General features: G+C 44.1%; 1 protein-coding gene across 1 annotated transcript; it reads left to right on the forward strand.

Annotated features, from left to right (window-relative positions):
- The first annotated feature begins 12949 nt into the window (after positions 1-12949).
- Positions 12950-102840, forward strand: tmem231 (transmembrane protein 231). The gene is made up of 7 exons (XM_068049220.1): positions 12950-13165; positions 56264-56430; positions 66568-66696; positions 94072-94215; positions 97424-97505; positions 97623-97724; positions 100331-102840. Exons 1-7 carry the CDS (start codon positions 13027-13029, stop codon positions 100495-100497), a joined length of 930 nt encoding a protein of 309 aa, XP_067905321.1. The 5' UTR covers positions 12950-13026; the 3' UTR covers positions 100498-102840.
- Positions 102841-144179: the final 41339 nt, after the last annotated feature.

Consider the following 144179-nt stretch of genomic DNA (forward strand, 5'->3'; position numbering starts at 1 on the left):
TTTTTACCAGGCTTTCTTGAAATACAAGAAACAAGACGAATCGACACAGGAGAATTCACAGGGTCTTCTTGGGAGTTTCAGGAAAGCGAGCTGTGGTCTTCCGTCCTTTCGTGCCTTTTTCTTCACACTTGACTTTATCTCCTTCCAGAAGGTAAAACACACACGCACTGACTGACAACCAAAGAGCTTGTTAGTTTTTCTGCCCTTCCAGGTGCTCTCTGTTACTACTGGCCTTGTCCAATCAAAGGAGCATTTGTCACTTTTCTGCCCTTGTTACCAGGGTTTCCACTCCATCTCCAACCCGAGCCATATGACAACCAGCAACACTGTTGCCAATCCGGCTCCCTCAGTGCCCTCTTGATGGCTTCCTTTTTAAAAAAAACCTGGTCCAACTTAACCATAAATTCCTTTAAAAATATTTTTTTAAACAAAAATATCACTTTCATAACACTGTAGAAACTTTGGAGGGTATAGACGGTTATAACGTATTATGACACTAACCTATCCTATGGTTGCTACAGTCTCCTCCTCTGTTTACTTCTCCCCCTAATCTAACTTTCTAGCCCCTGACTCTTGTTTTTGTTTTACCTTATTTGGCTCTCCATTCTTTTGCAAGCCTCCTGTGTGTGTGTTAACTTGCAGCTGTCAGATACTCTTCGTCTATAGAATAAATAGAACATAGAACATAAATTTTATTTTAATTCACCTGACAGCTTTTCTAAAACTTTTACATTCAAATCTAGTGAATCCTCATCTTTAGCAAAAAGAATAGCTTTTGAATAATAAGTTTATCAAATAATTGTCCCTGCTATTTTGCCACACTTAACCAATTCCATCATCTCATCTACCATCCCTCCCTCCCATGTCATCCCTATCCCATGCCATTCTATCCTATCCTACCATACCATCCCCATCCCATTCCTCCCATGCCATCCCCATTCTGCTCTTGTCATCCCCATCCCTCATGGAAACAATCTCTTACCTTCCGCTGTTGTCATTCTCCACCAATCCTCTCCACCCCACTGCCGCTGCCGCCATCAACTAGTGGCAGTTGCAAGTGTGTCACTTCCTCTAGGCACCACCCACCAAATAAACTCACCAACAGAGGCGCATCTTAAACTGACCAAACAAAACAGTCCGGACAGACAAAAACTGAGTATTATTATTATAGATGCTGTTAGATGTCAAAAGCAAATGGACTGTCAGATGCCCAGAATCCCCTTGTTTTCACTTCAACAACTTACGGATTGAATATGATTAATATCTCGAAAAATTCAATCTATTTTTCTTTTTAATGTATTGTGCAAGTTAAGTAATGTACTACAAACCTCTTTGTGGCTTTCTGCTTCTATTTAGTTACCTTACTTGTGTGAGAAACGTAGCCCACTTAATAATAATTTACACCAAGTCAAACTCTGAAGAAGTAAGTTTATTTAACGTTCTTGCAAGATCGGGTGTCCTACAAGCAAACACACTAATCAACATATTCAGTTCATGTTTATACAATACAAATCCATTTGTCCACGCCTTTATTTTACTTGCAGCTGTCAGTTACTCAGTCACTACATCCTTTGTTCTAACTCTTGCTGTTTTTCTTTTCTCTGCATAAGCACAATTTTTAACTGCCGTACTGTCTCAAGGTCTCAAGGTCTTTACTCACATCCCCTTATCAGTTCCCTTGTTCAGTGATTTCATTATGTTGTGTAGAAATGACTTCTTGGTAATTTTCCACAAGCTGTAGAAACAACATTTCAGTATTTTTTATTCTCACAATTCCCCCTTTTCTTTTACTTAATCCTTGTTGTTTTCTACATACTGAGGAGGGGTCTTATATGTCCTCTCAAATCCTCTGAGCATTATTTCAGCCGCCTTCTCAATGTCTGTACTCCTGTTGATACTATCCATTCTGTCATTTGGTTTCGGGCCTTGAATTCATCAGGTACCCTTCTTGGGACCCCTATGGAATCCAAGTACACCTGGTCGTCAAAAGAGTTCGCTATCGCTTCCCTTTTACCTCTTTCCCTCGTTATTATCTTTTGTTTCTCAAATGCCAAGGTGAATGGTATTGCCAATTGAACAATTGCGCACGTCCCCTTCCACTGGGAGGGTAGGGTCTGTCTCAGGATTTTTCCTCCGCAATACCACCATAAATCCGCTCTGGGGACATTCAATGATGAGTAGTTCCCTCCCCTGACTCTTTCAGTTACGTCCTCAGTCTCGATGCATGACTTCAACTCTCCCATATTTCTGGTTAGCTCCGCACCGTGTCGACTTACGCATGATGTGTGATTCACACTGGTGGCTAAAAATGAAGGGGGAGTCCTTGAATCTTTTTTCTCTAGGGGAGGGAACATTAATGACAAGGATATGCAAGTTTGAATACCCCAAGCCGTCTTATCCTGATATAGGGCTAACATGCATTCCATGCCCTTTCGGTCACGCTCCCACCCCAGCGGGAAAGGTACTACTTGAGCTATCGGTCTACCAGATGCACAAGCATAGCAATTGTTTTTGTTCAAACTTTTTACAGTATATTTTATCCATTCTACCCAGGCATTTGTGTCCCCGTAACCGGTTTCTATCTCAATTGTCTTTCTCAAGTCTTTTACCTCTATTATTTTTACTATGTTAGGATCGTTATGAGAGGTCCCTTTTAGTTTGTTAGATGGTTTACCAGTCTTATCTATTGTTACCTGAAAACAACATTTTAATTCACCTTTCTTTTTCCCTTCTCTAACTGTTACTCCAAACACCTTGTTGTCTAATTGGAAGTGGGTAGTTTTGATTTGTCGTTCTTCTGTTATTGAGCCATTCCGATGGCGTTGGATGGATATTCCACCAGTCGTTTCTGTCCACTCGGTTCTTTTTATTGTCAAATATATAGGGTTGCATTCCTTATCTGGACAATCTGGGCCTGGTTTTATGGGGCTCTGGTGAATGGATATAATCGGTGGGAGTGGGTCTCCTGTTAGTAGTCCATCCCCATAATAATGGAGGGACTCCACATGATAATTTCTTTGGTTATGTATGCCCCCACATGGGATTAGGAAACATAAGTCTACTTCTACCACCTGAGGGTCCTGGCTCTTGGGGATTTCTGTGTACCGTTGTCCCCGTCAGTTCCATCCCACATTGTTATTTTTCCCATTACTGGGATGACTAATACTGCATACAAAAACATCCAACCCATTTTAATCTGGTTCTGATTTCCTGGCTACTTTTGAAAAGAAGGAGAGAGAGAGAGAAAAGACACACAATACTACAGACAGTATTTCCGCGCTCGCGCCGCTATATAAAAAAGTTCGTTACTCAAAGTCTTTTTAGCTTTAGTTTCAATGGTTCTTATGTTAATTCGGTTGTCCAAGTTCCTTCCTCGGCCGGGGGGGGGGGAGGTTGTACCGGCCCCTTGATTCTTGTGTAGTGGGTCCAACCTCTTTCTGCCGTTCTTATGGCTGTTTCAGTGGTCAGGAGAGTCTGGTATGGTCCTTCCCAGTTCGGTTGTAGTTTAGTCTCTTTCCACGATTTCACCAGAACCCAATCTCCTGGTTGGATCTTGTGTACTGCAAATTCGAGAGGTGGGGTCTGTGCTAACACGCCTTGCTTCCTGAGGAATGACAATGAGGAAGACAACGCCAGTATATAGTTCTTTAGAAACGAATCTTTAGTTTCTAAGGTTGGCATCTCGCCCCTGGTTCCCATATAGGGTAATCCGAATAGCATTTCATAGGGGGACAGTCCCACATCTTTTCTAGGGGCTGTCCGAATTCTGAGTATCGCTATAGGTAAACATTTTGTCCAGGGTAACCTTGTTTCAAGCACCAGTGCCATGCCTTTCTGCTCACTTCCACATTCCCCCCTTTTATCATTCTATGATAACCTTCTCTCTACTGATCAACTTATATATGATTATATATATATTCACTAGGATTATGTGGATCTATTTACTCAAATAACATTTAAACAGTATAATATAAAAGCAAATATAAAAAAAACTCAGCAACTGCTGAATCAGAAGGGCCACCCTCTAACAAGGGGGCGTGTATTAGCCTGGTCGGTATGTTTTTCATTCTAACTTTCCCCTAGGATTGTCATGTCTGGGTGATAAGAAGAGTGCTGTTGAAGTACAATGTCTCTCTCTCTCTCTCTCTCTCTCGCTGTACCAGCTTTAAGGCCAAGTTGCCTCTGCAGCCCTGAAGTTATGAAGTCATTTCTGATAAGCTGTCCCTCCCTGCAGCACTGAAGCTAGCTTGTTAGCAATACATGACTGATTAATTGTTTCATCTTAAATGTTCCCATGTAATTCTGTTCTTAAAAATTCTAAAATCTAAATTCTGTTCTCACAGTCCCCCCTTTGATTCTTCAAAACATTTTAAAAAATCAATCCCTTGATCCCACCTAGGTGCCTTTAATGGTCTCTATTTGTCTAGAAACAGCCTTCAACAGCCAGAGGGGTCGCACTCAATACGTCGCCTGCTTGTGCCATAAGAGGGGCCTGCGGTAACTCTGTAAAGGCATAAGTTTTGCAGGGGCTTCAACTACTTGTTTACAACATAAAAGGGTGGAACACTTGTACAATTACCATCTCATTTAAGCTTCACTGTTTTTCTCTGGCTTCATCTCTATTAACGAAAACTTTCTGCGCTTCTCTGAGCAGTTCATCCAATTGTTTTTCACTCCATCCATCTATCTTTTGAATTTTCTTTTGGATGTCTGGCCATGATTTTGTTACAAAATGGACTCGAAGGAGTCCTTGGGCAACCGGGTCTTCTGGATCAAACCTGAATATTTCCGCATTGTGTCCCGTAATCTCTGTAAGAAATTTGAGGGAGTCTCATCCTTTTCCTGTCTTACTTCGAAGGCCTTATTCAAATTTTGTGATTTCGGGACAGATTCCCTAATGCCTTTTACTATCAGATTTCTAAGGTGGCCCCTATGGCCGACGTTATTGTTCTGCCACTGCGGGTCTTGATTAGGGTATTTTTGTTCGGCTGGTTCGTTTCCCCCTACCCGGGAGGGTTTTCTCTTTCCCAAATTTTCAGGGGTCTTCTACGAGGACTTTCATTTCCTTTTTAAACACTCTTACCTCTCCTGACGTTAATGGTGCACTAACAAATCCAATTTCATTATTTCCTATTGGTACCTCTCTCAAGGGCATCATTATCGTAGGAGACTCTCTGTCTCTATCGTCGTCATTATCGTCGGGTTTAGGGGTGGTCCTTCTTGCTGTCCTTAGATCATATTTGGGTCTTTTTCTCCTTGGTTTTTGACTCTAAATCCCAATACTCCAACATCCGTCCCAATGGACTTTCTGGAGGGATGTTGCCGGCAGACTTTCCTTGTCTCCCATCGTCTTCCTTTTTAGACGATTTATTTCCCATGGTCTACAGTATTCACCTCCTAACTGAAGGGTCTTGTACCCTACGGTATTCACCTCCTAGCTGAAGGGTCTTATACCTTACGGTATTCACCTCCTAACTGAAGGGTCTTATACCATACAGTACTCACCTCCTAGCTGAAGGGTCTTATACCCCACAGTATTCACCTCCGAACTGAAGGGTCTTGTACCCTACGGTATTCACCTCCTAGCTGAAGGGTCTTATACTGCAGGACTGTAAAATTCACTCCTCAAGGACTTTTAGTACTTAGAAGGTCTTATCCTACAGTTAACCATAAGTCACCAAGATAATACTTAAAAGTCATTTTTCTTACCTTGGTCCGTGCACGGAGTTGCCTGACTTCACGTGTGTACCTGCCGCACTAAATACTCGTTCAGAGTGACTTCCCTAGGATGGTTTTCAGTCGATTACTCGGGTCCGCTACCGACGAGAGAAACGAGACCGTTTTTAAATCAACGGGACGCGTCTTCTCATCTGTCGTCGGCCGCGGTCCCGGCAATGATGAAGAGATCCCGGACGAGCCCCCAATTGTGAGAAACGTAGCCCACTTAATAATAATTTACACCAAGTCAAACTCTGAAGAAGTAAGTTTATTTAACGTTCTTGCAAGATCGGGTGTCCTGCAAGCAGGCACACCGATCAACATATTCAGTTCATGTTTATACAATACAATTTGTCCACGCCTTTATTTTACATTATTGGTTATAACGTATTATGACACTAACCTATCCTATGGTTGCTACAGTCTCCTCCTCTGTTTACTTCTCCCCCTAATCTAACTTTCTAGCCCCTGACTCTTGTTTTTGTTTTACCTTATTTGGCTCTCCATTCTTTTGCAAGCCTCCTGTGTGTGTGTTAACTTGCAGCTGTCAGTTACTCATTCACTACATCCTTTGTTCTAACTCTTGCTGCTTTTCTTTTCTCTGCATAAGCACAATTTTTAACTGCCGTACTGTCTCAAGGTCTTTACTCACATCCCCTTATTAGTTCCCTTGTTCAGTGATTTCATTATGTTGTGTAGAAATGACTTCTTGGTAATTTTCCACAAGCTGTAGAAACAACATTTCAGTATTTTTTATTCTCACACTTGTGAGTTTTAGCCTGAACTTAATGAGTTGACAGTGGTATTTGTTAAGAGAGAAGACTAGACAGAAAATCATGATGGACATCCATCAGTCTCTGATGCAGCATACTTTATTGTAGGTAAAGGGTTATTGTCAGATCTGTGGTACGCTATCTCATTCATGTCATGTATAAAAGGCACAAGGTTCCTCATAGAAGATTCAAACTGTTTATGGAAACTGCCTTTTACTGTGAAAGTTAAAGGAAAACAGCCCAAACTGTAAAGTGTTTATACACAAATGTAAAATGTTGTCAATCACATTTTCATGAAGAAGTAATTACATGTAATTTTTTTGCTCTCAGGATGTGGCGAATACTAGCAAGCTCACATATATTGTCCACCCTAGTTACCCCAAGAAGCTGGTGGCATGCTTTCCTGTTGAACACTTGAGAACAAAGCCCTTGCCATTTATTGCCTTATTGAGGATGATTGCATTGACATAATGGCTTTGATGGAAACCTGGCTCACAGATAGTGATACCTGGCCCCTTACTGAAGTTGCCCTGTCTATATTTCCCAACATTTGGGTTGCCTAAACTGCCCTTACCATCAAATTATACCTTTGTCTATCCTCTACTCCTCTGGTATCTTCTTCGAGCACCTCACCTTGTTTTAAGCCCCTCACCTCGTCTTTAAATCCTCCTTCTCTACCATGACCCAAGCCTCACCCTCATCTCTCAGTGAGACATTCCCCCTCAGCCTCTGCACTGATCCACTCCTCATCTTCGGTGATTTCAATCTCCAAATCAACTTAACTTGTCCTCTCACCTCTAATTCCACTGCCCTCCCTTAACCTCTCCTTTCATATAAACTCTCCTAACCATATTCACAGCCACTCCCTCAACCTCACCATCTCGTTTGGCCTCTCTACTCCAATTCTCCTGAATGCAGAAAATGCAATCTTCAAGCACTTCCTTGCATCCATCCTTTCTACATCTTCGCACTTGCTTCGAACCCCACTTCCTCTCCATTCAACCCTAGAATAAACTCCCCCGTAGTCACACACTTCGAAACTCCCAACTGTCCAGCCTTTGGGTCTCCATGTATCATTATAATTCTGCAGCAGCTCAACCACAGCCTCTTTCCCACCTTTGATGTCCTTATCCTCAGTAAAAGCCTTACTCTCTCCCACCTTGATTATTTCCCAGTATGGCTCTCAACTCTGCTCCCTCAAGTCCAAAGGTTGCAGACTTGACTGTATCTAGAGCATAACTGATTTAGCCATTCATAGCCAGCTCTGCTGGACCACATCAAGTGCTATTAGGCCTTGCTTTCCTCTGCCAAAATTGTTCACTACTCCAGTATCATCCTTGAAAGCAAGTGTCACCAGCCCCTGCCAGTTTCTTTTTTCCATTACCAATTGTCTACTTAAACACCTGCTCCCTGAACCTGCAACAAGTGCAAGGAACTCATGGACTTCTTTGTCACAAAGATTGAGACCATCTGTTCAGCTGCATCCCTCTTTCTCCTTGCTCACCAAGCCAAACCTTCCCCAAAGTTCTTCCTGCCCTAGCCCTGAAACTACATCTTTTTCTAGTTTCTCTCCTATTTCCTCCTTGTGAACTCATCTTACCCACAAGCCCCAACTCCTGCTTTCCTGACCACATTCCCACAGAACTGCTGACCACCCAGCTTCCGTTCTTGGCTTTCAAATAGGGAGGTCAAAGTTGTCTTTGTGATGGAGAGAATATGGGGTTGGAAGTTCAGGCCATGGTCAAATAGGATACCAAGGTTGTGAAAGGTCTAGTTCAATCTGTGATAGTAGCCAGAGAGGGAGATGGAATCATTAGAGAGGATGCAAAGTTAGTGGTAGGGTTTAGAGATGATGGTACCAGTCTTCCAGGTGCAGGAGGGAGGGTTTTAGATTCCTGGACCACTGGGACCTTTCTGGGGAAGGTGGGACCTGTACAAGCGGGACGGTCTACTTCTAAACCAGAGGGGGACTAACATCCTTGCTGGCGGGTTTGCTAGTGCTGTTGGGAGGAGTTTAAACTAATTTGTCAGGGGGAGGGGACGCAGACTCCAAGCAGAATAGGGACACAGCTAAACACAGGAAAACAAACAAGTAAGAGGGAATACAGCGGAAGTAAGTTTCAAGGGAGTAAGACCAGGATAAATGGCCTCTACTTTAATGCCAGGAGTATTATAGGTAAAACGGATGAGTTAAGGACAAGGATTGACACGTGGAATTGTGATATAGTAGCCATCACGGAGACATGGTTGAGGGAGAGGCAGGATTGGCAGCTCAATATCCCGGGATATAGAATCTTCAGGCGAGACAGAGGAGGGGGCATTGCAATATTGGTTAAGGAGTCAGTTACTGCAGTAAGGAGAGATGATATCTTGGAGGGGACATCAAATGAAGCTTTATGGGTAGAGTTTAGGAATAAAAAAGGGACAGGCGCATTGCTAGGTGTTTATTTATTATAGACCCCCAGATAGTCAGCGGGAATTTGAGGAGCAAATATGTGCGCAATTTGCAGAGGTGTGTAAAAATAATAATAGGGTAATTATATTAGGTGATTTCAACTTTCCCAACATTAATTGGGATAGTCATCGTGTTAAGGGCTAAGATGGAGTGGAGTTCTTAAAATGTATACAGAAGAACTTTTTAAGCTCAATATGTAGAGGATCCAACAAGGGAGGGTGCAGTGCTGGACCTAATTCTGGGGAATGAAGCCGGACAGGTGGTTGATGTGTTGGTGAGGGAGCATTTTGGTGATAGCGACCACAACATGGTACAATTTAAGCTTGTTATGGAGAAAGAAATAGACAAGTTGCAAAAAAAGGTTTTGGATTGGGGGAGAGTGAAATTTAGTAAAATAAGGCAGGATCTGGCCAAGGTAGATTGGAAAGAGTTACTTTTTGGGAAACCTACAGAAGAGCATTGGGGGGCATTCAAAAAGGAAATGGGGAGGGTACAGGCCCAACATGTTCCCTCTAGGGTAATAGTTAGGAGCAACAAGCCCAGAGAACCATGGATGACCAGAAACATTCAGGATACGACGAGTAGGAAAAGAGAGGCTTTTAGCAAATACAAGGAGAGCAAATCAATGGAATCATTAGTGGAGTACAGAAAATGGAGGATGGAGCTTAAGAAAGCAATTAGGAGAGCAAAGAGGGGACATGAGAAAGCTCTGGCTGGTAAAAGTAGGGAAAATCCCAAGATATTCTATAAGTATATCAATGGGAAGAGGATAACGAAGGAAAGAGTAGGCCCCATTAGGGACCAAGGGGGAAATCTGTGGGTGGAGCCAGAGGACATTGGTAGGGTGTTGAATGAATACTTCACATCTATCTTCACCCAAGAGAATGAGGATGTAGATATGGAACTTAGGGAGAGAGAGACTGTGAGGTTCTTGAGCAAATTGTCATAGGGAGTGACAAGGTATTGGAGGTTTTGGCAGGCTTAAAAGTGGACAAATCTCCAGGTCCGGACGATTTGTGTCCCAGGATGCTGTGGGAGGCGAGGATGGAGATTGCAGGGGCTCTGACCCTAATTTTTAATTCCTCTCTGGCCACGGGGGAGGTGTCAGAGGACTGGAGAACAGCTAATGTGGTCCCCACTATGTAAGAAAGGTTGTAGAGATAAGCCAGAGAACTACAGACCAGTGAGTCTCACGTCAGTGGTAGGGAAACTATTGGAGAAAATTCTGAAGGAGAGAATCTATCTCCACTTGGAGAGGCAAAATTTGATTGGGAATAGTCAGCATGGCTTTGTCAGAGGGAGGTCATGCCTAACAAATTTGATTGAATTTTTGAGCATGTGACCAGGTGTGTAGATGAGGGTAGTGCAGTTGATGTAGTTTACATGGATTTCAGCAAAGCCTTGGACAAGGTCCCACATGGGAGACTTATCAAGAAAGCAAATGCACATGGGATACAGGGTAACTTGATAAGGTGGATTCAAAATTGGCTTAGCTGTAGGAGACAGAGCGTGATGACAGACGGCTGTTTTAGTGACTGGAAGCCACAGGGATACCACAGGGATCTGTGCTGGGTCCACTATTGTTTGTCATTTATATAAACGACATAGATGACTATGTGGGGGGTAGTATCAGTACGTTCGTGGATGACACAAAGATTGGCCAAGTGGTTAACAGTGAGGTCAAATGGGCAGAAAAGTGGCGGATGGAATTTAACGCTGAAAAGTGTGAGGTGATACACTTTGGAAGGAGTAATGTGACATGGAAGTATTCAATGAATGGCCTGACACTGGGAAGTTCTGAGGAACAAAGGGACCTTGGCGTGTTTGTCCATAGATCTCTGAAAGCAGAAGGGAAGGTTAATAGGGTGGTGAAAAAAGCATATGGAACACTTGCCTTCATCAATTGAGGCATAGATTACAAAAGCAGGGAGGTCATGTTGGAGTTGTATAGAACTTTGGTAAGGCCACAGCTGGAGTACTGTGTGCAATTCTGGTCGCCACATTATCGGAAGGATGTGATTGCACTGGAGGAGGTGCAGAGGCAATTCACCAGGACGGTGCCTGGGATGGAACATTTAATCTATGAAGAGAGGTTGGAAAGGCTTGGGTTGTTTTCGCTGGAGAAGACTGAGGGGTGACCTGATCGAGGTGTACAAGATTATGAGGGGCATGGACAGGGTGGATAGAGAGCAGCTGTTCCCCTTAGTTGAAGGGTCAGTTACTAGGGGACAGAAGTTTAAGGTGAGGGGCAGGAGGTTTAAGGGGGATTTGAGGAAGAACTTTTTTACCCAGAGGGTGGTGACAGTCTGGAATGCACTGCCTGGGAGGGTGGTTGAGGCGGGTTGCCGAACATCCTTTAAAAAGTACCTGGATGATCACTTGGCACGTCATAACATTCAAGGCTATGGGCTAAGTGCTGGGATTAGGTAGACAGGTCAGGTGTCTTTAATGCATCGGTGCAGACTCGATGGGCCGATGGACCTCTTCTGCACTGTATTATTCTGTGATTCCAAATCTTTAACTGGAACCTAACCCCATGTCTTAGGATGATGGTAGGCAGCATGTAGATGAGGAATGGTTCCCTTTTCAAAGTCTTTAACATGTTGTTGCTTCCCACATGCAGGCCCATCTTTCTTAAGATTTCATGTCTGACTTTGTCCAATCAACTTTCCACTCCTGCCACAGCACAGAAACAGCCCTAACCAGTCATAAATGCCACCTTCTGTGTCTGTGACCATGGTGAACAATCTTTCCGAGTCCTTCTCAACCTCTCTGTAGTCTTTGACACATTCAGTCATACCATCTTCCTCCAATGCCGCTACTCTGTTGCCCAACTGAATTGGACTGCCGACCTGTCCAGTCATAGACAGAGGATCTCCAATAATGATTTCTCATCCTACCCCTGCACCCTTACTTCTGGATTTCCCCAAGGCCCTCTCCTCTTTCTATAATAATAAAAGCAAAATACTGCAGATGCTGGAAATCTGAAATAAAAACAAGAAATGCTGGAACCACTCAGCAGGTCTGGCTGCATCTGTGGAAAGAGAAGCAGAGTTAACGTTTCAGGTCAGTGACCCTCCTTCAGAACTGACAAATATTAGAAATGTCACAGGTTATAAGCAAGTGAGGTGGGGGTGGGGCAAAAGATAACAAAGGAGAAGGTGTAGATTGGACAAGGCCACATAGCTGACCAAAAGGTCATGGAACAAAGGCAAACAATATGTTAATGGTGTGTTGAAAGACAAAGCATTAGTACAGATAAGGTGTTAACGGACTGAATATCGAACAGCAGCAAGTGCAAACATGAAAAAAAACAGTGGGTAAGCAAACTGAACAAACTAAGATGAAATAAAATAATTTCAAGTAAAAAATGTAAGAAAGAAAAAATAACTAAAAATGAAAGTAAAATGGGGGGCTGTCATGTTCTGAAATTATTGAACTCAATGTTCAGTCCGGCAGGCTGTAGTGTGCCTAATCGGCAGATGAGATGCTGTTCCTCGCTTGCGTTGATGTTCACTGGAACACTGCAGCAATCCCAGGACAGAGATGTGAGCAGGGGAGTGTTGAAATGGCAAGCAACCGGAAGCTCAGGGTCCTGCTTGCGGACTGAGCGGAGGTGTTCCGCAAGGCGTTCATCCAGTCTGCGTTTGCTCTCCCCAATGTAGAGGAGACCACATTGTGAGCAGCAAATACAGTATACTACATTGAAAGAAGTACAAGTAAATCGCTGCTTCACCTGAAAGGAGTGTTTGGGGCCTGGGATAGTGAGGAGAGATCATCTACATGCTGCCTACCAGTTGCAAGGAGTAGGACCATGCTATCAATCCACATTTCTACGCAACATTCAGCAGCACTGGGCATTGGATGAACTGAGGGGGAGTCCCGCCTTCCTCTCGCGCTGATTGGATTGGTCGAGATGACGGCAGAGCACCCCCGTCCTGTGGTTGGTCAATACTCGTGCCAGTCACAATAACCCCGCCCCTTGCTCTCTGCCTCGCGTCGGTTGCCTGGGGAAGTTATGGTTACCTGGAGACACCAATCTTAAAGAAAATTGGCGGTTTCCCGAAAGACGGGTTAAAAATGGCCATCTATGAAATTTATTCGCACCCAGTGCTAATTCGTTACAAAGCAAACATTTTCACCAAAATCATGCTGTTTCTACTGATAGTTCTGGCGCTAACGTACATCCCGCCGCTTTTGGTTGCTTACAGGAGTCATGGTGAGAGATTTATTTTAATTCAGGAATAGACCATTTCTGCTCTTGGCCCAGTTAGCAGTAACTTTGGATCACCAAAATTATTTTTAAATGTAAATACTTTCTTAGGAACGTTAAAATCAGGACGATTTAATGTTTATTATTGTTGCTACAGTGACGGGGGTATCCGTTAGGCTCAGTTGACATTGATGAATTGTAGATGGGCAGAATGGTCTTCCTCATCCACAGTTAACTTGTGAATGAGTATGAAAACCACGACTACAAACGCAGTTCTGGATTAAAATCAACCAGCGCTGAAGTTCTGTATATTTTGGTGTACTTCATAATTTCGATACTTAATGTATTTTCAAGAATTTACATGAAGCTATTGTAAATTTTGATCACATCATGTTTGTGTGCGGACTACTTAATGTGTCTTTGTCATGGTTGTACTTGCTTGGGTATAATGTAGGCTTAAGAAATTAAGCAGCATATTTGTGCTTGGCCTCGCTTCTGGTAAACAAATGGATCCTGCCTTTTATTGGTTGGGTTTGTTGTCCTTTCTTATCTAAGAGTTTTGTTGAGGGCCTTTTACCGAACAAGCCTTCAAATGCTACGTTGGCCTTTATTACAAGGGGATTGGTATATAAGAGGGGTCGATAGCATAGTGGTACTGTTAGTCCAGGGGCCTGGATGAGTGCTGCAGAGATGAGTTCAATCCCACCACAGCAGCTGGGGGAATTTAAATTCAATTAATTAACCAATGTGGAATAAAATGCTAGTTTCATTAATAATCACAAAACTACCAAATTGTTGTAAAAACCCATTTGGTTCATTAATCTCCTGAAGAGGCTGACATCTGCTATCCTTACCTGGTCTGGCCTTAACTGCCTTCTGAAATGGCCTAGCAATCCACTCAGTTGTATCAAATTGGGACAGAAAAGTTGAATAAGAATGAAATCTGGCATCAACCTAGGCACCAGAAAAGACAAAGGCACACACTTCCCCATTGACCTTGCAAAGTCTTCCTCACTAACATTTGGAGACTTGTGCCAAAATTGGGAGAGCTGTCTCATGGACTTTCATGTGTTCTTTGTGTTTTCTTAAGCAACACAATGAGGTACGTGGATTTAAGTTCCTTGACGATCTCCAGAAGGTTTATTAACAGCTAAAGTAGTATATGGAATACAAAGCAAACTAAATACAGAACCTTTGTCTAGGGTGTTAGTTGTAAAGTGACTATGGCTTGTAGTCACATGACTGCATCCTGGTACTTAACTCATTAACATACTGAGTTCTTAAAGGGACATCACTCTTGAAAAGATCATACAACACAGACTCGTCAAGCAACAGCCTGACATAGTCATTTTCACTGAATCATACCTTACAGCCAACGTACCCAGATTCCTCCATCTCCATCGACAGGACAGACCCATCAGAGGTGGTGACACAGTGGTATACAGTTGGGAGGGAGTGGCCCTGGGAGTCCTCAACATAGACAGTGGATCCCATGAAGTCTCATGGCATCAGGTCAAACAGGGGCAAGGAAACATCCTGCTGATTACCACCTCCTCAGCTGATCAATCAGTGCTTCTCCATAATAAAAACAAAATGCTGGAAATAATCAGTTTTGATGAAAAGTTATTGACCTGAAACGTTAACTCTCTTTCTCTTTCCACGGCTGCTGCATGATTTGCTGAGTCTTTCCAGCATTTCAATTTTTTTGGATTTCCAGTATCCACAGTATTTTGCTTTCGTAACAGTGTTCCTCCATGATGAATGCCATTTGGAAGAAGCACTGAGGTTAGCAAGGGCACAGAATGCACTTTGTGTGGGGGACTCCAATGTCCATCACCAAGAGTGGCTCAGTAGCACCACTGCTGATCGAGCTGACCAAGTCCTGAAGGACGTATCTGCCAGACTGGACCTGCGGTAGTGGGTGAAGGAACCAACAGGAGGGCAAAATCTACTTGATCTCGTCCTCATCAATCTATCTCTCACAGATGTGTCTGTCCATGGTAGTATTTGTAGGAGTGACCACCGTACAGTCCTTATGGAGACAAAGTCCCGCCTTCGTACTGAGGACAACCTCCGTCGTGTTGTGTGGCACTACCACCATGCTAAATTGGATAGATTCAAAACAGATCTAGCAGTTCACAACTGGGCATCCATCAGGTGCTGTGGGCCATCAACAGTGGCAGAATTGTATTCAGCCACAATCTGTAACCTTGTGGCCTGGCATAGCCCTCTACCATTATCATTAAGCCAGGGGATCAATCCTGGTTTGAAGACGAATGTAGGAGAGCATGACAGGAGTAGCACCAGGCATACCTAAAAATGAGATGCCAACCTGGTGAAGCTACAACACAGGACCATGTGCATACTAATAAATGACCCCACAACCAACGGATTGGGTCAAAGCTCTGCAGTCCTGCCACATCCAGTTGTGAATGGGGTGGACAATTAAACAACTAACCTGAGGAGGAGGCTGCAAAAAAATTCCCAGCTTCAATGATGATGGAGCCCAGCACATCAAAAGACAAGGCTGAAGTATTTCCAACCACCTTCAGCCAGAAGTGTCAAGTGGATGATTCATCTCGACCTCCTCCTGAGGTCCCCACTTAGCATAGATGTCTGTTTTCAGACAATTAAATTAACTCCATGTGATATCAAGAAAAGGCTGAAGGCAGTAAATACAGCAAAGGCTATAGGCTGTGGTATTGAACATTTGTGCTCCAAAACTGGCCGCACCTTTATCCAAGCTTTTCCAGTATACCCATAACACTGAAATCTACCCAACAAATGGGGAAAATTGCCCAGATATGCCCTGTCTACAGAAAGCAGGACAAATCCAACTGACCAATTACTGCCCCATCAGTCTACTCTCAATCATCAGCAAATTGATGCAAGATGTCGACAGTGTGATCAAGCGACAGTTACTCAATAACAACCTGCCGACAGATAGTCAGTTTGGTTTCTGCCAGGGCCACTCAGCTCCAGACCTCATTTCAGTCTTGGTCCAAACATGGACAAAAGAACTAAATTCTAGAGGTGAGGTAAGAGTGACTGCCCTTGATATGAAGGCAGCATTTGACTGAGTATGGCATCAAGGAGCCCAAGCAAAATTGAGGTCAGTGGGAATTGGGGCGGAGGGGGGAGCTCTCCACTGTTTGGATCATACCTGGCACAAAGGAAGATGGTTGTGATTGTTGGAAGCCAATCATCTCAGCCTCAGGACATTGCTGCAGGAGTTCCTCAGGATAGTGTGCTATGCCCAACCATCTTCATCTGCTTCATCATTGACATTCCCTCAGACATAAGGCCAGAAGTGGGGATGTTCACTGATGATTGCTCAGTGTTCAGTCCCATTCGTGACTCCTCAGATACTGATGTAGTCCGTTCCCACGTGCGGCACGACCTGGACAACATTCAGGGTTGATATACATTTATGCCACATAAGTGCCAGGCAATGACCATCTCCAACAAAAGAGAATCTAACTATCTCCCTCTAACATTCAACAGCATTACCATCGTTGAATCCCCCATCATCAACATCCTGGTGGTTATCATTGACCAGAAACCTAACTGGACCAGTCATGTAAAACAGTGGCTACAAGAGCAGGTCAGAGGTTGGGAATTCTGTGGCAAGTAATTCACCTGCTGACTCCCCAAAGCCATCCACCATCTACAAGACACAAGTAAGGAGTGTGATGGAATACTCTGCACTTGCCTTGATGAGTGCAGCTCCAACAACACTCGGGAAGCTCAATTCCATCCAAGACAAAGCAGCTGGCTTTATTGGCACCTCATCTGCCACCTTAAACATTCACTCTTTCCACCACTGGTGCACAGTGGCAGCAGTGTGTATCATCTACAAGATGCACTGCAGCAACTTAGCAAGGCTCCAACGACAGCACCTTCCAAACCCGTGACCACCCCCCCCCACCCCCACCTGTATCACCTAGAAGAACTAGGGCAGCAGATTCATGGGAATGCCATGCAATTTCCTTCCAAGTCACACAGCATCCTGACTTAGAACTATATCGCTTTTCCTTCCCTGTAACTGGGTCAAAATCCTGGCACTCCCTACCTAACATCATTGTAGATGTACCTACACCACATGGAATGTAGCGGTTCAAGAAGGTGGCTCACCACCATCTTCTCAATGGCAATTTGGGATGGGCAAAAAATGCTCGCTTTGCCAGCAACGCTCACATTCCAAGACGAATTCACACTCATGAGAAGTGCAGCGATGAAAATACAGAACCAAAGTGAAAAGTTAAAAAATTGGCATAATTTTAAAGAGACAGGTACATGTGCTGTCAACAAAATGGAGGGCAGGACACATGACCCTCAGCATCTCTAACACTTAAATCCACATCTGTGTCTGCTAAGGCTGAAAACCAATTAAGCCCCGTCTGCATGGAAATGCGACAGATAATCACACCTGGATGTCAGCTATACTCGAATGCAATGAGACAAGACCTTTCTCAGACTTCTCATCTCCGAATAACCTCCATTACAATGGACTGTGAACCACCCTCATCTCAGGATGGGGCCATCATTAAGGCCAGCTCGGACTGAAACCTGAAGTCACATGGGTGAAGCCAATCCTTGTAAAAATTCACCTTAAAAGGTAATCGTTTTTGAGGAAAAAAGGGGGAGTCTTTTCAGGACAGGACTAGAGACAACAACAGCAGTCTGGTCTCTCCTCAGCCACACAGTACAATAAAAAGCCATCTTGAATTCCAGCAAAGAAGAGAGAAAGAGAGATCATTCCCAGCCAACACAGTTAGCTGAGACAAATTGGAAGCTAGTTACAGCAGAGATAAGAGTGCCTTTGCAAAAATGACTTTTCTACTGGTGAGAGTTGACTTGAGACATTGGTACTGCCTTGAATTCAAAGTGAACTGCAAGGAGACTGCAACAGCCCAACGGATACCAGCAAACAGGCCAGCAACTTTAAAAATTCACCTTCTGAGGAGGATCCCACAGGTTATTCCTGAAACAACAGACTTTTACAACTCTGAACACTTCTTACTTTGTACTTTTCTATCTTCTCTTGAGAGCGCGTGTGAGAGTGAATGCGTGTGTGAGTGGTCCGATCATTTAGGAATTGTTTAAAATAAATCATTTTTTTACCTATGAGTAAACCTGTCATTTTTCTGTTTATTTGGCAAACACAAGGGGTTAAAACACTAGAGTCATAGAGCAATTTACGCACAGGAGGAGATCATTCGGCCCATCGAGTTCATGCCGGCTCTCTGTGGAGCTATACAGTCAGACCCACTCCCTGGCTCGATCCCCATAGTCCTGCAAGTCTATTTCTCTCAAGTGGCTATCCAGATTCCTCTTGAAGTTAGTGATTGTCTCTGCTTCCACCACCCTTGTGGATAGTGAGTTCCAGGTCATTACCCCCTGCTGCATAAAACGAGTGCTTCTTTATATTCCCCCTGCGTCTTTTGCCCAAAACCTTCAATGTGTGTTCCCTAGTCCTTGTACCATTTCTTAATAGGAACAACTTTTCCTTGCCTAAGTTATCTAAGTCTGTCATAATTTTGTACACGTCAATTAAATCTCCCCGTAATCTCCTTTGTTGTAAGGAGAACAAACCCAGCTTTTCCAGTCTAAGCTTGTAACTAAAATCTTCCATCGCTGCAACCATTCTGGTAACTCTTCTCTGCTCCCTCTCAAGGATCCTCACATCCTTCCTAAAGTGTGGTGACCAGAACTGGATGCAGTACTCCAGTTGGGGCTTGACCAGAGCTTTACACTATTAACAAAAACACTTGCTGTGGTCAGTTGGTAGGCAAACAGTGAGACCTGCCCGGCCATAACAGAATAAAAAAAGTGAAGAAGTCTTACTACAGTTGTATAGGGCCTTGGTGAGACTGCACTTGGAGTACTGTGTAGTTTTGGTCTCCTTACCTAAGAAAGGATATATTTGACTTGAAGGGAGTGTTACAAAGATTCACTGGACTGATTTCCTAGGTTAAGGGAATTATCCTATGAGGAGAGATTGAGTAGACTAGGCCTATATTCCCTAGAATTTAGAAGAATAAGGGGATCTCATTGAAACATATGAAGTAAATAAGGGGTGTGATAGGTTAGAAGCTGGGAGCATGTTTCTCCTAGCTGGTGAGTCTCAGAATAAGATGTCGACTATTTAGGATTGAGATGAGGAGAAATTATTTCACTCAACAGGTTGTACATCTTTGGAATTCACCACCCCAGAGGACTGCGGATTCTCGGTTGTTGAATATATTGCAGACAGAGATTGCTGGATTCTTTGATATTAAGCTATATGGGGATAGTGTAGGAAGGTGGAATTGAGGTGGAAGATCAGCCATGATCTTATTGAATGGTAGAGCAGGCTCAAAGGGCAAAATGAACTACTATTCCTATTTATTATATTAAGTTCTGCATAAGGTCTCAGAATGCTTGGTATTTCCCCAGGTCTGGTAGAGGCTCAAAAACACATGTTTGAATTTGGATGCATTTTACAGGCACTGCAGCTGCATGTTATGAGAAACCTTTTTACAGTTAGTGATGAAAGCCATTTTCGTTTATGGGATGTGGGCGTCGCTGGCTAGGCAACATTTATTGTCCATCCCTAATTGCCCTTGAGAAGGTGGTCGTGCCTTCTTGAACTGCTGCAGTAGGTACACCAACAGTGCTGTTAGGAATCTTTCTTTTCTTTTCCTTTCTTTCTGAATCAGTTCCAGAAATTTGACCCAGTGACAGTGAAGGAACTGCAATACAGTTCCAATTCAGGAAGGCGTGTGACTTGGAGGGGAATTTGCAGGGGGTGGTGTTTCCATGCATCTGCTGCCCTTGTCCTTCTAGGTGGTAGGGTTTGGAAGGTGCTATTGAAGGAGCCTTGGTGAGTTGCTGTGGTGCAGTGTAGATGGTACACACTGCTGACACTATGCATTGGTGGTAGAGGGAGTGAATGTTGACGGTGGTGGATGGGTGCCAATCAAGCGGGCTGCTTTGTCCTGTATAGTGTCGAGCTTCTTGAATGTTGTCGGAGCTGCGCCCATCATTGAAGTGGAGAGTATTCTATCACATTTCTGACTTGTGCTTTGTTGATAGTGGACAGGCATTGGGGAGACAGGAGGTGAGTCACTCGCTGCAGAATTCCCAGCCTCTGACCTGCTCTTGTAGCCGCAATATTTATGTGGCTGGTCCAGTTCAATTTCTGGGCAATGGTGACCCCCAGGTTGTTAATAGTGGGGGAATTCAGCGATGGTAAGACCATTGATCTTTAAGGGGAGATGGTTAGATTCTCTCTTATTTGAGATAGTCATTGCCTCGCATTTGTATGGCATGAATGTTACTTGCCACCTATCACTCCTAGCCTGGATGTTATCCAGGTCTTGTGTATGGACGTGGGTTGCCTCAGTATCATCAGCGAACATCCCTACTTCTGACCTTATGATGGACGGAAGGTCATTGATGAAGCAGCTGAAGATGGTTGGGCATTCAGTGAGTCAGCCCGAAATCTATAAAGCATAGTCCTCTGGATTGTCAAGGTCAGTCATGGACATGGTCTCTAAGATTGGCAGATTAGCTAAATGTGGTTGTATTACTCGGCTATATGTAGAGAGGTTGAAGTAGGTAAACTATAGGATAGGTATAGATAGGTAAACTATCCCTTCTCATCCTTCTTGATCTGTTTGCAGCCCTTTGACATGGTTGACTTCACCATCTGCATCCAACACCTCACCACTGTCATCAGCTGTGTAGGACTGTCCTCAGTTGGTTCCATTCTTAGCTACCTAGTCATTGCCATAAAATCACCTGCAATGGCTTCTCTTTCCACTTCCACACCCTCCTATTTCTCATCCACATGCTGCCCCTTGGTGACATCATTTGAACCCACAGCAGCAGTCTCCACATGTACGCTGATGCCACCCAGTTCTATCTTACCACTATCTCTCGATCCCTCCACTTCCTCTAAATTATAAGACTGCTTGTCCAACATCAAGCACTGGATGAGCAGAAACCTTCTCCAATTAAATATTGGGAAGACCCAAGACTTTGTCTTCGGTTCCTTAGCTACTGACTCCATCCCTCTCTCCAGCAACCACCTGAGGCTGAACCAGACTGTTTGCAACCTTGGTGTCATATTTGACCCAGAGATGAGGTCCGACCGCATATCTATGCCATCACTATTTCCAGCTCCGTAACATTGCCCGACTCCGCCATGCCACAGCTCATCTATATTCCTTGCCTTTGTAACTTCTAAATTTGACTATTCCTACATACCCCTGGCCAGTCGCCCACATTCTACCCGCTGTAAACTCCATAATATCCAAAACTGTGCTGCCTGTGTCCTAATTTGTACCAAGTCCAGTTCACCTTTAATTCTGGCCTCTTGAGCATCCCCGATTTTAATTGGTCCACCATTGGTGAGCATGTCTGTAGCTGCCAAAGTCCTAAGTTCTAGAATTCCCTCCTTCAACCTTCCCACCTCTTTCCTCCTTTAAGACATTTCTTAAAACCTACCTCTGACCAAGCTTCCCTAATGTCTCCTTATGTGGCTTGGTGTCAAGTTTAGTTTTATAATGCCCCTATGAAGCACCTTGGAACATTTGATTATGTTAAAGGTGCGATATATTAAAGTTGTTTTTGAGGTTGCAGTTTTTTTTAACGATTTTCCATTATGGAGAAGTGAAATTTATTTATTTAGAGATACAGCACTGAAACAGGCCCTTTGGCCCACCGAGTCTGTGCCGACCATCAACCACCCATTTATACTAATCCGACACTAATCCCATATTCCTACCACATCCCCACCTTCCCTGACCACCTACCTACACTAGGGGCAATTTATAATGGCCAATTTACCTATCAACCTGCAAGTCTTTGGCTATGGGAGGAAACCAAAGCGTCCGGCGAAAACCCACGCGGTCACAGGGAGAACTTGCAAACTCCGCACAGGCAGTACCCAGAATTGAACCCGGGTCGCTGGAGCTGTGAGGCTGCGGTGCTTACCACTGCGCCACTGTGGAACTGTTGTGAGATATGTTACATAAAGTGTGATTATGAATGGGCCCTTGTGATCAATGTCATGGACTTCATGTCGCGTTTGCAGGGGTCTTTAAAGTGGAGACATGGATGGCTGGTGGGTCTGATACCAGTGACGAGCTCGCTGTACAATGTGTCCTTGGGGATCCTGCCATCTTCCATGCGGCTCACATGGCCAAGCCATCTCAAGCGCTGCTGGCTCAGTAGGGTGTATATGCTGGGGATGTTGGCTGCCTCGAGGACTTCTGTGTTGGAGATACGGTCCTGCCACCTGATGCCAAGGATACTCCGGAGGCAGCGAAGATGGAATGAATTGAGACGTCGCTCTTGGCTGGCATACGTTGTCCAGGCCTCGCTGCCGTAGAGCAAGGTACTGAGGACACAGGCTTGATACACTCGGACTTTTAAGTTCCGTGTCAGTGCGCCATTTTCCCACACTCTCTTGGCCAGTCTAGACATAGCAGTGGAAGCCTTTCCCATGCGCTTGTTGATTTCTGCATCGAGAGACAGGTTACTGGTGATAGTTGAGCCTAGGTAGGTGAACTCTTGAACCACTTCCAGAGCGTGGTCACCAATATTGATGGATGGAGCATTTCTGACGTCCTGTCCCATGATGTTCGTTTTCTTGAGGCTGATGGTTCGGCCAAATTCATTGCAGGCAGCCGCAATCCTGTCAATGAGTTTCTGCAGGCACTCTTCAGTGTGAGATGTTAATGCAGCATCGTCAGCAAAGAGGAGTTCCCTGATGAGGACTTTCCGTACTTTGGTTTTCGCTCTTAGATGGGCAAGGTTGAACAACCTGCCACCAGATCTTGTGTGGAGGAAAATTCCTTCTTCTTAAGACTTGAATGCATGTGAGAGCAGCAGGGAGAAGAAGATTCCAAACAGTGTAGGTGCGAGAACACAGCTCTGTTTCACGCCACTCAGGATAGGAAATGGGTCTGATGAGGCGCCACTATGCTGAATTGCGCCTTTCATATTGTCATGGAATGAGGTGATGATACTTCATAGCTTTGGTGGACATCCGATCTTTGCTAGTAGTCTGAAGAGACCACGTCTGTTGACGAGGTCAAAGGCTTTGGTGAGATCAATGAAAGCAACGTAGAGGGGCATCTGTTGTTCACGGCATTTCTCTTGTAGCTGGCGAAGGCAGAACAGCATGTCAATGGTGGATCTCTCTGCTCGAAAGCCACACTGTGCCTCAGGATAGACACGCTCAGCCAGCTACTGGAGTCTGTTTAAAGCGACTCGAGCGAAAACTTTCCCCACTATGCTGAGCAGGGAGATTCCACGGGAGTTGTTGCAGTCACCGCGGTCACCCTTGTTCTTATAGAGGGTGATGATATTGGCATCGCGCATGTAATGTGGTACTGCTCCCTCGTCCCAGCACAGGCAAAGCAGTTCATGGAGTGTTGAAAGTATAGCAGGCTTGGCACTCTTGATTATTTCAGGGGTAATGCCTTTCTTCCCAGGGGCTTTTCTGCTGGCTAGAGAATCAGTGGCATCACTGAGTTCCGATTTTGTTGGCTGTACGTCCAGCTTGTCCATGACTGGCAGAGACTGGGCTGCATTGAGGGCGGTTTCAGTGAAAACATTTACCCTGGAGTATAGTTCTAGGTAGTGCTCCATCCTGCAGTTCATTTGCTTGCGTTGGTCAGTGATTGTGTCCCCTGATTTAGATTTGAGGGGGGTGATCTTCTTGATGGTTGGCCCAAAAGCTCTCTTGATGCCATCATACATTCCTCTGATCATTCTGGTGTCAGAGGCCAGCTGAATCTGACTGCATAGGTGTTGCCAGTAGTCATTTGTGCAGCACCTGACTGTTCTTTGTGCAGCACTTCTGGCTGCTTTAAGTGCTACGGATGTTAACTCGCTGGGGGCTTTCTTGTAGTCCAGCAGTGCAATGCGCTTAGTGACTATGACAGGTTTCAGCTCTTCAAAGTGAGATTGAAACCAGTCTACATTCCGCTTCACACGTTTGCCATAGGTGGTCATTGCTGAGTCATAGATGGCGTCTCTGATGTGGGCCCACGTGGTCTCTGCATCCCCTGCAGGAGTGTTCTAAAGGGCTTTTTCAAGTGAATTCAGAAATCTATGTAACTGCTGTGGATGAGAGATTCTGCTAGTGTTGATGCGCGGGTGGCCCTTCTGCTTGGAGTGATGCAGCTTCTTTGGTTTGAGTCTAACCTTGCTGCACACCAGGGAATGGTTGGTGTCGCAGTCCGCACTGCGGAAGCTGCGTGTGATTTGGACACTGTTTAAAGAGGCTCGCCTTGTGACGATGAGGTCCAGCTGGTGCCAACGACATGATCTTGGGTGCCTCCAAGAAACCTGGTGACAGGGTTTAGTGTGAAAGAACGAGTTGGTGATGCAGAGGTTATGATAGGTACACAACTCCAGCAGTCTCTGTCCATTCTCATTCATCCTTCCAATGCCATAGAGCCCAAGGCAGGAGGGCCATGAGTCATGGTCGGCCCCAACCCTGGCATTAAAATCCCCCAGCAGGAACAGGTGTTCAGTATTGGGGATGCTACAAATGATATTATGGAGTTCCTCGTAGAACTGGTCTTTAGCTTCAGACGGGGAACAGAGTGTTGGAGCATAGATGCTGAGTAGGTGTACTGGACCAGAGGCGGTGAACAGTCAGATGGACAGTATGCATTCCGAGCCATTTGAGGGTGGCTCTATCATGCTGAGCAAAGAGTTTCTATGGCGAAGCCCACTGCATGCTGTCTTGGTTCTTCAGGATCCCTACCCTGCCAGTAGAAGGTGTATTCTTGCTCTCTTAGAGGTCCGCTCGCAGGGAGGCGTGTCTCCTGAAGTGCTGCAATGTCCACATTGTGTCTGCTGAGCTCGTTGTTAATGATGGCGGTCTTCCGAGAATCACTGATTTGTGTCAGGTCTTCCGACAGGTCAGGACACATAGTTCTGACGTTACAGCCCTTCATTTTGCAAGCTGGAACCTTCTTTCCTTTTTTTGTCAAGTTGTTTGGTGCAGTGTTGCAGTCCACTTTTCGGGCAATGACCCTGAGCCCCAAGCACCCATTGAAGCAGGTGGACTGTGGTGGGCCAGAACCTTACTGACCGGGGGCTGCCCAGTTTGAGGCGGGTGGTAGCTGTCCAGTGAGATGCGATGACCTCTCCCACCAACAAAGGCAACCCGTGGCGCCCAATCTCTACACTAATTGAGCTGGGCTTATAACCCGTAACTGCTGCCTTCCATGTCGTTTTGGCCGCTGTGAGGCGACAATGGAGTGACTTCTCCATGGCGCATGCCTGGGCGGATGTATGGAGGTTGTGAGTTGCCCAAGCGTCAAAACCCCCCCTCTCGGCCTTTCTGGTGGGGTCCAAAGGAGTGCAGAGCACGACGTTTGGCACCGGTATGGCTGCAGGAACTGCCGGAAACATGCCAAAGGTGACACATGACCGCCTTCGGGGTTCCGCTCCGGATTTTCTGTTAGGGTTTACTCCCTTAGCCTTGGTCTCTCCCGAGATGCCCACGAGACAGTGGGGTTGTTAGGGTTCCGAAGAAGGGTCACTGACCTGAAACGTTAACTCTGCTTCTCTTTCCACAGATGCTGCCAGACCTGCTGAGTGATTCCAGCATTTCTTGTTTTTGTTTCAGATTTCCAGCATCCGCAGTATTTTGCTTTTATATTATTGTTAGGGCCCCTGCTCGGGTAGGTGGATGCCGGTGGGGGGGAAGGGGGTGAGGCGGGGGGGGAGGGGGTGTGAAGGGCAAGGGTGCGGTGGGAAGGGATGGAAGGAAGGGGGTACGAGGGGGAGCTGGGAAGGGGTTTGCAGGGGGGTAGGGGAGGGGGTGCAGGGGAAGGGGGTGTGAGGGGAAGATGGTGCGAGGGTGGAGCTGGGAAGGGGGTGTGAGGGGGTGGGGGGATTCCCCAATTGAAGTTTATCCTGCTTCTTTCAAAGTCAGTTTCTCGATGGACTGTGTGTCAGTGCCTTGATGATTTAAAAAGTTGTCTCACTTTCTTGAACCACATTAACCATTTCATGCTGTGCTGTTGTCATGTTAGTTGCTTCATGTAACAAATCACATCTGCACACACACATCAGTATCCCAATACTTGTCACCTGATACAAACTTGGACTTTCAGGTGATCTTATCAAAGGAATCGGGGGCAGGAGTGGGGGAGGGAGCAGAGGGCATGGGAGGGGTGTCTGCGTGCTTAGTCCTGATGTCTCGGCTAGTGACCAGACTACCAAATGCGGTTTTCTTAAAAAGTTCATAGGCCTCCAAGAGAAAGGTATCAAATTACTAGTCTCACCTCCACTTTCCTGGCTTTCACAAGAATATACGTTGTCATGCAGACCCCCACCTGCATGAATGAGGAATTTTGTCATATGAACATTGATTTTAAACTGTTGCTGGAGTGAAGAAAAGGTAGAAGGAATAAAGGGGAAGATCACCAGACACTGGGCTGGAAGGACATTTGCATACTAAGAGACGCTGCTTGTGGAGACAAAAGGCTATTCCCTGCTCCAATTAACCCAAATGGATTTTGATCACCAGACATTAAAGGTGTAAGAAAGCACATTCCAGAGAGTGCTAAGGTGCAAACAACAAACCTCGCAGGAGAGACTGTTCCAAATAAGGAGATAGTCACATGACTAACCTGCTAGGCAACCTGGGGTTTTTTGAAATAAAAACAAGAGATGTTGGAACCACTCAGCAGGTCTGGCAGCATCTGTGGAAAAGCTTCTCTTTCCACAGATGCTACCAGACCTGCTGAGTGGTTCCAGCATTTCTTGATTTTATTTCAGATTTCCAGCATCCGCAGTATTTTGCTTTTATTCTGGGGTTTTTTGAATTGTGCCACAAAGAAAGAATCAGAAGGCTGTTTGAACTGGAACCTGGAACAAGAAAGCCTCTCTCCTGGTTCTCTCTCTCACCTTCTCCCAAGCCACCGGACCCACGGAAGTCATGTAAACCTCAAGAGAGAAAAGACTCCCACCATCGGAACAAGTTGAAGCGTGAACTGGGCCCCAATGAATTGCAAGACTTCTTTCTTTTTTTCTTTTGGGCCTCCTTATCTCGAGAGACAATGGATACGCGCCTGGAGGTGGTCAGTGGTTTGTGAAGCAGCGCCTGGAGTGGCTATAAAGGCCAATTTTGGAGTGACAGGCTCTTCCACAGGTGCTGCAGAGAAATTTGTTTGTCGGGGCTGTTGCACAGTTGGCTCTCCCCTTGCGCCTCTGTCTTTTTTCCTGCCAACTACTAAGTCTCTTCGACTCGCCACAATTTAGCCCTGTCTTTATGGCTGCCCGCCAGCTCTGGCGAATGCTGGCAACTGACTCCCACGACTTGTGATCAATGTCACACGATTTCATGTCGCGTTTGCAGACGTCTTTATAGCGGAGACATGGACGGCCAATTCCAATGAATTGCAAGACTTACCGGCAACCAAAGACTCCACACTGAAATTAAAGGATTGTAACTACCAGATATTGCCTCAATTTTTTCCCCTTTATTCCTTCTACCTTTTCTGTCTCTATCTGCATGTGTGTTTATTGCGTATGCACCCTAGTGTGGTCGTGTCGCATATTCGTAGTCGTTAACTGGACTAGAGTTTAAGATTAATAAAATTCTACTTTTCTTGTTTAAATCTAGAAGTCTGTTTGATTTCTTTGTCTTACAATTGGAGCAGTGAACAAGGATTCGCTAAGGTGGAGCCAAAAACACAGTGTTTCTAAAATTAAACCCTGTTACGGTTAAACTAGGCAAAGGCTGAGAGGGAACCCCTAGACCCATTCTCACCTGGTTCTAAGAACATTGATACCAAATTGATATCTTTTGCTGAATTTGCACCCAGGTGATTTATTCCAATTCAACTAAGCAAATGATTTTCGAAAAAATTCCGATTTGGAGGCATTATTTTCTTGTTTCTATCTTCTATCCTTCCTCACATCCTCTCATTCCATTTTACACATCCTATTAATTACCATTCTTTCTCATTCATGAGCCCGAGAAGAACTTTACTGTCCAATATTATATTAGAGATAGAAAACACATTAAACGTTCTGACTTGGTCCTAGATATTCACACATTCTGTTCGTTGATTCTTTATTTCAGGTAACCCTTTATTTTCCCCAAATAACCTGTTATATTGAACCTGACGTTTTATCATTTCAAAATTATCCCAAATCCAAATAGCAGTATTGTTAGACTGACAGCTTTTGTCAATGTTCAGTTTTATTCCCCCATAACTTTCTTCCTTAATACACTGGAACCACCTAGACTGCTTTCCACCAGTTTCTTTTAATTAAACTAAAATTTGATTATCTCCTTAAACTTCAGGTAAACGTCTTGAATGCTTGAAACAACAACTCACATTAAATTGATATACAGTTCCAATTTCAGAAACAAATGATGCCTAGTCTTGGTAGTTTTACACAATGCTTTTACATTAGAGACATGTTTGATGTTTCGTGCTTTTCAGACAGGCAAGTCTCTTTCAGACTTTCGGTCATCTTAATGACTTTAGTTAGCAAGTTCTCTGTAAACTAACATACACAGGGAGACCACGTGTGGGTTGTCATTAATTCCCTAGTTGAGAGGAAGAGATTGCTGACAAGAGTTTAATGTCACTGAAGGCCCAGATACAGCCACAGCACTCGTGGATTCCCTAGACAAAGGCAGATTAACGTGATGGTGAGAAACCACTGAAAGCCTGGATTCTCGCATTCCAGCAGGAAACCCTGGAACTTGGCTTGCTGGCGCTCACTGACAGGAGGCGCCAAAGTTCAGATGAAATTACGGCCTTGTTTCCTAACCAACTGAAAGGCAATGAGCACCACTGAAAGCAAACGCACAGTGAAAAAGCTGCTGAAGCTGTCTTTGCAAAAAGCTGCTCCACAAGCAACCATACTGGCAACCGTCACCACCAAAGAGGCGGACACAGTGTTGACAGGCACCAAGTCTGGGAAGGCCACCAAGATCGATGGTGTCCATCCAGAATTCCTCAAGAACCAAGGCCCAAAAGGATTGATGTGGTTTACTAAACTTGCCTTCGACATCTTTAACACTGGGATAATCCCAGAAGTCTGGTGTCATTCCAAAATCATTGCCATGCTAAAAGCAGGAAAACCAGCATATGATACAAAAGCTACCAACCCATCATTCTTCTGTCTACAGTCTACAAGGTGGTCGAATGACTCATCCTTAACTGGATAAAACCTATTTTAGAAGTCACCCTCCCAACAGGCAGGTGGACTTCAGAGAAGGAAGAAGCTGCTCTCACCAGTACCTTGCACTCACTACCAACATTCAGGCAGGCTTCCAGAAGCAGCAGAAGACTGGAGCTACTTTCATTGTGTCGTATGCCATCGACAAGTCTACCTGGCAAGAAGGACTGCTACTGAAGCTTTCAATAAACAATCAATGCCAGAAAACCTTTCGGCTTATCGACACTCGAACGTGCAGCCCCCAGTTCCATGTCTATCTTGATAACGAGCAGCTGGATAGGGACGCTCAACAATGGTCTGCCCCAAAGGTTGCTGCTCGCACGGGCCTTTTTCAACATCTATACGGTGAGCATGCCCAGCACCAAATCCCAGCGGTTTGTCTATGCTGTTGACATAACACCTCTGATGCAGGCATCAATGCTCGAGGAAGCAACTTGGATGCTCGCAACCGAACTGGACTTAATGTAATACTGCCCCTGGATCTGGCATCTCTGCCCCCAGTCTAGGGAAGACACTTGTGTCGGCATTCCATCTGAACTAAAATACTGTTGGGAAAGAGCTCAATTTTCCTGCTGTTGAAGGCGCGTTACCCATGGCTGCCATCCAGAATACTTGGATGTCACCAAGGGCGGCACAGTGGTGCAGTGGTTAGCACCGCAGCCTCACAGCTCCAGGGACCCGGGTTCGATTCCGGGTACTGCCTGTGTGGAGTTTGCAAGTTCTCCCTGTGTCTGCGTGGGTTTTCTCCGGGTGCTCCGGTTTCCTCCCACAAGCCAAAAGACTTGCAGGTTGATAGGTAAATTGGCCATTATAAATTGTCACTAGTATAGGTAGGTGGTAGGGAAATATAGGGACAGGTGGGGATGTTTGGTAGGAATATGGGATTAGTGTAGGATTAGTATAAATGGGTGGTTGATGTTCGGCACAGACTCGGTGGGCCGAAGGGCCTGTTTCAGTGCTGTATCTCTAATCTAATCTAATCACCCTGTACAGGTCTCTACCTACTGGCCTCATCTCATCGGCACCACCCAAACAGTAAACACCAGGGTGAACCTGGTTTGGAAACTTGTTGGAATGTCATGGGAGAACATAGCCAGAACACATCGTATCACAACAGTGGCCCTAGTCTATTCTGCTGCAGAATACTGCTCTGCCTCATGGTTCTGCAGCTGCCACACGAAGATCGTGGACATGCAACTAAACGCTGCCTTGAGGATGGTATCAGGGACGCTTCAGTCCACTCCAGCTGAGTGGCTCCTGGTGCTGTCCCGCATTGCCCCAGCTGCCATTTGCCGCAATGCCATTGTGCTCTGTGAGATGAAAAAGTCATGAGCAACACCAATATGCTCATTCGCAAGACTTGACAAACCTAACAAGGAAGTGCTTAAAACCGACTATCCAGATGGACAGCATTGTGGGACGCCTGCAGTATAAGGAACCAACGCTTCATCACTGACCCTGTATTTGACCTCCCTCAAAGACAGTTAATAGCACTCAACTGAATCTGCCAGGGCATGGATGAAGTGGCCGCCTGCACTATAAATGGAAGGTGAAGGACAACCGATTTGGCATCCTTTGAATAATACTCTATTCGATGTACCAATTTTGTCTCAACTGGCTAATACATTCTCAGATCCGTAGGGATCTCCTGAATTGTCATAGAGTCATAGAGACTCGGGTCAACCCTCTACAACAATCTGTCATAGAGCTCAGAATGTGGGGTCTTGAGAAGTCTCCCTCTGGAGTTCCTGTTCTAGACATCCTCCAAGCTTGCAAAGACTTCATCCACTTGGAAGTTGAGTGGTACGTCTTGCGCCTTCCCAGGGTTGGGCAGTCTTCTTAAAGTGTCTGATTAGGACCTTCTGACTACCCGTTTTTTATCTGACATCGCAGTTGTAGCCCTGAATCTTGATGAGTAATTTTTGGAGTCAAGGTGGTGCAGTCATGAGTGGGTTTCTCCAGATCATTTCCAGCAGCTTATGATCTGTCTCGACCGTGAACTCTTTCCTCAATAAGTATGTGTGGAACCTGGTGATCCCAAAGACAAGAGCGAGAGTTTTTCGTTTGATATTGGAGTAATTTGCTTGTGCTAGTGACAGACCTTTTGAACCAAATGCGACAGGCTTGTCGGCTTGAAGACATCCTCTGAGACCTTCCTGTGATGCGTCCACTTCTAATGTTGTTGCCTTCCAAGTGTCATATTATTGAAGACATGACTTTGTTGAAGGTGCTTGTTTCAACACTTTGAATGCATGTTGGTGATTGTCCTGTCAGAGGAATAGCTTGTCTTTCTTCAGCAATTCTCTTGGTAGAGATGGCTTCTCCAAGAAGCTCGGTATGTATATATGAAGGAAGTTGAATAGACCTAGATACCTTTTGGAGGTTGTCCTTGTACTGTGGTGTTGGCATTGACTGGATGTCTTTGATCTTCCTGGGATTAGGGAGGATACCTGAGCTTGAGTAAGTGACAGGAAAAACATTTTTGTGATCTGCCTTAATGGAGTACTTTTTGCTGTTGAAAACCAAACCTATATGTCTGGTGGTCTCCATTAACAAGTGTAGGTTTCTGTCATGCTCTTCTGTACGTCCTGCTATGGCGGTGTCATCCACAATAAACATACAGACTAAGGCTCGCTCTGTTATCTGGTCCATATGCTGTTGAAATATATTCTGACTGACCGACAGCCCAAATGGTAAACAGAGGAAACAGTATTTGTCAAAAGGAGTTCTGAACATTGTTAGCTCGTGCAACTCTCTTGACAGGTGAACGGACCAATATCTTGTTTTTTGTGTCGAATTTGGAAAAGTGTTTAGCACCACTGAACGTTGGATTTAACTCTTCTAGCATTGGTATCTTTGTGAGGATATCTCGGTAAGGCTTGGTTTAGCCTCTTTGGGTGTAAACATAGTTGAATTGAACCTTTCTTCTTGATTGTGGTAGTCCATGTGATGTTGCACTCATCGAATGATGCCTTGTTTATCATTCCATCTAGTTCTTCTTCTTTGGCCTTCTTGTCTCGAGAGACAATGGGTAAGCGCCTAGAGGTGGTCAGTGGTTTGTGAAGCAGCGCCTGAAGTGGCTATAAAGGCCAATTCTAGAGTGACAGGCTCTTCCACAGGCGCTGCAGATAAAATTGGTTTTCGGGGTTGTTACACAGTTGGCTGTCTCCTTGCGCTTCTGTCTTTTTTCCTGCCAACTGCGAAGTCTCTTCGACTCGCCACTCTTTAGTCCCGCCTTTATGGCTGTCTGCCAGCTCTGACGATCACTGGCAACTGACTCCCACGAGGTCAATGTCACAGGACTTCATGTCGCGTTTGCAGACGTCTTTAGAGCGGAGACATGGACGGCCGGTGGGTCTGATACCAGTGACGAGCTCGCTGTACAATGCATCCTTGCGGATCCTGCCATCTTCCATGCGGCTCACATGGCCAAGCCATCTCAAGCGCTGCTGGCTCAGTAGCGTGTATATGCTGGGGATGTTGGCCGCCTCGAGGACTTCTGTGTTGGAGATATAGTCCTGCCACCTGATGCCAAGGATTCTCCGGAGGCAGTGAAGATGGAATGAGTTGAGACGTCGCTCTTGGCTGGCCTACATTGTCCAGGCCTCACTGCCGTAGAGCAATGTACTGAGGACATAGGCTTGAAACACTCGGACTGTTGTGTTCCTTGTCAGTGCGCCATTTTCCCACACCCTCTTGGCCAGTCTAGACATAGCAGCGAATGCCTTTCCCATGCGCTTGTTGATTTCTGCATTGAGAGACAGGTTACTGGTGATAGTTGAGCCTAGGTAGGTGAACTCTTGAACCATTTCCAGAGCGTGGTCCCCGATATTGATGGATGGAGCATTTCTGACATCCTGTCCCATGATGTTCGTTTTCTTGAGGCTGATGGTTAGGCCAAATTCGTTGCAGGCAGCTGCAATCCTGTCGATGAGTCTCTGCATACAGTCTTCTGTGTGGGATGTTAATGCAGCATCATCAGCAAAGAGGAGTTCCCTGATGAGGAGTTTCCATTTGGTCTTTGCTCTTAGACGGGCAAAGTTGAACAACCTGCCACCAGATCTTGTGTGGAGGAAAATTCCTTCTTCTGAAGACTTGAACGCATGTGAGAGCAGCAGTGAGAAAAAGATCCCAAACAGTGTAGGTGCAAGAACACAGCCCTGTTTCACGCCACTCAGGATAGGAAAGGGCTCTGATGAGGCACTGCTATGCTGAATTGTGCCTTTCATATTGTCATGGAATGTGGTGATGATACTTAGTAGCTTTGGTGGACATCCGATCTTTGCTAGTATTCTGAAGAGACCACGTCTGCTGATGAGGTCAAAGGCTTTGGTGAGATCAATGAAAGCAACGTAGAGGGGCATCTGTTGTTCGCGGCATTTCTCCTGTAGCTGGCAGAAGGGAGAACAGCATGTCAATGGCGGATTGTGCCTCAGGGTAGACATGCTCAGCCAGCTTCTGGAGTCTGTTTAAAGCGACTCAAGCGAAGACTTTCCCCACGATGCTGAGCAGGGAGATTCCACGGTAGTTGTTGCAGTCACCGTGGTCACCCTTGTTCTTATAGAGGGTGATGATATTGGCATTGCGCATGTCCAGTGGCACTGCTCCCTTATCCCAGCACAGGCAAAGCAGTTCATGGAGTGCTGAGAGTATAGCAAGCTTGGCACTCTTGATTATTTCAGGGGTAATGCTGTCCTTTCCAGGGGCTTTTCCTCTGGCTAGAGAATCAATGGCATCACTGAGTTCCGATTTTGTTGGTAGTGGGTCCAGCTCATCCATGACTGGCAGCATTGAGGGTGGTCTGAGTGACCACATTTTCCCTGGAGTACAGTTCTAGGTACTGCTGCACCCAGCCGTCCATTTGCTTGTGTTGGTCAGCGATCATGTACCCTGATTTAGACTTGGGGGTCGGGTGAGGTGGGGGGGGGCGATCTTCTTGATGGTTGGTTCAAAAGCTCTCTTAATGCTATCATACATTCCTGTAATGTTTCTGGTGTCAGAGGCCAGCTGAATACGACTGCATTGGTGTTGCCAGTAGTCATTTGCACAGCGCCTGGCTTTTCTTTGTGCAGCGCTCTTCCGGCTACTTTAAGTGCTACGGATGTTAACTCGCTGGGGGCTTTCTTCTAGTTCAACAGTGCAATGCGCTTAGTGGCCATGACAGGTTCCAGCTCTTCAAAGTGAGATTGAAACCAGTCTGCATTCTGCTTCTCATGTTTGCCAAAGTTGGTTATTGCTGAGTCATAGATGGTGTCTCTGATGTGGGCCCACTTGGTCTCTGCATCCCCTGCAGGAGTGTTTTGAAAGGCTTTTTCAATTGAATTTAGAAACTTATGTAACAGCTGTGGATAAGAAATTTTGTTAGTGTTGATGTGCGGGCGGCCCTTCTGCTTGGAGTGTTGCAGCTTCTTTGGTTTGAGACTAACTTTGCTGCACACCAGGGAGTGGTCGATGTCACAGTCCGCACTGTGGAAGCTGCGTGTGATTTGGACACTGTTTATAGAGGCTCACCTTGTGACGATGAGGCCCAGCTGGTGACAATGACGTGATTTTGGGTGCCTCCATGAAACCTGGTGACAGGGTTTAGGATGAAAGAACGAGTTGGTGATGCAGAGGTTGTGATAGGTACACCACTCCAGCAGTCTCTGTCCATTCTCACTCATCCTTCCAATGCCATAGCGCCCAAGGCAGGAGGGGCATGAGTCTTGGACGGCCCCAATCCTGGCGTTAAAGTCCCCCAGCAGAAACAAATGTTTGGTATTAGGAATGTTACTAACTATATTATGAAGTTCCTCATAGAACTGGTCTTTAACCTCAGGTGGGGAGCAGAGTGTTGGAGCATAGATGCTAAGTAGGTGTACTGGACCAGAGGCGTTGAGCAGTCGGATGGACGGTATGCGTTCCGAGCCATTTGAGGGTGGCTCTATCATGCTGAGCAAAGAGTTTCTGATGGCGAAGCTCACTCCATGCTGTCTTGGTTCTTCAGGATCCCTACCCTGCCAGTAGAAGGTGTAGTCTTGCTCTCTTAGAGGTCCGCTTGCAGGGAGGCGTGTCTCCTGAAGTGCTGCAATGTCTACATTGAGTCTCCCAAACTCGTTGTTAATGATGGCGGTCTTCCGAGAGTCGTTGATTTGTGTAAGGTCTTCCGACAGGCCAGGACACATAGTTCTGATGTTCCAGCTTGCAAAACGAAGGGCTGGTACTTTCCTTTTTTTGTCGTGCTGTTTGGTACCGTGTTACAGTCAACTGCGAGGGGGGAAGGGGGTGGGGGTGCGGAGGGGATGAGAGGGAAAGGTGGTGCGAGGGGGGTGGAGAGAAGGTGGGGTGGTGGTGCGAGGGGGGAAGGCGGTGCGAAGGTGGTGCAATGTGGGGGGGGGGTTGGTGTTGCGACCCTGGCGAGCAGGCCAGCCCGCTGCCTGCACGGCCTCCTCGATGTCAGCGTCCTCCAGGCTGACCCTGCGCTCGTGGTCGCCATCCAGCTCACGTCAGAGCTTCTTTCCCAGCTCCCAGCTGTGACGGTGGAGGGGCGACCGAGGCCAGATTGAGGCCCTGAGCCTCGATGACCGCCTCATGGGCACTTGGGCCACCTGCTCCTCCACAGTGACCTCCTAGTAGATTGCAGAGACAAGAAGAAGCCACAACACTCTGCCACCATCCTGAGGGTCCATCCAGTTCAATCTTCAACTTTTCTTGAATGTGCACACTGCATTTTTGCGGCAGGTCGATTGATGGCGTTGCACCTTGTTTAGGGTGTAGGACTGTGTTCCCGTGGAAATTCCCAACTGTGTCAAATTAGTTTCAGTACAACTTCTGGAGGTTTTGTACTGATCAAATGGGTGTGCACTTGTTTTGAATGCTGTGGTCTTCTGACTGGGTCAGCTCATGGATGGTGACCATGTTAAATGTGTTGGATGTCGACAGCCTTGCTACTGCTGGTCCTGATGCATCCACCATGTAGAATATCTGAGTAGACTATGTTGACTCTTTGTGCCTGCATTCCAGGTCTAGGGAACCCAGGCCCTTTATTGTCGAGCCATTCTATGCCATAAGCTTTACGCTTGTGGGTTGGACCACAGATTTCCATGCTTCGTGGTACGTGTCCTTGAGAATGTGGAAAGGTAGTGTTGGTACTTGCATCTGTGTCAATCTTTACTCTCAGTCGATGCTGTCCAGCCTTATTGGGGCAGACGATCTGGAATGTTGCAAAAGCTTTTGTTTTGTTAACGGAATGGACTTGTTCCACTAAGGTGATCGTTGAAATAGCTGTTCAGCTGTGGTTCTTCATCTTGATCAATCTCATCCATTTTGGGGGTTGGGCATTCCCCCATTTCATGGATGCATCTGTGCTTTTGGTGATTCCTGGAAGTGTCTCATCTCCCTTCACCTCTGGGTGGCGCACTTCTACAGTTTGAGCACTTCCTGCTCTGGTTTCTCCCCGTGTTCTTGCTGCTGGACCTTCTGCAAAGTTTGACCCAGTGCCCTCTAAGCCTGCATGTCTTGCACATGTCTGAGTATGCCGGGCATCTGTGAGAGCTATACGTAGTTGGTGGAAGAGCCCGCAGTTACTGCATGCCTTGTTCTGCCTGGAGCCTTGGATATTGTACAGACAGGCGTTACGGACCCGAAGGCTTGCAAACACTGTTCCTTCCTGCGATAGTTGCCTTGTATCTGCTTCTGTTCTATAGTATGCTCTTCACGACGTGTTCCTTGGGCTTTTCCAAGAGGTCTTTCTGGAACGCCTCAGGAGCAATGAACCAACTCCATAATTTGCTCCAAGCGTTCAGCATCAGAGAAGTCCCATTCTTGTGTTTTCTCTCTGCATTGGTTAACAAAGCCATCCAAGCTCATGTCGGCTTTCTGTCTATACCACATGAGTTCTGGGCGGTGTACTCTGAAATTGACTTTAATCTTAAGCTATTTTTCTAATGTTGCCCGTAGCTTTGATGGGTCCTTCTGGTCAGCATTAGATAAACCAGAGATATTGATTCTGTGCAGAGCTTTGTTTCCTATGGTGATCGTAATTTTGTAGTCTGCTTTTCTGCATCCACAAACTCATGGTCTAGGGAGCGTAGTTCAATCCTCTGCTTAAATAGTTTGAACTCGCCTGGGACATCTCTGGAAATCTGGCTGCCATAGCCTAAGCCTTCTATTCTTTTCTCACCCTGAGAAGCAAACCTTGCTTTAAAAGTTGCAGCAAGCTGCAATGTCTACAGAACCGAGCAGGAACTATGCCCAGAGCTGTGTTGCTGCAGCGTGGGCTTGTGAGCTTGTAGGCGGGAGGGGCCCTGGCATTGGGGTTGGCTAATGGTGCACAGGTGCGGAGGTGGTGGAAAGGAATCCATGCCAGGATCCAGTGCTGCACTGATTTCTGCGGCTGGAAGTACCGTTGATTTTTGTCTTGCTGGCTTGGCGCAAAACACGGAGTGCGACCAAATCACCTTTGATCTCGACTCACACTGTTGCTGTCCTGATGTGAGAGCTATCACAGTGCATCGGGTAGGGTTGCTGACTTGAACTGTCATTTTCAGCTACTGATCACTGCTATCGATTCAATATTGCTGTCACCATATGGAATTATCTCTTTCTAGATGAATACATATGAAGCTTAAGGGCAGGCATAGAGGTTGATTATTATCTGATATTAAGATCTTCCAAAAGGTTTAATTTAAAGGGTTAAGTCATGACAGGAGAGCTCAAAGCCGTGGTGTGCTTCTCGTGCTCTATGTGGGAAGCCGGGAACAATTCCAGTGCCCAAAACCAGCATGTGTGCAGGAAGTGTCTCCAGCTGCCGCTCCTGGAAGCCCAGGTTTCGGACACTGTGGAGCATCCATGAGACGGAGATTATCGTGGATAGCACGTATAGAGAGGTGGTCACACTGCAGGCTCAGACTTCACGGGCAGGAAGGGAATGGGTGACCACCAGGCAGAGCAAGAGGACTAGGCAGGCTGTGCAGGAATCTCCTGTGGCTATTCCCCTGCAAAACAGATATACTGCTTTGGATACTGTTGGGGGGAATGACCTCTAGGGAATGCAGCAACAGCCCAGTTCGTTGCACCACAGTTGGCTCTGCTGCACAGGGGAGGAGTAAAAAGTGTGGGAATGTAATAGTTATAGGGATTCAATCGTAAGGGGAATTAGATAGGCGTTTTTGTGGCTGCAAAAGAGACTCCAGGATGGTATGTTGCCTCCCTGGTGCTAGGATCAAGGATGTCTCAGAGCGGTTACAGGACATTCTGAAGGGGGAGGGTGAACAGCCAATGGTACAGACGACGTAGGTAAAAATAAAGGATGAGGTCCTAAAAGCAGAATATAGGGAGTTAGGAAGTAAGTTGAAAAGTGGAACCTCAAAGGTAGTGATCTCAAGATTACTACCAGTGCCACGTGCTAGTCAGAGTAGAAATAGCAGGATATATTGGATGAATATGTAGCTGAAGAGATGGTGTGAGGGGGAGGGTTTTAGATTCCTGGGACATTGGCACCGGTTCTAAGGGAGGTGGGACTAGTACAAACTGGACGGGTTACACCTGGGCTGGACTGGGACTGATGTCCTGGGGGAGTATTTGCTAGAGTGGTTGGGGAAAGTTTAAATTAAATTGGCAGGGGGATGGGAACCTTTGCAAGGAGTCAGAGGAGGGGGGAATCAAAGACGAGAACAAAAGACAGTAAGGGGAATAAGAAAAGTGATAGGCAGAGAAATCAAGGGCCAGAAATCAAACAGGGCCACAATGAAAAATAGTGGGAAGGGGCCAAGTAATTTAAAAAGACAAGCCTTAAGGCTTTGTGTCTTAACGCACGGAGCAGTCGCAATAAAGTGGATGAATTAATTGCGCAAATAGATGTAAATGGGTATGATATAGTCGGATTACAAAGACATGGCTGCAAGGTGACCAGGGATGGTAAATGAACATCCAGAGGTATTCCGTATTTAGGAAGGACAGAAAAAAAGCAAAAGGTGGTGGAGTTGCATTGCTGGTTAAAGAGGAAATTAACGCAATAGTGAGGAAAGATATTAGCTCTGACGATGTGGAATTTGTATGGGTAGAGCTGAGAAACACTAAGGGGCAAAAAAGTTATTGGGGGTTGTATATAGACTCCCAAACTGGAGTGGTGATGTTGGGAATGACATTAAACAGGAAGTTACTGATGCATGCGATAAAGGAACATCTGTAATTATGGGTGAATTTAATCTGCATATAGATTGGGCAAATCAAATTAGTCACAATACCATAGAGGAGGAATTCTTGGAGTGTATACGGGATGGTTTTCTGGACCAATACGTTGAGGAATCAACTAGAGAACAGGCCATCCTAGACTGGGTATTGTGTAATGAGAGAGGAATAATTGACAATCTAGTTGTGCGAGACCCCTTGAGGATGAGCGACCATAATATGATAGAATTCTTCATCAAGATGGAGAGTGACGTAGTTGATTCTGAGACTGGGGTCCTGAATCTTAGTAAAGGAAACTGTGAAGGTACGAGGCGTGAGTTGGCTATGATGGATTGAGAAACGTTACTTAAAGGGATGACAGTGGATAGGCAATGGCAAACAATCAAAGAGCGCATGGATGAACTGCAACAATTGTTTCTTCCTGTCTGGCGCAAAAGTAAAACGGGAAAGGTAGCCAAACCATGGCTTACGAGGGAAATTAGAGATAGCATTAGATCCAAGGAAGAGGCATATAAATTTGCCAGAAAAAACAACAGACCTGAGGATTGGGAGCAGTTTAGAATTCAGCAAAGGAAGACCAAGGGATTGATTAAGAAGGAGAAAATAGAGTACGAGAACAAGCTTGCGGGGAACATAAAAACTGACTATAAAAGTTTCTATAGGTATGTGAAGAGAAAAAGATTAGTGAAGACAAATGTAGGTCCCTTACATTCAGAAACAGGGGAATTTATTATGGGGAACAAAGAAATGGCTGACCAACTAAATGCGTACTTTGGTTCTATCTTCACAAAGGTGGATACAAATATCATACCAGAAATGTTGGGGAACACAGGGTTTAGTGAGAGAGAGGAACTGAAGGAAATCAGTATGAGTAGAGAAATGGTGTTGGGGAAATTGATGGGATTGAAGGCCGATAAATCCCCAGGGCCTGATGGTCTGCATCCCAGAGTACTTACAGAAGTGGCCAAAGAAATAGTGGATGCATTGGTTCTATAGACTCTGGAACAGTTCCTACAGATTGGTGGGTAGCTAGTGTAACCCCACTATTTAAAAAGGGAGGTAGAGAGAAAGCAGGGAATTATAGACTAGTCAGCCTGACGCAGTAGTGGGGAAAATTCTAGAGTCCATTATCAAAGATTTTATAGCAGAGCCCTTGGAGAATAGTGATAGAATCGGACAGTGTCAGCATGGATTTACAAAAGGGAAATCATGCTTGACAAATCTACTAGAATTCTTCAAAGATGTAACTAGTAGAGTTGATGAGGGGGAGCCAGTGGATGTGGTTTATTTGGACTTTCAAAAGGCTTTCAACAAAGTCCCACATGAGTGATCAGCATGTAAAATTAAAGCGCATGGTATTGGGGGTAGTGTATTGCGATGGATAGAAAATTGGTTGGCAGACAGGAAACAAAGAGTAGGGATAAATGGGTCTTTTTCCGAATGGCAGGCAGTGACTCGTGAGGTACAGCAGGGATCGGTGCTAGGACCGCAGCTATTCACAATATATATTAATGATTTAGATGAGGGAACTCAATGTAATATCTCCAAATTTGCAGATGACACAAAACTGGGTCGGAGGGTGAGTTCTGAGGAAGATGCAGAGAGGCTTCAGGGTGATTTGGACACGTTGAGTGAGTGGGCTAATGCATGGCAGATGCACTATAATGTGGATAAATGTGAGGTTATCCACTTTGGTAGCAAAGACAGGAAGGCAGGTTATTATCTGAACGGCTATAAACTGAGAGAGGGGAATATGCAATGAGACCTGGGTGTTCTCGTACACCAGTCGCTGAAGGTAAGCATGCAGGTCCAACAGGCGGTTAAAAAAGGCAAATGGTATGTTGGCCTTCATAGCGAGAGGATTCGAGTACAGGAGTAGGGATGTCTTGCTGCAATTATACAGGGCCTTGGTGAGGCCACATCTGGAATATTGTGTGCAGTTTTGGTCTCTTATCTGAGGAAGGATGTTCTTGCTATACAGGGAGTGCAGCGATGGTTTACCAGACTGATTCCTGGGATGGTGGGACTGATATATGAGGAGAGATTGAGCCGGTTAGGATTATATTCGCTGGAGTTCAGAAGAGTGAGGGAGGATCTCATAGAAACCTATAAAATTCTGACAGGACTTGACAGGGTAGATGTAGGAAGGATGTTTCCGATGGTGGGGGAGTCCAGAACCAGGGGTCATCGTCTAAGGATACGGGGATAAACCATTCAGAACTGAGATGAGGAGAAATTTCTTCACCTGGAGAGTGGAGAACCTGTGGAATTCGCTACCACAGAAAGCAGTTGAGGCTAAAACATTGTATGTTTTCAAGAAGGAATTAGATATAGCTCTTGGGTTTAAAGGGATCAAAGGATATGGAGCGAAAGCGGGAACAGGTTACTGAGTTGGATGATCAGCCAAGATCATAATGAATGGCAGAGCAGGCTCGTAGAGCCGAATGGCCCACTCCTGCTCCTATTTTCTATGTTGCTATCTATGTTTCTATGAACATAGAGCTTTAATGGAGACTTGTTGTTGCTTCAGCTTGCATGTGTTAACAGACTGTACAAGAGAAGTGAATTATGTGATATTGCAAAAACTTCCTGTGATGATAGACATATTAGCATAAGCATATATTTAAATGATTATATTTAGCACACTAACAAATACACTATCACAATAAACTTTAGTCAAAATAAATCCGTACCAAGTTCTTTAACTTAAAATGTAATACAGATTTTTTTATCCCCGTTCTGGGTGCACAACCTTAAATTGAAATGAACACCCTCAACAATCACATTTACACTTTCATACTTCCATGTAATGTAGAAATATTGAACCCTGAATTGGGTTATGAACTCAGATTGCCAAATTTCTGTATGATAGTATACAGAATACATCTCGAACCGAAAGCAAATTACAAAGTTTCAACCAGTCCAAAACCAAAAATGTGACTCGCGTTTCTCACAAATAATACATGTTGTATACATACATAGAGAAAACAGTTCACAAACTTAAAACATCACACGCCTGTATACTTCTAACACTAAAGACATGATGGCATAGGTTTAAATGGCGTTTCACTCTGTGCACAGAACTGTGGGTGGTACTGACAATCAAATCAATTACACCAGACACTTTCAAAGATGGACTTTCAGACAAAAGAAATGCTCCATCCTCTTAAACATTCAGAGTCGGGAAACTTCCACAAATTCACACACTTTCACACAAACTGAAATTCCAGCATCCTCTAAGTTTTCTTTCACTCAGTAATTTTCATGTCTCAATTTTCTCAGTACGGAATCTGGCAGCATTTACCATCAGCTTCAGTTTCAACTTTAAGTTTATTTTCTTCCACCTTTCGAACTGTTGTTTCAGCAGCTTGTTTCAGTTCTCAACTGCCTGTTCCTTTCCTTCACTTGCTGAATTCCTGGAGATACTGCAATTCTCATCTGAAGTTGGGTTAGCATACAGCTTAGATCACCATTGCTGGTTTCTAGCTGCTGCCGTTCTTTTTCCCCTATCAGCTTTTAACTTCTGGCATTCTTTTTTCCTTTCTATTTCATCTCTCTGATATTTGTTAGTCTTTACTTCGCTATGGGAATCGTTTGTTTTCTACTCCTTGAAAGGACATTCACTCCTACGTTTCTTAAAATAATCCTCTGCTCAGACAAGCCAACCCCACTGTCTCATAAATCGATGATGATGGCATCCTTCTGTCTCGAGAGACAGTTTACTGCGCCCGGGGTGTATGTCATTTCTGGATTGAACATTGTCCGTTGTGGATGTCGAGACCGACTCATGAGTGGCAATCCCTCCGCAGCTGGCACAGATGAATAACATTGACCCGAGGTTGATTGATGCTTTTTCCTTCTGCTGGGCTCTCTTTTCCACCATCTGGTCATTTCTTTTTCCTCTGCTTTTTCCATGCCCTTCCTGACTGCTTGTCTCCAGGTGCTCCGATCAGCAGCAAGGACTTCCCATACATCAACTCCGATCCGAGTCAACTTGAGGTTCCACTTGCAGACATCCTGGTATAGCAGATCTCGTGCCGATAGCAAGCTTACCATACAGCATGTTTTCTGGGGATGCAGCTGTCGCATGACCCAGCCAACGGAGTCGCTGCTGACTTGAGGGCAAACATGCTGGGGAATCCTGCACACTGATGTACTTCTGTATTTGACACACTCTGCTGCTGGGAGATGTCCACTATTTGTCCGAGGCAGCGGAGGTGACAGCTGTTCAGTTGCTTTTCTTTGTTTGCGTAAGTTGTCTGTGCTTTGTACAGGAGGATGCAGAGAACACAAGCCTGGTTATATAAGCTTTGTATTTTTGCTTAATTTGCTTTTGGTCCTCCCTTGTCTTCTCAACTTTGACATGATAGCTGCGGCCTTGGCAATCCTGGTGCTTATTTCGGCATCAAGGGACAGGTTGCTGGTGGTTGTTGATCCAACATACGTGAAGCTGTTGACGACCTCCAGAGTGAGGCTGTCAATTTTGATGGAAGGTTGAGTCTCTATGTCCTGGCCAATAACTTTGGTATTCCTGACAATGTCAGTCCAAGCTCCTTGCAGGCTTGGGAGAACTGATTTACAAGCTGTTGCAAATGAACTTCAGTATGGGATGCCAGTGCAACATCATCAGCAAACAGCAACTCATGGACTAGGACTTTACGAATTTTGGTCTTGGCGCACAGTCTTGCTAAGTTGAACAGCTTGCCATCGGCTCTGGCATACAGGTAGACACCCTCATTTGAGTTGCCAAAAGCATACAATAGCAGCATGAAGAAAAATGTGCCAAAGATAGTTGACACCAGGATGGAGCCCTGCTTTAACCCACTGCTGATCTTGAAAGCATCTGATGTTGCTCCATTGTAACTGATGGAAGTGTACATGTTCTCGTGGAAAGAAGAAATGATGCCCAGGAGTCTAGGAGGGCAACCTATTTTCCACAGCAGTTTGAAGAGTCTGTCTCTGCTGACGAGATCAAAGGCCTTGATGAGGTCTGTGAAGGCAATAGAGAGTGGTCTGGGCTACTCGCGACACTTCTATAACTGCCAAAGTGGGAAAATCTTGTCAACTGCTGATCTGCCAGCTCTGAAGCCGTGCTGAGACTCAGGATAGATGCATGACGTCAGGGTCTGCAATCTGGTCAGAGCAATGTGAGCAAAGACCTTCCCCACAATACCTAGCAAGGAGATGCCTCAGTAATTGTTGCTTTCACTGTGATTCTCCCTTGTTTTTGTACAAGGTGACTATGTTTGCATCATGAATGTCTTGAGGCACAGATCTTTGCTTCAAACAGAGAAAACCAAAGTCTGTGGAGATGCTGCAACAGTGCCGGTTTTCCACTTTTGATGATTTCCGATGGGATGCCATCATTTCCTGGGGCTTTACCACTGGCAAGACAGTCAATGGCCTTGTTGTGTTCTCCTGCGGCGGGCTTGTTGTCCAGCTCCTCCATGACAGGAAAGTCTGGAATGGCGTTGAGAGCTTCTTCAGTGACAATATTCTCTGGTGCATAGAGTTTGAGGTAATGCTCCAGCCACCTTTTCATCTGCTTTCTAGGTTCAGTGATGATCACCCCTGCCTTGTCTTCAAGGGAGCTGCTTTGGTTGTTGCTGGGCCCCTTGCTTTTTTAATTCCTTCTTGCATCCCTCTAGCATCCCGGGGTTCAGCAGTAGATTGTAAGCTTTTACAGAGTTTCAACGAATATTGATTGGCACAGCGCTGAGCAGTCTGCTGAGACTTGATTCTGGCAGCTCTGAGAGCATCTAGTTTTTGTTTGCTGGGGACTTGCTCGTAGTTTGAGGTCTCTCCTCTTGGTTGCTGTAACTGACTCCGTTTCAGTCCAATAAGCCTCTAACCAGTCAGCATTCCTCAGATCTCTTTTCCCGGATGCAATGAGTACTGAGTTATAGATAGTGATGCGCAGATGACACCGCACTCTGGCCTTGGGCATTGTTGTCTGAAAGAGCCTGATAGAGGATGTTGAGGAACTCCTGGGTCCTTTCTGGGTCAGTGGTATGGAAAGTGTTGATCCGAGGATGACCTTTCCTCTTGGAGTGGTACGGCTTCCTTGGCTGAAGCCTGACCATGCTCTTCACCAGGGAGTGGTCAGTGTCACAGTCAGCGCTGTGATAGCTACAAGTGACGAGGACACTGTTGAGAGTGGTATGTCTGGTGATGATGAGGTCCAGCTGGTACCAGTGGCGTGATCTCAGATGTCTCCAGGACACCTTGTGGCATGGCTTGTAAGTATCTGTTCGTCACACAGAGTCTATGGTAACACATAGCTCGAGCAACCTTGATCCATTTACGTTCATCTTGCAGATTTCCTGGTGCCCTGTGCATGTTGGCTAAGCTGTGTAGTCGGTACCCATCCTTGCATTGAAGTCCCTAGAAGGTACAGTCCCTCTCTGAGCCTTCTGTGGGGGGATTCAATCTTTGCAAGTAGCATGTTTTTTACTGCAAAATTCACTTGGTGCTCACGTGTTGCCTCTTGGGCTTTCCCCTGCCAGAGGAACATGTAGTGTTTCTCTTTAAGGGATTCACTTTGAGCAACCCTAGTTTCTTGCAGCGCAGGTGATCCCTGAATTCATGGCATTCTGATGAGACCATTGAGTCCTGCACCAGGCCTGGCTACCACCCTGTGTAGCCGGAGCACCTTCTCCCTCCTCCTTCTCTTCCTCCGATGAACTGTGTCCTTCCAGGGCCTCAACGTTCTCAAGGCCCACATATTTCTGGAGGGCCATGTTATGGAGTGTGCAGCAGACCACCACAATGAGTGGGACAATTGGAGGAGTGCATTACAGAGCGCCACCTGACTGGTCAAGGCACTGGAACCAATGACTGCTCAATAGTGGACCTGGTGAGCAAATGGCTTTGGTTTTATTGCCTCTGTGCCTCTGTCTAAGGCTCTCGTAGAGTGGTGAATAGCCATCTCTTCAAGGGTTATCCCTTGTCCTCTAGAATCCATCCAAGGACTTTGAGAGTTGGAGTGAAGAGCTGCGGTAGCCTGGACTGCCAGAGGATGAAGGAGTCATGGCAGCTGCCAGGAATGTGAATGCACACATGGAGGAAGCTCTTGCTGTGGTCACAGACTAGCTGAACATCGAGGGAGTGGAAACCCTTCCTGTTGATGAATCCGAGTGGGCGGTTACTGGGTGCCTTGATGGTTACATGGGTGCAATTGATGATGTCCTGCACCTGGGTGAATCCAGCGATGGCGGCAAAATCCAACAACCTCTGTCTGGATTCGAATGTACTGTCCAGCTCTGGCATGTGGGGTAGACCTGCAAATAGATCTGTGAGATGCAATGGTGTGCTGCCATTTGAGAGATGTCACCAAAGTCTACAGCCACTCCTAAAAAGGAGCCAGAGTGAAGGAGTTCAAGGGCACACTGACTTTGACAGCTACTGGCAGGGTGTGCCGACCAGTACTGTGAGGGGTGAAATATTCAGCAACGAAGGCACAGATGTCTGTGACCATCTGCCTGGAGAGTCACAGTCTCCTGTAGCACTGGTTCTCCGTCATCTCCAGGTAGATGACTTTGGCAGTAGATCCTATGTTGAGGAAATGGCCTCCATGTCCTTCCTGCACCCCGGCCCTCCTGATGCCTGGGGCTCCGTCCTTCCTGCAGAGGATGTTGCTCCTCATCGCCACTGGGCTCAAGATCTGAGAGTCATGCCCCAGTTGATAGCTGCCACAACACCCCCCCCCACCCCCCCCCCGCCCCCCAAATTGTGCTTGGCAGCCTTCATACAGCACAAGGAGGCTATTTGGCCCATATGTCTGTACTAGTTATTTGAAAGGGCAATAAATTAGTCCTATTCCCCTACATTTTCCACACAGCCCTGAAAACTTCTTTTTTTCAGCTACATATTCAATTCCCTTTTTAAAGTTACCATGAATTTACTTCCAGCTCCTTTTTTTTTAGAGATACAGCACTGAAACAGGCCCTTCGGCCCACCGAGTCTGTGCCGACCAACAACCACCCATTTATACTAACCCTACAGTAATCCCATATTCCCTATCACCTACCTACACTCGGGGCAATTTACAATGGCCAATTTACCTATCACCTGCAAGTCTTTGGCTGTGGGAGGAAACCGGAGCACCTGGGGAAAACCCACGCAGACACAGGGAGAACTTGCAAACTCTTCATGTAGTGCATTCTAGCTTATAACTTGCTGCTAAAAAAAATCCCCTAATTACCCTGGATATTTTGACAATTGTCTTAATTTTCTGTCTTTAGTTATTGACCTCCTGTTAGTGGAAACAGCTTTTTCCTATCTATTCCATCAAACGCCCTCATAGTTTGGAATGCTCCTGTTAAAACTTCCCTTAACCTTCTCTGCTCTAAGGAGAACAGTCCCATCGCAGCTAGAATAAGACACACAGACTTGCTTGCATATATGTTGATTAGCAGTAACAACCCCCAGTATCTTTTTTAACTAGGAAATACTAACTTAGTGGAAAAGTAACAAACTACAAATGTAGAAATCTGAAAAAAGCCTGTGATCTCTTCTGAGAGGCTCCTTTTCCTCCTCCAAATCTCTGAATACAAAAGGATTTTCCACCCTCAGTTTGCTGCAAAATTCCCAGCAATACCTGATGGGAAAAACAATCAGAAGCACAACAAAAAGTTCACACCAAGGTGAAACAAAAATAAATACAACACTAAAAATGCAGCAAAGGTAATGCAAAAAGACAAAAGGTTAACTAGAGCAGGAAATGCTGCAAGACCCCTTTTAAGGAAAGACTTGTTGGGCATTCTGGAGAGTTGTATGTGGACATCTTAGGGAGTTCAAGGTTAACAATCAAACTTCCTTGTACAGTTTTTTGAAGCAACAGGCTTTTCAAGGCAAACAGAATGGCTGTAATGTCATGAGAAGAAAGTAAGGCTTGCCTTCTACTTTTAGTGCCTTAGTGTTAGATACAAGAAGTGCTTGTGCAAGGAAGTAAGGGATACTGATGTCATACATGCGAGATTAGGTATAACTTTAGTAGCTTGAGAAATAAACATGCAAAGAGGGATCTATTAACTGTAGAAAGATAACACTTAATAAAGCCTATAATAAAAGCAAACTACTGCGGATGCTGGAAACCGAAAATAAAAACTGAAAATGCTAGAAATACACAGCAGATCTGGCAGTATCTGTGGACGGAAACAGAGTTAACGTTTCAGGTCTGTGACCTTTCATCAGAACTGGCAAAGGTTAGAAATGAATTAGGCTTTGGGCAAATGAAAGGGGGTGGGGTGGAAAGAAGAACAAAAGGGGAAGGTCTGTGATAGGGCTGAGGGCAGGAGATTAAATGACAAAGATATTGTAGGTTACAGAGGGACATAGATAGGCTGCAGAGCTGGGCTGAGAGATGGTAAATGGAGTTTAATGTGGAAAAGTGTGAGGTGATTCACTTTGGAAGGAGTAACAGGAATGCAGAGTACTGGGCTAATGGAAAGATTCTTGGTAGTGTAGATGAGCAGAGAGATCTTGGTGTCCAGGTACATAAATCCCTGAAAGTTGCCACCCAGGTGAATAGGGCTGTTAAGAAGGCATATGGTGTGTTAGCTTTTATTAGTAGGGGGATCGAGTTTCGGAGCCACGAGGTCATGCTGCAGCTGTACAAAACTCTGGTGCGGCCGCACCTGGAGTATTGCGTGCAGTTCTGGTCACCGCATTATAGGAAGGATATGGAAGCTTTGGAAAGGGTGCAGAGGAGATTTACTAGGATGTTGCCTGGTATGGAGGGAAGGTCTTACGAGGAAAGGCTGAGGGACTTGAGGTTGTTTTCGTTGGAGAGAAGGAGGAGGAGAGGTGACTTAATAGAGACATATAAGATAATCAGAGGGTTAGATAGGGTGGATAGTGAGAGTCTTTTTCCTCGGATGGTGATGGCAAACACGAGGGGACATAGCTTTAAGTTGAGGGGTGATAGATATAGGACAGATGTCAGAGGTAGTTTCTTTACTCAGAGAGTAGTAGGGGCGTGGAACGCCCTGCCTGCAACAGTAGTAGACTCGCCAACTTTAAGGGCATTTAAGTGGTCATTGGATAGACATATGGATGAAAATGGAATAGTGTAGGTCAGATGGTTTCACAGGTCGGCGCAACATCGAGGGCCGAAGGGCCTGTACTGCGCTGTTATGTTCTATGTTCTATATTAGGAACAAAAGGCGAATGGAGTGATAATAGCTGTAGTAAAAGACAAAGCATTTGTCCAGAGAGAGTGTTAATGGCAGAATAATGAACAGCTCTGCCTGAAAGCAAAAACATGAAAACCAAGTTTAAGACTCGCACATGGTAAGAAAGCTATCAAAATGGCAGTCATGGTCTGAAGTTGTTGAACTCGATGTTGAGTCCAGAGGGCTGTAAAGTGCCTAATGGAAAGACAAGGTGCTCTTCCTTTAGCCGGTGTTGAGCTTCACTGGAACATTGCCGGTGACAGAAATGTGGGTGTGAGAGCAAGGCGGTGAATTAAAATGGCAAGCAACCGTAAGCTCAGGGTCATACTTGCGGACTGAGTGGAGGTGTTCCGCAGACGATCACCCAATCTGCGTTTGGTCTCCCCAATGTTGAGGAGACTGCATTGTGAGCAGCGAATACAGTATACAAAATTGAAAGAAGTACAAGTAAATCGCTGCTTCACCTGGAAGAAGTGTTAGGGGCTTTGGATGGTGAGGAGAGAGGAGATAAATGACTGCATGGAAGGTGCCGTTTGAAGGGGACGAGGTGTCGGGGGTGAATCAGGAGTGGACCAGGGTGTCGTGGAGGCAACAATCCCTTTGGAACGCTGATAGGGAGGGGAGGGAAAGATCTGTTTGGTGGTGGCATCGCACTGTAGATGCTGGAAATGGCTAGGATGATCCTTTGGATGTGGAGGCTGGTGGGGTGGAAAGTGAAGACAAGGGGAACTTCATTGCTGGAGAGGGGAAGGGGTGAGGGCAGAAGTACAGGAAATGCATTGGACACAGTCGAGGGCCCTGTCAACTACAGTGGGGTGGGGAGGGGGTGGAATCCTCAGTTAAGGAAAAAGGAAGGTTGCATCATCAGAACAGAGGCAACAGAGATTGATAAACTGGGAGAATGGAATGGAGCCCTTACGTGAGGCAGTGTGTGAGGAAATGTAGTCGGGGTGACTGTGGGAGTTGGTGGGCTTATAATGAATGTTAGTAGACAGCCTATCCCCAGGAGTGAAGACAGAGAAGTCAAGAAGGGAAGGGAAGTGTTGGAGATGGACCATGTTAAGGTGAGAGAAGGGTGGAAATTGGAAGCAAAATTGATCGTGGCAAGAGCAGGAAACGGCACCGATACAGTCATAGATGTATGGGACAAAGAGTTGGGGAGGGGCCTGAGTAGGACTGGAACAAGGAATGTTCGACATACCCCACAAAAAGACCTGCATGACTAGGACCCATGCGGGTACCCAAAACAATACCTTTTATTTGGAGGAAGTGAGTGGAGTTGAAGGAGAAGATAAAGCCTACTCTTCAAATGATTCCTTCTTTGGCCTCCTTATCTCGAGAGACAATGGGTAAGCGCCTGGAGGTGGTCAGTGGTGTGTGGAGCAGCGCCTGGAGTGGCTATAAAGGCCAATTCTAGAGTGACAGGCTCTTCCACAGGTGCTGCAGAAAAATTTGTTTGTCGGGGCTGTTACAGCCGGGGAAGTCGGGGAAGTGAGTGGAGTTGAAGGAGAAGATAAAGCCTACTCATCAAATGATTGGAGAGCAGTTAAGTCAGGATGACTTGTTTGAGAAAAGTATGTTTGAAGTAAACAACTATGACTGTTTATGCGAATAGACTGTCTTCAAAGGAATCAACAACAGATACAGCATGAGAGCTTATCTGTGACATGTCCCTTTTGATATTGGCAAAATAGGGTGTATAAAGGAGCCTGGTTTTCACCTGTTCTTCAGAGGGCTTGAAAGATAGAGCTAGAAAACTCTCTGTATTGTATAGATTGATTACCTATATCAATAAAGTCTGTTCTGTACATTCCACCATCAAGTATCGCGTGCTTACTCAAAGCATGTTGTTGTGAACCATAGAAGGAAAGCAGTTGAATATTAACACTCAACAGGACAGGAAGTGCCTTGTCATAATTGCTCATTTTATAAGTAGTCACAAAGCTGTTGGTCATTCCCAGTGAGTAATTGTGGTTGTAACTATCAATAATTTTCAAATTCAATAATTGATTGTAAACTGTTAACTTGTAAATTTGCATTTGCTTAAGTTATTTACTTAAACATAATGGTGTCACGTTCCCACCAGGTATCTGAGCACAATGGGCTGAACCACCACAAAAGATTGGGGTATTTTAATCATCAGTGAGTTATGTCCAAAACCACGTAAGCTTGTGTTTTCCCAGATCTCTAATGCTGGTTCAAAATTCAGTTTGCCCAAATCAAACTCTGCCCGCAAAACTGGCCATGACCCCGATATTTTGTCCATTGCACTGCTTCAGGAAGCCTCTTCAAATTGTGCTCATTTTTAAGGCATATAAGTGCGAAGAGAAATGCAGACTGGTTTCAATCTCATAATGAAGAGCTGGAACCTGTCATAGCCGCTAAGCGCATTGCACTGTTGAACTACAAGAAAGCTCCCAGCGATTTAACATCCGCAGCACTTAAAGCAGCCAGAAGCACTGCACAAAGAACAGCCAGGCGCTGCACAAACGACTACTGGCAACACCTATGCAGTCATATTCAGCTGGCCTCAGACACCGGAAACATCAGAGGAATGTATGATGGCATGAAGAGAGCTCTTGGGCCAACCATCAAGAAGATCGCCCCCCCCTAAAATCTAAATCAGGGGACATAATCACTGACCAACACAAACAAATGGACCACTGGGTTGAGCACTACCTAGAACTGTACTCCAGGGAGAATGCTGTCACTGAGACTGCCCTCAATGCAGCCCAGCCTCTACCAGTCATGGATGAGCTGGACAAACAGCCAACCAAATCGGAACTCCGTGATGCCATTGATTCTCTAGCCAGTGGAAAAGCTCCTGGGAAGGACAGCATTACCTCTGAAATAATCAAGAGTGCCAAGCCTGCTATACTCTCAGCACTACATGAACTGCTATGCCTGTCCTGGGACGAGGGAGCAGTACCTCAGGACATGCGCGATGCCAATATCATCACCCTCTATAAAAACAAAGGTGACCGTGGTGACTGCAACAACTACAGTGGAATCTCCCTGCTCAGCATAGTGGGGAAAGTCTTTGCTCGTGTTGCTCTGAACAGGCTCCAGAAGCTGGCCGAGCGCGTCTACCCTGAGGCACAGTGTAGCTTTCGTGCAGAGAGATCGACCGTTGACATGCTGTTCTCCCTTCGTCAGATACAGGAGAAATGCCGTGAACAACAGATGCCCCTCTACATTGCTTTCATTGATCTCACCAAAGCCTTTGACCTCGTCAGCAGACGTGGTCTCTTCAGACTACTAGAAAAGATCGGATGCCCACCAAAGCTACTAAGTATCATCACCTCATTCCATGACAATATGAAAGGCACAATTCAACATGGTGGCTCCTCATCAGAGCCCTTTCCTATCCTGAGTGGCGTGAAACAGGGCTGTGTTCTCGCACCCACACTGTTTGGGATTTTCTTCTCCCTGCTGCTTTCACAGGCGTTCAAGTCCTCTGAAGAAGGAATTTTCCTCCACACAAGATCAGGGGGCAGGTTGTTCAACCTTGCCCATCTAAGAGCGAAGTCCAAAGTACGGAAAGTCCTCATCAGGGAACTCCTCTTTGCTGACGATGCTGCTTTAACATCTCACACTGAAGAGTGCCTGCAGAGTCTCATCGACAGGTTTGCGCTGCCTGCAATGAATTTGGCCTAACCATCAGCCTCAAGAAAATGAACATCATGGGGCAGGACGTCAGTAATGCTCCATCCATCAATATTGGCGACCACGCTCTGGAAGTGGTTCAAGAGTTCACCTACCTAGGCTCAACTATCACCAGTAACCTGTCTCTAGATGCAGAAATCAACAAGCGCATGGGAAAGGCTTCCACTGCTATGTCCAGACTGGCCAAGAGAGTGTGGGAAAATGGTGCACTGACACGGAACACAAAAGTCCGAGTGTACCAGGCCTGCGTCCTCAGTACCTTGCTCTATGGCAGCGAGGCCTGGACAACGTATGCCAGCCAAGAGCGACGTCTCAATTCATTCCATCTTCGCTGCCTCCGGAGAATACTTGGCATCAGGTGGCAGGACCGTATCTCCAACACAGAGGTCCTCGAGGCGGCCAACATCCCCAGCTTGTACACACTACTGAGTCAGCGGCACTTGAGATGGCTTGGCCATGTGAGCCGCATGGAAGATGGCAGAATCCCCAAAGACACATTGTACAGCGAGCTCGCCACTGGTATCAGACCCACCGGCCGTCCACGTCTCCACTTTAAAGACGTCTGCAAACGCGACATGAAATCCTGTGACATTGATCACAAGTCATGGGAGTCAGTTGCCAGCATTCGTCAGAGCTGGCGGGCAGCCATAAAGACAGGGCTAAAATGTGGCGAGTCGAAGAGACTTAGTAGTTGGCAGGAAAAAAGACAGAGGCGCAAGGGGAGAGCCAACTGTGCAACAGCCCCGACAAACAAATTTCTCTGCAGCACCTGTGGAAGAGCCTGTCACTCTAGAATTGGCCTTTATAGCCACTCCAGGCGCTGCTTCACAAACCACTGACCACCTCCAGGCGCGTATCCATTGTCTCGAGATAAGGAGGCCCAAAAGAAAAGAAAGAAAAAAAGAACAAGTAGGTGAGTTTTAAAAGATTTTTCAGATCAAAAAGTATTTAATTTACTAAAAATATGACGTCATGCACTATTGAAACTATTAATTGGTTCAGTATAGTTTTTTAAAGTAATTTTCTGTGATTTTTAAATCCTGTTACAGGTGGAGATCTGGACACCTTTATTGAAAATACTTATTTTGATAAATGCATTTTCAACACTTTTAATAAAACTGTGCAAGATTACCAAAATTGTGTACATCAAGAAGTGCTTTCTAATGGAAAGAAATCAAAAAGAAACAATTTCATTGTGTCATGCTATCTGATTACAGCAGTTCATGGATGATTTTATATTTGATTGTGCAAATGAATTTTAGCAGAAACTTGAGCTATAACCTAACCAGCAAAATTATGCCCAAAAAAGTGGAAACTATCCCAGTATCATTAGGCTATTTGCTGAGTGTGAAGGATTGTAGTAAGAATAGGGGTTCTGTACATAATGCTTTACTTTATCCTACATAATTTACCAATATAGTCGTGAAATTCCTGTAGAAGCCATATTATTGTCAGCGCCAGCCAAGAGTGGAGTCTAAGGATTTGGTGAGGCTCCGAGAAACAAACCGAACAATTTTAATAACATGAACGGAACAGCCAATTTTGAGGCCCTAAGAGGTCTAAAAGGTTGGCTCTGAGCTTTGGGGGAGAAGGCATTTCCGTTTTCCTATTATGAAACCAGGAATCACTTGCACTGTGTTTGATAGCTATATAAAAAAAGGGTTAGCTTATCTCCCAGGCATGGGAATTCGCTCTGATTCACAATTGAATTCATCAAGGTCAGACAAATCCTGCTAGCTAAACGGTCATATTCACAAGATGCACATTTTCTCAGGAAACCAAAAATAAGAGATAAAAAAACTGACGGATATCTTAATCCTATTTCATAAAATAAAGTAGGCAAGCCATTTTACAGTTCTGTTTTAACCAGTAGTTTTCATTCAATACCAAATCGATTTGTATATTAATAATTTGTATTACAGTTTCTTTTTCCTTCATTTTTATAGATACAATATTTTGAATAAAAATAACCTAAATTGTATTAGATTTGAAAAGTTAATAGACTGATCACGCAGTTCCTTAGGCTGTACAATCAGGCAGATTGTCTAATCAGTTTAAAGTTTGAGTTTTAATACTCAAAATTACATTAATTTGCATTTTTTCCAGAACATATCAGCAGCAGTGTTCAATTTAATTAAAAGCTTCTTTTTAAATTTGGGTCTTTCATTCAGAACTTTCCTCCAAACCTGAGTAATGGTTTTCAGAATTTCCCACTTTTACATGATCCCTTTATGAGCATTTCCTTTATGAGCATTTTCAGACACACACATATGGAAAAAAATGCATCCAATCTAACCACCTAGATACTTTATAATCAAAACAAAATTTTGCTTGCCACATATGAATGGGAGCCTGAAAAATATTAGGAGGGAAGGCTTAGCCGACCAATGTAGGGGCCAAAAAAGCAACAAAATGCAAGCAACTGAAGTTGAGTTTTTCTGTATTTTTGTTATTTTATAAATCTTATTTTTAGTACTATATGTTTAGGATTACTGGAAAAAAAGCAAGGGAATGACTAATATATTTTCAAAAAACACTATGAGAAACAATTCCATTTTATCCCTTTATTCTGATAGAATTATTATTAGGCAACTTTGCTGATTCTTAACTGGCTGCTTTTGTACCAGGTTGCTGCATGTTCTTGGTAGGTTATCTAATTGTTGTAGTTTAGGCAATCAGCTTTGTCGAGTTAACAATTTTTTCCTTTATGAATGCAATATTTGAGCCAATCATCAATTGTAATATACAATGTGACGTATGCTAACATGTGACACTTTGTCGTTTAAGGGATGTGTGCTAGATGTAAAACTTTCATTTTAAGTTTATGTGTAAATAGAATATATGTCCTTGAGTGAACCTGATTTTCTTACTGTAGGTTTTTGGTTAAAAATAAACACGTATGAAGAGCAGCCAAATGTTAGATTCCAGTACCAAGTTTTGATGATTGCTGGAACCAGCACAAGTGGTGACTTTGTGGCCTGGAGCACGTTTGAGAACTTCAATAATCTGCAAGGGGACAATCTTCGATTCCCATTAGTGACTGTAAGTCATTCAACCTGATACCATAACATTACTCTAAACATAAGTGGCATCTTAATGTTAAGTTTAAAAATATTCTTCACACCTACTGGGTTAATTCACGAATACCAACAAATATAACTTGTCAGACAGGATTTTTGTACTTTTGACTGTTATTATGGTAATTCTTCAGATAAGTTGGAACATTTTTGTAGCCACATGTTCCACCTTTAAAGAGTACAGCACATCTCCTATACCACTTTTCCTTTGTAGCATATTAAGGTTTTTGGCACATTTTGCCAAGAAGAGATATTGGTTAAATTTATTTTATTATCTTGTTATGAAATTAGATTCATTTTACAAAGGGTTAACTCTCAGAGATATAAGCCATCTATGATGTTGATAAGTATAATTATGAAGTAACCATAAAAGGTGTGTATTTTGTGGTGGCGCTGGCAAGGTCACATTTATTGTTCATCCCTAGTTGCCCTAAGAAGGTGGTCTCATGATGGAGAATTCCAGGGTATTGACCCAACAACGATAAAGAAACAGCCATATATATATATGAACCACTTGAAAGGGAACTTGGAGTGATGGTATTCTCATGACATTGCTGCTGTGGTCCTTCTCAGTGGTAGAGAGAGAAACGTGCTGTTGGTGTCCAGCAATCACATCCTTTATAATAGATTCTGGTATTTTCCCTACTACTGACGTCAGGCTAACAGGTGTATAGTTCCCCTTTTTCTCTCTCCCTCCTTTCTTAAACAGTGGAGTCACATTTGCAACCTTTGAATCTGCAGGCACCATTACAGAATTTATAGAATTTTGAAAGGTGAATTGAGTTGAGATCAGAGATAGACACATGGCAACACAATATCGTTGCTATAACGGAAACTCGGCTTAAGGAGGGGCAAGAATGGCAGCTCAACATCCCCGGATTTAGAGTATTCAGGCGTGATAGAGACGGAGATAAAAAGGGGTGGGGGGGAGGTCTAGCATTATTAGTCAAGGGATAAATAACAGCTTTGAGGAGAGATGATATGCTAAATGAATGATCAAACGAGGCCATATGGGTGGAGCTCAGAAATAAAAAGGGGGCAGCCACATTACTGGGAGCGTTCTATAGACCCCCAAATAGTGAGAGGGAGATAGAGGAATAAGTATGTAGGCAAATTTCTGAGTGCAATAACTTTAGGGCGGTGATGGTTGGGGATTGCAACTACCCCAGTATCGACTGGGATACAAGCAGTGTGAAGGGTACAGAGGGGACAAAATTATTGAATTGCATTCAAGAGAACTTTTTTAGCCAGTACATAACAAGCCCAACGAGAGGGGCCGCAATTCTAGATTTAATTTTCGGTAATGAAGCTGGGCAAGTGGATGAAGTAACAGTGGGTGACCATTTTGGCGATAGTGACCATAATGCAGTTAGTTTTAGCATAATTATGGAAAAGGACAAACATAAAACAGGAGCAAAGGTTCTAAATTGGGGGAAGGCAAATTTTACAAAACTGAGAGGTGACCTGGCAAAGGTGGACTGGATACAGCTTCTTGAAGGAAAATCAGTGGCAAACCAGTGGGAGGCATTCGAGAACAAGATACTACAGGCACAGTGTAGGCATGTCCCTAAAACAATAAAGAGTAGTACTGCCAAATCTAGAGCTCCCTGATTATCTAGAAGTTTATAGGGTAAGATAAAGCAAAAAAGAAAGCTTGTGATGATCACAAATATCTTAATACTTTAAAAAGCCCAGAGGAGTATAGAAAGTGCAGGGGTGAAATATAAAAGGAAATTAGAAAAGCAAAGAGAGGACATGAAAAATTATTGGCAGGTAAAATCAAGGAAAACCCGAAGGTATTTTATCAGTACATTAAGAGTAAGAGGATAACTAAGGAAAGGGTAGGGCCTATCAGAGATGTACAGGGACCCTTGCATAGATGCAGAAGATGTGGGCAGGATTCCTAATGAGTTTTTTGTTTCTTTCTTCACAAAGGAGAGGGTTGATGCAGACATTGTAGTTAAAGAGGAGGTGTGTGAAATATTCGATAAGCATAATGAGAGAGGAAGTGCTTGAGGGTCTGACATCCCTGAAAGTGGATAAATCGCCAGGACCGGATGTTTTGCATCCCAGCCAGGGAGGAAATAGCGATACGCTGAGGATCATCTTCAAATCCTCACTAGATACAGGCAAGGTACCAGATGATTGGAGGTGTGCAAACGTTGTACCATTGTTTAAAAAGGGTGCGAGGGATAAGCTAGGTAATTATAGGCCAGTCAGTCTGACCTCGGTGCTGGATAAATTGTTAGAATCTATTCTGAGGGACGGGATAAACTGTCACTTAGAAAGGCACGGACTGATCAGGGATAGTCAGCATGGATTTGTTAAGGGAAGGTCATGTCTTGCTAACTTGATTGAGTTTTTTGAGGAAGTAACAAGGAGGATTGATGAGTGTAGTGCAGTGGATGTGGATTTTAGTAAGGCATTTGACAAGGTCCCGCATGGCAGACTGGTCAGTAAAATGAAAGCCCATGGCTTACAGGGGAATGTGGCAGGTTGAATCCAGAATTGGCTCAGTGACAGGAAACAAAGGGGAGTAGTCGATGGATGTGTTTGTGAATGGAAAGCAGTTTCCAGTGGTGTTCCACAGGGCTCAGTGTTGGGTCCATTGCTGGTTGTGGTATATATTAATAATTTAGAGTTATATATGGAAGGCATTATTGGGAAATTTGCTGATGACACAAAAATTGGCCGTGTAATTCATAGTGAGGAGGAGCGTCGTGGACTCCAGAGTGATATCAATGGTTTGGTTGAAAAGTGGATAGAAAAGTGTCAAATGGAATTCAATCCTGAGAAGTCTGAGGTGATGCAGTTGGGGAGGGCAAATAAAGCGAGGGAATATACAATAAATGGGAGGATATTGAGAGGGGCAGAAGAAATGAGAGACCTTGGAGTGCATGTCGACAGGTCGCTGAAGGTGACAGGACAGATAGATGGAGTGGTGAAGAAGACACATGGATTGCTTTACTTTATTGGCTGAGGTATAGAATACAAAAGCAGCGATATAATGCTGGAGCTGTGTAGAGTGCTGGTTAGGCCGCAGCTGGAGTATTGCATGCAGTTCCGGTCACCACATTACAGAAAGGACATAATTGCTCGGGAGAGGAGATTTCAAAGAATGTTACCAGGACTTGAGGGTTGCAGCTATGAGGAAAGATTGGATAGATTGGGGTTGTTTTCCCTGGAATTGAGGAGGCTGAGGGGTGACTTGATTGAGGTGTACAAAATTATGAAGGGCCTAGATAGAGTAGACAGAAAGGAACTGTTTCCCCTGGTGGGGAGGTCAGTTACCAGGGGACACAGATTTAAGGTGGATATCTAGAATGATTAGAGGGGACATGAAGAGAAACTTTTTCATCCAGAGGGTGGTGGGTGTCTGGAATTCACTACCAGGATCGATGGTGGAGGCAGAGACCCTCAGTTCTTTTAAAAGGTACCTGGACATGCACCTAAGGTACTGGAACCTGGACCAGGTGCCGGAAGGAGGGATTAGTTTGGGTGGATAGCTTATTCGGCCCGCGCGGACACGATGGACTGAATAGCCTCCTTCTGTGCTGTATTTTGTTCTATGTTCTATGATTACCAATGCATCCTCTATCTCTGTACCCATCTCTTTCAACACTCTATGGCGAAGATCATCGGGTCCCGGGAGTTCGTCAACTTTCAGTCCCATTAATTTCTCCAATACTACTTTTTTACTAATCCTAATTTCGTTATGTTCCTCATTCTCACTAGACCCTTGGATCTCAATTATTTCAGGGAGACTTCTTGTATCTTCCTCTGTGAAGACAGACACAAAGTAATTATTTTGCTTCTCTACTATTTCTCAATTTCCCATTATAAGTTCTCCTGTCTCCGATTGTAATGGACCTTTGTTAATTTCTTCCTTTTTACATACCAATAGAAGCTTTTACAATCTCCCAATCTTCTGGCTTACGACTTCTTTTTGGCAACTTTATAAACCTTCCCCTTTGATCTAATACTATCTTTAACTTCCTTTGTTAGCCACAGCTGACTCGCTTTCCCTATTGGGTTCTTTTGCCTTAAAGGAATGTATGTTTTTTGAAAACCATGCATTAATTCTTGAAATACTAGCCATTGCCTATGTATCGTCAAATCTTTTAACGTATTTTTCCAATCCACCACGGTCAGCTTGCTCCTCATACCTTCATAATTGCCTTGTTTAAATTTAAGACCCTAGTTTTGGATTGAACTACGTCTTTTTCAAACTTAATGGAAAATTTTATCATACTATGGTCACTTTTCCCTCAAGGTTCCTTTACCACCAGAGTATTAATTAGCTCTTTCTCATTGCATAATACTAGATCCAAAATAGCCTGTTCCCTAGTTGGTTCCTCAACATATTGCTGCAGAAAACCATCTCGGACACATTCCAGGAATTCTTCCACAGCATTGGTGCTCATTCAATCTATATGTAGATTGAAATCACCCATGCTTACTGCATTGTTCTTGCTACATGCACTTCTAATTTCCGGATTTATATCAGGCTATACATTACTACTACTGTTTGTTGGCCTGTAAACCACTCCTACCAATAATAGTTGTCCCTATTTCTCAGCTCCACCCAAGCAAATTCTACATCCTGTTCTTCCGATCGAAGATCCTCTCTCACTAACGTACTGATCCCATCCCTTATTATTAGCACTACCCCACCTCCTTTTTCCTTTTTGCCTGTCCTTCTCTAGATGTCGAATGTTCTTTAATATTCATGTCCCAGTCTTGGTCACCTTGCAGCCACATCTCCTTAATGGCAATTAAATCATACCAGTTTACTTCTACTTGCGCCATCAACTCATCGACCTTGTTGCGAATTTTGCGTGCATTCAGATAGAGTGCCTTTAATTGAGCCTTTTTAACACTATTCTGTATTTTGACCCTGATTGGTTCTAGCATTTGTTTCTGCTACTTTCCACTTTGATTCACAGCTTTTCTACTTCCCATAACCAGTTTTGTTTTTCTCCTATCTGAATTCCCTCACAGGTTCCCAACCCCCTGACAAGCTAGTTTAAATCTCCCAACAGCACTCACAGATCTCCCTGCAAGGATATTCGTCCCGATCCTGTTAAGGTGTAACCCGTCTATCTTGTACAGGTCCCACTGGTCCCAATGCCCCAGGAATCTAAAGCCCTCCCGCCTACACCATTTTCCAACAATAATGGGAACCACATGGACACTCAAGGATTGCAAGGAGAGTGGGAGGAGGCAAATAGTGAGTGTGTCTTCTACCTGGCTGAAATTTGAAGGCAAATATAAATGAGCTGTTCATTGCCTCGATGTTTCAGCTCACTAGCAACAGAGGGCTGAATCGCCACGTTCTGCTTATTTATTGTTCAGAAAAGACACAGTGATGTGGGTCTCATACACCACGGGAAGAAGAACAAAGAGAAGGGCTAAGGAGGGCTCTTTTCCCTCAACTCATGATGCCTAAGCACCAGCAACAGGCAGAAGAGGAAGGTGAGGATGCTCCGAATGGCAATATCGAGGAACAGCCTTATCGAAAATTGGCACTGGCATGTCATCACGTGCTCAGGACAAGGACAAATTACTTTCAAATGTTAGAGGGGCAATGCCAGAGATGCCTATGATGTCACGTGAAATGGTCACAGAAATTTGTAGGATCCTGCAGCTGCACGGCTTCGGTGGGAATCCCATGCCAGTTGCCCTCGAGGTGACTGCTGCACTCAATCTTATCTCCGGTGGTTCCTTCCAGGAATCCACGGGTGACGTATGTGGCATCTCGCAGTCTGCGACCCACAGGTGCATCAAAGAGATGACCAATGCCCTTTTTGACGTGCCAGTGATTTCATCTACTTATCTGTAGACGAGGACAGCCAGGCAGCAAGGTCTGTGGCCTTCAGTGCCATCGCTGTCTTCCCTAAAGTGGAAGGGGTGACCGACTGTACTCATGTGGCCATTAGAACTCCCTGGGACCAGTCTGTTGTCTTTGTTAATCGCAAAAGCTTCCACTCTTTTAAACTGCAGCTGGTTTGTGACCACAGGAAAAGAATCATGCATGTTTGTGCACGTTTTCCAGGGAGCTGGCATGACTCCTACATTTTGAGGAACTTCACGCTGCCAGCAGTTTTCGAGGAACCAGCCAAACTGGACGGATAGATCCTGGGTGACAAGGGTTACCCTCTTTGTACATGGTTGATGACACCAGTACGTCATCCTCAAAGCGCTGCTGAAAAGAGGTACAGTGTCACTCATGCATCCACCATAGCCATCATTGAACACATGCTGAAAATGCCATTCCATTGCCTTGACCGGTCTGGAGGGGCTCTTCAGTATACACTACAGAGGGTGTCAGAAATAATCATTGCCTGCTGTGCCATGCACAACCTTGCAATTAGACGTGGCAACACTTCTGCAGGCAGAGTAACAGGAGGAACACTAGTCTTCCTCAGATGAGGATGACAAGATGTTGAGGAGGAGGACAACAATGCCAACGTTGCCATCATCGATATCAGGGCCATGGACAAACATACAAGGGACATCAGGGAGAACCTCATTTATGCACATTTCAGCCAACAATAAGCCATATCATCCAGGAACTTTGGGAGGAGACACATAACAATATCCCACAGAAATTCCCTTTTGCATGAGGTCTTACTCATCTCTGAAATCTTAGCGACCATCAATAGGCAAACAGCCATCATTGAAGAGTAAAGGCTCAAATTTCAATGAGATGGACACTGGACATTTCCTGAGATGCTTTGCAAGCATCATTGTGTTCGTGCCATTGGCCTCCAAAAAACTTCTTTGTTTCCATCTGTAACCAAGCAAAACATTACCGAGCGTGGATCAAATTTTGCATGAAATAAAAATGTTTTAATACATCTTTGCAATCGTGATAATTAATTTGTACAGGTCCCATGCGACCTTCATGACCAAAACTTTCAATTTCCTTTTTCTCTCATTACATCTAGGTGTTACCCTGACATTAATAGCTGAGGTGGAGGTAGTCTGCTCAGTGCGATGCCCCATTGCTGTGGATGACCGTGGTGGGCGTTCCCTAAAGGAACAGGCCTTGATGGCTCCATCCTACTGATGGTCGGCAGAAATGGTGCTTGAGTATCCCCCGTGTGCTCGCCTGCTGGAGGTAAGGGGGTCAATGTTGGAAGGAGGACGAGATGCTGCTTACCCTGGGGGTGTCCTGAGAGGAATGCTCCGGGGAAGCTGGCACGTGCTTCTCCGCCATCTGTGTGCACGATGGCACCTGCCTGTCTCCCTGAGGGGAAAGCGCACCTGCAGGGGGGTCCAGATTCTTTGTCCCCTTCTCGCATGGATCCCATGGCAACAGCGATGGAGTGCATGTCAGATCGCACGTGGCTCGAGCGCTCAACCAGGCTCAGCACGGAGCTCGCCAAACTTTCGACTGAGGAAGTCACAAGCTCAGATGGATGGAACATGGCAGAAATCATGACTTGCAAAGCCACGCATGACCTCAGGCATCTCCAACATACTTTTCACATGGCTTTGCTGTACATCCAACAGATGTTTAGTGTTTAGAGATACAGCACTGAAACAGGCCCTTCGGCCCACCGAGTCTGTGCCGACCATCAACCACCCATTTATACTAATCCTACACTAATCCCATATTCCTACCACATCCCCACCTGTCCCTATATTTCCCTACCACCTACCTATACTAGTGGCAATTTATAATGGCCAATTTACCTACCAACCTGCAAGTCTTTTGGCTTGTGGGAGGAAACCGGAGCACCCGGAGAAAACCCACGCAGACACAGGGAGAACTTGCAAACTCCACACAGGCAGTACCCAGAATTGAACCCGGGTCGCTGGAGCTGTGAGGCTGCAGTGCTAACCACTGCGCCACTGTGCCGCCCCATTGCCTGAAGCAGTCCGTGTAGAAATGCAGCAAGACCTGGACAATATCCAGGCTTGGGCTGATAAATGGCAAGTAACATTCGCGCCACACAAGTGCCAGGCAATGACCATCTCCAACAAGAGAAAATCTAACCATCTCCCCTTGACATTCAACGGCATTACCATCGCTCAATCCCCCACTATCAACATCCTAGAGGCATAAGTTTATTCTTATGCCTTGTGGCTCCTGCCTCGCCATCTCTGCTTGCCCTGCCTCCTTCCTCTCTCATGATCTCCGAAGCCACCTCCTCAGCTGTGGTCAGCAGCCTGATGTCAGGGCCCCCTCCACCCATCTTAGCACACTCGCGCTGGTTGTGGTTTCATTTATCCTGCAGCAAACTGTGCAGATTTAATGACTTGGTAAATGGTGCATCAGAACCATTACATACATATATCTTAATAAGCAAGGGGGTGGAAGGTTATCGGGGGAAGGTAGAAATGTGGAGTAATCCGTTCAGCCATGAACTTATTGAATGGCAGAGCAGGCTCGAGGGGTTGAGTGGCCTACTCCTGCTCCTTATTCGTATGTGCGTATACATGCATCAACATCACTCATCCTGCATTGGCTTTTGCATGACATATCCAATCACATAAACAGTGCCAATCTTCTTCATTTAGTGAATGACACCAAGGCTGCTCACAAATTCCACTGCATTCCTTGCGTACACTCTGCCTTAAAGCCACAGAACTATGGAAGAAAACAATGGAACAGCTTTGCTGGGACCACTTACCCTTGCTGATCTGCACTGCATCCACGTTCTACGAGTTACCCCACGGTTCGGGACCTCCTCCGCTACCTCCATCCAGGCCGCCTTGGTCAAGCGGGAGGGTCTTCTGACTCCATCTGCAGGGAAGAAGACCTGCCGTCTTTCCGGCCTGGAGGAGAATCTGCAGGGAGGCATCACTGAATAGTGGGGCAAGACGCTGCCTGCTAGCTACCATGTGATTCCTTTTGCTGTAGGGAAAATAAATGATATGAAGTTGGTGGTGACTTTCACAAAATAAGGGAGGCAAAAACATTTTGTTTTAAGTGAAAGCTGCAGTTTAAGTCAGTCTGAAGATACCTACAAGAAAGGAAAGCTGCTAATCCTTGAGGCTGCAAGCACAGTATATTTCATATCTGTGCTTGGGGCAGTGACAGCTGGTTCTACCAATGAAAGGCGGCCCCCACTGTATGATCCCATGTGTTCGCCGTGCCCGTCGCCGCATGCCTAATTTAAATACAAAATTGCATGGGAAACAGGATTTGCGGCGGGAGCGGACATTACGACAACTTCCGGTCCCGCCGTCAGGAATGCCATGGCACTCATAAGATAGGGAAGGAAATCTGCTGTCCTTACCTGGTCTGGCCTACATGTGACTCCAGATCCACAGCAATGTGGTTGACACTTACATGCCCTCGAAATGGCCTAGCAAGTCATTCAGTTCGAGGGCAATTAGGGATATACAATGAATGCTGGCCTGGCCTGCGATGCCCACATCCCATGAAAGAATTTTTTAAAAACTCATAAGATTCCACCCCAAATTTTGGAGAATAATTAATTTCTTTTCAAACTGGTGATTAAGCAGAAAAGTGTGAAATTCTGTGATAAAGTAGCCTTGGTAAAGCACAAATACTAGCATCATTACACTAAAGCAAGTTTGCAACAAACTCTATCTTTACTTTCCTATTAATTGCGCCTGCAGTTTCCAGGCCAATTTTTGCCCAATTAACAAAAGTGCTTTCTGCCTTTCTGACCATGAATAACTGATTCAATTAATGCGTTTTGTCTCAAGTTGTCATAAGTCGTCACAACATTTTTTTAAAATAGAAAGTTATTTAAAATAAGCTCTTAAAAATCAATTTTAGTATAAATTCAAAAATTTCTGCTGGAGGTGGGGCATGCTCATAAGCATCTAAATTCCCAACATGGCTGGGTGGCAGAGATGGGAGGTTGATGGATGTGTTCAGGATTAATATAGCGTGTTGTATAATTTTAAATTTATTGCCTGCACCCATTATTTGCTTCCAGAGACTGAATAGAATGCTTATCACAGCGGTGATTATTGTTGTCTCAGACTCGTTTCTTACTCTTTTCTGAACAGATACTGTTTATTTGCCTTAGAAATTGATATTTTTCTTTTCTTTTCTATAAAAATACGTTATGATAGAAAATAAAATGGTTTATGTGAGATATTCTTCATTTCATAGGCTATGGAAGAAGACCAAAATCAGGATGGGAAGATGGATCGTCTGAATTTCCGCCTGGAGCTTCCACTTCAATCGTCAGAGCAAGTGTACAGTGTGCAATTCATTCTGACTTTTTCATACCAGCTTTTTGTAAGTATTCAGTGTGGCTTTCGTTTCCTTCTTCCCAATTGGAGTGCACTTAAAGAGGGCGCTTCTAATTTAAAAAGAAACCTATTCTGTGATAATAAACCATTGCATTTGTATCTATGAAAAGACATGCCCTTTATTTCTTTAAGAATGGAGTTGGTTAAATTTCTGGGTGCAAAAAACTTTTGATGAGATAATATTGCATTTACAGCTGGTGACTGGGTTTGTTTTGAATTTAGAAAATATGATTTTGTTTCTATGCAAGTCTGAGTAGTCTCGATCACAAGGTTCAGTCCGGATAAAAAAGCCTTTCAACCATTTGATCTCAATCTTTCAGGATACCAACCCTACTGTTTTCACTTTTACAGTTTCTGGTGCCCTGGTTTCAATCATCCTTCTTAAAAATCTGTTCTAACTATTGATCATATTGATCATAAAAGAAAATAATTCCTGACAGTTGTCTTAATTTTTTTCTTGATGGCCTTGAGTTTATGCATTTATGTTTTGCTCCCTCAGCATATCTGATAGAAATGTTTCTGGCTTACTTTGTCCATACTGTTAAGTAAACCTTTCAGTGATCTTTTTCTGAGATGTCTCTTTCTGAGACTGAAGAATCTCAGCTTAACAAATCAGTCAGCTTAGCTAAGCCCTCTGACACTGGGAATCATCCTTGTAGTTCTCCTCTTCACTGCCTGCAGGTCCTGCATGACGCCCATATGTCCCTATGATCAAATTTATATGCAGTACTAAAGGTGAAGGCTGGTGAGAGACTGGACAGCATCAGCATGACTTCTGGAGTTTTGAACTCACCTGACCTGGCAATATAAATTTAGCATTCTATTTACTTTTTTATTGTCACTTAATACTGTTTGGATATGATGAGCAATACATTTATTAAAATCTCATTGGTAAACCCTATCTTACTTTTGGAAGGTGAGTAACTGAGTACCTCTCCAGAGGATAGGGAAATTTGATTTTTATGCACACTGGCAGTTTAACATGCTGCCATCATTGCAAAGACAGTACACAGAAACTGGAGAGAGGCAACAATATTAGAGCAAAGAGCAGTTCAGAAGTAGGACTGATCAGACAGAGGGAATGCAAGGCAGACTAAGATGGGTTTAGACTGCATGTACATAAATGCCTAGAGCATGGTAAATGAGGTTGGTGAGCTGTGGATACAAGTAGCCATGTGGGATTACGATATAGTGACAATAACAGAGACCTGGCTCAACAAGGAGAGGAATGGGCACTTAATATTCCTGGCTATAATGTATTCAGAAAGGATAGGGAAGGAAAAAAAGAAGGGGTGGCACTATTGATCAATGATAGAGCAGTAGAAAGATATTTGAACTTTCAAAATAATGAGAAGGAGATAGAGGAGCATACTTGCAGGCAAATTGCAGAAAGATGGAAGAACTATAGAGTAGTGATAATGGGGGACTCTAATTATCTGAGAAAATAGCAGTGTAAAGGGCAAAGAAGGGGGAGGAATTTCTGAAATATGTACTATAGAACTTCCTTGATCAGTATGTTTCCAGCCCAACAAGAAAGGAAGCAATGCTGGATCCAGTTCTCTGGAATGAAACGGGGTAAGTCGAGCATGTTTCATTGCGAGAGCATTTTGGGAAACAGCGATCGCAATATCATTAGGTTTAAAGTAGTTATGGAAAAGGACAAAGAAAAATCACACGTGAAAATATTCAACTAGAGGAAGGCTAATTTTAGGGAGTTGAAAAGGGATCTGACTCAGGTGGATTGGAATCAAAGATTGGCAGGTAAAACTGTAAATGAGCAATGGGAGGCCTTAAAAGAGGAGATAGCTCGGGTACAGACAAGGCATATTCCCATGAGGGGGAAAAGATGGGCCTGCAAAGCTAAAGTTGCTTGGATGACTAAAGATATAGAGATTAAAATGATACAGAAAAAGGAAGCTATGATAAATATCCAGTTCACAATTTAATAGAAAACCAAGCTAAATACAAAAAAAAACTAAAAAAGGAAGTTGGAGGGGCAAAGGGAATTTATGAGAATAGATTGGTGTGTTACAGACAAGCGGGAAATGATAGGGATGATTTCCACTTTTCACCTCTCAACTGATCGAAGACAGTATGTTTTTATTAGAACAGAAGGTGTTGAAAATACTCAGCAGGTCTGGCAGCATTTGTGTAAAGAGAAGCAGAGTTAACGTTTCAGGTCTATGATCCTTCACTTAAGGGAGCATCCGCAGTATTTTGCTCTTACTTCAATGTTTTTATTAGAATTGTGTTTTAACTCTTGAGCGTTTTAATGTTCAATAGATGACAGGTTTTCTTGTAGGTTTATAGAAAGATAAATGTTTATCAAACAATACCTGAAAATATTTGCAACTTCACCCACTCACACGCATACCCATGCACACACACAAGAAAAGATAGAGATTAAAAGGTAGCATGCACTTAGGTCTGATGGTTTTAAAAGAGTTTGTTGTGAAACCTCTCTTGTTTCCTGGGAGGAAGATTTAATAGTGGTGCAGGCCTGTTTTCCTTCTTCCTTGTTCACTGAAATCAGACTTTGGAAAGTTTTAGTTGGATGGATGCTTTGCTGCAGACTTCTTTGGTTAAATCGCAGTCACAGTTCAATGGCAAAAATCTTGTTGCAGTTTCTCAGGTAGGGAGTTTCAAGGTCACCTTTTGTCTCTGCCTCTAGATAGTTTAAAGATGTTATACTGGAAGGGTCTCTCTGCTTGCTGGGATGGTTCTCTCTTCCATCTGGCTTCTGGCTTTCTACACAGAAAATGCCTCTTATTAAAAACTCCTTATCAGAGACTTGGTTTCTGTCAGGTGACCCAAATTTCTCTTCCATTGTGTTTTCAGAAATGGTGTTTGATGGTGTGGCCATTGTTAGCCAATGTGTTTGGATGTTGCTCAGCTCTACCATCTTGATAAAGTGGTGTTTTTTTCACACCCATTATCCTGAGTTTGAGTTTGGGGTCTCCATGTCTACAAAGTCATTGTTCACCCAACTTGTTGAAGAGGGGTAGCCATTAACATTGACTGGGCCATTTACATTTCTAATGCTTTCTTCAACACTTGACCAGACATGACGATTGGTTCAGAGTTCCAGCAGTTACCATGTGTATTCACAGTATTGGAGAGAGGTCACCTGACCTCTTATTCCATCTTGTTTTGTAGCAAAGGTGTCCGTTTTGAGTTTAATTTATCAGTTCATTTTATAGTTGTTAAGACCGAGATGGGAGGAGTGCCACTTCTCTGCAGATCACAACATATATTTTAAAAATGTTTACCCAGTTACCGATTTGGTCAATCATATACTCTACTCTTTATGCGAGAATAAAATACAGCAACCAGGTTTCTTTAATAAACAACAAAATTATCAGTTTATTATCAAACAAGTCTTATCCAGTAACGAAGCAAAGCATTAACACATAGATTGAAATAAGAAAGTTCCCTTTTTAAATTCCCCACAGACATACTCACATGCTGAAAAAAGTACAGAAATTCTCTCTGCAGAGGTCTGTTACAAAAAAAAGACAAAAAAAAACTTTGGCCAAATACCAATTCATGAATGCTCCGAGCTGCTCTGCCGGTGCCTTGATGGCCACATGGGTGCAGTCAACAACTCCCTGCACCTGAGGGAGTACAGCGATGGAGGCAAATCCTACTGCCCACTGTGCCTGAGTGGCCCCTATCTGTGGTGAACTCAGTGCAATCCGATGCCCTAGATCCGTTACCTCCCATTTGCTGTGATAGACAGCCGATTGTGAGATGCAAGTGAGGTCAGCTGCCATCCTAACCCTAACCCTTGGAAGGACCCAGAGGCAAAGAAGTTCAACGCCACAGTCACTTTGACAGCTACTGGCAGGGCATGTCGACGTGACCAGTGAGGACTGAGGTGGCCCTCCATCAGTGTGCACAACTTTGCTACCATCTGCCTTGATGGACACATCCTTTGGCGACACTGATACTCTGTTGGATTCAGGAAGTTAACTTGTTGTCAGTATACTCGATGTGGAGGGTATCATCTTTGTTCCCTCCGAGCCCTTCGATCAACATTCTGCCTGCCTCAGGAGCAATGGTCTGCCGCACATGCAGTGCAAGTGCCTGCTCCTCATTGCTGTTCATCTCCAAATCCGATTAGCTCAGCTTCAACTCCACATCTGGCCTCCCTTTCTTCCAGAAGCAATGTCAGATACCTGGACCTTCCCTGCTATGCCCTTGTAGGGTCAGTCCCCCTCCAATTGCTTCAGTGCTACAGAGCTACCTCTATACGACCTTTGCAGTCTCAACAGCCACTGCGTACCACTGCCTGAGCAGCTCTCTGAGCTATTCTTCTTTAATGCACCGATGTTAACTGGACCCACATCCATGACAGGCTCCCTGCCACAATGTTGCCTGCTACTCAGGGACATGGTTGCAACCCTTTGTGGTCCCCATACATGCATTCAAAAATTGCTTTCTGCCCTTTAACGGGCTGTTAAGTGCCTCATTTACATGCTAAATTGCTGAAATGCCATTTCGCATGGCTTGCTGGCATACAGATCCCGACACCTCTTCCAAAATTGGAGTCGGGACCGGAGGCGGGCGAGGGTGCAATTTGGATCTCCGCGCGGCGTGCCGGCTCTCTGATGTGGTCCTGCCTTCTCCAGTGAGCAAAAATTCTGTCCAATGTTTTAATTTTTTTTACACATGGTGGATGAAGGAATTTTAAATACATATATTTAGTGTGATGTGTCTCTCCTACTGCAAACAATAAATAAATACCATAGGGATCATTTTCAGCCTCATTGCTTGGCCAGTAACCTGGCGGAGCAGTTCTCCCGCCTATTGTTGAACTTGTCCAATGAAATCAATGAATTGAAAATCAGGCAGATTTCCCATTGGGCAGGCAATCCACTCAGCCTGCCTACCACCCAAACGGTGTAGTTGAAAATGACTACCCCTGCCACCCCAGTATATAAATACATTTTTGGTTGCAGTGTGGACCAGTTGCTCTTTGCTGACCATCTGTTTGTGTGTGCTTTTTTATAGAGAATGCCATTTCATTTGCATTATTCCTACTTTATGAACAACAGTACCTTGTATTTACGCAGAACTTAACTGAAAAGCTTTTAGCTTTACAATTATTTTGATCTATCTCGCCTGGTGGAATTGGGGTGGGTTGTTAAAATCGATCTATTTTATATCCATGCAGCTGCAACCCCTTTAAACCCATGGCCTTCAACCTTGCTAACAAGTCTATTATGTGGTACTTTATCAAACATGTTTTGAAAATCCATATCAGTATCCACAATATCAAAAACACTATGCTCGTGCACCCTCTCCAGTACTTCATCAAAATACCCAATCGAGTTAGTCAAACACAATTTGCCTTTCATTTATTAACCCATATTTTTCCAAGTGCCAATTAAGTTTGTCCTGGATTAATGTTGTAAAACTTTGCACGCCAACAATGTTAGGCTGTCTGGCCAGTAGTTGCCAGGTTTATCCATCAGCCCGTTGCTCCTGCAGAGAGAATTTCTGCATTTTTTCCCAGTGTATGTGAGTGTGTCTGTGGGATGAGGAATTTAAAAAGGGTACGTTAATATTTCAATCTGTGTGGTAACGCTTTGCTTACTTACCGGATAAGTCTTGTTTGATTTAAAAAAAACTGATAATTTTGTTGTTTCTTAAAGACGCCTAGTTGGTATCTGGGATAAAGCTGGGATAAAGAGTAGAGTATATGTGTTATGACCAGGTGAGAAAGGTGTATAGAGGTCTGTTACTATCTTCATGTGGTCTTATTGTAACAGGGTTTAATTTTTTACACACTGTGGGCTGAATTTTACCGGCCCCTCGACGCCGCGAGTCACGACGAGGGGGCCGGTAAAATGCAGTGGAGAGAGGCCCACCTTGACCCACGACGTCGAGAAGGGCCTGCTGCATATTACTGGCGGCGGGGGACCTTGGTGCGGCACCCCCCCGCCCCCCCCGGCTTGGCAGTAAGCCCTTCATCTTAATATTTGCATTGACAATAAACAGATGTAAATGAACTTACCATCAGGCGGTGGCTGTCCCATGCCGATTTTATGGCCGCCGCTCGTACTCCGTGCGCATTTGGAACTCCGTACAGAGCTCTGGGCGCGAACCTGGTGCGGAGCGGGGAGGAATAGAAGTTTCAGGGCGGGAGGGGTGGAGGAGCTGGGTAAACAATCTTTACTGGCTAATGGGATAGTGGGAAGTGGTTGAGAGTCAAAGGGAACAAATATTGGGGGGTGGGGAAGATTTGGAATAATATTAAAGGCTTATTATGGGGGAAGAGTGCGATTGATGTATAATTTACCCATGGGGGTGCTGGGGTGGGGTGGGAGAAGTGATTTATATTGGAGATGACATTTTATAGTTATGTCCTGGAGATTAGGACCGTTAAAATTTAAAATGCGACTGAAGGACTTAAAACTCTTTAAAAATGGTGCCGGTGCCTGTGCAGTGGTGCCAGATGCTGTTGCCAGGGATGCAATCAGCTGCCCCCTTACGTCATCGGGGGCGGTCGCCTGCCCCTTCTATTTAAAGAGCCCCCCACCTTTAGAGTGCGCTGCTGTGAACTACGGCGCACTTGTAAAATTCATCCCTGTGTTTTGAGCTCCCCCTTTGTGAATCCTTGTTCACGGCTTTCCAATTATAAAACAAAGAAACCAATTCACACAGGTTTTCTGAGGTTTAAAGAAGAAATATGAAATTTTATTTAAACTTAAACTGTAATACGGTTAATGCCTACGGATATACAAGGCGCCCATGCTAGCATGCACATGTGATACACACATGCAAATAGGGACAGAAAAGAGGAGAGGAAAATATAGTAGAGAGGTGTTTGAGGCAATATCAGAAGAGTTTCTTGTTTACTGTGCTTCAAGCTAACTTTATTGTAGGTAGTCTTGCTGTTTGTTGGGGCCCAGTATTCATCTTAAACCTTGTTCACATAGGAGACTTTTCTCTCTTTGAGGTTCGTATGTTTTCACAAGATTCAGTTCTGTGGGAAAAAGATGGAGGCAGGCAGGACTGGAGAGGAGGTTCTGTTCCAACTGGGAGCACATGGCTTTCTGAGTTCAAATTCTGTTTTTCCAATTTATAACTCCCCTAGTTTGCCAGTAGGTGGTCATGTGACTGACTGGTTTGACCAGGTCTCTTCTGTTTATTGGGCAGGGACTGGTTCTTCATTCTTCCAACACTGTCTGTTACTATGCAAATATCTTTCCAGTCAGGGGCTTGCAATTTTAAATTTTAATGTTCATGTGCGAAATAATGTGTGCTTCAGTCTTGGTAGGTGGGGGGTTTGCCCGACAATATGATTGACCGAATCAGTAACTGGGTAAACTTTTAAAAATATATGTTGTGATCTGCAGAGAAGTGGAACTAGAAAAGCCAGTGCACTCCTCCCACCTCGGTTGTAATGTATAATTGGAGGCTCTGTGTGGCATAACACAACGCCGACAATGAACAATTGTAGGTGGAGTAAGAATAACTGAGAAGAGGAAAAGTAAAAAAACAGATTTCTTGTACATTAGAGTACAGTTTATACAACCGGAATGTTTTTGTTAGTTGCTACAACCTTTCTGGGTTGATTTGAGAAACTTAACCAAGGTTAGACTAAAGGAGTTGACAGAAAAGTTGGTGTTAGAGTTACAACCAGGAGCTAAGAAAGCAGAGATAATTGAAATTGGAAGAAGAAAAAGGCGAACCAGATGATAATGCAATTGAATTAGCAAAAATTCAGTTGCAGGTGAAGCAGCTTGAACTTGACAAAAAAAAGAAATAGAATTGGAAAAATTTAAGCTTTAACAGGAAAGAGAATTGACAAATTAATAAAACTTGAACTAGAATTTCAAAGAGAAAGTGAAAGAGAAGGAAGGGAATTTGAATTTAAAAAGATGGAAAAGACAAAGGGGTGGTCTTGACTCCAGTGAAAATGTTGGTGGGGAAAGATCTGACTCCAGCCAGGACCTCGTGGAGAGCTGTTTAAATTTGTACAAGCCCTCCCTAAGTTTGAGGAAAGGGACGTAGAAGCATTTTTCATTTCTTTAGAAAAGATAGCCAAACAGATGAAGTGACCGAAGGAAAGTTGGACACTGCTTATGCAAAGCAGGTTGATGGGCAGAGCTCATGAGTTTATGCCATGCTTTCTGAGGAAGCTTCTGCAGATTATGATATGGCAAAAAAAAGGGCTATTTTCGCTGCTTATGAGTTGATCCCTGAAGAGTACAGGCAGAAATTTCGGAACCTCCAGAGACAGCCTGGGCAGACTTATATAGAATTTGAGAGGATAAAACAAAATAATTTTGATTGTTAGACGCAGGCACTAAAGATAGAGCCTGCAAAGTGGCTCAGGAACACCTGAAAACTTCCCAAACAGCCATGAAGAAATGGGCAGGCAAGCATGTTAAGACCTGAACATTTCAACCAGGGGATGAGTTGTTCGTATTACTGCCTTTACAGGGTGAAGCACTGAAAGCAAGGTTCAGTGGTCCATTTAAAATGGCCAAAAGAATTGGTAAAGTAAATTATTTGATTGACACCCAAGATCGCCGGAAAAATAATTGGCTGTCATATCAATATGTTGAGACAATATCATCACCAGGAGGTGGATAAGCAAGCACAGGTATGTCAGGTATTAGGGATAGTCAAGGATGAAAGAGATAGTGAGGAAGTGGCAGAAGTAAGCCTAGACAATTCTCAGATCGAACCTCCTTAGATTACAGGATGATATAGATGGGCTGGTAAGATGGGCGGAGCAGTGGCAAATGGAATTTAATCCTGAGAAGTGAGGTGATGCATTTTGGGAGGACTAACAAGGCAAGGGAATATACAATGGATGGTAGCACCCTAGGAAGTACAGTGTCAGAGGGACCTTGGTGTACTTGACCATAGATCACCGAAGGCAGCAGCACAGGTAGATAAGGTGGTTAGGAAGGCATATGAGATACTTGCGTTTGTAAGCTGGGGCATAGAATATAAGAGCAGGGAGGTTATGATGGAGCTGTATAAAATGCAAGTTAGGCCACAGCTGGAGTACTGTGTACAGTTCTGGGCACCACACTATAGGAAGGATGTGATTGCACTGGAGAGGGTGCAGAGAAGATTCACCAGGATGTTGCCTGGGCTGGAGCATTTCAGCTATGAAGAGAGACTGAAAGGCTAGGGTTGTTTTCCTTAGAGCAGAGAAGGCTGAGGGGGGCATGATTGAGGTATACAAAATTATGAGGGGCGTAGATAGGTTAGATAGGAAGAAACTTTTTCCCTTAGCGGAGGGGTAAATAACCAGGGGGCATAGATTTAAGGTAAGGTAAGGTTAACCTTGGATTTGAGGAAAAGATTTTTCAGCCAGAGGGTGGTTGGAATCTGGAACGCACTGCCTGAATAGGTGGTAGAGGCAGGAACCGTCACAACATTTAAGAAGTATTTAGATGAGCACTTGAAGCGCCATAGCATACAAGGCTACGGGCCAAGTGCTGGAAAATGGGATTAGAATAGTTAGGTGCTTGATGGCCGTCACAGATGGGCTGAAGGACCTGTTTCTGTGCTGTATGTCTCTATGACTCCTACTATCAGGTTAGCTAATACTGACTTGCTAGGAAGATTGGACAGTATGCTTTCATATTTAGATGCAGAACAACAAGAAGACCTAACAAGGCTGCTCACATGATTTAAAAGGGTCTGTGGGAACAAGCTGGGATGTACAACCTTAGCCACACATAATGTGGATGTAGGGGTATCCTTTCCTATAAATGCTTAAGTCCAGAGAAACAGGCTCAGGTAAAAGCAGAAATCCAATACATGTTGGAAAATCAACGAATTGAACCCAGTCAAAGCAGCTGGAGTTCCCTAGTGGTGTTTTAGCCTAAACCTGATGGTTCAACTAGATTCTGCATAGACTACAGAAAGGTTAATGCAGTAACAAAGGCAGACCCCTACCCAATTCTTCGCTTGGAAGACTGTATGTGGCAGTGCCACATTTCTTACAAAAATAGATTTGTTAACTTTGCTTCTCTCTCCACAGATGCTGCCAGACCTGCTGTGTATTTCTAGCACTTTTTGGCTTTATTTGTTAAAAAGATACTGGCAGGTTCCTTTAACAACCTGAGCTAAAGAAATATCAGCCTTTGTCACACCAGACTGTCTTTTCCAGTGCAGAGTGATGCCAGTCAAGCTAAAAAATGCCCCAGCCAATTTTCAGAGACTAATGAACCAAGTGGTAGCCAGTGTTACTAACTGTGTGGTTTACCTTGATAATGTGCTGGTATACAGACACTTGGAAGGACCACTTGGAGCGACGAGAAGTTCTGTTTAGAAAATTACAATCGGCTGATTTAGTGATAAACCTTGCAAAAAGTGAATTTGCAAAAGTGAGAGTAACCTACCTCAGGCATATCGTAGGGCAAGAGCAAGTGTTGCCAAGAACAGCGAAAGTACAAGCATTGGTGAAATTCCCTACCCCTAAGATTAAGTGAGAAATCATGAGGTTTTTGGGGATGTGTGGTTTCTATCACAAGTTTGTATCAAATTTCAGCACTGACGGATTTCCTTCAAAAAAAGAAAACCAAAGCGGTGTGGTAAAGGGAGTGTCAAACATTATTTGAGAGGCTGAAAGCCATTTTGATTAATGAACCAGTGTTGGCTGCTCCAAATTTCACTAAACCCTTCAAGGTGGCAATTGATTCTGGTGACCTGGGGGTCAGTGCATTCTGTTACAAGAAAGGTCAATACAATACTTCTCCAAAAAGCTGATTTGACACCAAAAAAGATGCTCTTAAGCATTTTGAAGTCTATGTCCGCCGCAGCTACGGAGAGACACTGGTATATACAGATCATAACCCCCTAGGCTTTGTGGAAAAAAAATCAAAAACCAGAATAAACATAGAAAATAGGATCAGGAGTAGGCCATTCGGCCTTTCGAGCCTGCTCCACCATTCATTCTTATCATGGCTGATCATCCAACTTCCCCGCTTTCGCCCCATACCCGTTGATCCCTTTAGACCCAAGAGCTATATCTTACTCCTTCTTGAAAACATACAATGTTTTTGCCTCAACTGCATTCTGTGGTAGCGAATTCCACAGGCTCACCACTCTCTGGGTGAAGAAATTTCTTCTCATCTCAGTCCTGAAAGGTTTACCCCATGTCCTTAAACTATGACCCCTGGTTCTGGACTCCCCCACCATCAGGAACATCCTTCCTGCATCTACCCTGTCAAGTCCTGTTAGAATTTTATAGGTTTCTATGAGATCCCCCCCTCAATCTGTCGAACTCCAGCAAATATAATCCTAACAGACTCAATCTCTCCTTTGACCTCAGTCCCGCCATCCCAGGAATCAGTCTGGTAAACCTTTGCTGCACTCCCTCTATAGCAAGAACATCCTTCCTCAGATAAGGAGACCAAAACTGCACACAATATTCCAGGTGTGGCCTCACCAAGGCCCTGTATAATTGCAGCAAGACATCCCTGCTCCTGTACTCGAATCCTCTCGCTGCGAAGGCCAAAATACCATTTGCCTTTTTTACCGCCTGTTGCACCTGCATGCTTACCTTCAGCGACTGGTATACGAGAACGCCCAGGTCTCGCTGCATATTCCCCTCTCTCAGTTTATAGCCATTCAGATAATAATCTGCCTTCCTGTTTTTGCTACCAACGTGGATAACCTCACATTTATCCACATTATACTGCATCTGCCATGCCCACTCACTCAACTTGTCCAAATCACCCTGAAGCCTCTCTGCATCCTCCTCACAATGCACCCTCCCACCCAGTCTTGTGTCATCTGCAAATTTGGAGATATTACATTTAGTTCCCTCATCTAAACCATTAATGTATATTGTGAATAGCTGGGGTCCTTGCACCGATCCCTGCGGTACCCCACTAGTCACTGCCTGCCATTCGGAAAAAGACCCATTTATCCCTGCTCTTTGTTTCCTATCCTCCAACTAATTTTCTATCCATCGCAATACACTACTCCCAATACCATGCGCTTTAATTTTACATGCTGATCACTCATGTGGGACTTTGTTGAAAGCCTTCTGAAAGTCCAAATAAACCACATCCACTGGCTCCCCTTCATCAACTCTACTAGTTACATCCTCGAAGAATTCTAGTAGATTTGTCAAGCATGATTTCCCTTTCGTGAACCTATGCTGACTCTTTCCGATTCTACCACTGTTCTCCAAGTGCTCTGCTATAAAATCTTTGATAATGGACTCTAGAATTTTCCCTACTGCTGACGTCAGGCTGACTGCTCTATAATTCCCTGCTTTCTCTCTACCTCCCTTTTTAAATAGTGGGGTTACATTAGCTACCCACCAATCTGTAGGAACTATTCCAGAGTCTATAGAATCTTGGAAGAAGACCACCAATGCATCCACTATTTCTAGGGCCACTTCCTTAAGAACTCTGGGATGCATACCATCAGGCCCTGGGGATTTATCACCCTTCAATCCCGTCAATGTCCCCTACACCATTTCTCTCCTAATACTGATTACTTTCAGTTCCTCTCTCTCACTACGCCCTGTGTTCCCCAACATTTCTGGTATGATATTTGTGTCCACCCTTGTGAAGACAGAACCAAAGTATGCATTTAGTTGGTCAGCCATTTCTTTGTTCCCCATTATAAATTCTCCTGTTTCTGACTATAAGGGACCTACATTTGTCTTCACCATTCTTTTTCTCTTCACATACCTACAGAAACTTTTACAGTCAGTTTTTATGTTCCCCTCAAGCTTGCTCTCATACTCTATTTTCCCCTTCTTAATCAATCCCTTGGTCCTCCTTTGCTGAATTCTAAACTACTCCCAATCCTCAGGTCTGTTGTTTTTCCTGGCAAATTTATCTGCCTCTTCCTTGGATCTAATGCTATCTCTAATTTCCTTTGTAAGCCATGGTTTGGCTACCTTTCCAGAATGCCATTCTATTCTAATGGAGTTTAATATTGCAACCTTATCACCAAAGATTATCCACATTGTGGAAAAAATATATATTGCGGATGCTTTGTCTTGGATTTAACTTTGCTTTGAGTTATCTGAGTGAAAGGATGGTACAAAGCTGAACTGTATTACCTACAGCTAAAGAGTGAATGAGTATGTGTGAAAATGTGTTTTAATATTTTTCATCTTTTTTTCACTCTGTAATGAAACACTTTTAAAAATGGCATTTCATTCCTCCAAGGATGGAGGTGTTATGAAAGTACTTCCATTTTTTAATGTTTTCTTTGAGGACTTGTGTTTTATAACTGAAAAGCTTCCATGGATTTTTTTTAATCAAGTTCGAAAGGACACTGAGATGTTGTTTGAAAACAATCTTTGCAGGAAATCATGTGCTTTAAGCTCAACAAACAATAGAAACCTTGGTGACGGGGGAAGATGTTTACAGAGAAGTGTCGAGATTTATGAGTGGTCAGGAGGTTCTGAACTGCTATTTGGGGCTTGGATATTGTTTTTCAGTTCAGTTGGGGTGTGAGCTGTTTTGAAGACAGTTGCAGATCAACTTGCTAAGGAAGAAACACCCAGCTCACCTCTTTCTCTACCTCTTTGAAAAAACCCTGCAAAGATCCAGTGTGGGAGAGCTAAAATCCCTGGTGCTGCCAACAGAACAAAGTCCAGCATTTATAAAACCTTAAGCCTTCCAATGAATCCATCTCCACAATTTAAATATGAGTCTGCAAAAAAAACTTAACAAAAAAATATAGAAGGACTTTCGTAACACCATCAATAGATCTAGCAGTGATTCCTCTCTTTTTGGGCTTCTTACATACTGGGTAAGAAAGAAATCCTGAGCACACTGTAAAACCCCAGTCTGTTCCTCCCCCCCCACCTTTCCCTATTGCCATGGAAGTGTAGATTAAAAACTAGGGAGGGCAGTATACCTTTAAGACTGAGAGTTATTCTCTCTCTCTGGGAACAGTGTGTGCAAGCAACAGCAACAACAGCAGGAGAGAGAAGCCACCTGCTGTATTGTATTAGTTAACTGTGTGTAAAGATTGGCTAGAACCAGATTGATCTGGAGACCAGCGAAGCTGAAGGAAGAATCTTTCTCTCTTAGCAGAAAAATCTACATAAAAATCTGTGTATTGCCTAAGCAAGGGGAAAAACCCCTGGAAAGGAAATCTTTGTATTGTTGGAGGTAGCAAATTCCTTTTTACTTCCAATCTCTAAAATGTGTTTGCCTCAGGAGTGACTTTATGTTGCCTTTCTGTGTTTCTGGGATTTCTGGAGTTCTCAGTATATTTTCTACTGATAGACTGCCATTTTAAAAATCCAAATAGACCTGTTGCTATACTCCTTGTTGAAAGAACTGTGTGATGCCTGCTGCAACTGAAGTGCTTTGAATGCCTATCCATTAAAGATTGTTCGTCGAATTCGCTTGGAGACTTCAATTGGAGATTTCAAATCCAACGCCAATTACGTCAATTATAAGGGGAGTAATAATTTGTAAGGGAAAATATAAAAGGAACCAGGTTTCTTGTATATAAGGATAAAGGCTGTGCCATCGGAATGGCATTAGAAGTTGCAGCAGAGTTTCTGGAAAGGAGAATGTGTCCCTCAGTGACTTGACAACTTTAACTAAGAATAAACGAAACGATCTGGCAGCAAAATTGGGGTTAGCGTTGAAATCAGGTGCCAAAAAAGTAGTGATAATTGACATAATAACCCAACATCTGGAATTAGAAGAAGAGGAGGAGGTAAGAAGAAGGTAGTAAGTCAGAGAGTGAGGCAGTGGAATTAACTAGAATTCAGTTAGAAACTAAAAGACTTGAGGCTGATGAAGAATTTAAAAAACTTGAACAAGATAAAGAAATAGCAATAAGAAAACTTAAAATTCAGAGAGACACTGAAAGAGAAGAGAGGGGATTTAGGTTAAAAGAGATGGAACTAAGACAAATGGGTAGTCTTGAATCCAGGGAAAGTTCAGGTCAGGAAGAATCTGAATTCGGCCCAGGACCCAGTGAAAAGCTGTTTAAATTCATACAAGCCCTTTCTAAGTTTGAGGAAAGGGACCTAGAGGCATTTTTCATATCTATTGAAAAAATAGCCAAACAAATGAAATGGCTAAAGGAAAGCTGGACACTGCTTATGCAAAGCAGGTTGATAGGCAGAGCTCATGAAGTTTATGCCGTGCTTCCTGAAGAGGCTTCTGCAGATTATGAGATGGCAAAAAGGGCTATTCTCACTGCGTATAAGTTAGTGCCTGAAGCTTACCATCAGAAGTTTCGGAACTTACGGAGATTGGCTGGCAGGCATACGTAGAATTTGAGAGAGTGAAGCAAATTAATTTTGACCATTGGATATGGACATTAAAAATGGAAACCAACCATATGAGATCCTTAGAGAATTGATTCTCTTGGAAGAGTTTAATTATACAATTCCTTCAATAGTAAGAACTCATGTAGATAACCTGAAAGTTTTGAAAGCTAGGCAAACAGCGGAAATTGCTGATGATTTTGAGCTTGTGAATAAGCCTTTTGTCCGCCACCCATGTAAACCTGAGAAGGATAGAAAGTGGGAGAGTGAAAGGAAGGCAAGTAGCCGGGGACGGGAACATAAGACATAAGGACATACAAACATATGAACATAAAAAATAGGAGCAGGAGTAGGCCATTCAGCCCATCAAATCTGCCCCGCCATTCAATAAGATCATGGCTGATCTGCCCCAGACCTCAGCTGGGAATGCCCCAGGATCACCTCCTCAGGCCAGAAAGGAAGGTGCTGAGGGTAGGAGTGAGGTCTGAAGTGTTATCATTGCCACAAGATGGATCATCTTCGTTCAGAATGCTGGAAGTTGTGAGGTAAACTCAAACGACTTGTTGGGGTACACAAAGCTAATGCAGAGAAAAGAGCTCTGACTGACAGCACAGCAGACCAGGCTGTAGCTTTAACTGTGGCTGTAAAACCAGATACAAAAACCAAAGTGAGAACAGGTTAAAAATAAGATACCTGAAAGTTATAATGAATTTTTGTCAAAGGGAAAAGTAACTCCATATCCTTTAAGTGAGGCAGGAAATCCTGTCATTATACTCGGGGATATAGGAGCAACCCAAACACTTCTGCTGGGGAAATGTAGAATATTTCCACCAGAGAGCACCTTGAATGCTAAAGTTTTAGTTAATAGAATTGGCAGGGAGTATATACCCGTACCTTGATATAAAGTGCACTTAGATGTGTCTTAATATCTGGGATGGTAAGTGTAGTAGTTGTCCATAGTTTGCTGGTCGAGGGAATTGATCTACTCCTCGGAAATGATTTGGCCCAATCAAAATTATCAGTTTCTCCTATAATTACAGAGGAACCAAGTGAAGTTAAAGAAATGGAACAATTACAGGAACAAGTTCCAGGAACATTTCCTGCGTGTATAGTAACCAGAGCAATAGCTAAACAGGTTCCATTGTCGGAGGTAAAAGTGGCACCACAAACAGATAGCCGAGCATTTGAAACTTTATTTGGGAATTTGGATAATCCAAATGCGATTTTTAACAGATCTTCCATAATTGCAGCACAACAAGCTGATCCACAGATATACAGAATAGCAGAGACGGCTGCGATAGAAACTGAGGCGAAAGGAGTTCCAGAAGGCTATTACATAGAAAACGGGGTTTTGAGGAGGAACTGGAGACCGTCTCATAGACCTGCAGACGAAGACTGGACAGTTGTTGAACAGTTAGTGGTACCATCTAAAATATAGCCCGGAATTATTAAGGTTAGCACATGACATTCCTTTTGCAGGACATACGGGGATTCGGAAGACAAAATCACGTATAAGTCATCATTAGTACTGGCCAGGCGTTACAAAGGACGTGAAGCAATTTTGTAGGACATGCTATACATGCCAAATGGTGGGAAAACTGCAATCTACCATAAAACCGGCACCACTAAATCCCATACCAGTGATTGAGGAACCATTTAGCAGGGTATTGGTAGACTGTGTAGGACCCTTGCCAAAAACAAAAGCGGGACATCAATAAATACTATCATGGATATGGCAAATTGATTTCCAGAGGCCATCCATTTGAGGACAATTACTAAGAACAAAGAAAATTGCAGCACAGGAACAGGCCCTTCGGCCCGCCAAGCTTACGCCGATCCAAATCCTCTATCTAAACCTGTCGCCTATTTTCTAAGGGTCTGTATCTCTTTACTTCCTGCCCATTCATGTATCTGTCTAGATACATCTTAAAAGACGCTATCGTGCCCGCATCTACCACCTCCACTGGCAATGCGTTCCAGGCACCCACCACCCTCTGCGTAAAGAACTTTCCACACATATCCCCCCTAAACTTTTCCCCTTTCACTTTGAACTCGTGTCCCCTTGTAATTGAATCCCCCACTCTGGGGAAAAAGCTTCTTGCTATCCACCCTGTCTATACCTCTCATGATTTTGTACACATCAATCAGGTCCCCCCTCAACCTCCGTCTTTCTAATGAAAATAATCCTAATCTACTCAACCTCTCTTCATAGCTGGTGCCCTCTATACCAGGCAACATCCTGGTGAACCTCCTCTGCACCCTCTCCAAAGCATCCACATCCTTTTGGTAATGTGGTGACCAGAACTGCACGCAGTATTCCAAATGTGGCCGAACCAAAGTCCTATACAACTGTAACATGAGTTTACTGCTAAAATAGTAGTAGAAAAGTTAACCCAATTCTTTACGAGATATGGATTATCGCGAAATTCAATCGGATCAAGGTTCTAATTTCATATCCAAGACATGTCAAGAAGTCATGGGCAATTTGGGTATCAGACAGTTGAAATCTTCAGCCTATTACCCACAGACTCAGGGAGCTTCAGAAAACAGTGATTAGAGCATACTGTCGTGAATATCCGAATGACTGGGATAAAGGACTAGACTTTCTTTTATTTGCCAGCAGAGATTCACTGAATGAGTCTATAGGTTTTAGTCCTTCGAATTGGTTTATGGACATGACCGAAGAGATCCTCTAAAACTTATCAAATACAGATTCTTAGAACAAAATAGTTAATCTTCGATACTAGACTATGTATCTGTGTTGTGGGAAAGGCTCACGAAAGCTTGCGGTGTGGCTCAGGAACACCTTAAAAGCTTCCCAAGCTAATATAAAAAAATGGGCAGACAAGAATGCAAAGACCCACAATTTTCAACCAGGGGATGAAGTATTGTTGTTACCGTTACAGGGTGAACCATTAAAAGCATGGTTCAGTGGTCCATGTAGAGCAATCAAAAAAGTGGGTAAGGTAGATTACTTGATTGATACCCCTGATCGACAGAAGAAGAATTGGTTGTGTCATATCAATATGTTAAAGGAATGTTATCGCAGGGAGGAGGATAAGCCAGTACAGGTATGTCAGGTAATGGGGATATTGAGAAGGAAAAGGATAGTGAGGATGAGGCAGAAGGAGGCCTAGACAATTCTCAAATTGAACCTCTAACTATCTAGTTAGCAAATACAGAATGACTAGAAAAAATGGGCAACATGCTTTTGTACTTAGATGCAAAACAATGTGAAGACCTAACCAGGCTTTTCACAACATTTAAAAGAATCTGTAGGGATAAGCCGGGATGTACTTCCTTAGCCACAGATGATGTGGATATAGGGGAATCCGTACCTTTAAAGCAACATCCTTACCGCTTTAGTGCAGACAAACAGGCCCAAGTAAAAGCAGAAATCCCTTCAGGAGCGGAAAGCAGTCGGACCTGTGTGGAAATGCCGAGAACCGGGAGCGGATAAATCCAGCATGAGGCTCGGGGCCTTCACTTACCTTCAGGAGTGGAGAGCAGTCGGACCTCTTCAGATGCGCCGGAGTTTTGATAAAGAAAAAAAGTCAACCGTGAAGTCACAGGAAAATAGCAAAGTGATTGATTGGTGAGTCACTGCTATTAGGGAATAACTCTCCGTAGCTGGGTAAGTAACTAAAGTAAAGGGAAAGATCTACAGGTTTTTTTATATAGTGGATAGTGTTTTTTTTAGGGAATCAAGGTCCCTAGTGTTGGGTAATTTAAGGGGATAAATTAAGGGTAAGTCATGGCAGGGCAGCTCGACAACATGGAGTGCTCCTCCTGTGCAATGTGGGAAGTCAGGGACACTTCCAGTGTCCAGGGCGAACACGTGTGCAGGAAGTGTCTCCAGCTGCAGCTACTTGAAATCCGCGTTTCAGATCTGGAGCGGCGGCTGGAGACACTGGAGCATCCACGAGGCTGAGATCATCTTGGATAGCACATACAAGGACGTGGTCACATCGCAGGTAAAGAAAGCTCAGGCAGAAAGGGAATGGGTGACCGCCAGGCAGAGTAGAAGAACTAGGCAGGTAGTGCAGGAGTCCCCTGGGTCCATCTCGCTCTCTAACACATTTATTGCTTTGGATACTGTTGGAGTAGGTAGCTTCTCGGGAATGCAGCAAGAGCCCAGTCTGTGGCACCACGGGTGGCGCAGCTGCACAGGAGGGGAGGACAAAGAGTGGGAGATCTATAGTGATAGGGACTTCTATTGTAAGGGTACAGATAGGCTTTTTTGTGGCCGCAAATGTAACTCCAGGATGGTATGTTGCTTCCCTGGTGCTAGGGTCAAGGATGTCACAGAGCGACTGCAGGACATTCTGAAGGGGGAGTGTGAACAATCAGAGGTCGTGGTTCACATTGGTACCAACGATATAGGTAGAAAGAGGGATGAGAACCTGCAACAAGAATTTAGAGAGCTGGGTAGCAGATTAAAAAGCAGGACCTCAAAGGTTTTAAGCTCTGGATTGCTCCCGGTGCCACGTGCTAGTGAGTATAGGAATAGGAGGATAGAGCGGATGAATACGTGGCTGAGGAGATGGTGCAGGCAGGAGGGCTTTAGTTTCCTGGATCAATGGGACTGTTTTGGCAAAGGTGGGACCTGTACAAGTTGGATGGGTTGCACCTGAACTAGAATGAGACCAACATCCTTGCTGGGAGGTTTGCTAGTGCTGTTGGGGGATTTAAACTAATTTGGCAGGGGGATGGGATACAGAATGGAGGTACAGTAAGGGGTGATGCACAGTAAAATATAGAAGAGAAACTAAGTCAATCTGGAATGCAGAGCAAATATAGACCTGTTAAGGCACAAGTGAAAAATGCAAGCCTGGATTGCATCTATTTTAATGCAAGGAGTCTTACTAGATAGGCAGATGAATTGAGGGCATTGATTAGCACATGGGATTATGATATTATTGCTATTACAGAGCCACGGTTGAGGGAGGAGCAGGACTGGCAGCTCAATATCCCAGGGTATAGAATCTTCAGGCGTGACAGGGTAGGAGATAAAAGAGGAGGTGGCATTGCACTGTTGATCAAGGAGTCAATTACTGAAGTAAAGAGGGATGATAGCTTAGAAGGTTCCTCAAATGAGGCCATATGGGTAGAACTTAAAAACAAAAAGGGGGTAATCACTTGGCTGGGAGTGTACTATAGGCCTCCAAACAGTCAGGGAGAGATAGCAGAGCAGATATATAGGCAAATCTCAGTGAAGTGTAAAAATAATAGGGTAATAATAGGAGGGATTTCAACTTACCTAACATCAACTGGGATAGTCATAGAGTGATACAGCATTGAAACAGGCCCTTCGGCCCACCGAGTCTGAGCTGACCATCAACCACCCATTTATACTAATCCTACATTAATCCCATGTCTCCTACCACATCCCCACCTTCCCTCAATTCTCCTACCACCTACCTACACTAGGGGCAATTTCAATAGCCAATTTACCGATCAACCTGCAAGTCTTTGGCTGTGGGAGGAAACCGGAGCACGCGGCGGAAACCCACACGGTCACAGGGAGAACTTGCAAACTCCGCACAGGCACTGCACAGAAGCGAACCCGGGTCGCTGGAGCTGTGAGGCTGCGGTGCTAACCATTGTGCCACTGTGCTGCCCTAGTCTTAGGGGGGCAGAATTCTTAAAATGCATACAGGAGAGCTTTTTGAGCCAGTACTTAGAAAGTCCTACAAGTACTGGACCTAATCCTAGGGAATGAAGCTGGACAAGTGGTAGAAGTGTCAGTGGGGGAGCATTTCGGGGATAGTGACCAAAACACTAAGTTTTAAGGTAGTTATGGAAAAGGACAAAGACGGACCGGAAATAAAGGTACTGAATTGGGGGAAGGCCAATTTCAATATGATAAAACAGGATCTGGCCAAACGGGACTGGGAGCAGCTACTTGTAGGAAAGTCTACATTAGACCAGTGGGAGTCATTCAAACAGGAAATAGTGAGAGTTCAGAGTCAACATGTACCCGTTAAGGTGAAGGGTAGGACCAACAAGTCCAGGGACCTCTGGATGTCAAAGGATATAGAGGATTGAATCAGGAAAAAAAGGAAGCTTATGGCAGATTTGGAACACTGAAAACAGCGGAGGCACTAGAGCAGTATAGAAATTGTAGGGGGATACTTAAAAAAGTAATTAGGAGAGCGAAGAGGGGACATGAAAAAACACTGGTGGGCAAAATAAAGGAAAATCCTAAGGCATTTTATCAGTATATTCAGGGCAAGAGGATAGCAGGGAAAGAGTAGGGCCCATTAGGGACCAAAGTGGCAATCTGTGTGTGGAGCCAGAGGATATAGGTGAGGTTTTAAATGATTACTTTTTATCTGTGTTCACTATATAGAAGGATGATGTAGGTGTAGAGATCAGGGAGGAGGATTGTGATATACTTGAACATATTAGTATTGAAAGGAAGGAAGTATTAGCTGTTTTAGCGGGCTTAAAAGTGGATAAATCCCCAGGCCCAGATGAGATGTATCCCATGCTGTTATGTGAGGCAAGGGAGGAGATAGCAGAGGCTCTGACACAAATATTCAAATCCTCTCTGGCCACAGGAGAGGTACCAGAGGACTGGAGGACAGCGAATGTGGTACCATTATTCAAGAAGGGTAGCAAGGATAAACCAAGTAATTACAGGCCGGTGAGTCTAACATCAGTGGTTGGGAAACTATTGGAAAAGATTCTGAGGGGCAGGATTAATCTTCACTTAGAGAGGCAGGGATTAATCAGGGATAGTCAGCATGGCTTTGTCAGGGGGAGATCGTGTCTAACTAACTTGATTGAATTTGTCGAGGAGGTGACTAGATGTGTAGATGAGGGTAAAGCAGTTGATGTAGTCTACATGGACTTCAATAAGGCTTTTGATAAGGCTGAGATTGGTTAAGAAGGTAAGAGCCCATGGGATCCAGGGCAATTTGGCAAACTGGATCCAAAATTGTGGCAGGAGGCAGAGGGTGATGGTCGAGGGTTGTTTCTGCGAGTGGAAGCCTGTGAGCAGTGGTGTACCACAGGCATCGGTGCTGGGACACTTGCTGTTTATAGTGTACATGAATGATTTAGACGTGAATATGGGAGGTATGATCAGTAAGTTCGCAGATGACACGAAAATTGGTGGTGTCGTAAATAGTGAAGAGGAAAGCCTTAGATTACAGGACGATATAGATGGGCTGGTAAGATGGGCGGAGCAGTGGCAAATGGAATTTAATCCTGAGAAGTGTGAGGTAATGCATTTTGGGAGGACTAACAAGGTAAGGGAATATACAATGGATGGTAGGACCCTAGGAAGTACAGAGGGGAAGAGGGACTTTGTATACTTGTCCATTGATCATTGAAGGCAGCAGCACAGTTAGATAAGGTGGTTAGGAAAGCATATGGGATACTTGCCTTTATTAGCAGAGTCATAGAATATAAGAGCAGGGAGGTTATGATGGAGCTGTATAAGACGCTAGTTAGGCCACAGCTGCAGTACTGTGTACAGTTCTGGACACCACACTGTAGAAAGGATGTGATTGCACGGGAGAGAGTGCAGAGGAGATTCACCAGGATGTTGCCTGGGTTGGAGCGTTGCAGCTATGAAGAGAGACTGAAAAGGCTCGGGTTGTTTTTCTTAGAGCAGAGAAGGCTGAGGGGGGACATGATTGAGGTATACAAAATTATGAGGGGCATTGATAGATTAGATAGGAAGAAACTTTTTCCCTTAGCGGAGGGATCAATAACCAGGGGGCATAGATTTAAGGTAAGGGGCAGGAGGTTTAGAGGGGATTTGAGGAAAAAAAATGTTCACCCGGAGGGTGGTTGGAATCTGGAACACACTGCCCGAAGGGGTGGTAGAGGCAGGAACCCTCACAACATTTAAGAAGTATCTCGATGAGCACTTGAAACGCCATAGCATACAAGGATACGGGCCAAGTGCTGGAAAATGGGGTTAGAATAGATAGATGCTTGATGGCCGGCACAGACATGATTGGCTGAAGGGCCTGTTTCTGTGCTGTATGACTCTATGACTGTACCCTCACTTTATGTTTAGCCGTCATTTGAGTATATGGAGCAGAATTTATTCATGCAGCATAGGTAATCAGTTTATGCTGTACGAAGTATAGCTATGGTTAATTTCACTTCACGTTCCAACTCACCCTGAAAAAGCATCCTTGTACATCCTTGTTACTTACTTCAAAGGCACATTTCACAGATAAGACTTCATAATGCATTGTTCTTGGACCCTCCCAAATCCAATTTATGGACTGCTTATTTACCTAAATTGTAACAGACATCCAGTGTATACTGTACTAATCCTTGTAGGTGATACTCAGACATCTGTAAAAGAAAAAGAACTAACTCTCCCTCACTCACAGGCACCTCACTGTTCTATATTCTTTGGAAAGCCTGTTGCTTCATGACCAGTTATAGTTATATAGTTTAGTTCGATTATTAACTCTTAGCTCTCCAACATTTGCAGTGGTTATACCAGGATCATGCCTGCTGGTGTGCTCCAGCACTGACAATGCCAGAGTATTGGGTCAGCTGGAAGACACCTAATTTGCATGGGGCCTTTGTGCACCTGTAGATCTTGAGCATCATCAGCACTAAGCTGCTGAAAACGGAAGTTTCTGCCACCATTTGCAGGAGGGTGCGCATTTGATCCATCCATCTCTCCTCCCATCCCCAAAGCAATGATTTACTGGTCTCCTTTATAAGGGGGGAGGGGATGATACTAGAACATTTTAGAAACTCACCAAAACTTCCTTTTTTCTTTGTGGGGTGAGACTGGGGGGCTTGGTGGTGGGCGAAAGTTCCTGGTCTGGATCCCTCCCTTTCTGAAAGTGTGACCTAGAGGCTGGTCTGCCTCATGTCACTGCACATACCAACTTCGAACCTGGTGCTGGGTTCCACTGTTGGGTAAGTCCCAAACAAAGTCAGTTGCAGTCGGAGTGTGTCAGTCGACTGAGCAAATTCCACCTATTTATAATTATTAATATAGGCATGCGTTTATTTACTAGTCCAGAAAATTTTCACTCTCCATTCCCTCAGGAATACTGCTTTGGTTTGGTCTTTAATCTACTTGATGTCCAGGGCTCCAAAATCCCCAGTATTCACTCTTAACAACTGAATACATAGCCATTTTGCTCCTACTCTCTATACCCTGACTCGCCAAAAGAATTATATACCCACATGGTCCTGAGCTACCCTAAGATGCCCTTATTCCCTGAACTGCCCTGTCCTCCATACTATATGCTCAGATGTCTTTATCTCGGTAGAACTTAGAAATAAGAAAGGGGTGATCACTTTGATGGGATTATACTATAGGCCCCCCAATAGTCAGAGGGAATTGGAGGAGCATAAATGTAGGGAAATCACAGATAGATGTAGGAATTATAGGGTTGTAACAGTAGGTGATTTTAACTTCCCTAATATTGACTGGGACTGCCTTAGTGCTAAGGGATTAGATGGGGAAGAATTTGTTAAGTGTACCCGGGATAGTTTTCTGAAGCATTATGTGGATGGCCATACTAGAGAAGGGGCTACACTCGACCTCCTGTTAGGAAATGAGGCTGGGCAGGTGGTTGATGTGTCAGTGGGGGAGCACTTGACCAGTGACCATAAGGACTGGACCTCAGGTTGAAGTCCTAAATTGGGGTAAGGCTAACTTCGATGGCATCAGACAGGAACTTTCAAAAGTTGAATGGGAGAGGCTGTTTACAGGTAAAGGGACATCTGGCAAGTGGGAGGCTTTTAAAAGTGAGATAGGAAGAGTTCAGGGCCGGCATGTTCCTGTTAGATGGAAGGGCAAGGCTGGCAAGTTTAGGGAACCTTGGTTGACGAGGGATATTGAGGGTCTGGTCAGGACAAAGAAGGAGGCATATGTCAGGTATAGGCAGCTGGGATCAAGCGAGTCCCTCGAGGAGTATAGGGGATGTATGAGTACACTTATGAAGGAAATTAAGAGGGCCAAAAGGCGCCATGAGATTTCCCTGGCAGATAAGATAAAGGAGAATCCTAAAAGATTCTATAAGTATATTAAGAGTTAAAGGGTAGCTAGGGAGAGAGTAGGTCCCCTTAAGATTCAGTGTGGTAATCTATGTGTGGAGCCACGGGAAATGGGCGAGGTCTTAAATGAATACTTCTCGTCTGTATTTACCGTGGAGAAGGTCACGGAAACTAGTGAGTTCAAGGGAGGGAACAGCGATATCCTGGAGCATATCAACATTACAAAGGAGGAGGTGTTGGAGGTTTTGAAGCGCATTAAGATGGATAAATCCCCAGGGCCTGACCAGGTGTATCCTAGGATGCTATGGGAAGCAAGGGAGGAGATTGCTGGGGCCCTGGCAGAGATTTTGGTATCATCGTTAGCCACAGGTGAGGTACCGGAAGACTGGAGGATAGCTAATGTTGTGTCTTTATTTAAGAAGGGCAGCAGGGATAAGCCAGGGAACTACAGGCCGGTGAGCCTTACATCAGTGGTGGGAAAGTTATTGGAAGGGATCCTGAGAGACAGGATTTATATGCATTTGGAAAGGCAAGGTCTGATTAGGGATAGTCAGCATGGCTTTGTGCGTGGGAAATCATGTCTCACGAATTTGATTGAGTTTTTTGAGGAGGTGACCAAGAGGATTGACGAGGGCAGGGCAATGGACGTTGTCTACATGGACTTTAGCAAGGCCTTTGACAAGGTCCTGCATGGTAGGCTGGTCCAGAAGGTTCGAACACATGGGATCCAGGGTGAGCTAGCAAATTGGAAACAAAATTGGCTTGGTGATAGGACGCAGAGGGTGGTAGTGGAGGGTTATTTTTCATATTGGAGGCCGGTGAGCAGTAGTGTGCTGCAGGGATCGGTGTTGGGCCCTCTGTTGTTTGTCATATATATTAATGACTTGGATGTGAATGTAAGGGGCATGATTAGTAAGTTTGCAGATGACACCAAAATTGGTGGTATAATGGACAGTGAAGAAGGTTGTCTAAGGTTACAACAGGATATAGATAAACTGGGAAAGCGGGCAAGGGAGTGGCAAATGGAATTTAACGCAGACAAGTGCGAAGTGATGCATTTTGGGAAGTTAAACCAGGGCAGGACATATACAGTGAATGGCAGGGCCCTGGGGAGTGTTCTTGAGCAGAGAGACCTTGGGGTGCAAGTATATAGTTCCCTGAAAGTGGCAACACAGGTAGACAGGATGGTGAAGAAGGCGTATGGCATGCTTGCCTTCATCGGCCGAGGCATTGACTGCAAGAGTTGGGACGTCATGTTACAGTTGTACATAACGTTGGTTAGGTCACATTTGGAGTACTGTGTGCAGTTCTGGTCGCCGCATTACAGGAAAGATGTGATTAAGCTAGAGAGGGTGCAGAAAAGATTCACAAGGATTGTGCCTGGTTTGGCAGGCTTGAGTTATAAAGAGAGATTGGATGGGCTGGGTCTCTTTTCCCTGGAGCGAAGGAGGCTGAGAGGGGACATGATAGAGGTATATAAAATTATGAGAGGCATAGATAGGGTAGATAGCCAGAGTCTGTTTCCCATGGTGGGGGTGACTAAAACTAGAGGGCATAGATTTAAGGTGAGAGGGAGGAGGTTTAAAGGGGATCAAAGGGGTAAATTTTTCACACAAAGAATAGTAGGTATCTGAAATGAGCTGCCTGATGAGGTGATGGAGACAGGAACAGGAGCGACATTTAAGAGGCATTGGACAGGTACTTGAATGAGCAAGGCAAAGAGGGATATGGAATTAATGCAGGTAGGTGGGATTAGTATAGATAGGCATTATGGTCGGCATGGGTGTGGTGGGCCGAAGGGCCTGTTTCTATGCTGTACGACTCTTATGACTCTATGACTAAATATAATATGGGAGGGGACCTAATTTCTATATCTGTCCCTCTGTCTACAATGGAGATGGAAAACACTGTATTTACTTTCCAGGAACTTTTTGCATTCCTGCCCTGAATACATCTTGTAGAAACTTATTTCCAAAATCTCAGATTGAAAATGTACAGAACTTCCCTGCCTTCCCCCGACCACCCCCATCCCCTCGCCGTCCCCCCAAAGCAGCATGACTTCCAACTCACTGAACACATCATGGTAGATCTACTATTAACTTAACTATATCATGATGTTGTTTGCAGAGAATGTCTACATTCATAATGCAGAGTATGGCATATGTCTACTTCTCATCCTCCATTCCTGGGTCTCAGCTTACTGTGAATGGGGAACTAAAGCTACATCAACGAGAGCCTCTTCGACATAAAGGACTTGACACTCGCTACAATGTAAGTGTATCTCCTTTTGTAAAAGTTTATACTTTACGAGGAATAAGGGATTTCTGTTTTGAAACTGTTTGTGAACACTAAACTGTCACCATAATAATTAAAAATTATTTTCCAAATTTACAACTAAACTTCAAAATTGCCTGTTCTAATTGAAAATAGCGACATCTGAAGCTGTTCACTTGCTCCATTTGCATGTCCCTCAGCAGATTTAAAAATATTTTACTAAGTTGTATTTACTTCATCACTGAATTCCACATGAAGAAGGCCATTCTCAGGCTTGTACACAAGGTACATTGAGCATCCCGTGGGAGTGATTTTAACATGACACATACAACTGAATGTCGATGGGTGAAGTTTGTCCGTCCGTTGTTACAGCTGTTATGCCCAAACCATTTTGAGGCCCAGACTTTATTTACATGTTGCCAGCAAGCTGCAGGCACCCAACTGACACTCCGAGGCACTTTGCCAGTTGGGGAGAGCCAAACATTGGCATAATTCTACGCAGAACCAGCTGACAGTCAGAACTGGGGCAATCCTGGGGGCTGAGGTAGGGGGCTGTTGGCCTTAGAAAGGCAGGGCCATAGAAAAAGAGTGGGGGAGTGGCACTAATCAATAGTCCTTTTAAAGATCTGACAGAGACGCGATGGCCGACTGGTCTTTCACTGATCGCTGTTTAAGCCACAATGTTAGTAAAATAGGCAGGGGGTGCACGGCACACACCCCACCCATTAGTATCTCAAAATTGCCCTTTATATCTTATAGGAACCAGATTTGTATATCAGAAGTAACCTTTCACCACCTCTTGCGTGCTCACCTCAGGACCCTACCCAAGATGACAGTGGTTGAAGCAGCAGTGTAAATGAGGCAGTAAATGATCCAGCTAACATTTTCGGGCTTCTGTTGCCCTTTTTACAGCAGGCAGTGGCACTTAAATACAACTCTAACAGTAAACAGGTAAAATGTTTGCAGTTATTCTAGGGCCAGTTGGATGTTGTGATTGGAGGGAATCGTAGGATTCTGACAGGATGAGTTCAGATGAGCCAAACAGCTTCCTTTTCTGCACTTAGGTTTGTGAGGTATGTTTGGGCGGCACAGTGGTTAGCACCTCAGCCTCACATCTCCAGCCACCCGGGTTCGATTCTGGGTACTGCTTGTGTGGAGTTTGCAAGTTCTCCCTGTGACAGTGTGGGTTTTTGCCGGGTGCTCCGGTTTCCTCCCACAACCAAAGACTTGCAGGTTGATTGGTAAATTGGCCATTATAAATTGCCCCTAGTATAGGTAGGTGGTAGGGGAATTGAGTGAAGGTGGGGATGTGAGAGGGTAATGGGATTAATGTAGGATTAGTATAAATGGGTGGTTGATGGTCGGCACAGACTCGGTGGGCCGAAGGGCCTGTTTCAGTGCTGTATCTCTTAATAAGGAATAATAAATAATAAGGTGGTACAGGGAAGCACCACAAATCTGAACCCTAGTGCCCAAGGATACTCTTATGAGGAAAAACTAGAGAAACAGGGGCTTTACTGCTTTGTTAAGGTAACTGAGATGGACATTACAAGAAGTATATAGATAGTAACCAATTAAAGAAAAACTAAATCTGGAACATTACTTCAAACTACACCAGGGCAGTAGGATAAGGACGCAGGGTCAAGCTAGCAAAGACTGAGATGAGGAAGTTCTTCTTTACAAAAACAGCTGTTCATGTTGGAATCGTCGTCCTTGTGGATCATGGAGTCAAAAACCCCAGAATCTTTTAGGAAAGAGCTCAATGCTATGATTGGGATATTGTATGTTCCTTGTTGAATAATGATTTATGATGGACCAAATTACCGTTTTCGTTAATATTTACCTTGTGATTTTGTATGTGAGTGGACAGCTCAGTGTGGGAGGTGCAGAAGGTTTAATGAATGAGCAGAGTGCACATTCCACAGATCAAAAGGAGATTATAGTTGCATACACGGGCAGGGATGGTGGAGGGCGCAAGCAGAGCAAAAGTAGGAATAATTAAACATTCTAAATGCCAGAACTTCAGCTTTTTAAAGCTATATTAGTTAGATAAATTCAACACTTAGTCTGGAAAACATTAAATCAATAAATAAGTATCACTGGCGGACTGTTGGAAAATTAAATAAACATTCAACCGATGAACCTTAAAAAAAATTAAGAGTATTGAATAAATAAATGTCAACTCTGGAGCCTGTAATGTTCTGGAGGAGGGAAACCCAGGAAAGACTGAGCAAACGACCAATCAGATATTATTACTATAGACAAGGGATGTCCAACCTTTTCACGTGAGGGGCCACATTACAATTTTTGCCCTATGTAGAAGGCCGGTGCGCAAATTTTGGAAAGATGAAAGCATTAAAATTTGTCTTACTATGAATCAAAACAACAAAATATGTGCATTTTTGTGAACAAGCTTCAAATAAGAAAACTAATTTATTAACTTATTTTCCCATCACTATGTTGAACACTGCTTCGATAAGTATTATGGGTAAACGCTGTTCAAAATGGATAGCGGCTCTCGCTCCTGGTTGAAGGGGCTCTCTCTCCTCCCTCCCTCTCTATGTCTATATCTCCCTCCCCTCTCTGTCTGTCTGTATCTCTCTCTCCCTTTCTCTCTCTCTCTCCCTCCCCCTCTCTCTCTCCCTCCCCCCTCTCTATGTCTATCTCTGACTGTGTCTATCTCTCCCCCTGTCTTTCTCTCCTCTCTCTATGTCCATCTCACTCCCCTCTCTGTGTCTGTCTCTTTCCCCCGCTCTTTCCCTCTAATCCCCAGGCTGGTTTAAAGGGCTGCCTGACTCTCTCTCTGCGCTCCTTCAGCACCGCTCTGCCCCATGTTTCTGGCAGTGTGCTGACCCAATTCCTGCTCTCCCATCAGCCTCTCTGTTCCTCTTCCCCACAGCGGCCATTCCCATTCACTCCCTGAACTGCCCGAAAACAGCAGGAGTGGCTGATCCCAGTGTGCCTGCGCCTTGAACTGCCAATCGGTGCTCACCCCGCCCGGTCAGCCCACTGCAGTCACACAGGATTGGCGGGCCTGATCGAAACCTTTGGCGGACTGGATTGTGGCCCACGGGCCGTATGTTGAACAATCCTGCTATAGACTAATTGATTTATCATAAACACATGGCAGTATGCAATGAGATGCCAATCAAGTAGATGGACAAACAACTCAAAGGTTTATATAGATATAATTTTTATTCCACAGGTTTCAGTAGTTAATGATGGCAGTCCATTTGCAAGTGCCTATGATCTAGCACATATCATTGCATCATATCAAGATAGAAATGGTGAGATTTTCATTACTGTGGTATTTTGCATTGATATACCAATATAAAATGCTCATCTTAAAACTACATTTTTCCATCTGAACCTTAATTTAGACACTAACTATCTCTTTGTTTTAGTAACAACAATTTTTACCAATCAATATCCAGTGTGGACACCAGGAAGAGCTGCTGATGCCCCATTTGTTGTTAATGCTGTCATCAGATATCCAGTGGAAATTATCACATATCCTTTTTTAAAATCCAAATAATGTCTGAGGTTGCAGTTTGTCTCTGAGGGTTCCACCACAGGCTGTGCTGTGGACCCCACCAGTGCCGACAATCATGAAATCAATGAGAACTTAAACTTTCCTGCCCTCACATTGCTGTTTGAACCCCATAAAACGTTCCACCTTGTTCAATCAGGTGTAACTGTGTTTTTAAAGGTGATGTGATTAAAATAATTTGATGAACAACAGACCTTGCCCTGTAAAAATAATTTTATATTCATGGAGTGATGTAAAATTTTTAACAATGTTTTTAATGGTTGTTTCAGTTTCTACCTTCATGCTCCGTGTATGTCCTAATCTTTAATTTTCTCTATGTAAAAAATAATTATGTGATTTTATTTTACTGCTTTTTGTTTCCTGTTGGGTGTTTGGCTGATAATTAGCCTGATAATATCACCGCTGCTCCACACTGGGAATTCCCCAGGAAAGAAAGCTGCAGTCAGTTGGAGTACCACTGCAGTGTGTGACAGAGGTGAAATTCTCACCAGAGAGATTGCTAGCTCAGTGAGACTTACCTCACGGTCAGTGGTGAGTGCCCTTGCTTCACCACTGACTGCAACCGCTGGGCCAATATTTTGAATATAACTGACATTTAGATTCAGTGTTAAAGCTCAGAGATATCATAGTGGCAATATTTTTTCCTTTATGATGTTGCGCTGGATACCATGTTATCTGGTTTATTAGCAATCAAAGAAAATACAAACATACAAAAACGACAGGCAGGCAAAGACCAGCTGGTCCATCAAGCCTGCCCCACACTCATGATGACTGGACCAGCATGACTAGACCTGCCCCCCAACCCCAACTCCCCCCCTTCTCCCGCCTCCCAACCCACCAATCATGAAATCTCCTGGGGTAGGCCAAAAATATGTATCAGAATATTCATTGTAACAACCATCTGCAGTTTCTAGAGGTAGGTTGTTGTATAGAGCCTTAGTCTGACCCCATCTGCAATATTGCATTTAGTTTTGGGCACCACATCTTAGAGGGGATGCAGCATAGATTCACCAGAATGATCCCAGGGCTTAAGAGTGTTAAATTATGAGGACAAGTTGCATAATCTTACCTTGCATTCACTTCTGTGTACAAGATCTGATCTGATCAAGTTATTTGAAATGTTAAAGGCATTCAGTAGGATAAATACAGTGAACATATTTACTCTGTTCGAGAAATCAAGCATGAGGGGCGATGTTTTACGCACTCACCAAAAGGGGAACATGGGCTAATTTCCTGTTTCAATTTGGCTAATGCATAGCAACCAGAGGAAATCTTTTACCAGGATTATTAAGCAATGCTTAATTAGCATGAATTAGGATGTTTATGACATTCTTGCCAAACATGGTTGTGATCATTCATGGATTTAGAATTGGTTTTGCTTTATTGCCAGCCAGGCTATACGCTCATTGGAGTTAATGGGTCATTATTCGAATGTATTGTCCATTTGGACCATTGTAATCCAGCCTATAATGCCTTCCAGCTGTATCTCGTTCATCCTGTGATGAGAAATTAAGTTTTGATTATATACAAATACATTATTTTATCATTTTATAATTGTTAAGAGTCAGCATGATCTGAGATTTAGAATTCATAGTCACCCAACCTACTAAATTTCCAACCACATTTGGATACCCAGTAGTCTTGAAAGTAATCGAGATTATAACAGTAACAAGACGTGTGAAGAATAGAATAAGACTTAGATTTATATAGTGCTTTTCATATCCTCAGGACATCCCAAAGCGCTTTCAGCCAATAAGTTGATTTCTTACAAAACAAAAGCAAAATACTGCAGATGCTAGAAATTTGAAATAAAAACAGAAAATGCTGTAAGTACACAGCCGATCTGGCAGCATTTATGGAGAGAGAAACAGAGCTAATGTTTCAGGTCAATGACCCTTTCTGATGAAAGATGATTTCTTAAATCTGTCAGCCATGGCTTAGTTGGTCGCACTCTCATCTTTGAGTTAGAAGGTTTTGGTTCAAGTCCCACTTGAGCACAGAAATCTTGGCTGACACCTAGTAATACTGAGGAAGTGCTGTACTGTCAGAGGTGCTGTCTTTTGGATGTGTCTGTCTTCACAGGTGGATGTTAAAGATCCTGTGGCACTATTTTGAAGAAGAGGAGGGGAGTTTTTCCCAGTGTCCTGGCCATTATTTATCCCTCAATCAACATCATAAGAACAGATTATCTGGTCATTATCACATTGCTGTTTGTGGGAGCTTGCAAATTTTCCTACATTACAACTATGACTGTGCTTCAAAAAAGTACTTAATTGGCTGTAAATTGCTTTGGGATGTCCTGAGGGTGTGAAATATAAGTTTTCCCTTTTTCCTTTTTCTTTTATTTCTTGTTACAATTATAATCTTTGTTACTTTCAAGACCACTGGGTATCCAACTGTATTTGAAATTTAGTAGTGGTGGGTGCTGTGAATTTTGAACCATAGATCATTGATTCTGCTCAGTACTAACGAATACCAAGTCAGTTGTAATACATAGTTAACGTCTTACTAATGTATTTTGCATTTACTTTCTTTTGCTTGTTCTGTTCCTTAATTGTGTTTTCACTTACCGGCCTGGTTTCTGGGAGATGATTAAGATCGCTTGGATCCAGTACGTCAGCATTCTTCTCATCTTTTTATGGGTCTTTGAGAAAATCAAGCTCTTTGTCTTTCAAAATCATGTGTTAACTGCTATAATGGTATCACCATATAAGCAGCACCAATCATAACTAATTACAAAAGGACGGATTGTATAAAGTCGCTGATCCCACTACAAATTCATAGCAGCAATCAGATGTTGTACAAGACAAGAGATTGTATCAATATTTGATCCTTAAGTGTGATTTTCTTCTGCATTTTGCAGGTTGCCTTAAGTGCAAACTTTAATCTGTACTGCTTGCATACCAGTGTAAGGGTTAAATAGTTATAGGAAGGATTCTAATCACAACCTTGACCTCAGCAAAAATTAATATTGTGCCCTAAAACAAATTCTTGTAATGATATGAAGATTAACAGCACTGAAACAGGCTTTTAGCCTATCACGTCTATGTAGTGCTTATCCTCCACGCAAGCCTCTCCCATCTTACTTCATTACACCCTATCAATATATACTGCTATACCTTATTCCCTTATGTACATATCTGCCTTTCCCGTAAAAGCATCTATGGTTGGAAGTTACTCATGTCTTGCATCGAACAATGATAGTGAACAGCATCAATTCATAATTTTGTTTACAGTGCTGGGATTCAGTACTAAAGCACCATAATTATGAGCTATTCACTAGGCAGTATATAAATGAAGTTGGTAGACTTCCATTTCTAGAACAAGGGGACACAATCTCAGACTAAGAGGTAGACCAGGGTTATCTAATCATTTCGTGTGGTGGGGGGGGGGGGGGCCACATCAGAATTTTTGTCTTGCATAGGGGGCTGGTGAGACAATTTCAGAAAGATAAAGGCATTAAATAATTATCTTACCATTAAAACAACAGCCAATGTGCATTTTTGTGAAGAAGCTTCAAATGAGAAGATTAATTTATTGACTTACTTTCTCATCACTATGTTGGACACTGATTTAGTGAGATAACTGGCATTTCTTTGCTTGTACAAGTAGTTAGTATTTGCCCGCACACTTGTAGCTATGCAGAGTTTTCCAGATACATGTCCATCCATCAGGAGTGATCTATATCACTCTCTCTCCCGCTCTCTCTTTGTGTCTATGTCTCTTTCTCTCTCTCTCTCTCTCTCTCTCTCTCTCCCTGTGTTCCCCTCTCTGTGTTGTCCTCGCATACTGTGTCCCCCCCGCCCCCCTTTCTCTCTCTCTCTCTGCCCCCACTCTCTCTGCCTCTTGCTGTCCCCCTCTCTTTCTGTGCCCCCTCTCTCTCTGGCCTCTGCCACCCCCCGACAGTTGCAGGGAGCGGGAGCACTCAGCACAGCAGCTTTGTGGTTGGTCATTTTTTAAAAAAAACATTGTGCTGTCAGTTTCATAGCTGACAACTGTTGACATCGGGAACAGCTGTTTTCCAACTTCGGACAGATTCAGGGTTTTCTGGCGGCCTTTTAAGAAAAAGTTGGAACCCGCTGGAAAACCCCGAATCTGTGCGAAGTTCCGAAACTGCTGTTCCTGATGTCAGCACCTGTCAGCTGTGAAATTGACCACAATGTTTTTAAAAGCCAGTCAGAAAGAAGATAATGGAAAACTGATCATCTCTGAATTACATCCTTATGTTGGACAACCCTGAGGTAGACCATTTAGAATTGAGATGAGAAGGAATTTCTTCACTGATGGGTGGTGAATTTTTGGAATTCTCTACCCCAGAGGGCTGTGGAGGCTCAGTCATTGAGTATATTCAGGACAGAGATTGACAGATTTCTAGATATTAAAGGTATCAAGGGATATATGGGGATAGTGCGGGATAATAGCGTTGAGATGGAAGATCAGCCGTGATCTAGTTGAGTGGTAGAGCAGGCTCAAGGGGCTAAATAGCTTGCTCCTGCTCCTATTTCCTAGGAAAAACTATAAAACTTTTAATTACTCTACATAAAAACATCAATACAAGCTCCCAATAGTTAGGATTCAGCACTGCAGTAGAACTCATAAACATAATGTCCCAATAATAGATTGGTGATATTTATTGAATTGGACATTATCATAAAAAAACCTTACATGTAAATGGTGTCTTTGCAATGTTATTACAACTTTTATTGGATAGCTACCTGAATTAGTTTATGATGTTTGTGTACGTTATTGCTGGTGAAATTTCAGAATTGCACATACATTGCATATATGTATATCTATGTAGTCTCCTTATTGGCACAGTCAGAGGATGTATTATTTTGTAACCAGTAATGTGCAAGTACGCTGATCTACAAATAAAATTGTGCTATTATTATATGGTAATTTGACAGTGTTAGCAGTATTTAGGCATTTTAATTACATGATTAAGTCCATATTTTCATCAGCATTGTACATCATTGGCCTTGATTGTGATTTTAAAAATTAAACTGAAAATGTTGGAAAACTGAAAGTATTACACAGTAGGTCAATAAAGGAAAAAGGCAATTTATTGACAATTCAGGTGTGTAATTCTTTATTTGGATTATGATTATTTTTGTTAAGCTATGCAGTCAACTTTATCCCTTGTGAAACCCAGATACATGGGAAAATGTTGTAAGTACACAGTAGGTCAGTAAAGAAAAAAGGTAATTTATTGACGATTCAGGTGTGTAAATCTTTATTTGGATTATGATTATGTTTGTTTAGTTATGCAGTCAATTTTATGTCCTGTGAAGCCCGGATACATGGGAAGATGTTCCAAATTACGGGTAGAAGACATACAGCAGTACATAGTAGTGGGGTTGGGGGGGCCTTTTGCTTGGTAGTGTTGGGAAGTTGGTTTGGGCTATGGCAGTCTTGGGAGAGGGGCCTAGGTTATGTAGCACCTGGGGGAGGTCCAAGGTCTGGGAGAAGTGGGAATGGAAACCTGGGGCTGTGAATAACGGAACGTATCCTGGGATCTTGAAACATCTGTTTTGGGTCAGGGGGGAGGGTAGCGGAGGGGGTTCAAGCATTGGGAATAATGCGAGGGCTAATGGATTTGAGGAGCACAGTCAGTTGTGTTTCAGACAATGAGATCAGTGGAAGAAGGTTGCTGTGATGTGGCTGCAGTGGGCAAGATGCTGATGTTTTAGATAATTAGAAATGGGTCCTCGGATTTAGCAATGGGGGATGGTCCAAGGAAACAGGAGTGTTGGGGAGGAGGTTCCTAGGGTGTGGTACGAATGGGGAAACCGATATTGGGTTTGGGAATATTGGACAGTAGGGCTGAATATTAGTGGTACCCAGTATCTGGCTATGTTGGGGGAGTGGTTTCTTTCATTAGATGGTGATGTATGCATTCACACATCTAGGCTTTCCAGATGTTTTAGAGCACTCATTTCCCAGAACTGAGCTGTGAATCATCTCTTACTTTTTAAGGTACTTATTATGCCAATTTATATATTGACAAATATAGTGCAAGTGGAATTGGTGCTTTAAACAGCTAAAAATCAGTTTTCTCAGAGTCATTCATGACACAGCAGGAGGCCATACAGCCCATCACGATCATGCCAGCTCTTCATAGAACTATTCAGTCAGTCTCACTTGCCCGCTCGATCCCCATAGCCCGTAAGTCTATTTCCTTCAAGTGACCATCCAGTTTCGTTTTGAAGTCATTGATTGTCTCAGTTTCCAGCAACCTTGTGGGCAGCAAATTCCGTGTCATTACCCGCCAGTGTGAAAATAGTTCTTCCTCATGTTCCCCCTGCATCCTTTGCCCAAAATCTTCAATCTGTTTGCTCTAGTCCTTGTACCAGTTTTTCCTTGTCTAAGTTATCTAAGCCTGCCATAATCTTGTACACTTCTATTAAATCTCTGCTCAATCTCCTTTGTTCTAAGGAGAACAAATCCAACTTTTCCAATCTAACCTTGTAATTAAAATCCCCTAGCCCTGGAATCATTCTGGCAAAGACCCTCACATCCTCCTTAAAGTGTGGTGACCAGAACTTGACGCAGTACTCCATTTGGGGTATAACCAGAGCTTTGTGGAGATACAGCATAACTTCCCTGCTTTTGTACTCAATGCCTCTGTTTATGAACCCCGAGATCGTATGCTTTATGAACCACTCTCTCAATATGTCCTGCCAACTTCAAAGTTCGATGCACATGCACCCTCCAGGTCCCTCTGTTCCTGCACACTCTTTAGAACTGTGCCATTAAGTATATATTGCCTCTCCCTATTCCTTCTGCCAAAATGCATCACCTCATGTTTGTCAGTATTAAATTTCATCTGCCCCCTGTCTGCCCATTCTGCTTGCCTATCTGTGTTCTGTTGCAGGAGATTCATATCATCCTCACTGTTTGCCACACCTTCAGGTTTGCTGTTAACGGCAAATTTTGAGATTCTACTCTGAATTCCAAGATCCAAGTCACTTTTATGTAGCAAAAAAAAGCAATGGTCTCAGCACTGACCCTTGGGGAGCACGACTGTCTACCATCCTCCAGTCTGAAAAACAACCATTTACTACGACTCACTGTTTTCTGTTTTTAAGCCAATTTTTTTTATCCAATTGGCATTGACTCTCCTATTCCATGAGCCTCAATTTTGTTAACCTACCTTTTATGTGGTATCTTATCAAATGCTTTCTTAAAATCCATATAGACAACATCCACTGCATTCCCTTCATCAACCTTCTCTGTTATTTCATCAAAGAATTCAATTAGATTAGTTAGGCATCATCTGCCTTTTACAAATCTGTGCTGGCTCTCTTAATGAACTCAAACCTCTCCAAATGTGTCTGTTGATTATTTTTCTTGATTATTGCTGTTTCTAAAGCCTTATCCACCACTAATGTTAAACTAACTGGTCTGCAGTTGCTAGGACTGTCCTTACACCCTTTCTTGAATAAGGCTCAATTATCAGGAAACCATTTAATGGAATTTGGCAAAATAACCTAGGAACTGGATTTTACCAGCCCATTGGAGACAGGCTGGGAGGTGGGAGGAGTGGTAAACTTGAGGTGGAAGGCTTTGGGAGGGAAGCCTGTCATCTTCACATCATGGCCAGATGTTATAAAAGGAGGCGGGATGGTAATGAAGCCTTTTAAATAGGCAGTTAACAGTGATTTTACCAGATATTTGTAATTTTTTGACAGGTGCATGGGAACAATGGCGCGTCAGAGCCAGGGGGCGGCTTAGTAGGATATCAGTGTTGGCTGTAGTTGGCATCCATTGCGAGCTGTCGCATGGCTTGACAGGGAGGGTGGAGTTGGTTCGACAGCAGAAGTAGCAATCGGGAGCTGGGGATACCTTGCTTAGCACAACGAGGGCATTTCGCTTGAGTGACCATTCAGACTTGGCAGCTGTATCTGTGGAGCAAGGGGGTTTGGGAGGCCCAGAAAACTGAGTAGCTATTTGCTATGGTCCTTACTTACTCAGCCTTTGAGACCTCCAGTGAGAAGGGGCAGCAGAGCTGCAGCCACAGGCATTATGGCACCAGGATCAGGAGATTGGAAGGAGGAGGGTGCAGAGGGGCACGCAACAAATCACCTGCACGCAGATGACAGTACCCTGAGAGACGGTCTACCATCCTACAAATGTTGGAGCAGCAGTGTTGCCGAAGACTGCACCTCTCTTGGGCTGTTACCATGCTGTGTGCAATGATGGCAGATGAGCTGAGCCCTTTGGGGAAGGGTGGGCACCCAATGCCTGTTGCATTGAAGGTCACCACAGCGCTGAATTTCTACACCTCAGGACTATTCCAGTGACCATTTAGGGATATTATGGAAGTTTCCAGTCTGCAGCTCATCGCTGCATCAAGATGGTCACCAGTGCCATGTTCAAGAAGGCCATTCAGTCTGTGCGCTTCTGCACCGATCCGGATAGTCAGGCTGAGAGTGCCACAGGATTCGGGGCCATTGCTGGATTCCCCCAGTTGCAGGGTTTCATCGACTGCACACACGTGGCCACCAAGGCTCCCACAGACCAAGCAATAGCCTCCATCAGCAGGAAGGGCTTCCACTAGCTCAATGTACAACTGATCTGTGACCACTGCAAACAGATCCTTCAGGTCTGTGCAAGTTTCCCAGGAAGCTGCCACAATGCTGACAAACTAAGGTAATCACTGGTACCTGACCTTTTCATACCCCCTGTGCACCTTCAAGGATGGACTTGGTGACAAGGGCTGCCCACTGAAGAGATGGCTGCTGACACCTGTGAGGAACCCAAACACAGATGCAGAGAAGTACAACATGTGCCACGGGACAATGAGGATATGGAGGGGGATGGTGACCAGGCACAACAGGATGAAAACCCCGAGAGACAGCAGGCAAAGTGCGAGTGCAAGGGAGGCTCTTGCTGCGCTAATACAGGCACGCTTCACGTGAGACTTGCACACCCAGTCAGTCCAATAAATCTTCCAACTTCTGTAGACCTATTGTCATGTCCTTGATTTCCCTTAACATTTTCCTTAATTAATGTAGGTGGGTGGGTACTGAGCATGGCCATTACCGTCCTTAGGAGACGCTAATAAGGTAGTTTTGAATTAACTGACTTATCTTTAAATTTAATATCTCCAGCATGGGTTTCCTGGGGTTGGAGAAACTGACCAGTGAAAGGGAGGTGAGTTTGAACCTCAGTTCAGGTGGATATTTAAACCTGTGATTGCCTATCTGAATACAAGTTCACTCTGTTTGATAGCACATCAGAAGAAGATAACCATCACCATCCATGCCAATGATGACCTGCTGTGGTAGGATCAGCATATGCATAGAATGGCTGAGATCACAGGAGGCACTACCCACATAACAGTTTACAGACAGAGGCTCAGCTTCCTTGTCCTCTCGGAAAAGGAGTGTTTTCACAGACATCTGTTGTCTTCTAAAAGACCTGCTACCTACTTGGTCCTGGGGGCCACACAATACCAGTGACTGTGAAGGTCGCCACTGCCCTCAATTGTTTTGAGTCTGGTTCCCTCCAGGGCACGACTGGAGACATAGCAAGGCTCTCACAGTCTACTACAAATAAATGCACGAGGCAGGTGACGGATGGATTATTTTGCCAGGGCTGTGAGTTATGTAAACTTCTCCTGCGATGGCAACAGCCAGAATGAGTGGGCATTCTGATTCATTGCTCTGACTGGATTTACACAGGTACAGGTTGATAGCAATTGCACACCTGTGGCAATTCGAGCACCACCATAGCGACCAGGAGTTTTTATAAATCACAAGGGATATTTGTCCATTAATGCATATCTGGTGCACAGCCACAAGAAGAGGCTCATGCAGGTTTGCACCTGATTCCCTGGGAACTATCATAATGAAAATACTGTGGCTGTCCAATATTCCAGATCTTCTTATTCCAGGAAGCAGACTTAAGGGCTGGCTCTTAGAAGACAAGGAATACCCCCTACAAATATGGCTTATGACACCTGTGAGGAAGCCTCCCAATGAGGTGCAGTAGTGCTACAACAAGAACCACATGACCACCAGGTGTCACAAAGCAAGCCATCGGAATACTGAAGATGCGCTTCAGCTCCCTGGATAGATTTGGAGGCATCAGCGAAGGTATCTGGAATAATAATGGTATTCTGTGTCTTGCACAGCAGCGTATTGCAAGTAGAGGAAGATAAAAGGGCTCATCTCTCATCTTCACATGAGGGGAACAAGGAGGAACATGACGATGGGGACCACATCGGCAGCCAGTCCAGCCACATACATTGCTGCCAGAGAGGCCCTAATAGTGCAAAGGTTCAGCTACAGAAAAACATAAAAAATGAAATCCTCCAGCCAGCTCCCACCACGAGCACCACCACCCCAATGCTTCCCCGCCCCTCCCCCATCCCGCATCTACACTTTTGCACTAAACTGTCCTTAACTACATATCCACCTATTGCACATCTGTCCAATGGGTCACATCATGTATTGACATTCATCAAAAAACAAGTGAAAGGACAAGTTGATGCGCTAGATGCAATAATGGGCAAAATGTGGTATTGGTGTTAAGTAATACATTTTCGAGAAGGAGACATGACATAACATTTTGTATAACACCCATGTGCATACTGTTAGTCAACCTTCTTCTATGATTCACAGCAGTGTGCTTGGTATAAGCTCAAGAATCTTGATGTTGGACCAGACCTTTTTTCATATGCAGCCAAATGATATAAAGAGAATCGTTTTCAGTTTCTAGTTTTATCTTTCAAGCCCTCCAAAGAACTGTTGAAAACCAAGCGCCTTAATACACCTTATTTTGCCTACATCAAAAGAACATGTCACAGCTAAGACCTCATGACGTATCTGTTGATGAATCATTTTAAGGTCGTCTATTCATGTAAACAGTCGTAGTTGTTTACTTCAATCAAGTCTTCCTGACTGATCAGTTCTTCAATCCTTTGAAGAATAGGCTTTATGAACTGTTATATTTTTATATTGTAGTTAAATAAACCTTCTACCCATGTTTATTACTCCAGCCATAAAAGTTACACCTAAATCACTCATGCTGATATCACTACCTTCTAAACACACAATCTCAACTATCTAAAAGCACAAGGGCAACAGATGCATGGGAACACCGCCACCTGCAAATTCCCCTTCAAGCCACACATCGTCCTGACTTGGAACTATATCGCCGTTCTTTCACTGTCGCTGGGTCAAAATCCTGGAACTCCCTGCCGAACGGCACTGTGGGTGTACCTACACCCCAAAGACTGCAGTGGTTCAAGAAGGCAGCTCACCACCTCCTTCTCCAGGGCAATTAGGGATGGGCAATAAACGCTGGCCTAGCCAGCCACGCCTACAACCCATGAACAAATTAAAGAAATCACTAAGAATGGGGTGGCAGAGTGGCGCAGTGATTAGCACCGCAGCCTCACAGCTCCAGCGACCCGGGTTCGATTCCAGGTACAGCCTGTGCGGAGTTTGCAAGTTCTCCCTGTAACTGCGTGGGTTTTCGCCGGGTGCTCTGGTTTCCTCACACAGCCAAAGATGTGGTAGGAATATGGGATTAATGTAGGATTAGTATAAATGGGTGGTTGATGGTCAGCACAGACTTGGTGGGCCGAAGGCCTGTTTCAGTGCTGTATCTCTAAATAAATATAAGAAATAGGAGCAGGACTAGGCCATTTCGCTCTCGAGTCTGCTCCACTATTTAACAGGATCATGGATGATCTGATTGTGCCCTTAACTCCACTTTCCTGCCAGCTCCCCATAACCCTTGACTCCCTTGTAGATCAAAAATCTGTCTATCTCAGCCTTGAACATATTCAATAACCCAGCCTCCACTGCCTTCTGGGGAAGAGAATTCCAAAGATTAACAACCCTCTTATAGAAGAAATTCCTCTTCATCTCCGTCTTCAAAGGGAGACCACTTATTTTGAAATTATGCTCCCTAGTTCTAGATTCCCCCACGAGGGGAAACATCCTCTCAGCGTCTACCCTGTCAAGCCTCCTCAGAATCTTAGATCTTTCAATAAGATCACCTCTCATTCTTCTAAACTCCAATGAGTATAGGCTCAACCTGCTCAGCCCCTCCTCATAAGACAACCCCTTCATTCTAGGAATCAGCCTAGTGAACCTTCTCTGACATGCTTCCAATGCAAGTATATCCCTTCTTAAGTAAGAAGACCAAAACTGTACGCAGCACTCTAGCTGTGATCTCACCAAGCCCTGTACAGTTGCAGTAAGACCTTCCTACTTTTACACTCCATCCACCTTGTGTTACGACCAAGGTGGGAGGAGTGCACTGCTTTTTCTAGTTCCACTTCTCCACAGGTCAGAACATATATTTAAATGTTTACCCAGTTACCGATACAGTCAATCATAGATTCCATTTTTATCCCAGAATAAAATACACCAACCAGGTATCTTTAATAAACAACAAAATTGTCAGTCTTTTATAAAACAAGACTTAACCCCAATAATGAAGCAAAGCATTAACACACAGATAGAAATATGAAAGTTCCCTTTTCCCTTAGCTCTTCACACACAACGGTTAACCAAAAAATAGAGATTTTCTCTTTGGAGCTCTGTTACAAAAAAAAGACAATAAAGAATACTTTGGCCAAATACTTGCTAATTCTTGAAGAAAAAAGAGAAGATATGGAAAGATGTCAGTTGTCCTTTTTTGGTTTGCGTCCCAAATACATGTAAACGGCTGTCACTGGGATCTTTCTAGAACAGTTCTTTTCAGGCGACTTTGAAGATCAGTTTGCAGGCTTTACAGGAGAAATGCGACTATAGGGGTTTCTATCAGGCTTTTCAGGTGAAATACAGCATCAGTTTCTCTATTTCATACACTCGATACTTAGAAAGTTCTCAAAGAGATGGAAGAGGGTGCTGATGGTGATTGCTCTCTTTTCTTCAACTGCCTTCAAAACAGTTCACACCCCAACACACTCTCCAAAGTGAAACCAAAAGCAATATCTCAAGAGTCAAGCCTCCTGACCCCTATAGATTTTGTCACTTCTCTGCAAACATCTCCCCCAAGTCAAAAAGCCCCTGCTGTGTGTGTTATCTGAAGACAGGTGACTTCCAGTAAATATTATTTTCAAACCAGACCTCTCAGTGTCCTTTCAATGACCCCATGGAACATCCATGGAATCCTTTTCCGTTTTCCAAATAAAACAATGTCCGTAATTATAAAATGCATGAGTCCTCAAAAAAACTTAACCAAAAATATAGAAGCATCATCATAACACTTGTAATAAATGCTAACATTCCATTTGCCTTCATAATTACTTGCTGTACCTGCATGCTAACTTATTGTGATTCATGTACCAGGATACCTAGATCCCTCTGTATCTCAGCATTCTGCAGCCTCTCTCCATGTAAATAAATATTCTCCTATTCTTCCTGACAAAGTAGACAACCTCAGATTTTCCCACATTATACTCCATCTGCCAATTTTTTGCCCAATCACCTAACCTATCTATATCTCTTTGCAGACACTTTGTGTCCTCTTCACATCTTGCTTTCCTACCTATCTTTGTATCGTCTGCAAGTTTGACTACAATACACCCGGTCCCTTTGTCCAAATCATTAATATAGATCGTAAATATTTGAGGCCCCAGCACTGAACCCTGTGGCACAATCCCTTATTTCCTCACACAAGAGCTTCTCTTATCTAACAGTCAGGCATTAAAAGCAGAAGACAAACCATGCTTTCCTCTCATGACATTTCCAAGTCATCTCATTTATCTTGGAAAGCCTGTTGCTTCAAGATGCAAGGAAGTTTGATTATTAATCCTCAATTTCCCAACATGTCTAATATACAACTCTCCAGAGTGCCTGTGGTGAATTGCAATAGCTTTATTTTACGCTTCCTACCACTTCTATGTGACACATCCTATGCACCTTCAGCAGAGATAGAGGCAGGCTGCTCAGATCCCTGCTCCGACTGCAGAGATGCTGCTGGCCTGTGCCACCTAGGTGTCAATTGAGGGCCCTGCCAAAGACTGCTCAATTTGCATTTTATGCAGGGGCAGATTCAGCTGCCAAGAGACAAGGCAGCATGTCGGGTACTGGCTGGGGTGGGCAATGTTCGAGAGGTTGGAGTGCTTTGAGTGGAGTTCCCATTTCCATGCCCCCTTTGCCGTCATCTCTATCATGGGCCAATGCCATACCACTCCTATGACACTGCTGCAGGCTAACTTGATGGAAATCAGTGATGCATTGCAAGACCACAGTTAAGGTGTCTATTCTCCTCTTTAAGGTGCCAGACATTTTGGCATCCAAAGTTTGCATGACTGTATTTATGACCAGCATGAACTCATTGAAGAGTCTTGCTTGAAGCTTCATGGAGGCAGCCATTTTCTCTGTGGCAGACATTCTCACAATTCCCTACTCCAATAATCCCTGAGCAATTGTGATGAACTCCTCCACCCTCTCTACTATTGTAGAGAGTGTGTGTGGCACGTCTGTCATTACCCAGCTAAGTTGGTGACACACTTCTAGCATTCTCTTTCTCAATAATGGTCCCCAGGGTTCAGCATCTGTGTCTATCTGAGTAGAGCTTGGAAGGAATTATGCCCCCGATGCAGACTCTCCATAGCTGTCCTTGCCGCCAGTGTTTGCTCGCGCTTACTATAAATTGTGTATTAGCAGATGCAAACCTAATTGTCTTATGTGGACCAACTGAAATGCAAGTGTTTGTGCGATTGCAGGTCTTGTGATGATGCAACCTCAGAAGGAATGAGGTCCTCTGAGGAATTATTTTCATGGAGGTCCAATAACACATGTTGTACGGGTGTAGGCCCCGGAAGACAAAAGAAAGGTTTATGATTTAGTTGTGGAAACGTCAGAATCTTGACAATCACCACACTTTGACTTCTCATCGTTCAGCTTTTGATGAAATAAAGTCAGCGTATGTGTCAGAGATGTTTGGAATTCTGTCATCAGCTACCTGCAAGTTCCCAGTCTTTCCATCTCTAATTGAAAGGGATGCACATGTGTCAGTTATCTCCAGGGAATTCTTCTCTGCATCTGTTAGTTAGATTATTTGTGGTGGCCCACTTCCAGTTCTCTACTTCTCATTCTGTGCTGTCTTCTCCTACAATGTTCATGAAAAAGACCTTTGAGTAAGTGGAGGTGAGGTATTCATCCATTGGATGCAGTGCATTCAGTGAGGGTGATTGAAATAGATGCATCACATTGCAAAAGGATTGTGGTGATTGGCAAAAGTGGACCAGTAGATTTGGAAGTGATGAAATGCATCTAAATTGAAGGCTGGGTGCCACTGAAAGTTCAGTTGGTGAGAGTAGTGTCATGATGGAGTACACTTGGCAAAACAAACTGAAAGGGGGGGTGGGGGAGGAATGGCGCAATGTTTACACCACAGGATGTAGGGGAATTGGTGAAGGTGCTCACCTTTCCTGACCTAGTTAGGTCATTAAATCACTTCCTGCACTACATCCAAGACTGGGGCACAACACTCCCACTGCTAACCTCCTCAGCCACTGACCCATGCCTATTTGTTAAGAGCTGCCGATTTCTTCCTCCCATTGTTGATGAAAAGTATGTCCCTTCTGTTCCTAACTGTACCCAGCAGTAATTGCAGGCATACATTATTAAATCTAGATGCTGCCCTTGCTATATTTGCACCCATTGTAAACACCTGCTGGATTCTCCAATTTCCATTTGCACATTGTCTCTTTGAATAGAGTTGAGATCACGTCATGTGATTCATGTCATACCCACTGTGTAGCTTGGAGCTGCAAAACCCGGAAGTTAAAATTAATTGCTTCCATTCAGTTGTGCTTGCAGGTTCTGACCCGCTGACTGGACTTCCGGGTTTTGCCCATGCAATTCCATACCCCACTCTGGCTTGGAAATTGCTTTCAGATTGATAGCGGGCTCGCTCTGCTGTCTGACTTGAGAGTTTTTTTTTATCATTTTCTGTTTTTCATTTTTTAAATTGTCAACTTGGCTCATGTGAAAAAGTACTTTTTGCAGGTTTTTCTGCTGAACAGCCTTTTAGATTCAAAGGTGTTATTGTCAGCAATTTATGTAACTGTTCTTGATTAACCTAAGTAAAAGACATACTGTCCATTGTAGTTATCTTGTATTTATGGAATCAGACTGTGGGAACCATTGGTTAACTGCTTTTGCCTATTTTAGAATGTGTAATCTTTTTATTTTAAATTCTTTATTTCCTGTGTTATAGCTTATTTTAAAACTAATAAACATGCATACTTTGGAACAAGGCTCCCTCTGAGTATCAAAGACCAAATCTAATATAAATTTACTCACAGCTCAGTTAGAGTCACTGTCACCTCGAGGTCAGAAAATTATGGTACCTAGCTCTATATCAGCTTTTAAGATCATAATCATAATCTAGCCTGGTACTCCAGTGCAGGAGTGAAGAAGTATTGTACTGTTAGATGTGTTGTCCATTGAGGAAAATATTAAACAGACACTCCTACTTGTTCTAATGATTTATGTTGAGATTAAAAGTTCCATGGTACTATTCAAAAGAAGTGCAAAGAACTCCTGATGTCCTAGCCAACATTTCTCTTTTAACCAATACTACCACCACCATCTCATACTAAGTGGTTGTTTATCTCATTACTGTTTATTGAACAATTTTAGGGAAAACAATTGCAGTTTCAGACTTTTTTGATCTATATTTATTTTTTGCTACTCCTAATTACTCATTGTGATCTCTATACATTGATACAACTACATTTTCAAATCCATCTCAAAACTAGCAAGATGCAGATCTGTAACTGCAACTACAAAGTGACAAAGCAGCATATGGTTATTGTCTACTATTACATTTGTAATTAAAGTGAAATACTGTAACATTCATTACTACAGGAAGCATTCGATGAATATGATACCTTACTGCCTCTACAATTTTAAAGAAAGAAGTACTTGTTATAAGATTCTTGACAAACAAATAGTTTACCTTGACCCATTGTGAAACTCTTTGCCAGCTGTTGAGTTCTTTTGTGTATCTTGCCACTCCCAGATTCATCCTGACATAAATCACAAAACTTAGGTGGAAAACAAAATTACCTCAACAAATTAAATTCGCAATCCACTTGGCACACTGTCAGCCTTATTTGACTTGCAAGACTTATATCTGTAAGTCCAAAGCAAAATACTACGGATGCTGGATGCAAAAAGCAAAATGCTGCAAATACTGAAGGGCTTGGGCAACATCTATGGAGAGAGAAACGGAGTTCATGTTTCAGGTTGAGAACTTTTTGTCAGAACTGGATAAAGTTGGAGATGTAACAGATTTTAAACAAGTACAGAAGCAGGGGAAGAGGGGTTGAACATAGAGGCCTTCCCTTTTATTCTTTTCCCCCTCCCATCTTTCCCTGCTTCTGCACTTGCTTGAAACCTGTCACATCTCTAACTTTTTCCAGTTCTGGCAAAAGGTCATCAACCTGAAACATTAACTCGGTTTCTCTCTCTACAGATGCTGCCAGAACTGCTCAGCATTTCCAGCATTTTCTGTTTTTATTTTGTATCTGTAAGTATTGGTGATAATCAGATAATTGGATCAGTTAGAGGATTAGACATTGTATTTTGGTACAGAAGTGTTTATTTTTTTCTAAGTAGGTTGCTTTGGCCCTTCCATTATTTACCACCTCTCCTGACTCATACTGGATGCCGATTCTACCTATTGCAGTCTGTGAGCTCACCCAGCACAAGATCAGTGAATTTTTCTTTTTCATTTTAAAGCAGCAGAGGGATTAACACTGCTTTTTGTTTTACCAATTTAAAATCAAATTAATAGAAGGATGCTTGTCATTCAATGTAAAGATTTCAATTTCGTAGAAGATCTATTTGCTTTTTGAAAGGAAAGAGAAAGACTTGTATTTATATAGTGCCTTTCCCGACCTCATGATGTCCCAAAATGTTTTGCAGCCAATTAAGTACTTCTGAAGTATTTTTGTTGTAATGAGGGAAACACCGCAGACAATTTGCACACTGAAGATCCCACAACAGCAATGTGATCATCTATTTTTAGTTATGTTGATTGAAGGATAAATATTGACTGGACAACGGGGATAGGGATAACTCCCCTGCTCTTCTTCAAAATAGTGCCATGGAATTTTTTACGCGCACCTGAGAGGGCAGATGGGATCTTGCTTTGACCGTTCCACTCTCGTGTTCTCTGTCTTTACTCTGTATCCAGTTAAGCAACATTCTTATAAACATGATTACACTGAGATCAAAGTTTAATCATACTATGATGTTGTAAGTTATGTGTTCTAAGCAAGTACAAAAAGGAGATTGCCATATATTTTTTGAGTCGGTGGCCCTTTCAATTAACAATTCTACAGTGACACTGCTGAACAGGTTCTTCCTATGTTGCCAGTTCGGTCTAATTCTTGATTATCTTAACAGAATGTTCATGTGGCATTTCCATTATCAATGTCTTAAATTTTACTAGATTACCTGCAGGAGTCAGCGAGAGTTTTTTACACCCTGTTCATGTTACAGCCATGCCTTTAGAGGCAGCAGTTTAATATAAATGAGAGAAAAATACTGCAGATGCTGGAAATCTGAAATAAAACAAAAATGCTGGAAATACTCAGCAGGTCTGGAAGCATCTGTGGAGAGAGAAGCAAAGTTAACGTTTAATGTTAATCTCTCTCATGTTACGACCGATTGTTCAACTCAAAGCCCCCGATCAAAATCTACAATTCTGATTGTGGTAGGAGAAATGCACTGTTGATTCAGTCTTGCCCCTCCACCGATTGCCTAACATATCATTTTAAACTTTCCAAATTAAAGAAAACCACAGCCAAATTGACCATCTATTAACACCCGAATGAGGCAAACCAAACCAGGGGTATTTAGATCAACAAATTAACTGTTAGAAAAACTAAATTCTTAAACACTACTAAGATATAAACAGCATTTAAAATAGAAACAAATTAGTGTCCTTGCAGATTTACGCTCCTGCCAAAGTGGACTCTTCCAATGTGGAACAGTCTAAGGTTGCTTGAAGTCCTCACAGCCGCCGATGGGGAGAAAAAGGTTCTTCAACAGTAGAATAGTCTGTAGTCTAATTCAGCAGTTGAATTGATGCTCTTCTTTTCCAGCGATGAATTTCAGCAATTACAGTTCAGTAGTTAAAGGAATTTGGTTATTTTCTTTTAAGAAATTAATCTGGCTTGACATCAGAATTCTGAGAGTATTAGAAATAGGGCTTAAATAAACCGAGAGAGAGCTCTCTTTCCTTCAGTACGTGCTGGCAGAACAGTCTGTGTGTCTCCGTTAACTGTGTCTCAAGAGCCAGTTTTTCAGCTAGTTTCAAACGTCAATTGGCAACATTGTATCTCGTGTCCTTGGTCCTGAGTGGCTGTACCCTATGGCAATGAGAATGCATATTTGAAGCTGACTGTATCTTATGCCAAGGAGAATGCATCCTTTGACTCAGTCCCTGGAGCTTGTTGTCTTAAAGCAGTACTGATCCTGTTACAGCCTTAAAGGCACACCACATACTTCCCAGGAAAGAAAAAAACATACAGGATCATAACAAGGTAAAAAACATAACAGTTTTTGGTTTCAGTCAGGTGACTCAAGACGCTCTCCCCTGGGGTGGCCATACACTGTTCCAGGATGTGTGGACCATTGTTATATAACGGAGTCTGAATGTGGCCCATTTTGATCAATAGGTGTTATTTCACACCTATTCTCTTGGCTTTGGAGTCAGTCTGTCTGCAAAATCCTTTTCTGGCCCAATTTTTGTTGATAAGAGTTGTTAACAGACAAACATGTTGATTGGCAGTACAGGAGGGGATCACCTAACCTCTCCCTTCGTGTTGCCAGGTAGCAAAGTGTCCATTTTTCTGCAGCTTAGTTTTAGTTTTTAGTTTTAGAGATACAGCACTGAAACAGGCCCTTCGGCCCACCGAGTCTGTGCCGACCATCAACCACCCATTTATACTAATGCTACACTAATCCCATATTCCTACCACATCCCCACATGTCCCTACATTTCCCTACCACCTACCTACACTAGTGGCAATTTATAATGGCCAATCTACCTACCAACCTGCAAGTCTTTTGGCTTGTGGGAGGAAACCGGAGCACCCGGAGGAAACCCACGCAGACACAGGGAGAACTTGCAAACTCCACACAGGCAGTACCCAGAATTGAACTCAGGTCGCTGGAGCTGTGAGGCTGCGGTGCTAACCACTGCACCACTGTGCCGCCCACAGTTCAACTGTTTACTTTTATTTCATAATTCCTCCAGTTCATTTCATATTTCATCACTGTTCCCTGTGTGAGTCTGATACGTCCCCGCAAAAGGAAAAAATGAAATTCCGTGGTATTTCATTTTTTGTTGTTTCTTGTTTGTCAGAAAGAAAGAAAGTAAGACATAGGATAGCACACATCTGCACACATTCATCCTATGCATTCCTCAAGTTTTCAGTCATGATTCTTTCACAGGTTTCTGGTAGTAGTGTTTAAATTCTGGACAATACAGCTGCAAAATTGTTGTTCTTCCTGTAGTATAATGTAATACAGGGTTGTTATTGGGCAGAATATGTAAATAGTCTGTGAGTGTCATCACAGGAAGTGATGTAACAGAACTTGTACAGAATCTCATGTAGAGTATAAGTGGAAGCCACAGATGTAAGACATATGTAAATAAACTCTTGTTCCTGTAACCATCAGTCTCTTAGGTGTTCTGTACTAAGCCTTAATAGTTATCAGAATATTACATGATGGTAACGGTAAACTGAAGAAAAGATGGAAAAATCACTACCCTTAACGGCGAACTATGAAAAAGTAACTGGACAGAACCAAGCTGAGTCATGGCCAAAATGGGTCCTACGGTTTGCATGGTACCGTACTGCAACGGGTCTTGCGCAGATGTCAGAGCAGGCGCAGGTCAGTATGTTATATGCAATGGGGGAGTGTGCTGATGACATCCTCATTACAGAAGGCAGAGATGAAGAGAAAGCTACAAATGAAGAAGTCATTAAGATACTGGAGTCTTTAACGTAAGGAAAAACGTAATTGTTTAGCTTACCAAATTCAATAAGCGTTCTCAGTAGAGAAGAGAGAGTATTGATTCATAGAGTCATACAGCACTGAAACAGGTCCTTCGGCCCACCGAGTCTGTGCCGACCAACAACCACCCATTTATACTAATCCTACATTAATCCCATATTCCCTACCAAGCTGATTCATTTATCAATACTTATATAAACTCGCTGAAGATTGTGAATATGGCAATTTACATGAACAGTTAATTAGAGACAGGATTGTGGTTGGAGTAGCAGATGATGCTTTCTTGGATCATTTATAGTGGAGGGATGATCTTACATTAGCCAAGGCGATTCAGCTAAGCAGGCAAGCAGGGGTTAGAAAATGTAACCATGTTGGCATTCAAGGGGACAGGGAGAATCCGATCTCGAAAGTAGCAGACTCCATTGAATACTTAAAGAAAGCAAACGCAAAAAATGGCAGTCAAAGACAGGAAAAGCGAGAAGAGCATCTAGAGGCAGCAGCATCTCATTGCAGGAGGTGTGGCCGAGTGAGGCACGGCGGGAACATTGTCCAGCCAGAGAAGCAGAATGTTTCATATGTAAAAAGGAGGGACACTTCCAATTGGTATGCAACAGCAAGAAACCAGTGCTGCAAAATATAAAAGGGAAATCCAAAAAAAATTAATGTACAGGAAGTACCATGTGTTGAATTACTATTTCTAGGGGAAATCCAGGGAGCAAGTGAAGATTCCTGGACGGCAGAGATTCTTGTAGAAGGCAACAAGACAAAATTTGCACAGGACAATGGAGCAGTAGTTTCAGTATTGTCAGGCACAGAACCATGGCTGAAGAAGATAAGCCTTAAACCTACAGGTAAAAAACTGGTCCTGGAGGCATCGCGTTGAAGGTAAAAAGAGAGTTGAAATAATTCTGAGTTACCGGGGAAAAGAAATTCCTGAGACATTATATACTATCAAGAATCACAGTTGTTCACTCCTAAGCAGAAAGGCTTTCATAGACCACAGTTAATATGTAGAGTTGAAGAGCTTGAAGGTACAGGGGAACAGCCAAGGAATTTTAGGGCTGAATTCCCTAAATTATTCAAATGATTGGGAAAATTAAAAACAGCATACCACATCACTTTGAGAAAGAATGTCGAACCATTGTGCTTATATATACTTACAAAAGTTCCATGTCCAATGTCATCAGAAGATGAGAGTTTGGCAAAGCTAGGGAAAAGCACAATTTTCACTAAATTGGATGCGAACAGCAGATTTTGGCAATAAGCTTTGGATGAAGAATCTAAATTCTTGACAACTTCTGTTACACCATTTGGAAGATTCTGTTTTAACAGATTACCATTTGGAATTACGTGAGTACCGGAGATCTTTCAAAGGAAAATGTCGAGAATCCCGGAAGGATTAGATGGGATCATCTGCCACATGGATGACTTATTAATCCATGGTGCCAATCAGCAAGAACACGATATAAGAGTGCGAGCAGTGTTGCAGACATTGGAAGAAGCAGGTCTCATGTTAAATGAGAAAAATGTCTTTTCATAGCAAATGGTGAAATTTCTAGGACATATTATCATTGGGTCAGGCATCACAGCTGATCCTCAAAAAATGAAAGTCGTAAAAGACTTTCCAGAGCCTAAAAAATCACAGAGTTGCAAACGTTTATGGGCATGGTCAATCAGATGGGGAAATTTCTACTGAATCTAGCCATGATAAATGAGCCATAATGACAGTTGTTAAAAAAATGACAAGGCCTGGTGTTGGAGTGAAATCCAACAAGAATCTTTTGAGAAAATTAAGATGCTAGTTTCTTCAGAAGTATTAGAACATTATAACCCCAAGTTATCAACCATCAGTGCAGCGGATGCATCAGCAGCAGGGCTAGGAGCAGTCTTATTTCAGGTGCAAAGAGATGGGAATCGCAGACTTGTATATTTTACATTTCATTCATTAAGGCAAACAGAGCAAAGATAGGCAGTTATAGAAAAGGAAGTGTTGGCAGCAACTTGGGCATGCAAGATTGAAACAGATCACAAACCGTTAGTTACTCTACTAAATACAAAAGAACTAGCAAAGTTACCTCCAAGGGTATAGAGGTTTAGATCAAGATTGATGAGATTCGACGCTAAAACCGAATACGTTCCAGGGAAACAGCAAATCACAGTGGATGCGTTATCATGTATTTCATCAGCAGGACCTGAAGAAGGCGACATTCTATTTCTTGATGAAGTAGAAGTGTTTGCTGTGATAATGCCAGCAACTTTACCTGCTACAGCTCAGAAATTGAGTGAAATCAGGAATGCTCAAAAAGATGAAGTATGTGCAGCAATCAGAGAATATTGTTTGCATGGATGGCCAGCGTACATGCCACACAACCCAGTGTTAAGGCAGTATTATGAACAAAGGGGTCATCTGAGCATTGTCGATGATTTAGTGATCTTCAGTGAGAGATTAGTTATCCTGGGATACTAAGATTAGAGATTTTGGAAAGATCACACCAAGGACATTTGGGAATAACAAAGTGCAGAGCCAGGGCAAGGCAGTCAGTGTTGGCCTGGTATATCGAAAGAAATTGAAGAGATGATATCGAGGTGTATCATATGGACTATGCATCATCATGAGATGAAGGAACCAATCATGTCATCATCTTTCCCATCGAGACATGGGAGTGTCCAGGTATGGATCTTTTCGAGCATAACAATAAGATATTGATTATTATTCGAGGTGGATGGAAGTAAAGCAACTAAAAGGTCAGAGCTCAGAAGCTGTAATCGCATCCTTGAGAGAAATCTTTAGTATGCACGAAATTCCAGATATTGTGATATCTAACAATGGGCCACAATTTGCGAATGAATGCTTTAAAGAGTTTACAGGGTGGCACAGTGGTGCAGTGGTTAGCACCGCAGCCTCACAGCTCCAGCGACCCGGGTTCAATTCTGGGTACTGCCTGTGTGGAGTTTGCAAGTTCTCCCTGTGTCTGCGTGGGTTTTCTCCGGGTGCTCCGGTTTCCTCCCACAAGCCAAAAGACTTGCAGGTTGGTAGGTAAATTGGCCATTCTAAATTGCCCCTAGTATAGGTAGGTGGTAGGGAAATATAGGGATGTGGTAGGAATATGGGATTAGTGTAGGATTAGTATAAATGGGTGGTTGATGGTCGGCAGGCCGAAGGGCCTGTTTCAGTGCTGTATCTCTAAACTAAACAAAAAAAATATGGCTTTATTCACATCACTAGTTCACTGAGCTACCCTCAGGCTCATGGTGAAGAAGAGAGAGGTGTAAGGATTGTGAAAGCAATGGGGGGAAAGCGGGAACAGGTTACTGAGTTGAATGATCAGCCATGATCATAATGAATGGCGGATCAGGCTCAAAGGGCCGAATGGCTTACACCTGCTCCTATTTTCTATGTTTCTATTATTAAAAAAGAATGAAGATATTCAATTAGCACTTCTAAGTTATCGATGGACACCACTTCAGAATGGTTTACCCCATGCGAATTGTTGTTGGGAAGTAGGTTGAAGACCCAACTACCTACATTTCCAAGAACACTCAAGCCACAAGTGAGTGCAGAAGACTTGCAAAAAGTGAGGGAAGGAGAAGATAGAGAGAGATTTAATCAATCAGAGAATTATGACAGACGCCACAGAACCAAAAACTTGACAGACGTACAACCTGGAGAATCAGTTTGGGTTAGAGACCAGAGAAGTTATGGAGAAGTGATAGAACAATCACCATATCCACAATCATATATTGTCCAAACTGACCATGGGATGATAAGAAGAAACGGACATTGGTAGTAATACCAAAAAAGCAGCAAATAGAAGAGGACCAATCATCTCAAGAAGTTGATGAACCAGTGATGCTGCAATCAGCCATCAACCCAGAGGACAACTCGAGTGAAGAACTTGAGTCATCAAATAGTTCGACTGAAGTACAAAAGAATAAGGAGGAATTCAAAGACTCAAAACCTCTAACCTCTTTGAAAGAAAGATGAATGCATTATGGCAGACATGTAAAAACGTCACAGTGGTTAACAATCTGAAAAGAGAAGTCAGTGACTTGGGGGGAGATATAGTATAATGTAATATAGGGTTGTTAATGGGCAGACTATGTAAATAGTCTGTGAGTGTCATCACAGGAAGTCAGGTGACAGAACTTGTACAGAACCTCGTGTAGAGTGCAAGTGGAAATCATAGATGTAAGACGTATGCAAATAAACTCCTGTTCCTGTAACCATCAGTCTCTTAGCTATTCTGTACTAAGCCTTAATAGTTATCAGAATATTACACTTCCCAGTTTTCAAGTTGAATAGTTGGAGAAGTAAGAACTGGAACAGTCTGCACAGACCTGAAACGTTAACTCTGCTTCTCTCTCCACAGTTGCTGCCTGACCTGCTGAGTATTTCCAGCACTTTCTGGCATTTTTAACTCTGAATTTTTCCAGGAATGTTGGGGGTTGTGGTCATTATAGATTTGAATTTCTCTGTGTCTGTTATTTATATAGACTTTGAAATGTTGAAGTGCCAGCAGGAGTCACAAAGCCTCCTGTCTATTGTGGAATATTTGTGTTAGTGTGTATTTAGTTCTTTTGAAAAATAGCAAATTGGCCTCTTGAGGCCTGAATCATTATTTTGGAGTAAGCCGCTTCTAGCCCTACATCGCTGGCATCAATAGCCACTTTTAAGGATTTGTTGAAATTTGGGGCTGCCAGTACAGGGTCATTTGTTAAAATCGCCTTCAACTTTTCAAAAGCTATCTGGCACCACTCTGACCACGCTACCTTTACAGCCAGGGTGCTGAAAGTGTGGACACATTTTCTGAAGAAACCACACATTCCCAGGAATCACATGATTTCCTTCTTAGTCTTGGGAACAGGGAGATCTATCAGGGCTTGCAGTTTTGCTGCCCTTGGCAACATCCAACCTTGGCCTACAATGTGGCCTAAACAGGTTACTTTTGCCTTAGTGAACTTACTCTTTACTAAGTGGGCCACTGGGTTAGCTTGCTGAAGATCCTTAAAGAGTTCTTGTAAATGGTTCAAGTGGTCTTCCCAGGTATTGCTAAACTAAGAGGTCATCCAGGTAAGACGACACAGTTGTTTAAATGAGCTACCACCTGTTTTATTAGTCTCTGGAACATTGCTGGGGCATTCTTTAAACCAAATGGCATTACTTTACATTGAAATAGGCCTGCAGGGGTTACATAAGCTGATATTTCTTTTGCTTGAGTGGTCATGGGAACTTGCCAGTATCCTTTCAATAAATCGATTTTACTAAGGTAGGTAGAGTATTGTACTCAGTCAATGCAGCCTTCAGCATGAGGGATTGGGTATGAGTCTGTCCGGTTACTGCATTAACGTTGCGGTAATCAATGCAAAGTCTGGTTGATCCATCGGGTTTGGGGTCTTATACAATGGGTGAACTCCACCTGCTTTGACTGGGTTCACTTAAATCATTGTCAAGCATATATTGGATTTCTTCACAGACCAGCGCCAATTCATTGGGTCTCAATTTATATGGGTTTTGTTTTATAGGTGGTAATGATAGAGTGAGGGATATGTTGGACCATGAGGTTACAGATTGTGGTTGAATACAATTCTTCTGCTGCTGCTGGTCGATAGCGTCACATAGATGCCCAGTTTTGAGCTGCTAGATCTGTTCTGAATCTATCCCATTTAGCACAGTAGTAGCGTCACACAACTTAATGAAGGCTTATCTTCAGTGTGAAGGCAGGATTTTGGCTCCACAAGAACATTGGGTAGTCACTCCTACCAATACTGTCATGGATAGATGCAGCTGCGACAGTTAGATTGGTGAGGACAAGGTCAAGTATGTTTTTCCCTCTTGTTGGTTCTCTCACCATCTGTCACAGGCCCAGTCCAGCAGATATGGCCTCAGGACTCGGGTGGCTCGGTAAGTAGTAGTGCTACCGAACCGCTCTTGATGGACATTGAAGTCTCCCACCCAGAGTACATTCTGTGCCTTTGCTACCTTAAGTGCTTCTTCCAAGTGGTATTCAATGTTAAATTCCAGAAAGCTTGTTATGGAAGGATAATGCTGGAGCCTATATTTACTCAGTTTCACATTTATTGTGCAGAATGAAAGGAATACAAACATGTAGCTCCTCACTCAAACCCGCCACCATTCTCAGTGAGTGTCTGCTTATGTGCTCAACTAAGACCTCAATTAACACCCTCCACCTGCACATAATCAAACCATTGACACAAAATTAATAGATTAACATTCAGCATGCAGGAGCACCGATTCATCAGCTGAGTGAGGGCGGTAGGTGGTAATCAGAAGGAAGTTAGCTTTTCCATGACCTGATGCCATGAGATGTCACAGAACCCAGAGTCAATGTTGAGGATACCCAGGGGATACCCAAAGGATACCCTCCTGACCACTGTGCCGCTACCTCTGGTGGGTCTGTCCTGCCAGTGGGACAGACATACCCAGTGATGGTGTTGGAGGAGTCTGTGACATTAGCTGTAAGGTATTATTTGGTGAGTATGACTGTGTCAGGCTGTTGCTTGACGAATCTGAGGGACGGCCCTCGCAATTTTGGCACAAGTGTTAGTGAGGAGGACTTTGCAGGGTCGACTGGGAAGGGTGTGCCTTTGTTGTTTCTGGTGCCGAGGTTAATTCTGAGTGGATTGCTAAGCTATTTGAGAGGGCAGTTAAGAGTCAACCACGCTGCTGTGGGTCTGGAGTCACATGTAGACCAGACTGGGCAAGGATGGCAGATTTCCTTCCCTAAAGTAAAAACAAGAAATGCTGGAACTACTCAGCAGGTCTGGCAGCATCTGTGGAAAGAGAAGCAGAGTTAACGTTTCGGGTCAGTGACCCTTCATCGGAACTGACAAATATTAGAAAAGTCACAGGTTATAAGCAAGTGAGGTGGGGGTGGGGCAAGAGATAAAAAAGGAGGTCTAGATTGGAGCAGGCCACATAGCTGACCAAAAGGTCACGGAGCAAAGGCAAACAATATGTTAATGGTGTGTCGAAAGACAAAGCATTAGTACAGATTAGGTGTAAATTCCCTAAAGGACTTTAGTGAACCAGATGGGTTTTTATGACAATCAGGCAGTTTCATTGTGATTTGTTGAATTTAAATTCAACCAGCTGCCGTGGTGGGATTTGAATTCGTGTCTCTTGAGCATTAGTCTGGGTCTCTGGATTACTGGTCTAGTAACAGTACCAATGTGCTACCATTACCATTAAGGAGATCGTAAATGAGGAAAGGGAAGTGGCGGGGGCGGGGGGTAGTTTCTGGAGGTGATGGAATTCTAGAGGGTGTATCCTAGGTGGCTGGAGGCACGTGATGGGCTAAAGGGACGGGTAATACTTAAGAGGCCAGAGTCAGGGGGACGGAGAGTTTGGGTGGGGGATTGGTATTAAGGCTGGAGGAGTTTGCAGAGATGGCGTTGGGTGAGCTGTTGAAGGGATTTAAACATGGAGATGAGATGTTTGGGATCCAGGTGCCAATATAGGTCAGCCAAGGGGAAACTTGGTTTGGATTTTAACAGCAGAATTTTAAATGAGCTGTCTTTTATGCAGGCCGGAAGCTGGGAGACCAGCCAGGAGAGCATCAGAATGTTTAAGTTTAGAGATGACAAAATTGTGGAAGAGAGTTTCAGTGGCACATGGGCTGAGATAGGTATGGAGGTGGTTGATTGTGATGGATAGACTAGGGGGTTGAAAGCACATCTTGTGGTCAAATAGGATGTTAAGATTGTGGACAATCTGTTTCAAATGGAAACCCGCTGGGAAAGGAGGGATGGAATCAGTGGCAAGGGTCCAAATTATGTGGCATAGTCTAAAGGGGATTGCTTTGATATTCTAAATTTTTAGTTGGAGGAAATTGTGTGTCATTCAAGACTGGATGTCAGACAAGCACTCTGACAGCTCAAAGGCAGGGAGGTGGTCAAGGTAGGTGGTGGAGATGTAGAAGTCATTGGCATACATGTGGAAGCTGACTCCATATTTGTGGATCATTTCACCATCCAGCTACGGAAGAGGAAAGGGGCAAGACTAGATTATTGGGGCAGATTACAGAGTTAGGGAGGGTCCAGGCCACAAAGCAATGAAAATGAGGAGGGGAAATTTTATATCTGAGGCTTTGGGAGACCAGGAACCATTGTTGGTCAGTGGGGATGGAGTGATAGGTTAGCAGGTCTTGGTGTGGGATAGGGTACAGGGAACAGAGTGGCAATGAGCTAAAGTTTATGCAAGGTGGAGAATGGGAGGCTGACCAGAAGAGTATCAAGCCTGGACGTGATGGGGGTAGGAAGAGAAGTCATTGCTGCTGATGCTCTGCCTATAGAGTGGAACTAGGTGAGGGCAGTTGCACCTAGATGGACGCTCCCTGAGGATACTGTTTTTGAAATGGAAGACAGTGACAAGAACCAAAAAGAGTGCCAGGCGGCAAGGGGGTCAAGGTAGGGAAGTTCTGTGGTCAGCAGTTTGGTGGGAATGGGATTGAGCAGGAGGTGGGCCTCATGGGTAGAATGAGCTTTAAGAGGCACAGGGGATGGCCATGGAGGCAGATTTGGCTTGGTGGGGAAGCAGCAGAGGCAGCTGTTTGGACAGTATCTATGTTGATGCCAAAGAAGCCCATAAGCTCTTTGCACTTATTAGAGGTGAGGGTGGAGGGGCAGGAGAGAAAAGAGTTTAAGGAGAAAAGAAGGGCGGGATTATCTTTACTCGCTAGGATGATCCTAGAGCAGTGGAAGGTTTTCACAGAAGAGAGTGAAGCAAAATTGCAATTGTTGGAAACCCGAAATAAAAATAATACTGGAAATGCATAGCAGGAATGTCACTGTCGAGACTAACATATAAAGATAGGTCACTAAACAAGGTTCTGGTGCCAATGGAACCACTATCTAGCAAGGTCTCAACAGCCAGTGTTTTGCAATTCTGTGCTTCCCAACCTATGATCTTCCATCCATTAAAATGAATATGTGAAAAATTGCAGACAAGCCAATATCTTCTGTTGAGGATGAGTGGAGGGGAGAACATAATAACATAAAACATGGGAGCAGGAGCAGCAGTAGGCCAGTCGGCCCCTCAAGTCTACTCCACCAATCTGTAAGATCTTGGCTGATCTTCTACCTCAGCGACACCATCCTGCACTATCCCCGTATCCCTTAGTTCCTTTAGGATCCAAAAATCTGTTGATCTCTAACTTGAATATACTCAATGACTAAGCATCCAGCAGCTCTTTGTGGTGGAAAATCCCAAAGGCTCACAATCCTTTTGTCCTCATATCAGTCCTAAATAGCTGACACCTTATTCTGAGACTGTGGGCCCTAGTTTTAGGCTTCCCAGCCCAGACGAAACATTATCCCAGCATCAACACTGTCAAGCCTCTTTATTTCCATTCATTCACGGGATGTGGGCGGAGCTGGCTAGGCCAGAATTTATTGCCCATCCCTAATTGTCATTGAGAAGGTGGTGGTGAGCTGTCATCTTGAACTGCTGAAATCCTTGGGGTGTAGGTACACCAACAGTGCTGTTAGGAAAGAAGTTGCAGGTTTTTGACCCAGTGACAGTGAAGGAATGGTGATATAGTTCCAAGACAGGATGGTCTGTAGCTTGAAGGGGAACTTGCAGGGGGTGGTGTTCCCATGCCCTTGTCCTTCTAGGTGGTGGAGATCGCAGGTTTGGAAGGTGCTGTCAAAGAAGCCTTGGTGAGTTGCTGCAGTGCATCTTGTAGATGATACACATTGCTGCCACTGTGTGCCAGTGGTGAAGTGAGTGAATGCTGATGGTGGATGGGGTGCCAATCAACCGGTCTGCTTTGTCCTGGATGGTGTCGAGCTTCTTGAGTGTTGTTGGAGCTGTACCCACCCAGGCAAGTGGAAAGTATTCCACCACCTTCTGACTTGTGGCTTGTAGATGGTGGACAGGCATTAGGGAGACAGGTGGTGAGTTACTCATCACAGAATTCCTAGCCTCTGACCTACTGTTGTAGCCACTGTAATTATGTGGCTGGTCCTGTTCAGTTTCTGGTCAATGGTAACACCCCAGGATGTTGATAGTGGGGGAATCAGCGATCGTAATGTCATTGAACATCAAGGGGAGATGGTTAGATTCTCTCTTGTTTTAGATGGTCTTTGCCTGGCTCTTGTATGGCATGAATGTTACTTGTCACTTATCAGCCCAAGCCTTGATGTTATCCAAGTCTTGCTGCATCTGGACACAGGCTGCTTCAGTATCTGAGGAGTCGCAAATGGTGCTGAACATTGTGCAATCATCAGCGAACATCCCTATTTCTGACTTTATGATGGAGGGAAGGTCAATGATAAAGCAGCTGAAGATGGTTGGGCGTAGGACACTATGCTGCGGAATCCCTTCAGTGATGCCCTGGGACTCAGATGATTGACTTCCAATAACCACAGCCTTCCTTTGTGCTAGGTATGACTCCAACCAGCAGAGCTTTTTTGCCCATGATTCCCATTGACTCCAGTTTTGGTAGGGCTCCTTGATGCCATTCTCGGTCAAACGCTGCTTTGATGTCAAGGGCAGTCACTCTCACCTCACCTCTGGAGTTCAGCCATTTTGTCCATGTTTGGACGAAGGCTGTAATGAGGTCAGGAGCTGAGTGGCCCTGGCTGAACCCAAACTGAGCGTCAGTGAGCAGGTTATTGCTGAGCAAGTGCCACTTGATAGCACTGTCGACGACACCTTCCATAACTTTGCTGATGATTGAGAGTAGACTGAAAGGGCGGTAATTGGCCGGGTTGGATTTGTTCTGCTTTTTGTGCACAGACATACCTGGGCAATTTTCCACATTGCCGGGTTGATGCTAATGTTGTAGCTGTACTGGAACAACTTGGCTAGGGGCACAGCTAGTTCTGTAGCACACGTCTTCAGTACTATTGCCGGAATGTTGTCAGGGCCCATTGCCTTTGCAGTATCTAGTGCCTTCACCCGTTTCTTGATATCACATGGAGTGAATAGGATTGGCTAAAAACTGGCATCTGTGATGCTGGGGATCTCAGGAGGAGGCCGAGATGGATCATTCACTCGGAACTTCTGGCTGAAGATGGATGCAAATGCTTCCCTTCTCTTTTGCACTGATGTGCTGGGTTCCCCCATCGTTAAGACTGGGGATATTTGCGGAGCCACCTCCTCCTGTGAGTTGTTTCATCATCCAACACCATTCACAACTGGATCTGGCAGGACTTAAGAATTTAATAAAAATGTAACAAAAAAGGTTGGCCTAAAAATACCAAAGGAACATAATTTGGTATCGAAATCTATTGAGAAGATACAACGATTTCCAGTATTCCATTTCTCCCCTTTTATCATCATACCTACAAGAGCTGGCAGGCCAATATTCTCCAGGTGTGACTCTTTAGAGTGAATGTGATTATGAATCGTCACAGCTGAGGCTAATCAGAAGTGGGATTCTTGGCTTTATTTTTTAACTACATGGCAGTTGCATCAACTCAACAACTTTGTAGGGATTTATTTTTTACATTACTTTTCCTGTGACTCGCTGTTTTTATTCTGTACTCAGATGGATAAAGCTACTTACTGTGGGATTCTGTACTTCATCAGTGATTATATAATCCATAACTTTGGCATGTCTTCTGGAAAGAATTATTTATTTTATTTATTTTTTATTATTCATTCAGGGATGTGGCCGTTGCTGGCTATGCCAGCATTTATTGCTCTTCCCTAATTGCCCTGGAGAAGGTGGTGGTGCGTTGTCTTCTTGAACCGCTGCAGTCCATGTGGGGTAGGTAGACCCACAGTGCTGTTAGGAAGGGAGTTCCAGGATTTTGACCCAGCGACAGTGAAGGAACGGCGATATAGTTCCAAGTCAGGATGGTTTGTGACTTGGAGGGGAACTTGCAGGTGGTGGTGTTCCCATGCATTTGCTGCCCTTGTCCTTCTAGTTGGTAGAAGTCACGGGTTTGGAAGGTGCTGTCTAAGGAGCCTTGGTGCATTGCTGCAGTGCATCTTGTAGATGGTACACACTGCTGCCACTGTGCGTCGGTGGTGGAGGGAGTGAATGTTTGTAGATGGGGTGCCAATCAAGCAGGCTGCTTTGTCCTGTATGGTGTCGAGCTTCTTGAGTGTTGTTGGAGCTGCACCCATCCAGGCAGTGGAGAGTATTCCATCACACTCCTGACTTGTGGCTTGTAGATGGTGGGACAGGCTTTGGGGAGTCAGGAGGTGAGTTACTCGCCTCAGGATTCCTAGCCTCTGACCTGCTCTTGTAGCCACGGTATTTATATGGCTACTGCAGTTCAATTTCTGGTCAATGGTAGCCCCTAGAATGTTGATAGTGGGGGATTCAACAATGGTAATGCCGTTGAATGTCAAGGGGAGATGGTTAGATTATCTCTTGTTGGAGATGGTCATTGCCTGGCACTTGTGCGGCACGAATGTTACTTGCCACTTATCAGCCCAAGCCTGGATATTATCCAGGTCTTGCTGCATTTCTACACGGACTACTTCAGTATCTGAGGAGTTGTGAATGGTGCTGAACATTGTGCAATCATCAGCGAACATCCCCACTTCTGATCTTATGATTGAAGGTAGGTCAATGATGAAGCAGCTGAAGATGGTTGGGCCTAGGACACTACCCTGAGGAACTCCTGCAGTGATGTCCTGGAGCTGAGATGATTGACCTCCAACAACCACAACTATCTTCCTTTGCGCTAGGTATGACTCCAACCAGCGGAGGGTTTTCCCCCTGATTCCCATTGACCTGAGTTTTGCTAGGGCTCCTTGATGCCATAGTCAGTCAAATGCTGCCTTGATGTCAAGGGCAGTCGCTCTCACCTCCCTTCTTGAGTTCAGCTCTTTAGTCCATGTTTGAACCAAGGCTGTAATGAGGTCAGGAGCTGAGTGGCCCTGGCGGAACCCGAACTGAGCGTCATTGAGCAGGTTATTGCTAAGCAAGTGCCGCTTGATGGCACTGTGATGACACCTTCCATCACTTTACTGATGATTGAGAGTAGGCTGATGGGGCGGTAGTTGGCCAGGTTGGACTTGTCCTACCTTTTGTGTACAGGACATACCTGGGCAATTTTCCACATTGCAGGATAGATGCCAGTGTTGTAGCTGTACTGGAACAGCTTGGCTAGGGGCATGGCAAGTTCTGGAGCACAGGTCTTTAGTACTATTGCCGGAATATTGTCAGGGCCCATAGCTTTTGCATTATCCAGTGCCTTCAGTCGTTTCTTGATATCACGCGGAGTGAATCGAATTGGCTGAAGTCTGGCATCTGTGATGCTGGGGACTTCAGTAGGAGGCTGAGATGGATCATCAACTCGGCAGTTCTGGCTGAAGATTGTTGCAAATGCTTCAGCCTTATCTTTCGCACTGATGCGCCGGGCTCCCCCATCATTGAGGATGGTGATATTTGTGGAGCTACCTCCTCCAGTTAGTTGTTTAATTGTCCACCACCATTCACGGATGGATATGGCAGGACTGCAGAGCTTAGATCTGATCCGTTGGTTATGGGATCGCTTAGCTCTGTCTATCGCATGCTGCTTACGCAGTTTGGCACGCAGATAGTCCTGTGTTGTAGCTTCACCAGGTTGACACCAGGTATGCCTGGTGCTGCTCCTGGCATGCCGTCCTGCACTCTTCATTGAACCAGGGTTGGTCTCCTGGCTTGATGGTAATGGTAGAGTGGGGGATATGCCGGGCCATGAGGTTACAGATTGTGGTGAGTACAATTCTGCTGCTGCTGATGGCCCACAGTGCCTCATGGATGCCCAGTTTTGCACTGCTAGATCTGTTCGAAATCTATCCCATTTAGCATGGTGGTAGTGCCACACAACACGATGGACGGTATCCTCAATGTGAAGGCGGGACTTCGTCTCCACAAGGACTGTGCGGTGGTCACTCCTACCAATGCAGTCATGGACAGAAGTATCTGCATTAGGCAGATTGGTGAGGACGAGGACAAGTATGTTTTTCCCTCGTGTCGGTTCCCTCACCACCTGCCGCAGACCCAGTCTAGCAGCTATGTCCTTTAGGACTCGGCCAGCTTGGTCAGTAGTTGTGCTACCGAGCCACTCTTAGTGATGGACATTGAAGTCCCCCATCCAGAGTACATTTTGTGCCCTTGCCACCCTCAGTCTTCCTCCAAGTGGTGTTCAACATGGAGGAATACTGAGTCATCAGCTGAGGGAGGGCGGTAGGTGGTAATCAGTTGGAGGTTACCTTGCCCATGTTTGACCTGATGCCATGAGACTTCATGGGGTCCGGAGTCGATGTTGAGGACTCCCAGGGCAACTCCCTCCCTACTATATACCACTGTGCCACCACCTCTGGTGGGTCTGTCATGCCGGTGGGACAGGACATACCCGGGGATGGGGATGGCAGTGTCTGGGACATTGTCTGTCAAGTATGATTCCGTGAGTATGACTATGTCAGGCTGTTGCTTGACTAGTCTGTGGGACAGCTCTCCCAACTTTGACATAAGCCCCAGATGTTAGTAAGGAGGACTTTGCAGGGTCGACAGGACTGGGTTTGCTGTTGTCGTTTCCGGTGCCTAGGCAATTATCCATTGCCTTGAGCCCAACGTTATGATCTGAGCAAATAACACAGTTGAATACAAGTACTAATTTAACTTTAAAGCACTAATATTTCAGTTAATTATGATTTGGTCAGAATGAAGTGTTGTGATTGTCCAAAAAAATCCACCCATTCAGAGCCAGTTGGTGGAAAATCTTCTCTCAAATACAACTGACTGATAACTAGCACTAATTCTCTCAAAACATGCAGTCACATTGATTCTATTGTATAACTGAAATGTTTTTGCCAATTTGAAGAATCTGAATGCATAAATCAATTGGTTACAAAGGTCATCAAGGTAAGTACAAATTTATTATAACACTTAATAGTCAATTAATGACTTGTGTTTGATCTTCCAATACCCAGAAGCAGAGTTCCGAAGAAGGGTCACTGACCCGAAACGTTAACTCTGCTTCTCTTTCCACAGATGCTGCCAGACCTGCTGAGTGGTTCCAGCATTTCTTGTTTTTATTTCAGATTTCCAGCATCCGCAGTATTTTGCTTTTATTTATGTGATTAACTGCTTGCAGACTTCAGTCCTTATCTTTTACTGGTTTCTAATTTCTCCTGAAGTCATTGTTTAACTTGAAATAGCATTCTGGATTACTTAACTCAAAGATCCCTCGTCTTCACCTCCTGTAAAGGCTAATAAGTCCATTTTTTCCTACTATTTCCTCATAACTTAATTCTCTGACAGTAAGGTCCAGTCTTGTGGCCTCTTCTCTGTCCTGAATGGCTGCCTAGTGTTTCAGTGATCAGAACCAAATGCAGCATTCTGTTGATTTAGCAATATTGTGGTTGCTTGATTGATTGCTACTCTGCAAAGACTGGATATGCTCAGTATTCATATAGAAGATCCACTTTTAACACGCCAAGCATTTGGATGGGTCGTACTCCCCCATGGACTTCTCGGCATGAGGCCCAGGCAGTTTTAATGCTTGGGCCTCGTTTGAATTACTCATATTTGACTTCTGCCTGAAATCGGCAGAAATAGCATCATAACCAACGGTGGGAGCTGGAATTGTATTGGGAGCCAGATGCCGCCAGGAACCCAAGGGAATAGTTCCCAGCATAAGGTTACTGCTGGGACAGGTGGTTGGGCATGCATCGAGCTGTTGATGGTGGGAGGACAAGGGAGATTTTGTTCCAGAAAGTGATCTATGTGTTTTTGCAAAGTAAAGCCATTGTTAACGGGGCGAGACAACCTAAGATTTAGAGTTCTGAATCACATGAAATACAGCTCATTGGTGCAACACTGAAATGGAAACAGTGTTTAAAGGGCTAAAATTATAACAGTATCCTTGTGGTCTGTATATGCAAAAGTCACCAGGATGATGCCTACATCAGTCTAACGGAGTTAGTGATGGGAACTCACACATGATGGGATACAACACGCTTGTTTTCATCTTCTGAAGTATTTGATATGTGGATGGTGGCTGATACATAGGACAAACCTGCAGGACTTTCATTCACTTCTAAATCAGGAAGGATCTTGGGAACAGCTAACAGGAAACAACCATTTGTGTTGAGCATCAGCTGGAAAATCCTACGGCTGCTGGTTTTAATGAAGCCTTGGTATGTGGCCTGTGTATGAGTAATCACAACAGCAGCACTTGCCAGAATATGAAATAGAACTTGTAGGGAAGCCACAGCTGTATGGCTGTTCAGGCATTGAAAAGACTAGGATAGGATCTTGCTCTATTGGCTTCAATAGCAGCTGTACGCATCCACAATTCTTATGCATTGATATTTGGTAAAATTATTATGTATTTGACAAGGTGATTGAGCTGTAGGACTAAAAATGATGGAAGCACTTCTTTAAGTGATAAAGCTAATTGCTGTCAAATAACTAGTTTTATTTTTGCAGCCTTTGGAAAATCTGTAAATACTGCTCAGATTCTAAAAAGATCGTTATTCTGTGGCTACTAAACATGTAAAACAGTTTTGTTCTAGATATTGCAGCCAAATTAGTGTTAGATTGTTGAACCCAGCCCATTCTGTTTACTACTCCTATATTGAAGTCTGGTACAGGCGTTATGGGCAAATGCTTTCTTTCTGCGCTGTATCATTTTATAATTCTACAAAGTCCCACCAGGTTTCTTTGGCAGGTCTGCCGATGTGTGGGCCTCCCGATTTTCACTTTTAGTTTAAATTGTGCCATGACATGATTCCATCATCCAGTAATGACTTTTGAATGCCTGAGGTGAGCTGCCCCCCTGAACGAGATTTCTTGTAAGTAAAAATGGCATTGGAAGGGACCACGTCAAGGCATTGCTTGAAGTCTTTGATAGCAGCCAGCAAGCCCTGAACCAAGGCAGCCACTGTCCCTACAGCAGCAGTCAACTCTCCTCCCCACTTCCAGTCACAGGTTGATGGAGGGGGAGATGGGGATGGTGTGATAGTAGAGATACACCGGAGCAGCATCTGGGCTATTTAGAACTTTCATATCTATGTGGCTTCTGGTCATTGCCATGTGTTTAAGTGTTTCATCTGCCTCGCACCCAGGCACAGGGCCCAGAAATAACCTGGTGTGAGTATGTTTGACTCATGTTTCTGAGTAAGGGTGGAGATCTATGAACTCTTCCTAAAATGACTGCAGAAAGAGAACTGCAAATACGTAAACCAGCCTATCCCTAGAAATGGAGACAGAAGTCGAGGAAGGGAAAGGAAGCGTTGGAGATGGACCATGTGAAGATGAGAGAAGGGTAGAAATTGGAAACAAAGTCAATGAAATCTTCCAGTTCAGGGCAACAGTAGGAAATGGCACCAATTCTGCTAATCAATGTACCAGAAAAAGAGATGAGGAAGAGGCCTAAATAGAGCTAGAACAAGCAACGTTCCACATATCCCACAAAAAGGCAGACAAAGAACAAAGAACAGTACAGCACAGGAACAGGCCATTCGGCCCTCCAAGCCTGCGCCGATTTTGATGCCTGCCGAAACTAACACCTTCTGCACTTCCGGGGTCCATATCCCTCTATTCCCTTCCTATTCATATATTTGTCAAGATGTCTCTTAAACGTCGCTATCGTATCTGCTTCCACCACCTCCCCTGGCAGCAAGTTCCAGGCACTCACCACCCTCTGTGTAAAAAACTTGCCTCGCACATCCCCTCTAAACTTTGCCCCTCGCACCTTAAACCTATGTCCCCGAGTAACTGACTCTTCCACCCTGGGAAAAAGCTTCTGACTATCCACTCTGTCCATGCCACTCATAACTTTGTAAACCTCTATCATGTCGCCCCTCCACCTCCGTCGTTCCAGTGAAAACAATCCCGAGTTTTTCCAACCTCTCCTCATAGCTAATGCCCTCCAGACCAGGCAACATCCTGGTAAACCTCCTCTGTACCCTCTCCAAAGCTTCCACGTCCTTCTGGTAGTGTGGCGACCAGAATTGCACGCAATATTCTAAGTGTGGCCGAACGAAAGTTCTGTACAGCTGCAACATGACTTGCCAATTTTTATACTCTATGCCCCGACCGATGAAGGCAAGCATGCCGTATGCCTTCTTGACTACCTTATCCACCTGCGTTGCCACTTTCAGTGACCTGTGGACCTGTACGCCCAGATCTCTCTGCCTGTCAATACTGCTAAGGGTTCTGCCATTTACTGTATACCTCCCACCTGCATTATACCTTCCAAAATGCATTACCTCACATTTGTCAGGATTAAACTCCATCTGCCATTTCTCCGCCCAAGTCTCCAACCGATCTATATCCTGCTGTATCCTCTGACAATCCTCATCATTATCCGCAACTCCACCAACCTTTGTGTCGTCCGCAAACTTACTAATCAGACCAGCTACATTTTCCTCCAAATCATTTATATATACTACAAACAGCAAAGGTCCCAGCACTGATCCCTGCGGAACACCACTAGTCACATCCCTCCATTCAGAAAAACACCCATCCACTGTTACCCTCTGTCTTCTGTGACCGAGCCAGTTCTGTATCCATCTTGCCAGCTCACCTCTGATCCCATGTGACTTCACCTTTTTCACCAGTCTGCCATGTGGGACCTTGTCAAAGGCTTTACTAAAGTCCATATAGACAACATCCACTGCTCTTCCCTCATCAATCATCTTTGTCACTTCCTCAAAAAACTCAATCAAATTAGTAAGACACGACCTCCCCTTCACAAAACCATGCTGTCTCTCGCTAATAAGTTTGTTTGTTTCCAAATGGGAGTAAATCCTGTCCCGAAGAATCCTCTCTAATAGTTTCCCTACCACTGACGTAAGGCTCACCGGCCTATAATATCCTGGATTATCCTTGCCACCCTTCTTAAACAAAGGAACAACATTGGCTATTCTCCAGTCCTCTGGGACCTCACCTGTAGCCAATGAGGATGCAAAGATTTCTGTCAAGGCCCCAGCAATTTCTTCCCTTGCCTCCCTCAGTATTCTAGGGTAGATCCCATCAGGCCCTGGGGACTTATCTACCTTAATGCTTTGCAAGACACCCAACACCTCCTACTTTTTGATAATGAGATGACTGAGACTATCTGCACTCCCTTCCCTAGGCTCATCATCCACCAAGTCCTTCTCCTTGGTGAATACTGATGCAAAGTACTCATTTATCACCTCGCCCATTTCCTCTGGCTCCACACTTAGATTCCCATCTCTGTCCTTGAGTGGGCCAACCCTTTCCCTGGTTACCCTCTTGCTCTTTATATATGTATAAAAAGCTTTGGGATTTTCCTTAATCCTGTTTGCCAATGACTTTTCATGACCCCTTTTAGCCCTCCTAACTCCTTGCTTAAGTTCCTTCCTACTGTCTTTATATTCCTCAAGTGCTTCATCTGTTCCTAGCCTTCCAGCCCTTACAAATGCTTCATTTTTCTTTTTGACTAGGCTCACAATATCCCGTGTTATCCAAGCTTCCCGAAACTTGCCAAACTTGTCTTTCTTCCTCACAGGAACATGCTGGTCCTGGATTCTAATCAGCTGACGTTTGAAAGATTCCCACATGTCAGATGTTGATTTACCCTCAAACAGCCGCCCCCAATCTAAATTCTTCAGTTCCTGCCTAATATTGTTATAATTAGCCTTCCCCCAATTTAGCACCTTCACCCGAGGACTACTCTTATTCTTATCCACAAGTACCTTAAAACTTATGGAATTATGGTCACTGTTCCCGAAATGCTGGGACATAGACATAGCTAGGACTTATGTGGGCTCCCATAACAACACCTTTTATTTGGAGGATGTGAGTGGAGTTAAAGGAGAAGTTGTTAAATGTGAGAACAAGTTCAGGCAGGCAGAGGAGGGTGATGGTGGATGGAGACTGGTTGGGCCTCTGTTCAAGGAAGAAATAGAGGGCCCTCAGACTATCCTGTGGGGGATGGAGTTACAGAGAAATTGGATGACCATGGTGAAGAGAAGAGGGTTTGGGCCAAAAAATTGGAAACTTAAAGTGACGGAAGGCATCAGAAAAATCATGGATGTAGGTGGGAAGAGATTGGACAAGGGGAGAAAAAAAGAGTCGAGATGGGAAGAAATTGGTTCAGTGGGGCAGGAATAGGCTGAAATGATAGGTATGTACGTAGACCTTGGGAAGGAGATAGAAATGATCTGTTCGGGATTGGGGGATTATGAGGTTGGAGGTCGTGGAGGGAAGATCTCCAGAGGAGATGAGGTCAGTGACAGTCCTGGAGACAATGACTTCATATTTGGTGGTGGTCCAGGGGTAGGTAGGAGGAAGTGTTGGAGAGTTAGCGTTCAGCCTCTGTGAGGTAGAGGTTGGTTCGTCAGACAACAACAGCACCACCCTTGTCAGCAGGTTTAAGTTCGGGAAGAGGCAGGTTAGAGTGAGTGAGGTGAGCAGAAGAATTGCGATAGCCGATGTCACGTTGGCATTTCTTAATGAAAAGATCAAGAGAGGATAAGAGGCCAGAGGGAGGAGGCCAGCTGGAGGGAGGTATGTAAAAAAGTCCACTGTGTGGGGTGAAGACTCCTGGCCGAAAAAGTGGGCACAGAGGCGAAGACGATGGAAGAAGAGCTTAACATTGTGCCAAGTTTGAAATTCATTGAGGTAGGGGCATGATGGGAATGAAGCTGAGGTCTTTGCTATGGACCGATCATTCAGGGTCAGAGAGGGGAAGGTCAGAGGGTATTGTGAATACTCGGGAAGGGGTGAGATTAGAAGAAGGGGTGAGGGAAGTGAGGGGTAGGATTCTCCTAGCAATCCAGTTGGCTTGTACTGTTTGTGACATGGGTTAAGCTGCGGGTTGGGGGAGAGAATAAGCGGGTATACACTGATGTTAGGCAGTAGCGCATAATGGACAATAATGAATCAGCAGCCCATTTTGCACTTTATCCGATTTTCTTTTCAAGAGAAAACTGGGCATTGCAAAACAGGCCACTGATTCACTATAGCCCATTTTGTGCTGCTAGCCAAGCTGAATTTATACCCCAGTATGCCTAGCTCCCTGTGAAAAATGAAAATTGAATTCCCGTGTGAAGTCAATTTGTTGAGTCTACGAAAATGATGAAGACATTAGGGTGAAAATGAAAAAATGCAACAATGGGTGGATCAGTAATTCATAGAATCATGGAAATTTACAGCACAGAAGGAGGTCATTTGGCTCATCATGTCTATACCAGTGACAAGTGGTTATCCAACCTAATTCCACTTTCCAGTTCTTGGTTCATAGCCTTATGGGTTACAGCACTTCAAGTGCATATCCAGTTACTTTTCAAATGTTATGAGGGTTTCTGCCTCTACTACCCTTTCAGACAGTGAGTTCCAGATTCCCGTCACCATCTGGGTGAAAGAATTTCTCCTCAAATCCCCTCTAAACCTCCTACCGCTTGTCCTAAAACATTTCCTCCTGTTATGGACCCCACAACCAAGGGGAATAGGGCCTTCCTATCCACTCTATCTAGACCCGTCATAATTTTATACACTTCATTTAGGTGTCCCCTCAGCCTCTTGTGTTCCAAAGAAAACAACCCTAGCCTGTGCTATCTTGTCAATGTGCAATAGTATTGAATAAGGAAAGTAGGCTCTGGGTAAAAGTAACAGGGGTTTATTTACAGGGGTCTTCTTACTAGGGTATCTACATGAACACTGAGCAGCACGAGGTACAGACTCGTGATATCACATCCTGTGATGATGCTTAAGGTCTGTATATATAATCTACTCAGCAACAGCTTATGTACATTATAATACATAGCCTATCCAATCTTTTCTCATAACTAAAATTCTCTAGTGCAGGCAACATCCTCATAAATCTCCTCTGTACCCTCTATAGTGCAAACACATCTTTCCTATACTGCGGTGACCAGAACTGCAAAACTCCAACCGTGGCCAAGGTGTGTTTTATACAGTTCCAGCCTAAGTTCTCAGCTCTTATATTCCATGCCTTGACTAATAAAGGCAAGTAATCTATGTGCCTTCTTGACCACCTTATCTACCTGTTCAGCCACCTTCAGGGATCTGTGGACATGCACTCCAAAGTCCCTCTGTTCTTCTACACTTCTCAATATCCTACCATTTATTACGTATTCCCTTGCCTTATTAGCTTTCTTCAATTGCATTACCTCACACTTCTCCAGATTGAACTCTGTTTGCCACTGTTCCACCCACCTGACTAGTCCATTGATATCTTCTGCAGTCTACAGCTTTCTTCTTCATTATGAACCACACGGCCAATTTTTGTATCATCTGCAAACGTCTTAATTATATCCCCTACATTCAAGTCCAAGTCATTGATATATACCACAAAAAGCAGGGGACCTAGTTCTGAGACCTGCAGAACCCCATTGGAAACAGTCTTCCAGTCACAAAAACACTATCGACAATTACCCTTTGATTCCTGCCTCTGAACCAATTTTGGATCCAACTTGCCACTTTGCCTTTTATCCCATGGGCTTTTATTTTTGTGACCAGACTGCAATGTGGGACCTTATCAAAAGCCTTGCTAAAATCCATATAGACTGCATCAAATGTACGACCCTCTTTGACCCTTCTGTTACCTCCTCAAAAAATCCATTGTATAAGTCAGACATAACATTTCTTTAACAAATCCATGCTGGCTTTGATTAATCTGTGTCTTTCTAAGATTTATCTTGTCCCTCAGAACTTTTTCCAATAATTTTCCCACCACCAAGGTTAGGCTGACTGGCCTGTAATTACTCAGTATATCCCTTTCTCCCTTTTTAAACAATGGTACATTGTTAGCTGTCCTCCAGTCATCTGGCACCACACCTGTCGCCAGAGAGGATTGGAAAAGGATGGTCAGAGCGTCTGTATTTCTTCCCTTGCTTCTCTTAACAGCCTAGGAGACGTTTTGTCCAGGTTTGGGGATTTATCCACTTTCAAAGATGGCAAACACCTTAATGCTTCCTGTCACGAAAGCCTGCGATGTTGAATGATGATTTTTTTTTTTAATCCACTGACTGGAAACCTGAATATTAAACCGGTGGAGTCAAACCTTGCAAGCTTCGAACTCTGCATGCTAACCATGACCACTGAGGCATATCTCCTTCTGCACACTGTAGTGTTCAATGGTTTAATTGATCTGTGTTTGATTGTGTTAGTCTGTTCACTGATCGATATTCACTGCGCTTAATTACTTAAGCTTCAGAGTGGAGCTGTAGAGTTTTGAGAAGGTTCCAGAAAGAACAGACAGAGACCTCCTTGACAGAAATCAGCCACATCGCTGGCCCCCACAGAACCACCGAATCAGCCGTCCAGATCTTCAAACCAGAAGCAGAAGAACCACCAAATCAGCCGACCACATCTTTGAATCAGAAGCCTCAGGATCACCAAAGGAAAGTTGCCCGACCACCGAATTCAGCCTGATGCCAGTCAAGTCATTGTTAAGAGTTAAGGAGTATAGCTAGTCACTTAGAGATAAATATCTGTCCAAAAGACAGGAAACCTGAAATCTTAAACTTGTGGCCAACCATTTTGAAATTGAAACTGAAGAACCAGGGAAACGCATAGAATCCGAAACAGACAGAATAACAGCAGTCAATATACAGCTGGAACAGCAGAGACTACAGCTAGAATTCAAAGAAAAAGAAAGGGAGAGACAGGAATGGAAGGAGGAGAGAGAATTTCAGGAAAGGAAGAAAGAAAGAAATTTCCAGAAGGAGAAGCAGGAAAGAGTTATGGCAGCTTGAACTGAATAGGAGAAGACCCAAAGTACCCAGTGAAGGCACTGCAAGTGAGGGAACTACCCCTAGCTCAGGACCAAGTGCTGAACCGTTAAAGTTCTCCCAATTGATACCAAAGTTCGATGAGGGGGATGTGAAAGCATTTTTCATCCCATTTGAAAAGCTTGCAAAACTGTTGAAGGGGCCAGCAGAGGCTGGACTGTGCTACCAGAAAGCAAATTAACAGGAAAAGCCCATGAGATTTATTCTCTATTATCCAACAAGAGTCCATCAAACTATGAGATGACTAAAAATGCTATCCTGAGCACATGTAAGCTGGTATCTGAGGTATACCATCAAAAATTCTGAACTCTCTGAAAACGGCCTGAACAAACTTACATCATGTTCGAAAGGGTTAAGCAACTCGCTTTCGACCAATAGATATGGGCACTTAAAATAGAGTCCACATATGTAAGCCTCAGAGATGTGATCCTCCTCTAGGAGTTCAAAAACTCGCTTCCCCTTTCCATTAGAACAAAAAATTCCAAGAGCCAGGCAGGCAGCAATCCTGGCTGATGATTATGAGCTTGTCCACAAGCCCTTGCCCCAAGGGAAACCCTTCCCTAGTCACCTCCAAAAACCTGAAAAGGATAGAAGGTGGGAGGGTGATAGAAGGATGTACAGCCATGGGTGAGAAAGGAAAGCTGGAAACACAGGAGGCCGTCTTCAGGCCAGAAAGGATGGTGCTGAGAACAGGATTGATGCCTGAAAGCCTGTATGTTTCCGTTGCAACAAGGTAGGTCACCTTCGAGCCAACTGCTGGAAGTTACAGGGGAAACTCACAGGATTAGTCAGGGTACACTAGACCAGTACAGGAAAAGGTGGCTTGATAGAAAGCACAGCAGACTGGGCTGTGGTTCTAACCGCCGCAGTAAGTCGCTGTAAGTGCGGGAGAACCTAACAAAATCCCTGAGAGTTACCAGGATTTTGTGTCCAAAGGAAAAGTGACCCCATAACCCTCAAGTGAGGCAAGCACGTCCATAGTCATACTTAGGGAAACAGGGGCCATCCAATTCCTTCTGCTGGGAAAAGGCATGACCTTTCTCCCAGAGAGTGCATCGAATGCCAAAGTATTATTAAACAATATGGTGAAAGGGTATATGCCCATACTTTTATACCAGGTGCACCTGGAGTGCAACCTTATTTCAGGACTGGTAACCGTGGGAATTGTCCCTAGTTTACCTGTGGACGGGGTCGACCTGCTCCTTGATAATGACCTGGTGGGGCAAAGGTGGTAGCTTCCCCAGTGGTCTTAAAGAGACAGATTGAGGTCAGGAAGACTGAGCAGTTACAGGAGAAGGTCCCTGGCATTTTCCCTGACAGTGTGGAGACACGGTCCATGGCCAAACAAGCTCTGTCAGAGGAGGTTGAACTGGCACTGCAGACGGATGTTCCTGCTGTCTGGTTATCCAAAATCTTCCTTGGGAATTTAGGGAACCAAAAGAAGTGTTAAGCTGGTCTTATTTGGTCAAGGCTCAGCAAGCCGACCCAAGGTTAAAAAATTAGCACAGACTGCCCAAACTGATGCTGAAGCAGAGGGAGTTCCAGAGTGCTACTATTTAAAGAATGGGGTGCTGATAAGGAAGTGGAGACCTCCTCACAGACGTGCAGCCGAAGAGTGGACAGTGGTTCACCAGGTAGTGGCATCGCCAATGTACCGTAGGGAAATATTGAGAAAAGCCCATGAAATTCCAACGGCTGG

Source organism: Heterodontus francisci, chromosome 17 (assembly GCF_036365525.1).
Source record: "Heterodontus francisci isolate sHetFra1 chromosome 17, sHetFra1.hap1, whole genome shotgun sequence".
Taxonomy (NCBI): domain Eukaryota; kingdom Metazoa; phylum Chordata; class Chondrichthyes; order Heterodontiformes; family Heterodontidae; genus Heterodontus; species Heterodontus francisci.

What these genes read in the sequence shown, in the direction of transcription:
- tmem231 (XM_068049220.1), top strand. Translation starts at nt 13,027, where the DNA reads ATGGCCATCTATGAAATTTATTCGCACCCAGTGCTAATTCGTTACAAA. An exon ending in GGTTGCTTACAGGAGTCATG is followed by an intron (nt 13,166 to 56,263) that starts GTGAGAGATTTA and finishes TTCTTACTGTAG; the next exon opens with GTTTTTGGTTAAAAATAAAC. An exon ending in CAGATATCCAGTGGAAATTA is followed by an intron (nt 97,725 to 100,330) that starts TCACATATCCTT and finishes TTAATTGTGTTT; the next exon opens with TCACTTACCGGCCTGGTTTC.